Source organism: Astyanax mexicanus, chromosome 10 (genome assembly GCF_023375975.1).
Source record: "Astyanax mexicanus isolate ESR-SI-001 chromosome 10, AstMex3_surface, whole genome shotgun sequence".
Classification (NCBI taxonomy): Eukaryota; Metazoa; Chordata; class Actinopteri; order Characiformes; family Acestrorhamphidae; genus Astyanax; species Astyanax mexicanus.
In genome coordinates this window covers 19050660-19194838 of record NC_064417.1, presented here as the reverse complement: position 1 = coordinate 19194838, position 144179 = coordinate 19050660, and the positions used below count along the sequence as shown (strand labels likewise).

Here is a 144179-nt window from a genome sequence, read left to right as displayed (position 1 = left end):
CACAAACAATGTCACAAACAATGAACATGGCACAAACAAAGAAGATTTCTCAGGATCTCAGAAAAAGAGTTGTGGATGCTCATCAGGCAGGAAAATGTAAAAAAAAAAAAAATCTAAAGAGTTTTGACTCCACCAATGCACAATTAGACAAATAAGAGGAAATTCTAGACCACAGTTACCCTCCCAAGGAGTGGTTGAAAAACAAAAATCGCTCATAGATCAAGGCGAGTAATAGTCGACAAGGTCACAAAGAACCCCAGGGTAACTTCTAAGCATCTGAAGGCCTCTCTCACATTAGCCCCATAGCACTGTTCAAGAAGAATAAAATTAATATTTTGAAATGGCCAAGTCAAAGTCCTGACTTTAATCCAATAAAAATGCCATAGAAGGATCTTAAGCGAGATTTTAACGTGAGAAAACCGACCAACATCCCAGAGTTGAAGTTGTTCTGTACAGAGAAATGGGGTGCAATTCCTCCAAGTAAAGGAAAGTCACACCAGATACTGAAAGCAAAGGTTCACATGCCTTTGACACTGACAAATATGTAATATTGGATCATTTTCCTCGATAAATAAATAACCATGTATAATATATTTGCTTCATTTGTTTAACTGGATTCTCGTTATCTTCATTTGAGGTCACCTGATGATATTAATCTGATTAAAAGTCTGTTTAAAGTCCTATTTGAGCAGAAATAATATAAAAAACTCTAAATGTAAAGCACCATTGTACATGTTTGTACTAGGTTTCAAATACAGTTTACACATACTGTATATCATTGCTGTCCTATAAATTTCTGTCGATTTTTAGTTTACTACATAATTTGAACACACAAACTGTTCCCTACACTGTGCCAAAATTTCTTGATGAACAGACCAATAGAAACTCGTCAAAATTACCTGAAATTAACTCTTTTTACATTGACTTCCATTGAAAGTTTACAAGGTTTTTTCTCTGTAAAGTTTCTGTTTTGAAGATAAGTGTTTTTCATTGGACAGCGACGATATGTACATTGTACACGTTGTTTTATATATTTGTATGTTCTTTATCTTTTTAAGGCCATATGTTTTTTATGTATGACAGTCTCATATACTGTATGTACATATATTTCAGAATAATTTGCAGATGGGAGGAGCAACGTCAGCCGAGCCACATCTTCTCTCAAAACCCCCGAACCCACTTTCTCTCCTTCAGTTCTGAACCGATCCGGCAGACGCTCGCCCTCTGCGTAACCTCCCTAATCCACCTGCTGCAAAACAGAAAGAGGAAGAAAAAGAAGAAAGGATCTCTTCCCCTCCCCTCCCCTCCCTACCCTGCCTCTCCCCCATTTGGCCTCTCTAGTGGAGCATTGTGCCCATAATGAGACTTAATAACACAGCGGCAGATAGGTGTGGGAGCATGTAATCACTAGGCACTTACAGGGAGCTCACATTGCTTTTAATGACACCGTGTTTTGAAGCGATAGTTTGGCGGGGAAAAAAAAGGAAAAAATTAATTTGCACAATTTTCCACTTACCCTGAACGTAATCAAGCCACTATCGCTGTCCAAAGTTTGCTTCTTTACTTCTGTCTGCGTTTGTGTAATGGATGTTCCATTACACACCCCGCCAATTACCCAACTGCAAACTGTGTGCCTATGTTTTGCAGCGCCTGCATCACAGGGGGTGGAGGATCGTAGGACATCGGAAGGGGGTATATTAACAAGAGCTGATAAAACAGGGATGTTATGAAAAGAGAGAAGAGAGAAGTTGACTGGTTGAAATATTCATGGGCACGCTCAGTATGGCGGCTGTTGGAAAGTCTTATGGAAAGTCTCCATAAGCTTGTTAGCAAAGCCAAGGCTCAGCATTCTTCACTTCTTGTTTTTTTCCTTTAGGGATCCATGCGTTCATGGTTGATGTGCATCCATGTCTGATGTTTGAGGAGCAACCAATTTTTCTCAGGTTCATCCACAAGTTGGATGGAAGTTGGTTGCAAACAACTACATATCTAAACTAAGATTGGTTGTACTGATTGATGTACCAGTTTTTTTATTGGTAGTGATGGCTCAGCGGTAAGAGCGTTAGGTCATCAGTAACAGGGCGGCACGTTGGCTTAGTGGTTAGCACGTTCGTCATCCAGCACTGGGGCCTTGGGTTCAAGTACCTATCTGGGTGGAGTTTTCATGTTATCCCTGTGTCTGTGTGGGTTTCCTCCGGGGACTCCGGTTTCCTTCCACAGTCTAAAAACATGGAGATCAGGTAAATTGAATTACTCTAAATTGATCTGGTAAACTGGATACTGTAAATTGATCTGGTGTGTATGTGTAAAAGTGTGTGCCCAATGAAGCTCCTGGTGGATGGTCGTTTCCGGTTGAGAGTATGCTGTGCTCTATTGGCTGCCACTTCTCGTTGATGTGTAATGTGCTTGTGTGTAAAACGTGTAAATTGTAAAGTGCCCTTAGGTTTTTAGAAAGGCGCTATATAAGTTGAACTTCATTCATTCATTCAATACAAGGTTGTCGGTTCGATAAACAGGTCTGATACCAGTGCTACCAGTGTTGGGCATGTGGACATGGATCATGGGAAATGAGAAAACCTTGTTTTGGGCAGTTGTGGCTCTGTGTTTAGAGCACCAGTTATGATAGGTTTGTGAGTTTGATGTCTGGGTTCGGCACACTACTAATGTTAGGCCCAATTTCAGGTCACCTCTTGCCCCTACCACTTAGCTTTACCTCTCTGTTTCGCACATGCATGTCTAGGAGTAGGGTTTCCCAATTTTTGTTGCACTTGAGTGAGAGGAGGAAGTGTTAGGGCAACATTGGTGTTAAAATGGAGATTTTTCAGAGGCACCCTGAAAACAGAGGCCTATGAGAATCACTGAGATGGCGGCACAACCAACCAAAGAAAGCCACAAATGAAAATATTTTCCTTCCTTGTTAAAAACGACCACTATTAGCTACTATATTACCATAGTTTAATGTTTAGTTTTATGGTCATTTTCTTCATAACAAGCATAAAAAATAACCTCTAGTAGTTCATCTCAGCTAGTTACCTTTCCTGTTCCACCTTAAATGTTGCAACAGATGGAAGAGGTTATAACATGTAAGGTGAAACAGAAAAAATCAAAGAAAAAAAGAAAAATTCCCTATCACAGAGAAATTAAGGAATGGACAATGATAACGAATTGCTGAACCACCCCACCCCTTTCTGAAGACATACAATGCCCTGAAATGAACTAGTTAACCAGCAGCTAGGTTGTTGAATTTTAAAGCTCCACTGCTATGCATCTGTGTTGCTATAGCCTGGTCTGTGCATCAGTCTTAAAAAGTTGTTTTGGGAACAAAGTCCCAAATATTTCAGTTCCAACTCCACTCTTTCCCCACTTGAGCTACAGAGGCTGAGAGTTATGGTATATCCCTCCAAGTGGCACCCAATTAGCTGCATGCTTAAAGGCCAATTTAAGCTTTCCCCTGTGAAAAGGAAGTATACTTAAGAGCATTAGATGTAGTAAAGGAGGAGTCCACATTTCTATATATATGTCCAAAAAACATAGATATTGTGTTTATGGTCAATTACAGCACTTATATTTAAGTATAAAGGCCATTTGCGCAGGTTATAGTTGTAAACTCATCTCATTGATTTGAAAGAGAAGCATCAAAACACCTTACATCACCACTACACTGCCTCAGTCCATGTTAAGTAATCTCTACGTTTCACTTTATGACATACGGCCTAAAAAGCCTAAACAACACCCCGTGTCCAAGCTCCTAAAACACTGATCCTCTGATCTGTCTGTGCTTAATGTACTTTTGTCCTGAGATGCCTCACCTCCTTCCCTGACTGATGGGGAGCATTATATCCTGCTCGTAGTTTATTAGAAGCTCAGTTCAGACACATTGCGGTGTTCCTCAGCAGGACGGGGATGATGACAATGCGGAGAATTGATCCACACTGTCCTCACGGAGAGAGAGCGATAGAAAGGGGAGGCTTCCCTCCCTCCCCTTTTTTCCATCCGCTGTGGCGTATTAGTTTGATTCTGAACAGGAGCGAAACAGGAGGAAATCATGGCTTATTCTCAGTGGTGACAAAGCCGGACCGGAGAAGTCGATCAAACAGGGAGCCACAGCGACATCTAATGGACGGATACGGAACAGAAATGGAGGCGTCATGCCACGGAGCCAGTGCCAACTGGAGCAACTTTATCGAGTCTGCTGATTAAAGAGAGGGAAGCTGCGAGCACAGCCAAGCATGGATTATGCTCATGACCTGAAATGCTCAAGATACAACAGCGCAAAACGGCTACTGCGGAGCAGTCCGGGAGGGATCACATTTAAACCCTACCGTTCTTCATCTGTTTAATTAAAAAGAGGCAAAATGTAATCGCCCTTATATCTGCAATTAAAGCCAGCCTTATAATTCCACTGTAACGGATACCCCGTACGCGCTTCAGCTCTGAATCATCTCAGAATCAGACGAAATTCTCTTTTTTTTAATCTCCCAGCTAAGAAACACAGCCCTCATCTTCGAATTAGGCCAGGGTCTGCAGAATAAAAGTGATAGCCTTTTCTTTTGAAGAGAGGGAGCTCAGACTAGAGAGAAGAGAAGGTACTGTCAGGCCATTTGAGAGGGTTGAGAGTGGAAGAAGCCCACAATTTCTCAGTCCATGGAGTATCTTCAAGCTTCTGAATAGACAAGCAGTTCATTAAACACCAGCACCACTAACAGTCATACGGAGGAGGTTCTGAAAGGTCCTTCAAAGGTCCTTGCTCTGATCGGCTCAAGTCCTTTAAGGGTACCAGTTCTAGCTCTGAAATAATAATGAATCATGACAAGGTGATCGTTTGGTGATAAAAACACGCATGATATTATCACACACTTACATCCTAAATGTGGGAAGAGATGTGAATGACTGATTGCCAGTTATCTTCAATGCTTGATTGTAGGGTGGCACAACCATGGGGCAAATCATTTTTTACCCTTAATAAATGCAATTGTTATTTAAAAACTGCTTTTTATATTTACTCAAGTTACACTGCACAACATCGTCTTTGAAGGCTTTCCAGGCCATTTTTTCCTTCTTTAATCTTCGCGTCACTTATTCTTGGAAACATCTCTTTTAATAGTGAGAACCTTTGCCTTCCTTGTTCAGTGCTTTCACAAAATTATTCATGAGTCCAAGTTTTATGTGTAGACAAGGCAAAAATATCTTTGCCGGCTCAACAAGCCATTCGTGTGCAACATTTTTCTGTCCTGGAACTAACTTTTTGTGGAGTGGCCAGCTCTTTCGCCAATAAACTTAAGAAAAATTATGATAAAACTGAAGATTTCTCTTAAACGCCTGTGATACGTAAATTTTGATGTGATATTCGTGATCAGCACCCAAAAATCTATAAGAAACACCTAACAGTGTTAAAGAAGCAAAACATTTGTTGTGCGGTGTTATCTTTGTTTCATATTAAAATAATATACTTTATCTTAGATATTTTAGTTTCAGGTTCAGAAATATGCATCTAGTAATCAGTAATAGCCATCTTTCATTGGCTGCTGACAGAGTGGGTTCAGACTCAAGTTGATGAAGAGTTTACTGTACCAGATTCCATCCAAAATTGGGTAAAAATAAATCAAATGTTTTCTTCTTTGCAACTGAAGTTGAAAGCAATTTTAAGGATAAAAATTGAGTCTCTGCCCCGAGTGGTCCAGCAGGTTAAGCGCTGCCACCATGATCAGGAGATCACTGGTTCGAATCCTTTTCATGTAGCTTGCCATCAGCTACCGGAGCCCTGAGAGAGCACAATTGGCTTTGCTCTCTCTGGGTTTTTAGATGGCGCTCTCTCCCCTCATCACTCCAAAAGGGGGATGTCTGCAGCACAAAGCATCTGTGAGCTGATGTATTAGAACCGAGTCACTGCGCTTTTCTCCGAGCGCGCTGTGATGCTACTCAGCAATGCTGCATCAGCAGCACCTCGTAAAGAGTCGCTGGGGTGGGAGCAGTATTAGCATTAACCGCTAAATGCAGCGCTAGCCCTTTCACCGTTTCTGAGGTGAGTATAATTGGACTGTAACCTGCTCATTTACCATATTAAAACAAGCTATGTGGGACGAACTGCCAACTAATATCACCCTGGTTTACTGGAACACTTCACAGAAAACGTAAGGGCTTTACTCACCCAAATAAACAGTTTTCAGGAGAGAAATTTGTATGGATAAACATCCAGCGCTCATTTCACTTAAAAAAAAATATATATATATTTTTTTAGAATCACAGTTCTGTTTATTTATCAAAGGTTTACAGGGCAAGTGGTGAGACCTGCTAAATTAGAAGAAAAACATGGTGACATCCCTGTTTCTCATTAGTGTTACATAAAATGTGTCTTGTAATGCGGTACACTTTGTGTGTAAAAATAGACCAGAAAAAAGACGTTGATTGATAGTGTGCCTTATAATCCGATGCGCATTATAGTGCAAAAAATACGTCTCCATCACTGAGATTAAATGTGTATTTTCCTTATTTTTTGTCAGTTTAATATCTTTTGAAAAGAATGAATCAAACTGAAGAACTGGAGAAAGGTAATGCTTGAGACGATCGAGAGTGAAAGCAACCTGCTATTTTTGCATGGAGTATCCTCGAGCTTCAGAACAGACAAGCAGTTCATTAAACACCAGCACCAGCAGCTGTCACATGAAGGAGGTTCTAAAAGGTCCTTCACAGGTCCTTGCACTGATCTCCTCAAGTGCTTCACGATTACCAGTTCTAGCTTTCAAACAATACATCATCAAGATGTGTGGGTGTTCAACTGATAGTTTGGTGGGGAAAAATGGTTTTCACTATATGCTTTCAATAAACTAAACTTTGGTTTTTATTTTCAGAGCCTACAAGACTACCATATTAATAAGTAATAAATAAGTGAAGGTTTCAACTGATCAAAACAAAATTATAGCACCTATATTGTGGTTTTCAAAAAAGAAGACACTTCAAAAAAGGGGAAACAAGGGAGTTCATCATAATTAGGATGTTGTGGTATTGTGTTTAATGTCTCTACCATCATGTCATTATTAACGTCCATTTACTGATACAAATGGCCTTAATAGTCAATTTGTAGTCAATAGTTAATCTTAAAAAAAAAACTTTTAGATCTAATTTTAGCCTGATTTCCAGTTGTGGCGAGTCTGTGCTTGTTGACTCTAGTCATAAATTCAAGTCTGAACACACACAGCACAATAAGTTACGTCTATGGTGGCACGTCAAGAATCTGTTGGTGCAGTGATCATGCCCAGCTGTGTAGTTTGTGCTCTATATTGGTTCAGATTTTATAAAAATCGCAAAAAAACCTAAAGTGTAGTGTCATGAGCATTGCCACTGTAAAATATAAAGCAGGTGTCCATTGCATAATTACTCGTTTGGACCCCCCACACATTTAACATAAAATATTAGTTCACCCCACTGTCATCTCACAATGTAAACATTTTGTTACAACATTATTTTATTACATGTACTTAAAATGAACCCAAAGCAATGTTAAATTAATTCAATTAAACAATGAAATATTGGGAGTAAGCTTTGCCTTATTTACTCTAAGTAACAGTAGGGTATTATTTTTATATACATATTTATCGCACTTTTCTCCCCAAAAAGCAAAGTGACTTGGTTCTGTTAAATCAGCTCACAGACAGTTTTGTACTGATCAACATCACCCTTTGGAGTGCCATCTACCCACCCAAAGAGAGCAAGGCCAAATGTGCTCTCTCAGGGCACCGGCAGCTGATGGCAAGCTGCATGGCCGGGATTCGAAACAGCGAACTCCTGATCAGTGTCAGCTCCCTAGTCCACTGGACCACTTGGAGCCCACAGTTGGGTTTTCTTAAAATAAAAAAGTTAAATCCACCCAAAAATTCACTGTTGGTGATAAATTGTACCAGTTTAATTTCATGATCTTAGGCATAGCAGTGGGTTTAGAAACAGGCTGATGATTATATGTACTAGTTGAATGAGGACAAACTGTATTGAATTGCTCAATCTGTCTCTAAAATATACATTGAATTAAGTCATTATCACACTTTAGCCCTTGTTTGTCATGTTTCATCTTCTCACGGTCCTTCCTGTTTCTGTCTTTTATTCTTGTTTGTCTTCACTGGTCTGATTTTCTTTCCTCACCATGTGATCTGTAGCACATGACTCTGTTTTGTTTCCCTCTTGTCTCTGCTTAAGTCCCGCCTTGTAATTAGTGTTATCACCTGTTTAATTTTTAACCCAGCACCCTCGTTATCTTCTCCAGGTGTTTCTTGTCTGTATATGTGTGTGTATACTCCATGTTTTCCTTTGTTCTCTGTCGTGATTTTTTAACCCTCAGTTGTGCTTTGTTTGTTCCCATCTTGCTGATTTGTTATAGTTTGTTCTCATTATTTTGTTTGTTGATTTGACTTTTGTTTTTGTTGCTTTGTGTTAGTTTTCTATGGCTTCAAGTAAAACTGCTTTTTACTTGCATCTGACCTCCAACTCTGAGTCGTTACATAAAGCACAACCAACTGAGGATGCAGCAAGTCGATCTTTGGCAAAATAGGAGGAGCTGAACTGTTTAGAAAATCTGCCTTCCCTGCTCCAAGATAGTAAACCACTTTTACTACCCTCCTCAGTTTCTGCATTGAGTGAATAATTAACGACTCAGAGTTGTCAGGCAGTTTTAATTGAAGCCAAAGAAAAATCAAACAAATACTAACAGAATAAAACAAACAAAAACAGAAGTCAATTCAACAAAAAAATGAATAAATAAAGATACAAAGTAAACCAAATCAGTTAGAAAAATGGGATATAAATACAAAGACACAGACAAGGAACACCTGGGAAAGATAAGGAGGGTGCTGGGTTACAAACGAGACAGGTGGGAATACTAATGACAAGGTGGGGCTTGGGTGGAGAAAAGAGACAAACAAAACAGATCACATGGCTAGGAAAGCAGATTAGGGATCACAAGCAAAAACACAAGAAAATAAGAAATTGACAAACATGGGCTGAGGTGTGACCGTCACATTTAGGTAAAACCTCCACTGTGAGGCTCGCAGCAGTCTGGGCCTCACCTCCCCTGTGGAGATAAAAATGATGTGCACACTCTTAAAAAAAATAGTCTTGTACATATTTTATATTTTATTGCTCAAGTAAAGTATCTGTTTATCCTTTTGGCATGTTGTTATTTGCATCTAGATGCATGTTTAATTTTTAAGTAAATTAAACCATAGCATGTATAAAATGCCATAATTACTTTTATAGTGGAGTAACTCAGTTAACTAGTAACTATAACTAATTACTTTTTCAAAGTAACGTGCCCAACACTGCTGTTACAATTCATAACTTTACGCACCATTACAAATGACTATTAAGATAACATAAGGTAATATATATATATATATATATATATATATATATATATAATGGGGAAATTATCAGCAATTTGAATTTTAAACTAAGACAGTTATGCACTGATTTTATGGTGCAGAAAACAGTACTGTATTCATGTACAACACTTTAGATTGGTAGTTTTAGTTAGCAAAATATATTTATTGAAAGTAAAGTAATTAACCTACATTTACAAATATATCTGAGCACAGCAGACATGTTTTCATAGCCAGCTCAAGCCTGCATGTCATTTCTGTCTCCACACTGTTTAACAATCTGTTAAAGATACACCAGAATGCAGGAAACGTCAGCTCATCAATTCATACAAAATATTAAAAAAAAAAAAAATTCTTCTGACATCCCTGCATAGAATAAAAGTTCCAGTCTGTTTATAATCTGCTCTGACTTTAAAAATACTGTACTGTACCCAAGGCTTAAGGGACCAAACGTGACTTAACTGTTCAACTGCATTTGAGTTGAGAAAATTGCTAAATGGAGTGAAACTGATTTTTGTTCGACAGTCACTTTAAGGATGGGCTCTAGGTGCTAAAAGTCGGAAAGCAGCGAGCAGGAAGTGCTGATCTTCAGGCGTTACAATCCGCGGTCAGACAGCGCGACAGAAGTGACCTCTACAGAGGAGCTAATGCGCCAGGAGCCGACCGAGCCGGCCCGAGCCAGGGGCCGCCCGGGTTCAGAACGTGGGAGGCTAGGAGGCAGAGGGCCGTCGCCAGGGGAGACGCACCGCCGCACTGGCAGCTGCCATTATCAGCGGCAGGGAGACCACAGCTACATCACTAGCAGGCAGATTTAATCAGAGAGCGAGAGAGAGGGAGCAGAGAGAGGGGGAAAGAGAGAGACGTGGACTGAAATAGACTGAGTGTTGGTGAATGAGGATGAGAGAGATTAGAGAGTGTGGGAGATTGATGGAAAAGGCAGGAGGAGGGGAAGCAAATGAGAGAGGGAAGAAAAGAGCGGCGTTAGAGTCCCGTTTGGGCTTCAGCCGAGGCGTCTCCAGCACCGGAGGCGGGCGGAGGGTGCGGCGAATCGACACGGAGCTATATAGAGCTGATCCCTGGGCAAACAGAGGGAACAGTGCTGCTATAAATCGAGGCCAGGCTGCTGTGAGATAGTATCTCTGGCTCATCTCAGTGGAGCAAAGGGGGCTGCACAAATACAATCACTGCTGCTCAAATCACCCCCACTGTCCAGCTCCCTGGAGTATTTATTGACACCTCTTCAGCTTGTATGGACAGCGTGTGTGTGTGGGTATACTAGACAGACTGTACTGTAATGTCTGAAAGTGGCCAGACTTCTATACTCCATTGTTTTGTAGCCAGTTCTGTGATACAATGCTGTGCTGAATATTTGCCCCTTTCTCAGTTTCTTTCACATATTTTATTCATATTTAAATGTTTTAGGTGATACAAACAGGTAAAGGTAATCCACAAGCTGATTCAGTTGAACATCCTGACTACAACTCCCACAATTTACCTGACAATCTCATTCCTCCACCAAACGAACCATAACAACACAACATTTTCCAGATCCATATCACCTGAATACTAATCATGTTAACCTACTGTATACACATGTATACAGTATACAGCTCTAGAAAAAAATAAAAGACCACTTAAAAATTATGAGTTTCTTTGATTTTACCACATTGAAAACCTCCGGAATATAATCAAGAGGAAGATGGATGATCACAAGCCATCAAACTAAACTGAACTGCCTGAATGTTTGCACCAGGGGTGGCATACAGTTATTCAAAAGCAGTGTGTAAAACTGGTGGAGGAGAACAACCAGGGTTATTCCACCAAATATTGATTTCTAAACTCTTAAAACTTTATGAATATGAACTTGTTTTCTTTGCATTATTTGATGTTTGAAATATTTTTTTTTTGTTATTTCAGCCATTTCTCATATTCTGCAAATAAATGCTCTGAATGACAATGTTTTTACTTGAGAATTAGGAGAAATGTTGTCCGTAGTTTATAGAATAAAACAACAATGTTCAATTTACTCAAACTTATACATATAAATAGCAAAATCAGAGAAACTGATTTAGAAAGTGAAGTAGTCTCTTAATTTTTTCCAGAGCTATATAAGCTTGTCTGCTCATCTCTCACATTGCAAAGTATTGCCAAAGATTTGCAAGCATACTGAGCCATCTGAGATCTGTTTACTTTAAGTTTATTATGTTTTGTCTCTGTTGTGCCTATATTTATTACTGTTTGATTGCCTTTTTTAAGTGTATTTGATAAAAAAATGAAAGAAAGAATTTTTTTCAAAAACCTAATAAGTGATCCAACCACTCTTGGTAGTAACAACTGTAATTAAACATTTACAGTAATCTGTTTAAATTTGTTTTATACATTGGGAGATTTTTGAGCCCATTTAAGGTCTTGACTTCTTAGCGTTTCAATGTCTTGCAACTTTTCTATAGATGCAAATCTTGCACAATATATTTCTTGTAACAGATCCACTGATCTTAACTGACTGGTCTGCAGTTCCTTAGAATTGTATGTTGTTTTATTGATGCACATTTTTAAAATATTGATTGTACCTACCAATATTTCTTTCTCTTAGTGTGAGGGAGTTTTTCCTTACCACTGTCGCCGCCACCACTTTGCCACTGTGGCACCTTCTCTATGGTGCTTGCACTCGTAAAACCTCCTGAGACCCTGGGTCCTCATATGTGGACATTACCTTTCTGCTTCTCTGCACCATGATACTTAATGATTTTTATATGTTGACCCCATAGATTGTGTATAGTAGACAGAGCATCGACTCTCAAAAGTGAAGCCACCACTGGCCGGGCGCCCCCTGCTGTATAACCTCACCTATCCCCATAGATTTCAATGGCAAAACAGACAACTTTTAATCACGTTTTTTTCTAATAAACTATAATTCTACCTCCTTTATTTAAATACAACAGCTAGTGTAACCTCTGCTTATACTGTCAATTTTTTATATCCCCACAGAATTAATTTTCTTTTAAAACGTTATTCAGCTCTTTTCAAAAAAGATGTGGTTATTGTAAGGGCTGGTTATGGGCGGGACCAATAACAGACCGTCAGCTCTGCTCCACTCTGCTCTGCAGCCTGTGACCTTGAGGCAGCCCTCAGGGGCGGGGTTATTTAAATGAGTAGGCTGTCTCTCCACAGTCTTTCTCCCTCCTCTGGACTCTACCGCGCAGACTCGGCTTTCAGGATCGCCAAAATTGAGGAATATTTTGGCTTTATTTTCATTGAATGAATGGGAACTGCAACACAACGTCCATCTTTTTTTACAGTCTCTGGTTGACCCTTATGGAGACACTTGCAGTACCATCTAGTAGTCACATGACAACTTTACACTCACTTGATTAAAAAGAAAATGGTGAGAATCCCTGTCAAAAGTTTTTACAGCCAGTCCAAAATTCTCATAGATTTTTTTTTTGTTTGAAACTAGTTTTTTTTTTTTAATGTTAAGATTACCTTCTTTCCCCATATGAGGACATAGTTTTTTTTTTTGGTATACAAAGACAACGTTTAGTTTTTATACTGGTTAGGTCCTACTAGGAGGATATAAATAAATGTGAATTGAATTGGATTTGTTGGTCAGACACTCCTGGGAAGTCACTTTTGTAAATTTCAGAGCCCTATCAATGACTTACTGGTAGATTTCAATGACTTTGACTATGTTCACATTACCAGACCGAAGCGACTCAAATCAGATTTTTTTTTTTGTCTTAATGAACATTTTTCACGGTGTGTAAACATGTAAAATCTAATCTTTTTAAATCAGATTTGAGACACTTTTATATGAGGTCCCTGATTCATTACATCCCAATTATGTGCATGCAGCATAATGTTTTTTTTTTGCCTGTATGTATACGCTTAGTGCTGACATCATCAGCAAACATAAGTGAAGCACTGAATTTCAACACCCAACCAGAATCCAATTTCTCTTCTCATGCATGCCCGTCACACATTAGTGTGAGTGGTGATATTAATAGCTGTATGAACATAAACATCAGTGTAAGCATAGTCTGGTGCATGTATCCTGCTGTGTGTTGTGCATGCATGCGGAGGGGAGCCCGGCGGGGAGTCTGAATTTGGCTGAACCCCGGCAGCGTGGCAAAACAACAGAGGTGACATGTATTAATGTATAAATGTGCACACGCATGCTGTTTTGGGGACAGATTTGTTTACATCACAGAGAAATATAGGTCACTTACAGTATATTTACCTATGTGAACTATCAAGAGCCAAACCAAATCCAATCTGAGAAAAAAAATCTAATTAATTAATGAGGCTTGTAATGTGAACATAACCATCATTTTGCATATATATTTGAATCTCTTTAGAACACAGCATCATGTGTTCAAACAGTTTTTACACAAGTACACTTGTCCTAAATTTATTTACACAAGTACACTTGTCCTTTTGGGCTCATTGGTGGGGTGTGCTGGTTTGTTTTCACACATAGGAACACTGTAGATCGATTGCACAATTCGGTGCATTACTTTTCATTGTTTGCTGTGTTTTTTTTTGTTTTGTTTTTTTTTTCCTTGGATAAAAAAACTCTAGTGACAAGGAACAGTGATTTTGAGACACATGGCCTTTCATCACACAGTCCTTATCCCAGTCCTATGAAAGAAAAGAGTAGTTTATTAGGGATATATTGACGTAAAGGAGAGGTAATGTGCTAAGCTGAATCAGTCACATTAAAAAATTAACCCAACAACCAATCATCACTGTGATTTACTGGAGTTTCAGGGCCTTAGCAATGACTTTGTAACTCTTCTGTTATTAAACATTAATAATTAAACAAGTGCAGAAAACAGGTAGCATCACCACTTAGCCTTTAGCAATAATCGCTAATCCCCCATTTTGAGCTTCAAATGAATTGTCCCAGGGCACATCGAATTAAAATGTACTAAAACAATAATAACAATATATTTTTTAAACTTTACTAAGTTTACTTTTGAATTCTATTAATATTTGCATCTCACTTTTAAGCATTTAAGTGACATATTTCAGCTATAAATGTAAAAAAATGTTATAGAGTGCACATTTACTCTTTAAGGTATATTTGAGTAGCCCAGAATCCCCTGAAAAATAACATTATCTTCAATAATTGTTTTGTAATTTTTAAGTGAATAAAGGTGCAGATATATAAAATTAGTCTTGTGTTGTAAGAGATATACAATATTTACAGCATCTATTACTCTTCTTTAGAGGGAGATTTTAAATCTATGCCAGTTATTCATTCCTACATTTGCTCCTCAGCTTAAATTCAATTGAATTGTACAGCTTTTTTTTTTTTTAAAAAAAACCCCCTACGGATGGATTTTCCATTCAAAATCGCACCTTGTGTTCTCAGTTTAATTATTAAGAAATCACTACTTTATATAGTTTTTATTTTACTTCATTTATACTAAGCAGTTATTTTACACTAAACATTTGTATTTATTTAATGTAATGTGATGAAATATCATTAATATTCTTATGCTTTCAACTCAAATACACTCTAGTCTAATCATTTTTTTGAAAAGATATCTTAGGTGTGAATATATTTAAAGTCTATACATTCAAAAATTAGTAAAAAAAAAAAAAAAAAAAACAGGTGCTGGGTAAAATTTTGACCAAAACATGATCAGTTTCAGGAAAATATAAAATATAACATTTCTGCTTCCTTTTACATTTGAAATGATTACATTTTTGAGCAGCCATATGCCTTCTGGAGTAAAGGAGATCAGGGCATGTGACTGTCTGATATAATTACTGTGTTATAAGACCTGTTATAAGAGGAACTGACAAAAATTAAGAAAAAACACACCAAAACAGCCTAGGGTTCAATGGGTTAAAAAGCTAAATATCCGAAAATTGAAGAATTAAACTATAAAAAGCTAAAACAGAATTTCTGTGGGCCCTAGTCAGACTAAAAAAGGAACCAGTCACACAACCTCACACACAGCACAGGGTGCAGCAGATTCGGAAGACCTGAAATGGCTTTCATACTTACTCATACCAAACATACTGAACCCACGAAGCAAGCGCCCCAAGGTCTGATAAAAAGGCAAGACTAGAAAATGCCCTTATTTTATTCATATTCATTCAAATATGATTCATCCCAAGATCTGTACTGTTCTTGGAGCTCCAGTTCTCCAGGCCCACTCAAACAGACCTGGATTAACTGATAAGTGCCAGGTTTAGCAGGTGTGTTTGAACAGGGAGAGCACCAAACTGTCCCAGACTGGAGACCTGGCACTGAAAAACCCTGGTGTATTGGTTGTAGTTCCAATTTGCACAACATAGTCAGTGGCAGCTGATGCTATCTGACAGAGGAAGCAGAGTTGGCAATAATTTATTGGCAACAAATTGAAAACCCATATCATATTTTCTTACTAGTCTTTAAAATGAGGTCAGTGTCTGCGGTGGGTCCTCAAAAGAGCAGCTGTAGCTGCAAAATTACACACTTGTAAAAAAAACGACTTTACTGCTTTACTGTTAACAGTTAACTTAGCTTATAAAAGATTTTTTATCAGTATATTTGCAATATATTCCAAATGGCAATGGCAGAGGACCAGAAAATTACTACATGTCTAGCCAGCAATGCTAATGCTAGATTCTCAAATGACTCCCCTGACACCACTGGGCACGTATTCAACAGCAGACTATTTTCAAATTGAGACGATGTCAGTCATGCACATTACATGTCTGTTATGAGATTCGGCTCCCTTTCAGAGATTTACCCATCATCTCTTTTGTGAGCCGAGCTTCCCAGTGGGTCTGTAAGGAAAAGGATCCTATATATAATTGAAAGGGGGTTATTTTCTAAAAGGTTCTGGTGAAACCAGCTATAAAAGCTTCTCCACCAATCTGAAGAACCCTTTAAAGAGACCAGGAATCAGGTAAGCATCCAAACACTGAATTGATGACTTGTTCTATATACAGTATCACACAGCCCAGAGTATTTGGACAAGTTCCTGTTCATCTTATCAGCTCAACTGAGCAAATAAGAGTAGTTCCACAAATAAATACAGACTGTAGTTCTGTATCTGTTTCTCTGCATCATTTATTATTCTCATTTCCTCCTTTTCTTCAATAGCCATGACCCAAAGAGGGCAGCACAGAGCAGCTAAAATGCTCACATAATATCCTTTTTTCAATTTTCCTCAAAATCATAAGTGCGCCTCATGTATGAATTTTACCAGTCAGGTTGTAAGAAGCAGTAGGAGTTTCAGTTTAGTTATCCAGCAGTAATAGCTTTAGCCGCTAAGCGCTAGCTCTTTTGCTGTTCAGAGGCGAGTATGTCAGACTGTAGTCTACAGGGTCTAGTTAACCACGGCTAGCACTAGCAGTTAGCTACTAATGATAATATTGCTGCACCCACACTGAAAAAAAAATTAATTTCAGATAAATGTAAGTAATCTCAGTTTCATGTTACATAGAGTAAATAAGTCAATCCTTTCTTTTAGTAAACTTTACTTAATTTATTTTTGCTAAATCAATTCTTTCTTTTAGTAACCTTTACTTAATTTCTGCATAAAATATTACCTAATAACAATAACTTAATTTATACAATACTACTCAAATAATTTATGATGCATATTATATTATAATTCCTGAAATTTAAATATTTTTGAATGGCATGTAATACATCCTTTTTACTATACTAAAAATGATGTATTACATGCTATCCAAGAATGTATTACATGCCACCCATGTGTTGAGACAGTGTAATATGTAATATGTATTATGTTAAAAAATATTAAAATTTCAGGAATTATATTATGTATATATCATAATATAATTGTAATATTGTATGCAGAAATTAAGTAAAGGTTAATAAAAGAAAGGATTGATTCAGCAAAAATAAATTAAGTAAAGGTTACTAAAAGAAAGGATTGACTGAAGTTTAGTCCATTTATTTACTCCGTGTAACATTTAAGTCTTGAAACCTCTCTAAGTCTCTGAAATAAAATTGATAAAAAAGCAAATGCAGAAAGTTGCAGAAATCTATCTATCTATCTATCTATCTATCTATCTATCTATCTATCTATCTATCTATCTATCTATCTATCTATCTATCTATCTATCATCCATCCATACATCCATCGATTAACATCCAGCGCTCGTTTGCTTTTATAATATGTATTTTTTAAGAATTGCAGTTTTGTTTACTTAACTTAGCTAAGCTTTACAGGTCTCGTCACTCACAGAGAGACCTGCTGAATTAGAAGGGAAACATGGCAACACTCCTGTTCCTTACTAGTGTTGCATAATTCACCTTATAATCCAGTGTGCCTAATGTATGAAAATAGACCAGAAAATAGATGTTTATTGATAGTGCACCTTATAATCTGGTGCACCTTATAGTGTGAAAAATGTGGTATTTGAAGTGTGGATCATTCTTTCTCAGCACTACAGTGACATTGACATGAGTTGATTGTGTTAGTAGAGTGTGTTGTGCTGGTTGGAGTAGTGGATCAGACACAGCGGTACTGCTAAAGTTTTTAAACATCTCAGTATCACTGCTAGACTTGATGTGTTTTTTTTTACCAACCAGTTATATCCAGGCAACAGCCTGCGGTGGGCAGCATCTTGTGGCCACTAATGAAGGACTTAAGGATGACCGACACAAACTGTGCAGCGCCAAATTCACACATTACTTCAAGTAAAAATTGAGCAGCTGGTAAGGAGTGTCTAACAGAGTGGACAGTGATTGGACACAGTGTTTAAAAACTCCAGCAGCACTGCTGTGACTCATCCACTACTTGTACAAGCACAACACACAATCACAACCCACCACCATGTCAGTGTGTCATTGCAGCATATATAGTATATAGTGCTTCTATAGGGTAGGTGAAGGTATAAAAAAAAGAACATTGAGTGTAGATGATGAAGGTGGTGATCATAATACTGCATAATACTCTGTGCAGAACGATTGGCTTTACTTGGTTCTTCTACCCTTGATGAAACGTTTTAAAAAGAATACATTTTTACATTTGTCTCCAACAGAAATGAATATGTTTTGATATACAAAGCACTCACTACAGCTTCATTCACACTCATTAAAGATCCAAAGTGGCCTTGGAAACGCCTGATGTTTGCACTATTAAAATAACATGTCTTTCAATCTGTCATAGAATCGAAAAACTGAAGCCTGGCATCAACAGGTTTCTATGAGACGTGCTTCCACTGGCTTTGGCAAACAAACTCCTGTTGAGTATAGACACAGTGCTGTCTATCAAACGCTGCTCAGGAATTAAATAAATAAACGACGCCAATAGTGTATAGATAGAGTAGACATTTCACACCCTTTCAATGCATTGAAAATAGTAAATGGCAGTACGAGTGATGAGTGATATTGGTACGATCTTTTCAGTGCAGTGTGTTGAGAGCTGGCAGGTTCATTTGGTGGGAATGTTGCCATGCAAACCTTAAATATACACTAAAAAGTTGACCTAGACAACCAGAGGAGGTAGGTTTTGAACTGCTACCAAAAGGTCTCTAATAAGAAACCAAAGAACTAGGGCCCTATTCTAGCGACCTTTAGGAGAGCTGACAACTGGGCACCATGCAGCATGTTTAAAGGCATGTCAGTGTGTCTTTGCTATCGTAACCATGGGAAAAGTATGCCTTGTTTAGCTCAGAATATGTAAAAGCCACGTATTAATTCTTTTAATTATTCATGGCTGTGTTTTGAGTGTAACGTGCAAATAAACCAATCAGCATGTCACTTGCCATTCCCTTTAAGAGCTGGGTGCCCTCAGACTTTGTCGAATTGCATTTCAAGGCCAGTGCTGCGTAATTATGACATTCTAACTTGTGCAACTTGTGTATCCTCACATTGCGATTTGTTATTTTGCTATATTGTGATTATCATGCCATAGCTTTGTTATATGAAATGAAAAATAGTTTAAAAAAAACACAGGCCTAAACTACAGACCATTTTCTTGAGCCCAATTCAACAGGCCAAAGGAAAATGGTGGCAAATCTTGGCCCAAAATCTAAACTCTACCATATACAAGCACTATAAACTGATATGTCACAACTCAGGTGACAGGACCTAGCTAGTATCATGTCCAATGACTTCTGACATGTCCACTGACTTGTGGGATATGTGTGTAGGGCCTCGCATTAAATGTGGATGTGATTTCTGCCACTTGAGTTGCTTGTCTGTTTGAAAAAAAGGACAATTTTAGCCAGATGCCGCTGGTCACGATCATTACCACCTATTTTGCTGTGCACTGTGGATGGTAAAGCCTTCTATGACATTTGACATACAGTGCAGGTTAAAAGTTTGGACCCATCTTCTCATTCAATGCGTTTTCTTTATTTTCATGACTATTTGCAGATTTGTAGATTCTTACTGAAGGCATCAAAACTATGAATGAACACATGTGGAGTTTTATGTACTTAACAAAAAAAGGTAAAATAACTAAAAACATGTTTTACATTCTAGTTTCTTAAAAATAGCCACCCTTTGCTCTGATTACTGCTTTGCACACTCTTGGCATCATTCTCTCAGTGAGCTTCAAGAGGTGGTCACCTGAAATGGTTTTCCAACAGTCTTGAAGGAGTTCCCAGAGGTGTTTAGCAGCACTTGTTGCCCCTTTGCCTTCACTCTGCGCTCCAGCTTACCCCAAACTGTCTGGATTGGGTTCAGGTCCGGTGACTGTGGAGGCCAGGTCACTTTTTGTTAAGTACATAAAACTCCACATGTGTTAATTCATAGTTTTGATGCCTTCAGTGAGAATCTACAATGTAAAGAGTCATGAAAATAAAGAAAATACATTGAATGAGAAGGTGTGTCCAAACTTTTGGCCTGTACTGTATGCTGGCCAGTGTGCAACATCAATCACAAGAGAACACCTCACAATTTATACAGGTGGGGCTGTTTTAAAACCATCCTCTGATGTAACACTTTATTGTAATTTACATTTATACCAGCTGCCCCTGCTAATGTCTTTTTATATTTTGGTTCAATGCCATATGCTTATTAATCCTAAAAAATATTCAGCTGATTCTTAAAGTTACACTAGTTGTTGGCAGAAGTGATCAGCTGTACACACACACACACACACATACACACAGCCATATCATTTCACTAGGAAAAAACACTGGCAGTGAAAAAGATTCACACATAGGACACAGCCAAAAACACCAGCCTAAAGTCAGTAAACCAAAAGCATGCCAAGCGTCACATGGAGTGGCATGAACCGTGCCACACCACTGGACTGTGAAGGATGTGAAGTTCTGTTCTTTGAAGTGACGGGGCATCACAGAATATCTTTTAGATGAGTGGGAGCATCGCTGGTGAACCTGACCTGATCAGTGAATGCCATACCTACCCTCACCCATGCTCTTAAGACTGAAGCCATCAAATTCTCACAGCAAATGACACAACATCTAGTCCGAAGCCTTAAGGAAAGGATTGTTGAAAAAAACTCTCTTTCATTATACAGTGGCTTGCAAAAGTATTCATACCCCTTGAACTTTTCAACATTTTGCCACCTTACAACTACAAACTTAAATGTATTTTATTGAGATTTTAAGAGATTAACCAACACAAGTATTGCATATGTGTGAAATGGAACGAAAATGATACATGTTTTTTAAAATTTGTATGAAAAAAAATCTGAAAGAAATTGCAACGGGCAAAAGTACTCAGCCCCCTTTACCCTAAAACCCCTAAAAAAAATTCCGGTGCAGTCAACTGCCTTTAGATGTCACTTAATTAATCACTTAATTTTCGTTCCACTTCACATTCATGCAATACTTTGTGTTTGTCTATCAATTCTTAATAAAATACATTAAAGTTTGTACTTGTAGGGTGACAAAATGTTCCAGGTGGTTCAAGGGGTATGAATACTTTTGCAAGCCACTGTATGTTTAATTGTTTTTATTCAGCTACTTTAAGTACTTTTACACACAGCTTGTAGCTTATAGCCCTTGTAGTAAAGTATTGCCAGTAGAGAAGGACACTCTGGAGCAGATAAATGTGAACCAGTTGGCATCATGCCTAAGCAAGGTGTGAGCTGTAGAGGAGTATAACCCTCCTGCATTGAACTAGTTTGTCTCTGGAATAACAGAGCCCCATCCAGAACTTTCAGGATGTGTTCGGGAGTTGGGCTGATTTAAGCTCTTGGTGCTAAATGCAATCAAATCCTCAAAGCAATGTTTTTTAAAATCTTTTAGAAAGTCTTTTATAGCGATAGAGACAGATATCCAACAAAAACAGCATCAACTATTTTAGAATAACTTTGAATTAAGAAATTCAATGCATGAGCTGAGGTGTTCCAATACATTTGTTCAGATAGTGTTGGCAGATTCATAGATATACTATAATTAAACCATTATCAAGCTTACATCCTGATGAAGGCCATAGTTGCATTCAAATCTGTTACCATTAAGGAATATTGTTTTGAATATAATTTTACTCTAAAAATGTGACAACTGGAAAGTTAAGTTTACATGAGTTTGTCCTGGTTGCCATGCTGATTCACAAAACACTGGTATGTTTAGATTTAGATAGGATACCACGCAACATAATCAGTAGAATGTTCTTTACTTGCAGCAGAATCATTTTCACAGCTATTTGTAGGTTTTTTTATGGCTGTCTCCAAGGCAGGACGAGCAAAGGCCAACACTATGATCACTGACAACTCTATTTCATCCTGACTTAAACATGTGGGAGTGCAAATACACCAGACAGTTCAGGTAAAACTGTGGAGAGCCAATTCCAGATGAGCTTAGGATGCAGCGTTTCAGAACGTCTATACTCTGTACTTGAATCATCCATAGGGCTAGAAATAAACTAGAGTAAATGAGGATAGACAGACTACGGAGGAAGGTGCAAAGACCGACGAGAACAAAGTGGCACAGGGAAACTAAATATACACAACAAGGGAAGTGGAAACACCTGGGGCTAGGGGGCGGAGCTACAAAGAACACACGTGACGGAAAATAACTGGGGAAACACACCGGGAAACGCAAAAACACAGGAAAACAGAGCGAGGGCGTGACAAGTATAGGGAGTATAGGGTTGTATAATTTGTACTGGGGTAGTATAGAAAGTATATGGTTGTATAGTTTATTGTTGAGAGTATAGCGAGTATAGAGTTGTATAATTAGTAAAGGGGAATTATAGAGAGTATATGGTAGTATATTTTATTATAAGGGACCATAGGGTTGTATAATTAGTACAGGGGAAGTTTAGAGAATATATGGTAGTATAGTTTATTATAGGGAGTATAAGGTTGTACAATTAGTACAGGGGTAGTATAGAGAGTATAGGGTAGTATAGTTTACTATAGGGAGTATAGGGTATAATAAGGTATTATATAGTAGGAGACGGAGTGTAAGGTAGTATAGAGTTGTATAAGGTAGTACAGAGTAGTGTATGGTGTATATAGTAATATATGTGTAGTATAGGGGGTATTGATTATTATAGGGAGTATAGAATAGTATAGGAGACTATAGGATAGTTGGAGGTATAAGAAGGTAGTATATGGTAGTAGCAGGAGTATAGGAAGTAGGGGGGAGTATGGGTCTATGGGTGTATAGGGTACAGCATTGTGTAAACACTTTATTAATTGAATTATTAATTGAAAAAAGGTGCATTGTATTATTCAACACATTGCTTATTGCTATTATTATAGTGACATTTCAAATTCGTCCTAGCATAAAAGTAGTAAACTGAGTAAACTGACTGTCTAGTTTTTATTTATGTGATTGAATCATAAATATGAACTTAAACTAACTATTTAGAATCCTTTATGTGATACTTGTTTTGCTTTTTTTCCACAATTTATTTAATGTGCATTTCAAATGCCCAAAAAAAAAAAAAAGTCACTAAAATCAGAATACAGAATAATGTTACTGTTGTTTTAAATAAGGTTTATTTCCAGCCTGCACACAAGAACAGGCTGAAGTTTTATGACTGTTTTGACCTAGAAGAACTCACTGAGATGTTTTACTGCCCGATTTATATGCCATATATAAATTTATGCACTGTGGCTCAGGCCGGACCCTTGTTTTCTTCCTTGAACAGATAAATCCTAGTTTGAAAGGGATTTTTAATGCAGAATCCCTCTTGACAGTGCAATTTAGACCAAGCCTAGGCGTAATCTGCGTCTGGACAACCGGCCCATAGGGTAACTGGCATTCTCTTTGAAGCCTTATATCTGGGCCTTTTTTTGCCTGACACCACCAATTTATATAGAGTTTAAATAGGGTGGGAGAGAGTGCCATCTAGTGGTGAAGTGAACGAGCATGGAGATGGAATTACACAATATCCCATCAGACTGAAATAAAATGACTCATCAGCTCATTTATCATTCATTCATTTTGCATTAATGAGGAGTATAAGAATGGATTCGAGGGAAGAAAAAAACTCTCCACAAGTCTCCAGAGAATCACATTTATTATTAGGGCCTTTCTGAGCAAGACTGTCTCTACATCCTGAGGTTTTATCAGTGCATATGGGGATGTGAATGTGGTTGATCTTAAATCTTAAGCCCTGATGTTTTTTGGAGTCACAGTAAATTACATTTATAGTAATTTTATAGCAATTTATATTCTCACCAGCAGCCAAGTTTCCATATAGCTGTTATCTTACACTTGAGCAAACATCTGAAACGTTGCAAACTGAGGCAAATAAGGTTATGCTACTACTACATAACATTATTTAAAAAATAAATAAAAATTAATAGAAATAAACTGGAAACAGTTGAATGAAATTTTGATTCTTAATTGGTCAAACTTTCTCACGTTTTACACTGTGAGAAAATATGTTTTCATCCAGTTGTGGAATTATGTTAAAAACATCTAAAAAGTTGTTTTACCATAGAATCAAATACCAAAAATAGTGTGATTTGTAAAGATTATGTGCAGAATCACTGCCTTCATTAACAGACAGCAAACAAACTACAGTATGTTATATATTATTAGGTGTATTATATTATATGGAACATCTGTAAATGTTCCCCCCAAATATATTAAATTAACTGAATATTAACGCATTTTTCACCAAATTTCACTTATTATTGCTCTTAGAAAATCAACATAAACATACACAGTATTTTGAACATGGGTTCTTAAACCATTGCATATGACTGTATGAAACAAGACTATAGGAGAGTCTCTGATGTCAAGCAGCTTCTTAAAAAAAACTTAAATACAAGTACAAATACAAGTAAAAATAAATAAATGTGTTAAACAAACCAAAATACTCTGAGGCATTTAGGTGCTCTTGTCTGAGGTGCTGTTAACTTACAGTTTCTGAGGCTGGTAACTCTGATGAATTTATCCTGTGTAACAGAGGTAACTCTTGGCCTTGTTGTGGCTGTCCAGATGAGAGCCAGTTTCATCATTTAATCACGCTTTTCATAGTCTTTGTGACTGTACTTGAGAATAATTTCAGAGTTCCTCATTTTTTTATTGACTGACCTTCATTTCTTAAAGTTTTTTTTCTTCACTTAGTAGAGTAGTTCTTGCCATAATATGTATTAGAATATTACTCGAATTACTCTGTTCACTGGATACCAACTCTACCTCTTCACAACGTTACAACTGATGCTCTCAAACACATTAAGAGACAAAAAATACAAGTAATTGACTCTTGATGAGTTCAGCACAGCTGTTAACTGAAAGCCTGAATTCCAGGTGACTCTACCTCATAAAGCTGACTGAGAAAATCCAGCCAAGATGTGCCTACTTTGAAGAATCTAAAATATAAAATTATTCTGTTTGGTTTAACACTTTTTTTACCAAGTATTTTCATATGTTTTTCTTCATAGTTTGGATGCCTTTGGTAATAGTCTACAATACAGAAATTGCTAAAATAAGGGAAAAACTATTGTGCAGTCTTCAGTTCCACACAATTAATATCAGTTTTACAAACAATAAAACAGAACCTTGTGGTACTCCACAAAACATGCTAAACTGAACAGTTATTAAGTCCTCTCAAATTAACATTATATATTCTGTATTGGGATTTACAACTGAATACTAAACCAAGGGTTCAGAGACCAATCAGAATGGTATGTTGAGGATGAAAAAAGGATGTCTTATTTCACCATGTATGTGTGTTGGTAGGCTCTTCAGATATACAAACACATTTCTAGAAGCCCTAAAATGTGAGTTTTTTATTATATTCCTAAATTAAAAAGTGTAACACAACGAAATCAATAACTAAGTCTTTAAATATGAAGAGATAACACTTTATTTCTTCAAAGACTTGTGGAAAGACATTCCAGAAGCACATGATACGAGAAGCCAAGCCAAGAACACACTGCATTCTGGGGCAGGGAAGAAAGGGAAAGAGGAAGCTGGGTTAGCTGGAACTTGAATCAGTCTTCCACTTTCCCAAGGGACGCTCTGGTTCTGTGTTGAGAGTGTGTTCTGCATGTGTGTGTGTGTGTGTGTGTATGTGGGTGTGTATCATGGATTGATGCTCCCCAGCATCTGGACACATCATCAGACAGAGAGGGCTGGCTCATCATGTGGGGGCTCCTCTGGGCAACCCCCCCTTGTCTCATCTGGCTGCCCTGTGCGTGGAGCTGCTCCGCTGGGCTGTAACTGGAGCCCGACCTGCCTTTCCTGAGCCGGGACTAATTTACTGCGGAGGTCCCTCACTGTGGCCTACATTTCAAATGGAGCCCCCAAGCCCACGGAGCCGTCGAGATGGCTTTTCCACTCCGAACCATGTCTTGCCAATTAGTTACTGTCAGCGTTCGCCTCAGACCATTCCGCCTGACGAAGGTTAAAGTTAAATCCATTTTCTGATCTGTCCTGTAGCTCAAGGGATGTTTACTATCTGCTGAGTGAGCTTGTGCCGAACATTTCTGGGAAGTTTACGACTTTCTCCGAGTTTCTCGGAGCTGGTGCAGTAATTTCAGCAATTTGCTCCTCGCTCCCCATCCCACCCCCCCCCCCCCCCCACTTTAGCTGTGTCAAACACTCAGGAATCTAACACTCCAGTCATTATGTGAGAAAGCTTTCGGTTCGGGAGTCCTCTGTGGCTCGTAAGGCTTGGAGAGCTAAGCAGAGTTATCAGCTGAAGATCTTATTGAAGGCTACCAGGCCGAGCACAGACTGAGTGAAGTAAAAATCAAGAAAGCGTCCAAATAAAAAAAGAAATCCGGCAGAATTCCGTGGGAAAACCTGAGTAAATAAAGGGTTTCCAAGCTTTGGTCACACATAATACATGCATATATCTGTTCAGAAAAGAAAAAGCTTCTTATCTGTTAAGTAAGTTTTTTATTAGCTCAGTAAAACACTAAAAATACAATACATACAAACAGCAATTTTACAAAAAGCAGTGCTTTAACATCACCGTTTTCCTTAAAAACATCTCCTAATCTCTCCTCATCTGAGGATCATATCAACACCTGGTTTGGTAAATTGGTAAATTAGGTGAGCTGCTGACGGAACTGTCTGAGGGCATCCAGGAGAAATCTGGAACTACACTTTGTTCTTCAGCTTGCCTCACAGGATATAACATACTAAGTTAAAAATTAGAATTCCTTCTTATATTTTACTGTATTTTACTGTATGTATGTTTATTTTCATCTGTTCAAATCATATGTGTTTTTTTTTTTCAGGTAAAAACACTCATATTGCTGTGATAAATGGATTAGTGTAATTTGCTTTGGTGCCTAAAACTTTTTCACAGTACTGTACAGTAGAGGGATTACAATTCAATACATTGTTTAGTCCACTGCACTAAACAAAAAAAAAAAAAAAACTTTTGATTTTGCTTCCATTTTTTATGAGCTGAACTCAAAGATCTAAGATTTTTTTCTATTTACTCAAAACCTTTATCTCTCGAATTTTACTCACAATTGGTTCTAAATATGTGATATTGATCACTTCATCTTTGCTTAGATAAATCATCCACCAGTCACAGGCGTGGCATATCAAGATGCTGATTAGACACAGTGATTATTACATAGGTGTAGCTTGGGCTGGCCACAATAAAAGGCCACTCTAAAATGTGCAGTTTTACAGTGTTGTGAGAATCTGGGGGATTTAGAAAACCAGTGCAACACATCTTCTTTGCATAGAGTTGATCCGGCTGTTGATTGTCCTGTGAAACATTGGTCCACTGTTCTTCAGTGGCTGTGAGAATATGCTTGATGTTGGCAAGAACTAAAATCTGCTCTCGTATACACCGATCCAGAGCATCCCAAACATGCTCAGTGGGTCACATATGCTGGCCACGCAAGAACTGGGATGTTTTCGGATGTTTTTTAGCTTCCAGGAACTGGGTACAGAACCTTGCAACATGGGGCCGTGCATTATCATGCTGCAACATCAGGTTATGGTCGTGAACGAATGGCACAACAATGGGCCTTGGGATCTTGTCATGTTTTCTGTGAATTCAAAATTCCATTCAAAACATACGCCTGCCTATAGCATAACCCCACCGCCACCATGGGCCACTCGATTCATAATATAGACATCAGCAAACCGCTCGACCACACAACACCATACACGCAGTCTGCCATCTGCCCTGTACAGTGAAAAACGAGATTCCTCTGTAAAAAGAACACCTCTCCATTGTGCCAGATGCCATTGAAAGTGAGCATTGGCCCACCTAAGTCTGTTACAAAGGTGGTCAGGTGGTTCCCCCGATGAGGATGATGAGAGCTTCTCTGAGACGGTTCCTGACAGTTTGTGCAAAAATTCTTTGTTGATTGTTACAGCAGCTGTCCAGGTGGCTGGTCTTCGAGATACTGGAGGTGAAGATGCTGGATGTGGAGGTCCTGGACTGGTGTGGTTACGCATGGTCTGCAGTTGTGAGGCCGGTTGGATGTACTACCAAATTCTCTGAAACGCCTTTGGAGACGGCTTAAGGTGAAGAAATGAACATTAACTTCACAAGCAACAGCTCTGGTGGACATTCCTGCAACTCCCTGAAAACTTGCAACATCTGTGGCATTGTGCTTTGTGACAAAACTGCCCATATTGTTGCCTTTTATTGTGGCCAGCTCAAGGTACACCTGTGTAATAATCACTGTGTCTAATCAGCATCTTAATATGCCACACCTGTGACTGGTGGATGATTTATCTTAGAAACAGAGAGTAGCTCACTAACACAGATTGAGACCCAATTGTGAACAAAATTTAAGAGAAAAAAGCCTTTTGTGTACATAGAAAAAGTCTTGGATTTTTGAGTTCAGCTCATGAAAAATGGGAGCAAAACCAAAAGTGTTGTGATTATACCGTATTTTTGTTCAGTGTATATTACCCTATCTTACACCCTGCGCAAGGTGCGTCACAATGCTCATTGCTATCTTACACCCTGCCAACAGTCTAATTTCACACCTCGCGCCTGCATTGTTTAATTAGCAAAGGAGCTTGTGAGTACATTTAAGCGCATATATTGTATGGGTGTGGTGGTTTTGAAGTTTGGTGTGTTGAGGTAATTGCTGGTGTACAGGTGCACCACTGACAACAGCCCCTAGACATCCTGACAACAGTCAACTATCAGATGTTCATTGCTATCTTGGCAATGCTGGCATGCTGCACGCACTAAGTGTCCGTACACGCCCACTTGTTACACACACACAAGAACATGCAGCACAAACCTAAGTTTTACATCAACAATAAACTGAACATAGTGTGAACGTGAAGGTCAGTTTGAGAAGTGCAGAAATGCTGCACTGTTAAAATACCAATTCCTCTGCCATCACTTTGGTTATTGTGACCTTAAAGGACCTTAAATGCAGTCCATTTTAATCATGAATAAAGAAAAAGCTTACTGATGCAGGATTGCTGTCTGTGTTATATAAACCATATCCGAGAATTGGATTAAGGAAAGAGAATTCAAATAAGGAAATTCCATTCTATAGAATTTGGTATTTTATTTATTCATTTCTCATGTAGGATCAGTGTGTATTCACAGAACAATATATAACTGATATATACATTTTTTTTGCAGATTTAAGCGGGGATGCATTTTCTCCAGTTTAACTGCCATAAAAGCATCCCCCTATTACTTTCTTTATGCTGACAAAATTATTAACTAAATTCTGTGATCACCACCCTATAACTGTATTTCTGTACACCCAACCATGAAGTACTTTTGGTAGTAGACATTTAGGGTCAATATATAATATCTGTATACATACCATCACTTACTTACTTGCATATACAAGGGTATACATATCAGGATTATAATAATAAGTTAGCAGGATTTAAGATAAACTGCCTCATACTGCATTAATTCTATTATCATATCATCTTTAATTCTAAAGGGCACAGCTCTGGATAAAATGCATGTTTTTGTTGCAGAGTTGTCTCTCTTTATGTGGAACTTAAACTTGGCCTACAGAGTCAGCAATGAAATATGAACTTAGCGACGCATTCAGTAAAGCAGCTAAACTGGCTATGGCCCCAAAAGCGATGGCCATCTACAGCCATTACACTGGAAAGCAGAGTGGTCTCTGTGGGGCTAATATGGTCAGACTCCTGTTTCTTATTAGCCTGTTTACAAAAATGATATCCACTTAAAAGCTCTTTAGGGAAGCAGGAGAGGTTCCTCTATGACCTTGCTCTCAGGAACCCTTTCGTTAAGAGTGTATTAGAGGACTCTGAATGTGTCCATGTGTGAATTTTTGACTGTACATTTGAGAAAAGGCTAAAAGCTCTTCAATGCTCCCCATGGTCCCATGCTTTACCAGTTCAGCTCTAATAATCCTCTCCACACGGTCATGCAGTCTTAGCATCCATAACATACACAGGGGCATGGTTCAGAGGGGGTCATAAACCACAGGCCAGCACTGCAGCTGACGCTGAACGTGGGCTTAAACTTAAACATCCAATTAAACATGAGAAACAACATGTTTTTGTTTTACCAATCAGGCATCTACAGCAAGTACTAACCATTAATTTATCAATATGTAATAATAAACACATTACTACACATACAGCTTTGCTATTTATATGTATATGTTTGAGTAAAATGAACATTGTTTTTTTTATTCTATAAACTACAGACAACATTTCTCCCAAATTCCAAAGAAAAATATTGTAATTTAAAGAATTTATCTAGAGAAAATAAGAAATGGCTGAAATAACACAAAAGATGCAGAGCTTTCAGACCTTAAATAATGGAAAGAAAACAAGTTCATATTCATAAAGTTATAAGAGTTCAGAAACCAATATTTGTGGAATAACCCTGTTTTTTAATCACAGTTTTCATGCATGTTGGCATGTTCTCCTCCACCAGTCTTACACACTGCTTTTGGATAACTTAATGCCACCCCTGGTCAGAGGTGGAAAAAGTACTGAAAAATTGTAATTAGAAAAGTTTACCTTTACTTTGCTAAAATTCTACTAAAGTAAAAGTAAAAGTATCCATCTAAAAATCTACTCAAGTAAAAATAAAAAATACTCAATTTAAAATGTAATTTGAGTAAAAGTTACATAGTTACTTTTAATTATTTGATGTAAAAAAGTAAAAACAAATCATCAATAAAATTGTTTTTAATGAACCATTATTCCACATAATAGTTTGGACCTTTCAGGTAGTATTTGTTCAGACCACCCCATAAAACAAGTGGCATAGGTTTCTATGATTATTTTTTTTATTGCCTCGTTATTCCACGCGCGAACATCCGTGCCAATTTTTTTTTAGTTCAGACAATTTTTTTTCCCCCAGCATTTTATTTTTTACTCAGTAATTGGGAGTTTTCCGATGTAGCAAAGTAAATTACTTGCGTCAAAATGTACTTGAGTAAAAGTAAAATTACCTATTTTAAAAAACTACCTACTTTAAAAATTACTCATAAAATCTACCCAATTACAGTAACTTGAGTAAATGTAATTTATTACTTTCCAACTCTGCTCCTGGTGCAACATTTCAAGCAGTTCAGTTTGGTTTGATGGCTTGTGATCATCCATCTTCCTCTTAATTATATTCTAGAGGTTTTCAATTGGGTAAAATCGAAGAAACTCATCATTTTTAAGTGGTCTCTTATTTTTTTCCAAACTTTTAACTTTCACTTTAAAATACTTTATGTATATTTTATACACTTTTTTGATTGTGGATGTGGTTTGTTGCTCCCTGGTTAAGTCAAGAAATTATTTTAAGTGGTTAAATAACAACCTTCACACTAGCTGTGTTTGAAATTGCTCCTCATTACAGAAATAGTGCACTATATGGTCTATCAGCAATTTGAAATCTCAACAGTACATTTTATTCCCTATTTAGTTCACTATCAAATCCCCATAATGCATTGTGTGGTGGTGCATAATGCATCCTCAGAGCGGCACAAATTAAGATGTTTATTATATGGTTATTCCCTAGTCAGTTCACTGGTTACACTTTATTTGGATGGTCTATTATTGATTGAATGTCTATTAAATGTACCTTAACCCTAAGTTGAATTTAAATTATTCTCTATAGAGCCTAACCCTACAACTTACCCTAAACCTAAGCCTAGCTTCAACCATGAAACCAAACCCTAAACCTTAACCTTAAATCTAACCTTAAACCAAGCTTTAAAATGTTAAGATTAGGCTTCAGGTCATAGTTGATTGTAGGGTTACATTCAACAGAGAATCATTTACTTTCACCCAACAGTTAAGTTGCATTTAATAGACATACATCTATCTATGAGGCATCTATAATGGACCATTCAAATAAAGTGATAGCAGTTCACTTAAGGAATAATACACGAGAGGGAGTGCTATAGCCTTTAATATTGGCACTGCTGTGCTGATTGGATTGTAAGTGCTGTATCATTGCTAGGTTACCTGTATGTGGTGGAGTAATACATGGAGAGCATTGGTTACAGTGCATTACCGGCTGATAATGGCACTCATAGAAAGCCTCTCAGCCAATCACACTGCATAGTCAGACCTGTGGTATAATATATAGTAAATGCTATATAGTAAATAAGTTAATGGGTGATTTTTTTTCTGAACACAGCTATTGTTTTATTTTCAAGGGACTGAAGGTGTTCAACTGTTAATAATATTTAAAATTTCAGTTTATATTTCTCATATAAGTCTATACTTGGAAGATGTGATAAAATGTCACAGTATTTAAAAAATAAATAAAAAATGAAAATGTATCTTTGCATGAGAACATGAGAGCATGAGTCACCATGAACAAAATTCTAAATGTTTGCATCTCTAGGTCAACCACTGTCACGTCTGGTGCTGTTAGCTCCTCTGTCCCTTCCACACCCAGCTCTAACGGAGGTTCTCAGGTCAACAACTACATTACCCAGAATGCACCACCCGCTGACATCACGCACTCACCTGATCACGTGACACCTCACCTGCTTCCTCCAGGAAGTCCTGAATACTGATTACTGGCACTATAAAAGAGCACTCCACACAAACACCCATGCCGCATATTGTAGGTTCTCCTCATTACAAAGCGTTCTATATCTCTTGTCTCAGTTTATCTTGTGTATGACCTTGCCTTTGTTTTTCTCGACGCCGATTATTGCCTTTGCCTCTGATATTGGATTGCTTGTGTATTACCTGGACTGTGTTTTCACTACTGCCTCTTGGATTACCTCTGACATTGGATCTCTCGTGTATGAACTCTGGACTGTCTCTCGTTTATGGTATGGTTTTGTCTACATTGCTCTGGTTTCTGGTGATTAACTGTTTTCTGTATCAACCACGTATTACATCTGTTTATTTTTATAATAAACATATATTTTTATCAGTATCTGCACGTGTCTGCAATTCTGTGCTCATCATGACAACCACATTTTCATTAACTGACAATTTTTGCTAAAAATGTTCACCCTGTCACCCTGTTTCACACTATAAGGCACACCAGATTATAGGGATTATAGGTGCACTATGCGGTGCACTTGACACATTATGCGACACTAGTAAGGAACAGGGGTCTCACCGTGTTATCCTTCTAATTCAGGTCTTTCCACTGGGTAGCTAACTAAGTTAAGTAAAGCTAAGATAAGAAAAATAGCCAAATGAGTGCTGGATGTTAATCTACACAGATTTCTTTCCTAAAAACTATGTATTTGGGTGAGTAAGTCGTTAGCCATGGTATCACTGAGGAACCCTGAGTGTCATTCGCCCTGAAGTCAGGGCGACTGACTAGAAAAATTCATACACGAGGCACACCGGATTATGAGGCACACTGACATTTTTTTAGGAAAACTAAAGTGCTTTTTAAGTGCTTCTTATAGAGCGAAAAGTACAGTATTTTTTATTTTGGGAATGTTACCTGTAAGGCTTCCATAAGATTAGTAATCATATAGCATTATTTTTGTAACAATAAAGGGAACCACTTTAAAATAAGACTACCTTTATAAAGGGTTTATAAATGGTTTACAATTAGTTTATTAATGGTTACTAATTAGGTTGTAAATGCCTTAAAAAATCATTAATAATCAGCTATAACACATACGTAGAAAGGGCAACAATGACCTGTTGTGCGCCAAATAGTGACCCACAGCCATCTTTATTATTTCCCGTTCTACATATGTGTTATAACTGATTAATAATGATTTTTAAGGCATTTACAACCTTATTATTAACCATTAATAAACTAATTGTTAACCATTTATAAACCCTTTATAAAGGTAATCTTATTTTAAAGTGGTACCCAATAAAGGCTAAACTTTGTGGAACTTTTTCAAAACATTGCTAAACATTGTTATAATGTTCTTTGTTAGCTGGGTTGACATGACATGGTGGATGCATGCATGGCAAAAAAATTGTTACATAAAATAAAAAATAAGTGGGGTAAATGGGATTTCTGTGTAGTCTGAAGTCTTTTAAATATGATAAATAGGCCTAAGAAATCTTGAGGGATAGAAGACACAGTATTTCGATAATGACCTGAATAAGAATACCCTCGTTCACCTTGTTGCCTTTGGATGCCATTACCGCAGATCAACGCCCGGCAAGAAGTGGCTTGCAGGCCGTTTTACATTGGAATGCGTGTGCTTGCAGGGCTGGCTTGCCTTCGAGCCAAATAGTAAAATAATCATTATTTGCCTCATAACTCCTTGAGGGAGCTTCTGGTGTGAAACGATGCTGCTCAAAGTGAGCCTAAACACAACTCCAAGGCATGGTGGGTAATAACATCCTCAGGACATAAGCGATTCTCTGCAGGGCAGAGTACGCAACACAACGCAACAAAAGGCCGCTGGTCCTGTCCCTTTAAGATCCCTTATGAAAATTATGATAATTTACACTGAGCTCCTCCGTAACACTTCAAGGCTTGCAGCCGCATTTGCATATTTACACAAGTGTATGAGGATGTCCTTGCTCATTTCACATGCGTGATGTGGCTCCAGGCGAGGCTGTGCATATCTGCGCAGCTGTCTGTGCGTGTCTGCAAAAACGCCGTGCCTTGGCACGGGTCACGTCAGCATGTAAACAACGACGGATCAAAAGAGCACGAGTTAATTGTGTACAAGGCGCATGCCCTTTGAACAGGCCATGTCTCAGTCTGCGGACATCTGCTGGAGCTTTACCGTGCATGCACGTTTATGCGCTGTGGTATGTGTGGAGATGCATGCATGGGTAAACGAACGGACGCGCACCTGCTTAAGTCAGTGAGACTGGAATTATGATGAATTGCTGGGGGTTTTCTCATGAAACACAACACCGAGGAGATGATAAAAGCATAGCTTCAGCTTTAGAGGTCCTCTGCATGTGGAAAAGCAATCAGTGCCTGTATGATTGTGTGAAGTGACTCAGGTCTCATCATAAACTATAAAATACACGCTGTGGGCCGTGATACTGTGAATATAGTTGTTGCGATGTTGCCCCAGTGTTATGTAGCCTATTAGATGAGACATGTTTGGACAACGAAGAAACTAAAACCCAAGCTACAACATTACTGCTACTGCTGTTGTTCAAGGTAGTGCTTTATAGCCAAATTCCCACTGGCATTAAAGAAGAAATCCAGTGTTAAATGTACTTGAGGTATAGTGAAACATGATAATGAGTAAAAACTTGCTGATTTAGCCTTCATTTCACCCCCAGCATTCCAACAAACAAAGCTTTTAGCCTATGCTTCCAACAGGCTCACAATGCCAGTGATTGGGGCATAGAGTTGCCCATGCAAATAAATTAATTCTAAAGCCTTGACATTTAAAACAAGGCGTTTTAATTTCAAGATGAAGGCATCCGGAGAACTACCTGAAGATACAGTGTGTATAAACAGTTTTTATTAAATAAACTATCTGTGCAAGTTCTGAGTGCCTCGTTTTAATTGTCAGAGCCCTCAGAATTCTACCAATGAAGTGTGAAGCTGCTTTGATTCTTCTTAATGCTGTGAAAATAGTGATTTCTTTCCATGGCCAATGCTATGCCCCTAGCACTAACATTGTTAGCCTGTTGGGAGCATCAGCTAAAAGCACTGTATTTCTAAATGCTGGTGGGGAACAGAGGTGGGCTATTCAACAATAGTTTTATACTCGTTATCATGTTTCACTACACCCCAAGTTTATATCACACCAGATGTCTCCTTTAATTTGCATCCTGGGTGATTCAATCACAAAAGCTTCTTGAATAAGTCTCCTAGTCTCATATTTCCTCGTGCCAAATCAAGATGAAGCAGAGTTCATGTGCACACCCAGACACATGAAGCACTTTTACCAATTAGCTCTTTACTGTAGTGTTCTCAGCTAACTCGTGCAGACAGTGGATGTTGTTGTCTTATGGTTATTGTGTATGTATTGGCAGTGACTTTGACTTTTAATTTTTGGAATGTGAGAAACATTCTAATAATGCTGTGATAAACAATTTACCTGAAACATTTCTGTAATGCTATAGGCTAACCTTCCTGGAATGTTTTCAAAACATTTCTTAATGTTCTTATATTGCTTTTTATTAGATTGGAGGATGATTTGGCATTCACGCTACAACAATAATGAGTCCATATGCTTCTCCAACTACCTCCAAAAACCCAAAAGCATGCTAGCATAGCTGTCTTGCCTCTATTTCTTCTGTTAATTATAGTTCTGTCCATCAGATGTCACTTTACATATATACCTTACATATACATTACCAGTCAAAATTTGGATAAACCTTTGGATATCCAATGGGATTTTTTTCCTTATTTTAAAATGTTCTGCATTGTAGATTAATAGTAAAAAGTCATAAAAACTATGAAAACATATGGAATTATTCAGTAAACTAAAAAGTGTTAAAAAACAGAATATGTTTTATATTTTAGATTCTTCAATGGAGGCACCTCTTGCTTAGAGGACAGCTTTGCACAACTTGCCATTTTCTCAGTCAGATTTCATTTAGTATCTGTTCCTTGTCAGAAATTACGAAATGTAAGAAACGATGGTCATCCTATTCAAAAAATTCAAAAACTTTAAAAGTAATCTTAAGTGCAGTCGTAAAGACCATCAAAAATGTTATGATGAAACTGGCACTCATCAGCACCACCCCAGAAAAGGAAGACCAAGAGTTATCTTGCTACACAGGATATGTTCAGCAGAGTTGCCAGTCTCAGAAACACTTTTGGGAATGTGAGTATGAGAAGGGTGTCCAAAAGTTGTATACTATATTGTGAAAGATTGTCAATATCATTTTATCATTTTAATGTATTTTTCCAACACTGTCCATAGCAATATCAACAATGTACGTTTGTATGTGCATATTTTGGGTATAGGCCTCCAGTTTGCCCAGTGCTTATTGGGAGTGTATTAACATCCATTATTTGATAGCTGCATTAGCCTCCTAGCTCCAGCCAGACAATAAAGGAGTAAACCTGGACATCCAGCCTGTCTTGGCTGATGAACTACGTTTGGGGATGGGGGAATATTGAGCAAATTAGATTTTTTGCTTATCGCTTTAATACTGCTCAGGAGGGACCAATGCAGGTAGCACAGAACGACTTTCCAGCCAGTGACATTTAGTCAGATCTGACAGAGCAGAGCCGTTTGACTTGTTGTTGCTGCCATTAGTCCCAGATTACTCAGGTCTAGTTCCCCATCTGCCACTGTGCTGTTTCTTCCTGGGGCTGTTCAGTATGAGCATGCTGTACCAAATAAGCTCATTTAGCCATCGACTCATCACCAGCAGATACATTTACACACAACAGAGATTTTATATTACTGCCTGCCAATTACACTGAAGTGCCAAAAGTTAGGGGGTGTTATCTCAGAGGATGGCTTTTGAATGTCAGGCCCACACCTGAATAAGTTGTGGGGTTTAATCTTGTGATTGTGGTTCAAAACGAGCCACCATGCACTTGGGAAGGCGATGTGAATTATCATAGTTGGAGCGAGGTCAGATAGTGGCTGTCAGATGGATGGTACATTACATTTACAACAAATAAATGCGGCCATTCAACATTCCTTGATCCACATTATCACATGTGCCCTGGGAAACATCATGTAAGGTGTTCACATCCACAGTGGGCTCTGCAGTGGGTGGGAATGATCGTGAATGGTGGTGGAAATCTGGCTAGAACTGTCCATGGAAACAAACAAGAACTCACATATGCATCATTCAGTGCAGGAAGCCTCACAGGCATATCCATATTTCACTGGACATGGCAAAAGTGATGGGACAAGATACTAGTTCCTTCTACATGACATTTGGCATATATCAGTGTTTTCTGCAGGGTTTAAACATATACATACTGCATACTAGGGGTGTATCTTATCGTGTCATACACAATAATATGATTTACATTTCTGAAACTAAAAAAAAAAATACAATACATGATAATAGCAGTATTCTCTCCTGACAGCAGGTTTTTTTGTTTTGTTAATTACTCTGAAGCTATAAGGTTTCCTTGTATAATAATTTTTGTTTGCAGTTCATATGCATACACAAAATATTATGTTGTTGGGTGGCACAGTGGCTTAGTAGTGAGCACGTTTGCCACCCAGTGCTGGGGTCCTGGGTTCAAGTCCCTATCTGGGTGGAGTATCGAAAGATTCCGGTTTCCTCACACAGTCTAAAAAAACTTGCATACCTTTTAACCCTTGTGTGGTGTTCGGGTCTGTGGGACCCGTTTTCATTTTTCATCAAATGATACAAAAACATCTATTTTTTCTAACTCAAACTCATTGGCATTGGCTCATTTTTTGTGAAAAACATATATCAAAACACATTTTCGATAAACACACACTGTACACCCCCCCACACACACACACACACATTTATATTACATACAGTATGTTTGGCCAAGGGCTAATAAACATTGCTTCATTAGTACATTTGAAACTAAACAAATTTTCTACTCATATCTTGAGTTCAATTCATTTTCTTTTACATTTTATTAAAAAACTAATAAAAAAAAGAGTAGCACTTTTTAAAAGAAATGTAACATAAGAAAGGTAAAGGGCAAATATTAACCATGTAAGCTGTTTATATTGCTTGCAATTTAGGTGAAGCAAGCATGTGTAAAGCATTTTAATGTAAAATTGCTTAATTTTGCTGAATTAAATACAAGTAACAAAGTAAACGAGTAACAAAAATATGAATACCACACAAGGGTTAAATGTCAGAAAAAAAAAGTGAATTCTGTATTTGTGGGTGTAGGAATGTGTGTGTGTATGACTGCAAAAAAAATAATATTACATTCTTTATTTAGCTTCATTATTAATATTTTTTTACAAAACAGACAAATTAAAATACAAATAGACAAATAGAATTTTTTTTTTTGCAGTAATATATTTGGTAACACTTTCTATGAATCATGTCATGTCATGTTCAGACTCTATAGACATTATAAGGCATGAACAATGTAACAATATAAGGCATAATAAACAATATAAGGCATAAACAATAACCCCCCCCCCCCCCCCCACCGACCGACACATAGATACAGTGCCCTCCATAATTATTGGCACCCCTGGTTAAGATGTTCTTTAGCTTCTCATAAATTGAGTTTTGTTCAAAATAATATAGGACCACGATGGGAAAAAAAAGTAAAGTCCAACCTTTAACTCAAGTAAATTTTAAGGGGGAAATAAAATCCCTGACTAAGAAATAATTATTCTTCATAAAATCACCTGTTCCACAATTATTGGCACCCCTAACAATTCTTAGGAAATATATTTAATAAAAGTATTTCTGTCACTTACGAAGTTGATCAGAGTATGTAGGAACATTTAATTAGTAATTCACAACTTCCTGTTTCCCTGGGGTATAAATATGACGTGACACAGAGGCCATTTATCTTCAACATGGGAAAGACAAAGGAACATACCATTCAAGTGAGGCAGATGTGTGTTGACCTTCACAAGTCAGGCAATGGCTACAAGAAAATCGCTACTCGCCTACACCTGTCCATATCTACTGTCAGAGGAATTATTAAGAAGTTTAAAACAACTGGAACAGTGGTAAACAAGCCTGGACGAGGACGCAAGTTTAATTTGCCACCACGCACAGTGAGGAGGATGATAAGAGAAATAAAAAGTTCTCTAAAGCTCACTGTTACAGAATTGCAACAAATGGTAGCTTCTTGGGGTCACAAAGTCTCCAAAACAACCATCAGGCGCTATCTACATGCCAACAAGCTGTTTGGGAGGCATGCACGGAAGAAACCATTTCTCACTCACAATCATAAACGCAAACGTTTGGAGTTTGCTAAGCGGTACTATGACTTCAACTGGGACTGTGTGCTTTGGTCAGATGAAACAAAGATAGAGCTTTTTGGCAACAAATGCTCTAAGTGGGTCTGGCGTAACACAAGAGCTGAGTATGCAGAAAAGCACCTCATGCCCACTGTGAAATACGGCGGGGGATCAGTGATGCTGTGGGCCTGTTTCTCTTCTAAAGGCCTTCTTAGAGAGAATGTGCAAAGAGGAATGGTCAAAGATCCCTCTTTCTGTATTCTCCCATCTTGTGAAACATTACAGGAGAAGATTAGGTGCTGTTTTGTTGGCAAAAGGGGGTTGTACAAAGTATTAACATCAGGGGTGCTAATAATTGTGGCACACATGATTTGATGTTAAATAATTATTTCTTAATGTGGGATTTTTTCCTACTGAATAAATTCACTTGAGTTAAACGTTGTATTTTACTCTTTTTTTCCATCGTGGTCCTATATTATTTTGAACAAAACTCAATTTATGAGAAGCTAAAGAACACATCTTAACCAGGGGTGCCAATAATTATGGAGGGCACTGTAAATACTACAATAACTACACATTCTCTGTCTTGACTTAGTTATATTAACTTAATACACATAAACAGCCCACAAATACATCTACAAACTACAAAAGTGTACAATAGATCCAACAATCAATGCTTAATTTTCCTACAAGGACAACCGTTCAACAAATATCACTCATTTGTATGTCTACAGTTCGCCAGAGCAGCCAAAACATTAAGTACACACAAAAACTCACCAGTCAGGTGGCCTATTATTGTGAATTAGTTTCACATTGAATGATAGCCTTTAAAAAGGCTTTTTAATATGATATGACAGTTTTTGACTAAGCGACGCGTAACACCTTCAACACAGCGCAGAGAAGGGGTTAAACATCCATGGCCCCGCCCCCGTAGTGAAAATCATGAATCTGATTGGTTAGACTGTCCTTCGACTTTGCTAACAGATTCATTACTACACCCTTCTCAAAATCAGTAGAGGATCACGCAGAGGCGTGAGCAGAAGCCATTTTAAAAAGCTTTGATTGGTTAAAACCGCTGCCAGTCGATAAGAGTCTAATAGTAACTAAAAAACACAGACTAATGGTTTAAATTAGTTGCTGTTTTTTATTTTAGCTAATTTATCAAACAAATGCTTACACTTACAATAGCTATGATATATATTTCCTGGTTAAAAATTATGTAATTATTTACATGCACTTATTCTCTGAAGGGTTAGAAGGGCCTCACTGCACACCACTGTCATATTTATAAAACTGTATATCACATTACAGCCTTGTTTATTATGCATTATGAGTTTTAACATGCTCCCTGAACATTTGTCACTTTACTTAGAGTGTACAATAACACATTATAATACATTAAAAATTTATATAAACAATTTTAATATTTAATATAAGTTTAATTAATGAGTGGATAAAAGTAGTAATATCATGTTTTGCTTTGGTAGTTCTGTTGACGTTCTTTGTATTGACATATAACATCTAACAAAGCATATAAAAATGCATTAAAAAAAGGAATTATTTTAAGGAAAACAAAAAATTGCTGTCATATTGTCAAGAATGTTGTTATTGCAAAAATATCCTGAGATATCGTGATATTATTTAAAGGCAATATTGTGCACTTCTAGTGCATACAGTTATATAATTAAATGTAAACAGTAAATAAGGCAAGATGATGATAAAAGCATTTAAGGGTTAAGGTCTTAGGAAAAGAACAAATCTGGTTTTAGTGTGAGCTGTCTTGGTCGGATATCCATTTAAGGTGTTGACAACGATGTTCATCAGTCTGTCGGTGTGTAACATATGGCCTCCAATTGTGAGTGAGGGGTCACCACAAGACTCGAAATCTCCTCCTCAGCAGAGGAAGCAAGTGTAGCCTGACAACAGGGCAGCTCTGGGCCACTCTGCGGCTGATTACACAGCGGCATGCAGGAAGCCTGGCCGAATGTTTTCCGAGGCAGTTTGATCACAAACGAGGCCCTCTCCGAACATGTGGACTCAGACAGCAGATCCTGACCAGATGGTTTCCACATCACACCCCTGCGGACCGTGCCACAGCGCACCACAGTGCTCCTGTCAGAGTTACTGAGGATGAGCAAGGTGAACCAAGGGTAACGAGGCAAATAAAACAAGCATCTGGGATCAGGGAACACAGGAACACAGAAGTCCTGTCCTGGGCTTCAAGTGTTGAATTGCCTCTTAGTTTCTGGTAGAAACTGAAAGGTCGTGAGCTTGTGTCTTCAGGAAAAAAAAAAAAAAAGCATGGAATGTTTTGCTTCCTGGGAACTGTGGACGTTGACATGTTTTTAAATACAACCACAAGCAACAGGATCATCCAGTGGACAGTTTATTATTAATTGGTCATGTTTTTAACAGCCTGTAATCTGTTTTCAATGCTTTTAAACATGCAGAAAAAGTCCCATGGAAGCTAAAGAAGGTTGCACTGACGTGCACTGACATGCATATAGAGCTTCCTGCATTAAATGTGAACATGATTTCTTCCAGAGTTGCTTATCTGTTTGCATGGACAACTCTAGCCAGATGCTGCCAGACCTGCTCATTAACATCTTCTGCACTGTCATTGTGCATATCGTTGCTGTCCAGTGAAAAACAAGTATCTTCAAAACAGCAACTCTACAGGAGAGAGAAAAAAACTTTCAAAAGAAGTCAATGTAAAACGAGTTTATTTCAGGTCACTTTAAATTTTGTATTTCTATTGGTCCATTCATCAAGAAATGTTGGCAAAATGTAAGGGGCAGTTTGTTCAAATTATGTTGTAAACTAAGAATCAACAAAAATGGAGATACTTGTTTTTTATTGGACACTGTGGATTAAGAAATGTGAATCTTCAGAAAGAGTTTGGCACAACTTTGGAAATGGAATGTCCCATTCATCTACCACCCATTATCACACCTCGCTTAAACTGCTAAATAATAAATCATGTCACCACTTTACCATGATCTAGTTGACCTCACAAGATAACACCCGACAACTTTTACAGATGTGGGTCTGGCATTTTCAAGTCATCTTGAGGTAACACTTCATGATAAATCTATCCTGTCATCACCGTGCCATGTGCATGCTAGCCAGTGTTCAACCTTACTCACAAAATAACACCTCACAACTTACGAAGGTGTGGGCATTCCCAAACCATTGAGGTAACACTCCCTTTTACATAAACTGATATAATGCTGTCTGTTAAGGTTTGATGTCAGTGTAATTGAAGCTTGGAACACTGGTTTAGTTAAAGCGAGAGTCCATACATTTTGGGCATTTAGAGACCTCTCTGGTGAGAATGTGTAATTACACCAATCATGCTAAAAAGTACTTTTAAGATGTGCATTCTGCTGTAGTGGGCTATCAGAGTGGCTAAATCTGATGATTTTACCTACAACTCTGGCCCAATCCCATTTCACCCCAAATCTCTACCCCTCTGTTTTGTGGGTGGACATCTAGGGGTAGAGTGCCCTGATTTTTGTTAGGCTGGATGGGTAGGGGAGTGTTAGGGCTACATGGCGCTTTAAACACAAACACAAACAGAGGACTGAGAATCACTGGCAAGATGGCAGCACAAGCAAGCAAAGACAACTACAACTGTAGGTATTGTCCTTGTTAAAAAAATGATAACCACTATATTATGCAATAGTGTAATGTGTAGTTTTAATGCTTTATTGCCATTTTCTTTATAACAAGCAAAAAGAATTACAAAGAGTTCATCTCAACAGACAGCAGAGGCTGCAGCATTTAAGGTGAAATAGAGAAATAAAATAAAATAAATGCTAATTTCAGCTCCACCACACAAAGGAATTAAGGGATGGACAATAATAATTGATTACTGCACCACCTGCCCCCTTTCTAAAGGCCCCCCTTGCTAAGGTTCAGCAACTTAGCTGCTGGTTAACTAGTTAATTTTAGGGCTTTAGAGCTCTAAATTTAACTAGTTAACCAACAATTAGGTTGCTAAACTTTAGCATTCTACTGCTATAGTTATATCGGTATCTTGCCAGCTCTCTTCAGTTAGCTACTTGAACAATGTGTGAATGAGCAGATCTGCTGTGTCTAGAAAAACTCCTAGGAAAACCTACCAGACCACCAGAACAGATAACTTAGCCTTGCCGGGATGGTCAAAGAAGCAATATAATGCCAGTTGGAATGTTATATCCCCATCTAGGTTGCAGCAAGGATAAGTCAGCGGGCGTAAATACAAGTAATTTAATAAACAAAGAAAACAAACAATAAACCAAAATCTTAGTACAAAACAATATAAACAAACAGGCAAAGAAGAAGCAACCATAAAGAAGTGAAACATGCACAAGATCAGACAAGGGAACAATGAAACAAAGAGGATATATATACACACAATGAGGGCTGAGAAACACATGTGGAGGGTAACAAGGGGGTGGAGTTACAAATAAGACCGGTGGAAACACTAATGTCTAGGGAGGCAACAAGGCAGAAACTAAAAAACAGAGCACATGGCAAGGAGGACTGGAAAAACACAGAGAAAGACCAGACAAGACTAGGAACAGCATGGCAGTCCCCTTTCTATTTAGGAATACTACTCTTTTTAATTCTAAAAAGACTGCTGCTTTAAAGCTAGTCGAATTAAACAATTAAGCTAGCTAGCTTAGCAACAGATTTATAGCTATTCTATAGATGTAGCCTCAAAAAGTTCTCAATGACACTTTATCAAACTCTACATCTGGTTCTGATAACTGAAAGATATCAAATAAGCAGAAAAAAGACCTGATACTCTTTCAATCACAAAGGTCAACTAATTCCTGGCAAGCTTGATTATGAATCACATGTGGGCCATTAAATTTGTTGATCCTGGATGAAGGCACCTCAAGAACATTCAGGTCTTTGCTAGTCTTAGCATATCATGCTACGGAATATAATCTCTGCATCCTGACAAAGGCTGTGGAAGGTTATTCTTTGGTGTTTTAATAAGGTTATTTAGTTTTAATGTAATTGAAAACATGTGTTTACCTTCTTTGAAGAACAAACTGATTTTTTTTTTAGTTCACGTTTACCTTGAATGCCAACACACCTCTATTCCCTCTGTACCTACAGATCTCAGCCAATTTTCATTCAACTGTTTTGACAAAGACCAGATGCCAAACATCCCTGGCTTCCTTCTGCCTCCTTTTTTCCTTTCTAGCTCTCTCTCTCTAGCTCTCTCTCTCTCTCTCTGTCTTTCTCTCTCTGTCTCTGTGTGTTATCAAGCTCCTCGCTAGCTCCTTCTGTAGTCACAATCTTCTCTGTGATGTGCCTCTGTAATCCTGGCCAGCTGCCACAGCGCCAGGCTGCCCGGCCCTGCTGAAGAATGCCAGGTAGTTGGTGGGACACGGCAGTTCTGACAGAGGCTTTTCACATGTTTTGATGTCCTACCAGCGCTGGCATTCTCTCCTGTCATCAGGGCTCCAAATGATTTGATTACATAGATTTCAAAGCCCCCCGAGATCCATGCTTGTGGTCTAATGAGGCACAGGGCAGAGCTGGAATTGAGCAGGATGCTTGACCCATTCACAGCCGACCATGTTCAGCCCTTTCAGTCCTTTCAACAGCTGATTATATGGGTGCAATGTTTGATTATGACTCTGTCATTGAATCAAGATCACTTCAAGATTAAAGGCAACATGTGGGCAGATTTGGAGAGAGCTTAATTAAAAAATCTGCTGCTCAGTCTTCCTGCTCAAATATGTTGAGTGCATTCCTTTACAGTGCAATTTGTCTATTTGATGGTTTCATTTGAGTGGCTGATGATAAATGAAAGCTTAATTTAGCCAGGAGTTCTAACAAAGTTCTACCAGGAGATTCAGCAGCAGTGCTACAGTATGTCACTGTATCTCACAACTTGCACACAATATTATTATTTTCTGAACATGCAGCAAGTGTCTTCAGTCCATTAAAAACAAAACAGTGTGAAGGTTGTGATGACATTGAGGTCAAAGCTTATTTTTACTTTCAAAAGGGTGGCTTGTTCAAAATGACAGAAAGGGACAGGGGGGTTCTTTAAAATGTTTAAATAGCTTGATATTTTTCTAAAAAAGTTAGTTAAAAATAAGTTCTTCTGGGAGGCTTTAATGGTATCAGTTAATCTCCCAACCAATTACCAGCTTCCACCTGCATTTAAAGGAATGTGACTTACACACTCTCTTTGCTGCTTTTAAATGCAATGTTTCGTTTCCCCCTTCACCTCCACGATCAGTCCCATCCGTTACCCAGTTGGAGGCTCCGCCCCCTGCCATCCTTGATTGGTAGGATCTGCTCTGGTCTGGACCAGCACTGGCGACTGGCCTTTGCCAAAGACTTTAACCTAAAAACGTAAATTTGTGATGTCAATGCATTAATCTGAAAATTATAATTTTATTTTCAAATTAATTTTTAATTAAATTTAATTATAAATATTATTATGTAGTACATAATAAAAGTATTACTCTATTCTGTTTGCTAGGCATATCACACTACATTATTATTATTTAGCAATTTATAAATTATGATTTTAATCAAGATTAATGACTGAATATTGTTGTGATTAATACCATTATGCTTTCATCCACTGACACCTCGAACATAAGGTCAGTTGTGTCAATTTTATTGTTTGTAATTAAATGTTTATTCACTAAGAAATACAACTTTATTGATTAAGTGCAGTTAGTCACAGAATATTGTTTTGATTAAGATGATTTTTTTTTAATCGAGTTACATCACTAGTTTTAGTATCTAAAACTAATATTGTTACATTCTTTTGAAGTTAGAATGTATTAGAAGTATTTCTTCCTGTATTCATGGAGACTCCGGAGTCATTCTAGTGCTGGAACTGCGTCACTTTCATTCATTCTTTTTATGATTAATGTCGAATTTCCCTGTAGAGATTCCGAGATTTTGATATTATGAAAGCCTTTGTGTAAGCGTCACGGCACGCTTAGCACTCCGCTGAGAAGAATGCTGCTAAACAAAACAATATCCACAGCAGCGATCCCCTGACAGCAGCCATAAAGCAGCTTCACCTGAGGCAATGCTATTTCATTTAGCCTGCATGCTATCATGGGGCTATTATGCTAAACCCCTTCATCATGCTGTGTGAAATACGACAGCGCTGCCTAACTGCCTATTGTTCCTAACCCAGCGTCACTGCCCATAAAATAGCATGAGGCCCTTCTTGGAGTCATCCAACTCTCTGCAAGAGACTTCATCAACTCCAAGGCTCAGAGGACTTTCAACATAATTCATCCAGAGAACTTCCAGAGTACCTCTTACACTCCTCTTTCTTCTTTCAATCCTCTTCTATCAGAGATGCTCATCACTGGATCACGTCATCTTCGAGTCCCACTTTCCAGCTCAGCATGACGCTCTATAGGCTACGATTGAAGCTGGAGGTGGAGATTGAAGGGCCATGTCCCAGCCTGGCAGGTGGGAGCTATTACAAATGTGGTGGTGCCAGATCTCTTTACAGCTTTCATCTCAGAGTGATGAAGAGCCGTATGGCTGGGTAACACCTGCTGGCATGTGCATGGCAACCCTGTGAACAAGTTGAGTTGAGGGTTTTAGTTTTTTTCTTTTTTCCAATCTCTGGAGCCTGGAGATAAAAGCCTGAGAGATACCATATAGAATTCTGAGAAGACCAGAAGAAAAGCACAGCACTCGCAAAGCCCTCCTCCTGCTCTTTAAATGAATTTCCCATTTGGATCGCATGACTAACTTTGCTGCTTCGCTTTTAGCAGCAAGTAACTCCACCTGTCTTCTATCTTTTGCTCCATCCCTATAAAACCGTGGAAACAATGGAAAAGTCAAAGCACACGCATCTTGATATATGAGATATCAATTCAGCAGATGCGAGACGTTCCCCTTCCCAGTAAACACATGCTATGGAATCAACTTGGCAGACCTTTGGACCTCGTTGTGGGTAAAGACTCCCTCATACCAAAGCCACATGAGGTGTGCATGCACAGAGGTCTCTGGGGTCAGCGACTATGGGATGGGATGGATTTACAACCACCTCCGTGAGGGCGGGAAGAGCATGACGGCTTGACGGCCTCACAGGGGTTGAGGATCTTCTGGTAGACAGACCCCCAGCTGTCCCTGAGTATCCAGCCAAAGGTTCTCCCCTTGGCTGGCCTCCATCGACAGCCAAGAGACGATCAGCAGCTGGTCCCTGTTATAGAGATTTCCACTGGCCTGATTCTGCTTGAGAGGGCTTCAGATGCTCCATTGAACCTGGAATAGTGGAGGAGTGAAGAAGCAATATAAAGGATTTGTTTTTTCCTAAAATTTCATACAATTTGATCAAATTTCACAGGTGCATGATGAAACCACACCAAATTCTATATGGCTACTGTATTTATGGAAGTAAGAAGAAAATGTAGAGATATGAGGAAAGTCCATCATGTTCCTCTACACCAATTGGAGGGTCTCCACTTTGTATCTGTCACACTTTGTTGCATCATTATTATCATCAAAAGCTCAAGCACAAAGTCAAGGTTTCTCTGATGGGTTTGAGCCACTTAGAGACATACACAGTATTTAGGAGTGAACGACACAGACCAAAAATAGGTAATGCTTTAATTGGATGGTCCATTATTGATGCCTTTTAGATGCTCAACCAACAGTCAACTAAATGTCCAATAAATGCTGAATTCTGGCACCAAGTGGTTCAGTGCACTAAAGCTCTGCCACTATGATCAGGAGATCGCTGGTTCGAATCCCGTTCATGTAGCTTGCCATTAGCGACCAGAGCCCTGAGAGAGCACAATTGACCTTGCTTTTTCTGGGTGGGTAGATGGCCCTAAATTGAATAAAAAATGCAACCGAATATGGTTAGGGTTAAGTTTTAGGGTTGATTTAAAGTTACAGTTAAGATTAACATTAGCATTAAGAAACATTCAGCTGAGAGTTTAGTCACATTTAATAGATATTCAGAGTATTATATAAGTGTCAGTTGAACATGAACATTCCCTGCTTTGGATAAAAAGTGTTTGACATGTACTAGATATTACCCAAACTTTATCCTGCCTGCGTACTAGTAAAAAAGTTCCAAGTAAATCCTTGTGTGAACAGTCCATGTAAGTTAAGGTAAGATAATTCCCAGTGTTTCATGTCACGCCTCTTCTTATAGATGGTTATTTACTAAAGAAGTTTGTGCATTTGTGCTTTGGGCACCCAAATGGCTAGTGCCGGCCCTGTCTCCAGCTATACTGTGTGTAAGGACAATGTTGGTTAATATCTGGTCCTGATTCTCTGGACATCCATGTTCTTTAGTTCATTGCGACAATTACTCAGGACACATTAAAATCTCTATTGCTAAATCTACTGTAAAATTATATTCATTGACCTCTAATTTACACAATGTATTAGATGCAATTTGTTTCAAAGACAAAGAAAGAAGACGAATCATATTCCTTACAATAGAGGAGCTGTTTTCATAGACAGCTTTACTAAGCAGGAATCTAGACATTCATTTGCAATTCAGCAAACAAAGGAAACTTGCTAGACTATGAGAGACAAAGAAAAAGATTAATGTGTCTTTATAAACATTGTCAAGCCCCATTCATGACTAAAGAGTCTCTCCACCAGTCGAAAACAAAGCAATCACTACCTTCAATAGTTTTTCCTGAACCGGATTACAAACAGTGTCAACATTAATCCTCTTCTCCCACTGAACGAAGTGCTGCAGAAACTCCTCTTAGAACTTTTCCCGCCGCATGCTCTTACAGGGTATAAATCAATGTGTCACACACTTAAGAGAATACAGAATTGATAGAGCTCCCAGTCTATGGAAACAAATGGAGTCGGGTGAGTGCATAATAGATGTGCTTCAGCGAGGAGGTTGTGAATTATCATGGTTTATAACTCTGTCGAGCTTTGCTTTCTAGCCTGGGCCCTGAATCTGTCTCCTCCAATCAGGCCACACATTTCCAGTCTAATTAGTTAATTAAATCCTGGCCAGAGACAAGTGATAGAGCTGACTGCAGACTCAACATGCCAACTGAAGGAGTTTATACAAGCAAGATCATCTAATAATGGCCACATTTGTCACAATATCTAATTGAGGTTTGAAATGCATTAACATATTATTTATAAGTGGGTGTGCTTGTTTGTAAAGTTAAAAAATGGTTCTTTGATTGATTTCATAAAGAATCATGAAGAGTTTGAAGAGTTCTTTTGGAAGTTTTTACATAATGTAAAGTTCTGTTACATCAGCTAACCGATGCCCTGGCTAGCATCATGCATTATGAGGGATGGAGAGAGAGAGGCTCATCCCTTACATAATCCTGGCTACAGATCTTTGTAAAAGTGAATCACTAGAGATTGAACCAGCACTTGGCACAGTTGTGCCACACAAGAGCCTCCTAAAAAAGATACTATCTAAACAGCCCATTTATACAAAATGCCCATTTCAGTCGCCCCTTTTGGTTCCATAAGGAACGTTTCAACGCAGAATTCCATAAAGAACAAGTTTGAGTGATTTGAACCTTTTAAAAGTTTCAAGACTTTTTTTTCTAGTGCAAAGGTTTAATCTTTTAATTCAAGAAGAAATGATAGATGCCTCATTTGTAAAGTAAGAGCAAGTTAAATATTTTCCCCTTCCATTAATTTGTTGGCTTTATGTTGTAGGTGGGATTTGGCAATGAAAGAATTTATATCAACTATTTTCTAGTTGGGATATTCAAAAAGATACTTGTGTAAAAAGCATATAATCCAATATCAATTGTTTTTTTTTTTTTATTATTTTTTTAAATGACAAAAAATAGTTTAAGCTCAGTTTAAGCCATTAAGTCCTTGTAGGGCACATTTGGGTGATTTCTTTGCTATTGACCCTGAACTTTGCATGTTGAGTGGATTCTAGAGGCAGACCCTCTAGAAACATTCCAGATTGAACGCCAGCGCTTAGACAGTTGCACCACTCATTCCTTACCAAAGGTATTGTTTTGATTGAAATATTCCCCTATGCAGCTTTTATGATGAGATGACAAGAATTGTAACACTATATCTGTGTAAAAATTGGTATCAAGGAACCACTTGTGTTTCCCTAGGGAACTTTTAAATGCATTTTCTGTAAATAATTATTTTTCTAAATGTGTCTTTAATTAACCTATTATGTATAACTTGGCAGCTAATACCTTTTAAGCTTGGCCAAAAAAAGGCAAAGCAACGCACAAACCAGACTCAACCCAGCCTTTTCTACTTAGGACAATACTCTTGGCTGTGAAACATCCATCTGATCTTGGCTGTGTATTATTAGACAAGAGTGTTTAAATGGTATTTTCTTGAAGAAGAGGCCTCGGGCCTTGAGAGTGCCTCACCAGATGTTCCATGGCAAGAAAAACAGTCAAGTTCTGCCAAGAACCAATGAAGGAGTCCAGCTTGCTCTCCTGTAATGTTAAAATTGGTTCGTCTTAAATGCCTCCATTGCTTTTTTAGACCAGCGTCTCTGTCATTACGCAGTTAATCTCATCTAATGATCTGAAGACTCGTTTATACTAATGCCAGTCATCAAATATAATCGAGTATTCCAATTCACTGCCAGGTCCCAAGGCCCTATTTTCACAAAATGAGGACAAAATGCTAATAAGAAAGAAATGCTAAGGCTAATGGTAATGTGTAAGTAGTACCCACACACAATACAAATAATCGAAGCCTTAATTGCTCCATGTTGCAATGAAGTTTAGCTCAGTGCAGACGAACGCAGCATCATTGGGCAGATGTTATTCCGGCTCGCCCATATGCTTTCCGATGGGCTGAACTTTCTCTGGTTTAATTGTTGGGCTCAGCGGTGCAGGAGAGGATGCCGCCCGAGATCAGCACCCACGGGCTTCCAGCTCAGCTAAGGGATAATGAGCTGTGAGGGCTAGAGGAGCCCAGTCCTCCTCCAGGGTGTGAAAGCAGCGAATGGTGGCAGCCAGAGGCGACTTGGCCGGCGGCCCACCAGCCCGCACCATCTGCCCCCACTACGTTCCGTGCACTTAAATATGCTCTGAGAGATCTCCAGCAGTCCTCAGCTCCCCCACATCCCTCATTAGTTACAAAGCACAGTCTGGGGGATGTTGGTGGCAAAAGAAAATGGCGTTCCCTCCCCTCATATGCGCTAATCAAATTTGTAATGATCAATGGTAATTAGACAGTAGGAAATGAGAGTACACGCTGAAGAGTGCTCCAGGGAGATAGGAGAAGTAGGCATCGCCATGTTAAATAAACATCAGACAAGTCAGTAATGGTAGGCAGGCAGTGTAGCGCAGAGACCTCCATCCCTGAGATCCTGAGCAAGCGAAGCAGAATACAAGATACGGATAAATGTTTACCATGAATTGGTATTCAACAGAGCATGAGGCAAACAGGATTAGCTGAGCCACTGACACAGCAGCATGTCTGACCATGTACAGAAAACATAAAACACTAACAAAACAACATGAATTCAGTGCACAAATCTCCATTCTTCTATTCTTTCATTGGACTTAAACTGTTGCTCTCAAGGTCCAAGCCAAATTCATTTCTAGAGAGGGGCTTCACTCATTATTGGGTCACTACACAAGGGCCAAAATAGAATAAAAATTAAAAAAAAAAACTTTTCAATAGGTACTCACACAAATTTCCAATGTGATGTCAACAGCATCAATGCAAGGAATAAAAATCACTACATTACATCATGAAAATGCTGTTTATAAACTAGGGCTGTCAATGTTTTAAGGCGTTAATAGTGATTTGTTTAGAAATGCGACAAAAAGCACTTTTAAATTTTTGACCCAAATCAGAAAAACATTTTGGTGAAAATTTCGACCATTCATGAAACCTTGGACTTGTTTTTTCCATGAAAAATGACTCAAAAGAGTGGGAAAACGCATGGTTATGGTAAATTGGACTAAATTCTGCTTAGAAATGCAACAAAAAGCCCTTTTTTAAATTGAACAAAAGTGATTAATTTGGAATCAGTAACATGTTATTTTTTTATGCAAGTTAATTACGCCACCAAGTTTGACCCCAACTTCCGCTGTTATCCAATTTGCTTGTGGTGAGAACATGATCTGGCCTTGACCGACCCAGCTATTAAATATACTTCATTTTAATTGAGTTAACTGCTGATAAGTTGCATTTTAATCTGATATACAGCTCTGGAAAAAAAATAAGAGATCATTTCAGTTTCTGAATCAGTTTCTCTGATTTTTCTATTTATATGTATATGTTTGAGTAAATAAACATTGTTGTTTTTTCTATAAACTACGGACAACATTTCTCCCAAATTCCAAATAAAAATACTGTAATTTAGAGCATTTATTTGCAGAAAATAAGAAATAACAAAAGAAAGGCAGAGCTTTAAGACCTCAAATAATGCCAAGAAAACAAGTTCATATTCATAACGTTTTAAGAGTTCAGAAATCAATATTAGGTGGAATAGCCCTGGTTTTTAACCACAGTTTTCATGCATCTTGGCATGTTCTCCTCCACCAGTCTTACACACTGCTTTTGGATAACTTTATGCCACTCCTGTAGCAAAACTTCAAGCAGTTCAGCTCCATTTGATGGCTTGTGATCATCCAGGTTTTCAATTTGGTAAAATCAAAGAAACTCATTATGTTTATGTGGTCCCTTATTTTTTTCAGAGCTGTATATTAGCCAAATAATATACTGCTATGAACAAACATTGTTTCTGCTGCTCCATGCTGTTTACACAGGCAGTATGTGCAGCGTTCACTGCTTGCAGACGCGCCACTGCATTTATTACGTGGACATCTGTGCTGTACGTCCCATTGAAAACCAAGAAAGAAGAATGGTGAGAACAGTCAAGGACAATCCACAGACCACCTCCAAAGAGCTGCAGCATCATCTTGCTGCAGATGGTGTCACTGTGCATCGGTCAACAATACAGCGCACTTTGCACAAGGAGAAGCTGTATGGGAGAGTGATGGGAAAGAAGCCATTTCTGCAAGCACGCCACAAACAGAGTCGCCTGAGGTGTGCTTTTGCTTTTGGATTGTCCTTGACTGTTCTCACCATTCTTCTTCTCTGCCTTTCTGGTATTTTTCTTGGCCTACCACTTCTCTTGCCACGGCTTAAAAAGAACTTTTCTGTGGTCTTCCATTTCCTTACCCTCTTAAGCTCCAAGCCTATTTTTACCATTTTCCGCCTGAAATTACATACTAACATTTGAAGGCTTATCACTCCAATATTAAATTATTTAGAGTCAATTCTATGAATTAATATTACTTAGAAGCCTTTACACAATTCATTTAAGGCATTTTAATTATTCAATTGAACATGTAATGGCCAAAATATGGTAAAAACCAGGAAAATTTTTAGGCGCTTTTCAGATTTTCTATTAATTTTTTTTATTTTCAGACACATAAAATGAACTATTTATATTAATGAAGGGTTTTGACAGCTCTATATTTTACTATAATGTGTTTACAATCATCATATAAAATTTTAAACTGCCACCTATTACTGGTTAGAAGTTATAGTGATTTGAACCAGTAATGATCTTTTCTTTCTCCAAAGGACTGGAAACTTTATAAGAATAAAAAATACCACTTTTATAACTCATTTTGCAGTAAACTCTGGGTTTTTGTGTGGTCTACTCATATACAAACAGAAATCCGCAGTGTCTCTTTAAGAGCGGTTGTTCTGCTGAGTGGAAAGTCTATTAGGCTGCGTCCGAAATCGCGTACTTAAGCAGTACGTACTGGATTGGGGTGAGTACGCACTGCTTGTCGAGCAAAGCAGTACGCTTTTTCAGTACGCCAGACCGCAGTACGCACGCAGCCTCGGACGCACTACATCCACCATCTTACCTCTGACGCCCTTTCACCTCTCACCCCTCCTAACCAGCGGCACACTTTACAGAGCTTTACCCTAATTAATTTCATTAAAATCCCCTCATTAATCAGCTCTTATTAATAAATAAACCCCCAAACTGTCCTATTTAATAAACACTGACTGTAAATAAAACTTAAAATTAATATTTCCTCAAATATGAAATATTTAATAATAAATATGAACAGACTGTTTAATATTCATGAAGTATATTAATAATACTTGCTTATGCAACAAAACAATTATCAAAAAGTTTCAAAGATAAATACCAAAATGTTAATTAATTCCTGCCTTTCCATTTCACCTCAGAATTTCCTTTTCTAGCCTAAATATTTAAACACATGATCCTTATTGTTATACATTATCTTTTACTGACTGCATTAAACATAAAGGCAACATATATGCATTACTGATGTAAATAAAATATGCTAGAACCAGTCAGTTTCGGGAAAACTGGGGATCATATTTGGCAATAAAATGTAAATTAAAAAAATATTTTAGTTATTTTATTTAATATAATTTTTCCCTCACTTGCATATTTACACAAATACATTTCTCACAAAATACAAGAATGACAAGTCTTTAAAGTAGCTTTATTTATTTTTTTTATTCATTGTTCATTTTTCTCCCTCTCTTCATCTTCATCCTCTCGAGTAGGAAGGATAGTTGAATCTGAAACACACACAGATTAAAACAGTTTAGCTTGGTCATTAAACAAATATAATATAAATTCTGAACAACATAAAAGTCTTACCATTCTGGCTGGTTAGCTAGCTATTTAATAAAACTAAATAAAATGGTCAGATTTTGGTTATAATTTATTAATGTGATTTTTGGCAACCAGTCTGTCTGTCTGTTGAAAAGCCTCTCTGATATCAGCAGCCTTTTTTCTCAGATGAGTTTATACAGACTGATCAGTATTAAGTTAAAACTGCCCCAGCTCCTCAGAACTGCAGCAGTATACAGGGCTGTAGTGAGTTAGTAAACGCTGGTGCTGCAGAACAGAAGATTAATAAAGAGTTGTGATAAGTTTAATAACTCTAGCTAAGCTAACTGATCTCAGTAGCACAGGGCTAACGCTGCTCAGTAAAGCAGTTCAGATACGAAAATAAAGATGTTCTGTCTGCAACAGCATTAATAACAAACCCACACCCCTATAACTCGCTACTTTAACTTAAACTAACCCTCATAAATCTTTCATTTACAGCCTGATATCACAAACAACCAAAACAGTTTATATATCTGAATCTCCTCACCTCATAAACTTCTCTCTCTCCACTCCTCTCCTCCGCCGCTCCGCCGCTCACTGACGGGTCACTCAGCTCAGCGCGGCTCCCGGTGGATTGTGGGAAATATTAGCGGGTGAAGTGTGCTGGGCTTGTATACTTAAAAATGTCTCCCGGTGCAGTACGTCATCCGGGAACTTTTCGCGTACTCAAACTCGCCTACTGCGCATTCGGACACACTACCCGATCTCGCATACTGCTTTTGCATACTGTTTAGTATGGAAGTACGCGATTTCGGACGCAGCCTCTGAGAAAGTTTCTATGGCCAAGCATCTCTCTTCCTTAGCCTTTCAGCTGGCCGAGCTCGCCACCTGATTGGCTGAGAGACCTCATTCTCATACCGTCATGTCCAGTAGGCTCCGCCCTGTCTGGCTGTGGGCCAGAATCGGAGCAGCGTCGAATAAAATGCTTTTAATTCGGAATTAAAGTTTAGATTCCGTCTCACATTATTCCTCGCGCGGGGTGGATATAACTGTGGATTATAGGAGACTGGATTGATGGATTTTCTTGAGTGTGGACTCGTTTTGAAGGTAAGAGAGTGGGGGACGCGCTGGTGGGTGTTGGGGGGGTGGGGGGAGTGACTGTAGGTAAATACAGGACCAAACCTGTGCATTTTTCAACTCTGAACACGCGCTGCAACGCGCTCTTTCAGCTCTAATTCAGGGACCGTACATCCTACACTAAAACGGAGCATAGTTTCGGAATCAAATATGGACGTCCGATAAACGGAAATATGAAAATTATGATTTAATATTTTCATAACCAAGGCATATTTCGCCCTAAATGTTTATTTTCTGAAAGGAGATACAGCTAAATAGGCTATGTAACTGAAAGGCAGAGATTCTAAGCTTTAAAATGGTATATTGGGTGTCTATATTGAACCTATAACTATTCATTAACACAGCCAGATATTAAATATCATATTTTTCTGGCCCGCCGGCGGGCCAGGGCATGTTAAGAGGTTACTATGTTCCTCACAGTGGAAACTGACAGGTTAAATCTCTGAGACAACTTTTTGTATCCCTCCCCTGAACAACTATGTTGAACTATCTTTGTTTTTAGATCATTTGAGAGTTGTTTTGATGAGCCCATGATGCCACTCTTCAGAGGAGATTCAAATAGGAGAACAACTTGCAATTGGCCACCTTAAATACCTTTTCTCATGATTGGATACACCTGGCTATGAAGTTCAAAGCTCAATGTGGTTACCAAACCAATTTTGTGCTTCAGTAAGTCAGTAAAAAGTAGTTAGGAGTATTCAAATCAATAAAATGATAAGGGTGCCAATACTTTTGCACCGGTCAAATTTTGGTTAAATGCATATTGCACATTTTCTGTTAGTACAATAAACCTCATTTCAATCCTGAAATAGTACTGTGTCCATCAGTTATTATATATATCAAACTGAAATGGCTGTTGCAAACACCCAAATATTTAGAACTAAAAATGATTAAGATTAATAGGGGTGCCCAAACTTTTTCATATGACTGTAGCATGCCCTAGAGCTGTAATCACCTGTTTTATGAATCTTGTATTATGTGTATAAAGGGGGTGCATGAATACAGTATCTCCCTATTGACACTTTCTCTTTACTTATTATTCATGCAAATTGTAAATCATTTCTGATTCATTGAGCAGTTATATTTTAATTGAGTTTTTTTTTTTTTTTTTTTTTTTAATAGACTAATAAAGCTTGACTGAGTAATTAGACCATAAAAATATTTTTTCCAAAAAGCCAATAGAGTGTTAGAGATCTCTAAAGAACACAACCAATAAGCAGCCTTACAGACTCCTGCCAGTGTTTCTCTTCTCTTCGGGAGTCAGAGTTCCTCCAGTGTTAGTACTTTTGGTCTGGGTTATTTGCCAGTGCTGTCAGCAGTGCTGTGGGAATGGCAGGAGAGGCTTGTTTGTAAGGTGAGCCGTCACCCCAGCGTGCCCTCCCCTTACTGTGGAGCCAGATCACACACATTCCTCTTGTGTGTTCGACAATAGTGGCAAAACCGTGCCAATTATTGAGCGTGAGCAAAACAGGAGAGTTATATTGAGTTATTAAAAAGGCGCTTCAGAGCGGCGCGGAAGCTGAAAGCCGAAGCAACTGAATACTTTTGTTTGTCGCGGCCGACTCTGGGCTTTTGTTCGGGATATGAGAGGAGGGGTATGGATTTGTAAGGATGAATGGAAGCGCAGCCCCATCTCATTTCAGTCTTTTGACTGGTGTCTATTGTCTCCAGCAGGGATATCAACTGCGCGGTGCCCGGGCATTATCAAGCGGCGGCGTGTGTATTCACATCTCAAGGTTTCTCAAGGTCTCTGCTTGGATGCGTGAGCATGAGCGAGAGTGTTTTGGCCTCAGGCTTTGGGCTCGCGTACAGCGCTGAACAACAGCCCAGACAGCACCCAAATTAATTTGCCAGCTGCAGCCCAAAACCCAAGGCTGGAATGATGAAAAGTGTACGTTTCCTCCCCCGCCAAGCAGAAAGGAGGGCCTGTGTGCTTCCAAAGAACGAACACAGATGCAACGAGGAGCGCAGCCTGCGATATTCAATGCGCTACTGTGAATGCAACAGCAGTCTTGGAAGCAACTGGATGCAAATTCAATTCGCAGACCTCGTCTGAAAGATAGATTCTGAGCCAAGAAAAAGAATTAATCACTTTTTTCTCCTCTAGGTCTATTGTTTAAACCCTGCAGATTTTTTAGGGTTTCATATGAAATGGCTCCTAACGATACACTCATGTGAAAAAGTTTGGGCACCCCTATTAATTTTAATCATTTTTGGTTCTAAATATTTGGGTGTTTGCAACAGCCATTTCAGTTTGATATATCTAATAACTGATGGACACAGTAATATTTCAGGATTGAAATGAGGTTTATTGTACAAAAGTTCAAAGCTCAATAAGGTTACCAAACCAATTTTGTGCTTCAGTAAGTCAGTAAGAAGTAGTTAGGAGTATTCAAATCAATAAAATGATAAGGGGGCCCATACTTTTGCACCGGTCAAATTTTGGCTTAATGCATATTGCACATTTTCTGTTAGTACAATAAACCTCATTTCAATCCTGAAATATTACTGTGTCCATCAGTTATTAGATATATCAAACTGAAATGGCTGTTGCAAACACCCAAATATTTAGAACTAAAAATGGTTAAGATTAATAGGGGTGCCCAAACTTTTTCATATGACTGTAACTGTTTTTAATGGATGATTGGTTGTCTGAGGAATTATTGCAATAAATGATATTATTGTCATTTTCCACATCATTCCAACAAATGTATAATAAATATATAATAGCAAAATAACACATATCACACCCTATTAAAGAGCAATGACTTTATGATTGTTTACATATTCCACATTAATAAAGAATCAACAAAACTTAAACCATTGCTAAATTAAATATGACACACAGACTCACATTAAGGGAATTTCATTAGAGCACAACATTTAGAAAGTATCCCATTTTTAAGTCACAGGTGGGATCAATGGATGGGGATTTAATAATTAATTCATACATTTAAAGAAAATGAAGGGACTAAACAATCCCATACAGCACCAGTTGTTGTTTTTTTTTTCATTTTTTATTTTTTGTCTGCATTGTAGGGTAAGAGTAAAGTCATTCAAATTAAGAAGAAAAAAATGGAATTATTTACTAAACAAAAAAAATTTAAACACCCAGAATATGTTTTATATTTCAGATTCTTCAAATTAGCACGTCTTGCTCACATGACAGTTTTGCACATCTTGGCTGGATTTTCTTATTCAGTTTTATGAGGTAGATTCACCTAAAATGGCTTTCAGTAAACAGCTGTGCTGAACCTGTCAAGAGTTAGTTACTTAAAATCCTTGCCCTCTTGCCTTTTCAGACAAGCAAAAATAAAAACATATATAACAACAGATGACAGATACTGCTGCTGCTCACAGGCTTAACCTTGTCTCAGACAGAGAGCAGACAGAAAACACAACAGAACAGAGAAATTGGCCAAAAATCAACGTCTCTGCTGAATACACTCAAGTAAACACATCAGACTGTAACAAGATCAGCAAAAATAATTAAGGTCATGTTAATTTATTGTACGATAAGTCAGTGCATATGCATTTTTGTCAGAAAGCAGAATTTATTAAATAAACTGTGCCTTGATAATATGCTAATAAAAAGTTATTGTTTTTTGCTCAAGTGAGAGTTTTATAAGTTGGCAAACAACCAATCCTCCTTTTCTAATTAATGCCATTCATTACATAAATAAATTAAAACAATTCTTTAAGGACACACTGTGTTGCTAAATTGTTTCTAAGAAGCTGCTTTGGAGTGTTTGCTAAGGTGTAACCATGCTATCAGGTAGTTTCTATGGATGTGCTAGGTTACTAAAGACTGCAACAGCAGTTTTTTAATAAAGCAGAATTTGTTTAAATAAACTGCACCTTATATAATATGAAACTATAAAAACATTTCTTAGTAATGTACGCCTACAGTAGCTCACACTCAGGGAGTAACCCTGTTCTGTGAATGTGTATTGAGTTATCCAAGCTGGCAAATAGCCAGTAACTGATTTTCCTCCGTTCTGGACAATAACTTACTTTATGGCTGTAAATGGTGTTTCGATTAAGGAATGCATGGTTGAGAACTTTTCTAATCCATGATTTGGACTGCTGGTTATTTGCACCCCCAGGAAGTGTACTAATTCAGCTCAGTTATAGCGTGTTTTTAGTTCATTTGCATGAACTGAATGTGTGTTTTCTTAAAATTCCCTGGTCAGAGATGTCCTGTTCATGTGGGAAAAAATAGAGAAATAGAAAGCTAACTTCCTACAGGACTAACAAAATGACCCTGACTTAGGGTGCTTTCACACCTGAAAGTCCGGACCGTGGTCCGAACCAAGGTTCATGTGTTTGCTACATTGTATATATTTGGTCCGCTTATTTTTGTTTTCACACTGCAGTTTAGGGAGCGCACCAAAGACTTTCGTGTGATACTCATACACTTCGCCATCACTTACCTATCGATGCGTTTTCCTTAACTTGACGCTGATTGGTTTTAGAAGGACATGCGTCTGATGTTGGCGTGTTGACAATTCAGCGGGTGGTTCATTCGGCGGGAAGCCTTTCCAGGATAAGGATAAAATTAACAGATTCATTTCGTCTCCATAGTAGTGCTGCTATTGTGGTTTTAATACCAGCAGCAGCAACTTCAGGCACAGTACTCTAGGTTAGTTCAAATTTGCCATTCGAACGTGCTTGTCCTGAATCAACTGTATCCACGGCTCATTTTTCCTGCTTTCCGGTTATTTTGAAAGGGTACTGACTGCAGCCTGCAGGGAGGCGGAGTTGGACGTCCAGCGCGTCCAGCTCCGCCCACTTTGTTTGCGTCATGCCGTCCAGTCCCACCCACTTTGTCCGCATCATGTCTTAGCTCCGCCTCTGAACGGAAGTAAACAATGTACTAGGCAGTTAGCGGACTTTAAATATAATGTGCCGTGTCGTCCGGCTTAAATACTGTGTTACACTACAAGCTTGAGAGACTGACAAGGCGTGGCGTGGACAAAGTCCAACTCTGCCTTCCCGCAGGCTGCAGTCAGTAGTAGTTGGTTATTTTTCTTCTTCTGCTGCCGTTGCTGAGAAAAGCCTGCTCAGCTTCCTGTAATTGGTCCGAAAGAAAAGCGCTTTCACACTGCAGACAAACCGGACCATGGTTCAGTTTCCAGACCGAGACCACCTCTCTTGGTCGGACCAAAACCTGGTCTTTTGATTCGGACCGTGGTTCGCGGCCCCTTTCACACCTGCTACTTTGGTTCGGACCAAACTGAAAAGTCCGAAAGTCCGGACCAAACGAGGCAGGTGTGAAAACACCCTCAGACATAGTTTGGCGTTTGACCAAAAACTGCTACATGAGAAAACAAGTAATAAGAATTTTAGTTTTAAATGATCTGGATGTGTTTTCCAATGTTTAGGAAACATGCACTGTTCAAGCACTGTCATCTCTTGTAAGCAGAGCTAAAGCCAGTATTTTCTAACTAGAACTGTGCATGACTCCCCATGCTGCTTATTACACAATACTATTTCCATCCCTGAGGTTGCCAGGTTAAACATCACAGCAGCGGTGCTTTAGCCATAGAAGCTATAAAGTGGGCTGGTTCAGCCTAAAAAGCCTTGGCATTCATCGAACATTTTGATTATAAGTTAATCGGTTTCTTATGTCCAAAACAAAAGCATTACTTTTGGTAATTTCTAGCAACTAGCTAGCTATTTAGATGTGTATGTATCTCTCTATCATGTAAAATACAGTCAGTAACACTAGATACCTGTTTGGTTGTAGATATTAAACTTGTCTTGCACTCATTTGTGTAGGTAGGTGTCCTCAGATTGGCAACCCAAGTGAGCTTCACGTCTGTAGAGGGGTGGGCAGGGCAGACAACTCTCTCCACTGTTTTGAAATTTGACTGCAGTAGCTATTTTACACAGTTTTTCTCAGTTCCTACTGTTGCTCTCTCCCTTCACTACTTCCTGTCTGGCACAGGCATCTATTATCCTGAGCTGGGTATCTGGTGATTTCCTCAGAGTGTGTTGGATGCCAAGTAATGTTGCACTAGTGGCAGTTGGATAGAGGTGGTGGCTGACTTCACATAAATCAGGGGAGACGTGCTTGTCTTCACCCTCCGAGTGCTGAGAGCATTGCAAGCCCAGGAAGGGCAAGTTTATTGGTATGGTGCTTTAAATAAATGATGATAAAATACAAAAAACAGTAAATAAGTAAAACCAAAAAAACATTTAAAATTGTTAGAAAATATATAGGTAATACAAAAAATGTATAGATAATACAATTATTAATTAAAACAAAACAAATACAAATAAGAAAACTGGTAAATAGAAAAATATATATATATATACAATTCTTACTTAAGAGAAAGTGCTTAAAGAATTTTTAAAGAAAAAAAAATATGCAGAAGAATAAGAAAAGAGTGCCATTACAAGCAGTGGGTGACTAATAGTGAGTGGGCCTCTAAATAAGCTAAGGTGGCTGCTAAGATGTCCCAGGAGGTTGATGCAGTTGCTAAGTGGTTCCTGTGGAGTTGCTAAGGGGTTGTTAAGACGGTTGTTATGGTTTCCCAGGTGGTTTTCCTTGTGTTGCCAGGAGGTGGTGATGTGATGCTTCGCAATGTGGTTGATGTGAAGCTTATCAGTAGATTTCAGTTGCTATAGAATCCTAGGTGGCTGTACTGTATGCTGTAGCTTTGTGGCTGCTAGGGGTTGCTCAGTGTTTGCTAGAGTGTTACTAGATGGTAGATATGAAGTTTCTAGGTAGTATGTTACTAAGATGTGCATAAGTGGTTCATTGGTGTTTTGGGTAGTTAATAAAGTGTTAGGGCTTGGTTGCTGTGGTTGGTTGGGTGTGTTAAATGTGCAGCACTTTTGAAACCTTTCCTTTGGAAGTTGAAAAAAGGCTCTGCAGACTTATTACCTTCAGTATATTAAACTCAAGCATAACTAAAGATTCATCTGGCCAAAGCATATTGATAATTGTCTTGCTGTTCTGCTCAGTCTAGATGTTCTATGTGTTCTTGTAAGTATTGGATTTGCTTATGGGTTGTTTAGAGTGTGGTTATGGTTTCCTAAGTGGTTTCCATTGTGCTGCTAGGCAATTTCTAGGTGGTTGCTTATTGGTTTCTCGAGGGATTGCATGGTGGTTGCTGTAAAGGTGACATATGGTTTTCTAGGCAGTTGCTATAGACTCCAAGGGGTTGTAGTGTAAGCTGTTGCTATTTGGAATTGCTCAGTGATTGGTCAGTGCTAGGGTGTTTCTAGATGGTAGATACTGAGATGCATGTTGGTAAGTTACTAAAATGTGGCTAAGTGGTTCCTATAGTGTCTTGGTTAGTTTGGTGAAGGGTGTGGTGAAGTGATTGCTGTGGTTGGTTGGGTGTTACTTAGTGTAGAGGCCCCCTTTGTGGATGGTTAGTGCTCCGGTAGACCCCCGGTAAACTCCACACCCAACCCGGAGTAAAGACCAAAAACTGCAGCATTTCTTTCACTTTGGATTTAGATAAAAAGGCATATGTGAAAATTAAATATAGAAGAAATACAACCTCTAATATTTTTTTTTCCACTGTGACATAAGAAGGGTACTAAAAAAATTTGTACACCCTTCTTTCCAATGGGAAAAAAACACAAAAAACACATGTTTAACCAAAAAGTGGCACAGATCCAGTGGAAAAGTAAGAAGAAAATGAAAGAAACAGAATAACATAAATCGGATATAGTATAGTGCCCCGATGACCTTTCAGACAGCCACTGAATTGTGTGTGTGTGTAAGAAGAAGATCCAGGGAAACAGCTACACCCACCATTCAGGAGCCACAGGTAACAAAGGGAGCGAGTGTAGAAGAAAGAGAGAGAGAGAGTGAGGGATAAACAGGGAGGGATAGAGGGAGGGATAGATAGAGAGTGAGGGGGTGGACTGAAGCCAAGTTCAGCAGCAGCATTCCACAGAACAGAGCGGAGGAAAGTTAAGCGCTTCTCCAGATGTGGAGGGTTTGGACTTCTGGAGGCAGAGAGTGAAGCTCTCCAGCTAACACTCCATCACTCCAAACACACAGCGCGCTTCACCCCGTCAGGATCACACAGAGGAAATAACAAGAAACAACACGGCACAGAGTGATACAGCCAGAGTTCTGGCCTAACACACACACACACACACACACTGCAGAGATCGATACACCAACTTTATTCATAACCTCCACTCTCCAGGTAAGTCAGACTGCATGCAGCTTTCATTAAACACAATTTCATTCATGTTGAGATCTGTTTTATTACTGGCCAAGGATCAGCAGTGCAGTGATTATGCTTTAGAGTTACTCTAGAGTTGTAACTGTTTCATCATGTCCTAAAATGTTAATGGTAATTCCTTTGGAAGTTGAAAAGTTGTAAAAGGGCTCTGCAGGCTCATTAACATTTGCAGAAATGTTCTTTAGCATTAAGCTCAAGCAAGACTCAAAATTCTTCTGTGCAAAGCATACTGGTGATTTTCTAGGTGTTCTGCTCAGTCTAGATGTTCTAGGTGTTCTGGCCAACTTTAGTCTTGCCCTGATGATTTTTTTTTTTTTTCATTTGCCAACAATGGTTTCCTTCCTGCAGCCAATGAAAATCAAACGTGCAGATTCTTTGTAAAGGTAGATGCAAATACTTTGACATCAACTGTGGCTGCTCTTGGACTGAACTTTCTAAAACAGATTTGACCCTGTTGGTAGTTGTTTAACTTCTAAATTACTGTGGAACTAAAAAGTGAAACTCTAAAAAGAACTCTTAAAAAGTGATTCTGTGTTTTAGTCAGAAGAACTAATCTTATCAAGTTGAGTGATGTTACTGGTCAGTACAACTTAATAAAATGAGTTCAGAGAACTTCAACCTAAAACTTTAAAAATGCTTGTTAAGCCAATGACAAAATGTGATTTCAACCAACTTTTAGTTTTACTACATGTATCAATGCTCTTTCTACAGTGTTGGTTCATACAGCTTTCCCATAATGCTACTGGCACCATATATTTGCATATTAGGTGTGGCATATTAGAGTTCCCTCTTGTGCTGCCCCAGTATTATGCTGTCAGTGTTGGTAGTTCTATAAAAATATGCTAAATATTTTGAGAATACCTATATATATATTGTTGTGTGAACAAAACTCAGTTCAGTTGAGTAAACCTAAAATGTGAGATATTTACATTTTAACTGACTAAAATATTAACTTAAAATAGTAGATAATGATAAAAAACTATGATATCTATCTATGTTCAATAATTTAAGTTTGGCTAACATTTAAGACTTGTTAGGTCAACCTAATTTTGTAAGTACAGAGAACAAATGAGCTGTAAAGTTGTACTAACTTAAAAAAGGCCAGGAAATTAGTTGCTTTATGATTTTAAGTGGGAGTGACTTAATATTTTGTACAGTGTATTGTGCAATGGGGTGGCAGATTTCTAGTTGTTTTTAAATCCACCTCCCAGACTTATTTGGGTCAGCAGCCTTCTTCTATGGGCCTCAGAAGACTCTTTAGCTTTGGTGATCCCATTCAATTTAACAGGAGCAATGCCATATTTAGCAAACAACTCAACTCTTCCAAAACCCTCTCAAACTATGTTTCAATCATCTGCAGCTGATTGTACTTTCAGGCATCTTCCAAAATCAATATACATTGTTTTTTTTTTTTGTTTGTTTGTTTTTGTTAAATGTGTCATTGTTCAAGGTGACAACTAATGACAACACAGATTTGACATAGAATAGAAAGAATAGAATTACAGCAGTTCACCAGGATATACACTGACTTATTACGTTGACATAGAATACCACCATCTGCTGAACTCTATAATGATAATGTTCATACAATGTGAGATTCTAATGTTGTTAGATGTCGATATGCTGCTGGTTATGTCATAGTGTTAAGTAACCAAAATTCAACATTTGTCTAATGTTGGAGTTTAATGTCAACCACTGTTGGTATGCAATATCTGTACAACACTGAACAATATAAATTATTTATTTTCTTATAAAATTAAATAATATTTATAGCATTTAGTTTACACTCTTACCCAGTGTGACTTACAAGGCTTCTTAAAATACAGAGGTGGGCAAATGCAGTTTGAGGTCTTGCCTAAGGATTCCTATTGGTACAGCTCAGCATGGTCACCTAGAGCAGGAATTAAACCCTAGTTTCCTACATGGTGTGGTAGCTTATTAGTATGGAATGGTGTTATCTGTTGAACCATATTAACCATTGTTGAAAACTTTTCTTTTCATTATGTTTTTTAAAGGTCTCATGTTGATAATTGTCTTGCTGTTCTGCTCAGTCTAGATGTTCTATGTGTTCTTGTAAGTATTGGATTTGCTTATGGGTTGTTTAGAGTGTGGTTATGATTTCCTAAGTGGTTTCCATTGTGCTGCTAGGAAATTTCTAGGTGGTTGCTGTAAAGTTGACATATGGTTTTCTAGGCAGTTGCTATAGAATCCCAGGGGGTTGTTGTGTTGCTGTTGCTATTTGGAAGCTAGGGGATTGCTCAGTGATTGGTCAGTGCTAGGGTGTTACTAGATGGTAACTACTGAGTTGCATGTTGGTAAGTTACTAAAAGATGGCTAAGTGGTTCCTATAGTCTCTTGGGTAGTGAAGTGGTTGCTGTGGTTGGTTGCGTGTTACTTAGTGTAGAGGTCCCCTTTGTGAAAGGTTAGTGCCACTGTAGACCCCCAAACTCCACACCCAACCAGGGGTAAAGACCAAAAACTGCAGCATTTCTTTCACTTTGGATTTAGATAAATAGGCATATGTGAAAATTAAATATAGAAGAAATACAACCTCTAATTCTTTTTTTTTCCGATGTGACATAAGAAGGGTACTACAAACTTTTGTACACCATTCTTTCCAATGGGAAAAACACAAAAAACACATGTTTAACCAAAAAGTGGCACAGATCCAGTGGAAAGGTAGAAGAAAATGAAAGAATATTTTTTAAAAGTCTCATTCCATCGTTTTTTTTATTCATTTTAAAATGTCTAGTTGTGGTCTCTAGTATTAATGAATGCCATGTGAGTGCCCATGTGAGTGCTTTCGTGTTTCTATTTAGCCCTGCTTAAGTTCACTGAATTAGAGGTTTCTGAAGAAAGAGGTTTTGGCTCTTGCTCATGAATATTCATACATGCAAATATATCACCTCTGATTGGTTAACAGCACTTCAGCAGAGAAACTCAAAGGACAAAATGTTTTCAGAGACGCAGCCTTAGTTTTAAATATATAGCACTGAATGCTAGGTAAAGTTAACCCTTAAACTTCACTTACCGTCAGACTCGAGCAGCCCTGCGGCCGAGAAATAACCCCCTACCCACGGCTGCGACGCCCCCATGCCTACGGCAGTGTGATTCCCCTCGCCACCCACCCCGTAGCATTAATAGTTTATCTTTCAGCTAAACTAACACAACTAAACTCTTACCTCAGACTTACGGATTCGGTGCTTGGGCAGTTTCACCATGTCGAAGCCCCAGAGTCCACTCTATATCATGAAATCCGAACCAAACAGCGCCAGCTTTGACCGGTGTTCTGTCGAGTTGAGCTGCCTTGTCAAACTGTGCTTGTAAACAGAAGCTGTAAACAGAGCTGTAAGCTTCATCTAGGCCAGGGGTTCTCAACCTTTTCTACATATATATATATATATATAACAATAATAAAATATCTAAAAAAACAGAGTATAATAAACTCTTGCTACCATAACTTCCCCTGAAATGGTGATTGAGGCTTTCCAAATATAGTATATGGAAACATGAAAACATGCTCTAATATTGTGCTTCTTTTGTATTTTTACCTTTAAATATACACATAAGAGTAGCACGGTTTGACAGGGTAGCACAACTCAACAGAACACCTGATGACTCGGCTTGCCGTGTGTGTGGGCGTGTCCGTGGCGTTTTTTTAATTCAAATCAAGCAACAGGTGTAGTCAATCATAAGTTTAGGATTTTTAATCAACCTCACTGTGATCTATAGTTATATAAATCCATTTTCAGCTCCTCTTCAACTTTTTGTTGGAGGGCGGGGCTGCGCTCATGCAGTGGTTCTCTCTATTGAAATGAATAGGGTGCGCTGTGCTGGTGGACGTGCCGCACACAAAAATACAGATCGCGGTATATGAGGATGAGCCTGTGGACCCCTAGAGGGTGCATCGCGGCCCTCTGGTGGTCCGCGGCCCCCCGGTTGAGAAACCCTGATCTAGGCTAGAGCTCCTAATACTGTAGCCCAGGTTTAGCTCTGTCTGTGGGCGGTTCTGAGCCAAGGTGGGTGAGGACATGAACTCACTGGTTGACATTGAATGAATGAGATCTTTAATGATTTTGAAAGACATGAAAGACAATAAAAGGCATTTCTTTACTTGCACATGTTTAGTTACTGTACATCACCTCAGTTTCTCAGTATTGTAAAAATGAGATCAAAAATGCTTAAATCTGCTTAAAAAGACTAAATGTTCACATAGGCCTTCTCAGTTACAATTAATCTTACACACTTATCTGGAGCTGGTTCGTGTCGAGAGTGACTCAAATGCAAGTCTGGTGACAGAAGGTCATGGTTCATAGGTGACCTATGGGCTAGTGGCCAGCGTTTACAGTAAAGTGGAAGTGAAAGCATCACAAAAAACAGCTTTACAGCCTTCAAATTCTAAAGCCCAAAAGCTGAGCTTTGGGTGAAATGTTCATAGAACAGCATGTGTCAGATATAAGAAGCATATGACTGACTCATATTACATATGTTGGCTTTTAAGCCTCAGCTAAGAGAAAACAGCAATATTCCATAAGCATTCCTGGATCCTATTCAAACACCAGTGTAAAGATGAAGCAGTTCAGTGGTGGAACCCATTGATCCCTAATAGAGCTCATCATGGAGTTTTCTGCAGTGCAGTGAACCACACATACTGAGATTTCCTACAGATCTGAGATCTTTAAGCTTTCTGGGATCTGCTCCAACCAGACACAAGGTACATTTCTACAACAGGAAAGTACACTACTGTTCTTACATCTGCTAGAAATGTGCTCAGTGGCTGTAACTGTACCTTTCAAGAAGATTAAAAATCTCAAAATCAATACATTCAAAGTGATGATTTGTGTTTATTTAATAACAAAACATTCATGGCCCATCCTGCTCTAAAAATACATAGGTAAAACTTTAACAATGGTGGATCAACAAAAAGAGCAGTGTTTTATAATCCAGATTTCAATCTAATCAAAAATGTATAGCAGTTTTTTTTATTTGCATTAGGAACAAATGGGTAAAAACCACTCCAAATGAGTGAGAAATTACTTACAACCTCTAGATTTAAAGGACCATTAATGATTATGTTTTTTCATAAAAACTCATACCATGATTAGGATGTATCATCAGATATTAAGGAAACATGCTAAGTGTGGGTTGTAGCCTCAGCCACCACCATTCCCTAGTCCCAATGCCACACCCCGGGTTGCCAAATATAAAACACAACACTATGCAAACAGTGTACTGCCGCCTTGGAAATGTATACATTTTCTTAACACTGACACTGCGATATGCATAATTTTATTATAATATATCAGTCCTGTGAAGATTCAGATGTTTGTTTGTATAATTCAGCAATACTTGAATGAAACTGATGGATGAAAATACAGTAGAATGTTTAGAATATTTGAAATGACAATCACACCAGATAAAAACTTTTTTTGAGGATTTTGAAACTATTTGATAGTAATACCATGGTTATAACATAATTGCAATGACATTGTAGTAACACAATAGTAATAACCTTAATAACAATAGCAGAGTAATACATTAATATTGTAATAACACAGTAGTAACAGTAATGAACATATTTGTAATAACTTAGTAACAACACAATAGTAATAACAAAGTAATAATATTGTGATTCCCTATTTGTAATAGTATGAATTCTACTTTTTAATATGTGTCTAATAACTGTGTTGTTACAGATTTATTACAGTTTTACAGGACGTGTAGTTACATGTGTCAGCTTAAATTTGACTTGTGCTTAATAGGGCATGTTGTGTGTGTGTGTGTTGTGTATAAATCTTTATGAAAACTTTATAAATCTTTATAAAAATCATTATTCACATTTCATTGTCAGAATGTTACATTGTAAGAAGATGGACAACAGAGTCTGCTATGTATAACTGACCTTTATACACATCTGTAATTACATAACCTGTACAACTGTTATTAATATGTAACAATGTATAGTGCACCCATAGTTACACAGGTATTACATGGATTGTTAATGTTTACATGTGACACAGTTATTAGAGACACTTTAAAGAAAGTGAGGCCCCATATTTGCATTAACACAATAGTAATAACATGTTAATAACACAGTAAAAGCATTGTATTAGCTGTTACTGTATAAGGTCCTGTAGTGTGAGAGGAGATTCTGAACTTTTGAATGTATTGTATAGGAGGTATTGTTCAAATGTGGCACAATGCACAATGTGTTGGCACAGAATAGACTGGTTTAACATATTTCAGCAGTTCCTCTGTTCCTGCTGGAGTAAAAGGCAGATAATTTCATCAACATGTGGCGGGGTAGCCGGGGGAGCGCATTTTCCAAAATTATCCAAACCATCACGGGTCATTATCGTGCCACTGACATAATAAATCAAGCCTCATATTTTGCCATGTTCACCCTCTCTGAATGAAGGAGTCCTGAGAAAACTTGAGCTACAGTACAAGTATTACAAAAACAAGATGTGGGCCTGGTTGACTTTCTTTGCCCTGGAGTGGAAATATTTTGGCATTTAGGAAGCTCTGCACTTGTCATCATCCTCTTAAAGATGGCTGGTGTAATTGGGCTGTCGAGGGCTTGCTAGCAGAGGCTTGCGGTATGAAGCTAATAATGCTGCGTGCTTCCTAAAAAAGAAAAAAAACCTTAAGCAATGATTTATTTGGTGAGGACTCAGCAGTTCTGCGTGGGCGGAAAAAGACGTGACACTGAATATCTCACTTCGCTGTTGTTGCACAATGCACAGCAGTAATGTAGAGAAGCCTAAAACGGTCGTATTTTAAAATAAACTCCACACTTTTATTCTGTATTCATTCCCTATTCTTATTAGTGCTGTGCTCATGCAGTTTACAGACATCCATTTCAACTAATACAGACTTTATGAGAGTTACTTACTGTTTTTAAATGTACTAAGAAACCATGCCCCTCCAGCATAACTCTACCACATGACACTTACCGCATGGTAGCCGTTCATGTCAGGAGAAGTGCTCTGTGGTCAGTTAGTCATGGTATAATGGGGATGTCACCATGTATTGCAAAATGCAGTGACGAAAGATATGCATGCCAAGAAGTACTGCTAAAAAGTAATAGCAGAACAACAGCAACAAAATCCTACCATATCTACTCGCACTTGGTAGAGGAGCCCATTCTCACCAATAAAATTATACAATATTTTTTCATCATTAAGTAAATTGCTCTCTCATTAGGCATTATTAGACATCATAGAGATAATTAATGTAATTATTACTTATTTAGAAATGGTTTCTTATTATTTTGAAATACTAAACCTTTAAATACGAAGTCATTATTTTGAGATTGTTTCGAAAATGTTTGGGAATTAAGCTATTTTTAAATGATTTCTCATTGTTTTGTCATTATTATGAAATATTATCTTTTTATTTATAGACGATGACTCTATTAATTTGGAATGCTAAATCATTGTTTTGTGATACAAAGTCATTATTTTGTCATGTCTTTTTTTTAATTCAATTAAATTATTTATTTTCAGACTATAAGGTGCCCTTAAAATACTTAAATTTTTCCAAAAATTGTCAAATGCTCCTTTTAATTCAGTGCTTCTTATGTATGAATTTTACTAGTCAGGTTGTAAGGAGCAGTAAAGCCACTCTGCTGAAGTACAGCGTCATACAGAGGTTTCAGTTTAGTTCTCCAGCAGTATTAGCATTTTTGGCCGTTCAGTGGTAAGTATTATCGGCCTGTAGTCTGCTGCTAACCCTGGCTAGCACTGCTGGAGCAGCATTAGCATTACTGTAAATAAACTGAAGAGCCTTACTCACCCAAATGAAAAGTTTTTTAGGAGAGAAATCTGTGTAGACTAACATCCAGTGTTGGTTTGACTTGTCTGACCCCCAGTGGCGAGACCTAATGAATTAGAAGGTAAACATGGTGACGCCGCTTAAAATGCGCCTTATAATCCTGTGCGCCTCATAGTAAAAAAAATATGGTAACTTTATTGTCATTATACTGAAACTGGTTTGTACAGTACATCAAAAGTCTGGTAGGCTAGATCTCCAGTATAAAAGGACTTTTTCGCAAAGACATACACTAGACAGACATAGTGCAAGACAAGACACAAGGAACATGGACAAGGAGTACAATAGACAGCAGATAATACATACCATTAATACAAGTATATTCATGGTGCAGTGATTACTACTATATTACTATATTACTATATTACTAATTGTAGATAATATGTAATGCAGTGATATAATTGGGTGATGTGCATTTAGTGGATAGTGCAGTGCTATTAGGTCATAAGTTATTAGGTCTGGTGGCTCTGGCTCTGATATTCCTGCACCTCTTTCCGCATGGCAGGGATTGTATTTGTTTTTTTTGTTTTTTTTTTTTGTTTGTTTTTTCTTTAGATGCTTTCTAAATATTCAGAAAATAGTTCTCATTATGTTGCAATATTTTCTCATTGATGTTTAGATACAATTATTCTGATTAACTGAGTCATTATTTTTGAAAAAACAAAGTAATTGTTTTAACATATCTACTTTCTAGATGTAATCACTCGTTTAAAATTGTCTACTCATTTCGAAGTGACATCTCATGGTTTGGAAATAACATTTTGTTATTTTGAAATCCAAAGTCATTAATTTGAGGTACCTAATTATTTTGAGATGCTAATGCCACTCTGTAAAACATTTCAAGTTGTTTAAACTCAGCAACATAAGTCCCCCTGCTGCCTTTGTATCAACTCAAGATGTTAAGTTAAACAAGTTGTTCAAATACTCATTACTTATTGTTTCAACTTGATGCACTGAGTTAAAACAACTTAAGTGTTTAGTTTTGATCTGTTTAGTCAGATAAACTAACAATTCCTCTTTATTTTAGCACACACTTTCAAGGTAATAAAACTTTAGTAATATTCACATAACTTATCATTTTAAGTTAACCATATTTAGTATATTATTATTAAACTGCCAATACTGACAGTATAGGAGTAAACTCAGTAAAGAGTGAATTCTGTAGGTCAAAGTCAGCATACTGTGATGATTAGGAACACAGAATAAAGTTAATGTGCTCTTACAGCTCTACAACACTGAAGCCTGCCATTCAACACATATATTATAATCACTGCACGCCCAGGATGAGGTAGCTTTGGGCGACAGACAACACAAAGATGGTAAGTAAGGGAGAGGCCACACCCAATATGCAGATATATGGTACCAGGAGCCTATAGGAAAGCTGCATGAACCAACACTGTGCTAAAAGTTGGTTGAATTTCTTTTATTGGCTCAACAAACATTTTTAAGTTTTCCGGTTGAAAACAATTGAGTTGTACTGGCCGGTGAGTTCACTCAACTTAATAATATTGGTTCTCCTGTCTAAAACACAGAATTACTTTTTAGAGTGTTGGTGACTCACGCCGCCCTCAAGGAGTCCTGAGAGAGGCGTGTCCCTCCGCAGCTGAAAGTAATCCCCTTTAGTTTTTTGCTCCTTGTTATTATTAATTTCTATGCGTCGGTTAAAAAGTGTTTAGCCCAATGTCCCCCGGTTTTAAAGTTGTAAAAAGTACTCCAGTCTTTTCTAACTTGCTGCCTATCACTCTACCTCTCTGCATTTTCAAATCTTCCTACTTTCCTTTTTTTAACCAATAACTTAAAAACGTAAGTTGAATAAACGTGGGAAAATTTGAATAACTCGCAGGAAGTTAAGACAATATGTTATTTTAAGTTATTTTTATTTAAAACGAAGGAACTTATGTTCAATAAACTTGTCATGGCAAATGGAATTGAAAAGAACAAATGAGTTCACATAACTTAATGTGGCTGTAATGTTTTACATTATGTTAACCTTACACATTGATTTTCTAGCGATTTCTCTGTCACAGACAAATTTCCAGAGTCGAGCTGCAGTCTAGTCGCGCTGGCGTCATCTTGATCGTTTAGTATGAGGTGGTTAGGATTGGAAAATTAAGTAGATTATTTTATTATTTATTTCCAGATGTTTTTGTGCCCCAATATGCTTTCTGAATATTGAAAACTGGTTTCTTATTCTATTGAGACAGGTTCTTATTTTTTTTAGATAATATGACATTGATTTTAGATGATAAAACATTGTTTTCAGACGATTTCTTATTTATCTTCTTCAGTAACTTTGTCAGTCTATGAGATAAACTTGTCTTATATATTAGTTACTGTGAGAGACAAGTTGTGTTGAGATGATTTCTTGTTATTTTGTTATTTTAAGATGCTTTATGCTTTAAAAGTAAAGTGTTGACTGGATTGGGCTTCTTTATCCTGGCCTTGTTCATCATCCTACACTGTAAAAAACAAAACTTAAAATTGTTCTGCTTAATGTGATTTTTAAGTCAGCTGAATGAGAAATATTGAATTGCACCCAGCCGCGGCACGCTCGCCCGCAGCCCGCAGCGCTGTTTCTTTTGTGGAAAAAAGGGAAAGAAAATCGCTTGGTTACTGCCGTCTGACAGCCAGAACGCTAACCAGCCAGGCTAGGTTAAGCTACACTAAGCTAATGCTGAGCTAAAGCATTTAGACTCTTTGCCCCATTTTCTGCGCTAGAAATGCGGACTCTCTCCACTTTTATACTCTTTGGCCCGTTTTTCTGCGCTAGAAACGCGCACCCCTTCCGCTTTTATACTCTTTGGCCCGTTTTTCTGCGCTAGAAATGCGCACCCTCTCCGCTTTTAGACTCTTTGCCCCGTTTTTCTGCGCTAGAAATGCACACCCTCTCCGTTTTTAGACTCTTTGTCTCGTTTCTGACACTTAGCGTTCAAACTTAGAATCTCACATTATAAAAACCTGCTTAACAGCGGGCAAACTTTCATTCTATTTCTAAAATACTTTGTGGGCCGCTCCAAAAACGGAAACAGGCTGCACATGGCCCGCACGCCGTAGTTTGGACACCCCTGAGCTAGAGTCAGTTTGTAGGTTTTTTAAATGAGGTTAGTTTTGTATAGAATTTTGTCAGATTGGGTTTATTTATGGATGGTGTTTGGTTTGGGTCCAAGGTCAATTTCAAGTTCATGAGGGTTTATTGCTGTTTTAACCATCAACAAAAACACAGTGCAGCCATCTATCACTCCTCCAGAACCATGAAACAAATACACAGTGCAACGATCTATCTCTCCTCCAGAACCATGAACAAACACAACACTTCCTGACATTACATAACAGTAAACAGTATAACAATACATAGCCTATTAACCTGTATTATTCCAGTTATTTGTATCACTTCATTTTTTTTTTGTTTCCTTTTTTGATTTAACTTTTTTATTGGGTCTAAATAATATACAATTTTTAAATAATTTTTGAGGTATGTTTATATATTTATTAATATATACAAATTAATAATTTTGCCAATTGTCCAATTTTTCTAGCGATGCAAATATTTCTGTGCATGTGAACAATCTGAAGAATCTTCCACAGTTTTTTTAATCATCACAATACATTTGCACAATAGTGTTTGTTTGTATATATATATACTGTGTACGTAGGCTGCGCTGCTGTAGAATGTTCGTACGAGTGTTCTTAAGGTGATGATGTCACCAGCAATTCGATTGGCTGAGTGTGATTCTGAACCAGCATTCCGACAGAATGCATAAATAGCTGCAGGCTGGAGTTTTTGGTCTGTTGGATGTTCGGTGTTGGTGTTATGTATGAACCTAGAGAGGCCCTACCTATACTTACCACTTGAGGGCAGATTGCCCCTAGGGCACGGGGATTCTGAATGTACTTGCAGCTCGGGCAGTTCAATAAAAAGGAATGGTGATCCAAGAAGACGTTGTCCTCCGTGCTCCGTGTGTTGAGTAATAATGTTTACTTAGTAACACTACGGGGGTACATAACATAAATTGGCGACGAGGATGGGATTTGATTTCGGGACAGTTCTCGTCGGCTGACAGTGAATGTTTCGTCGGCTTTGTGAGAGTTTTAGACCGGAATGGACACCGCGTGTGTGGTTTGCTAATGTGCTAATCGCCTGGGAGCCAACCGTCATCGGATTCACCGACATCTAGGGCTTCGAGTTCGTCTACGGTGCGTGTTATTACGGGAAGACGCATTATGGCTGGAATATATGGACATATGGACGTTTTCGATGAGTCTGGTGAGCATTGGGCAACGTATATTGAACGTTTTGAGCATTATGTGGATGCAAATGACATTCCGGAGGCTAAGAAGGTTTCAATACTCTTCAGTGTTATGGGTCCTAAAACGTATGGACTGCTTCGTAGTTTAGTGGCTCCCGTGGCACCTGGCACTAGGTCTTACGAACAGGTAGTGACTGTGCTTAAAGATCACTTCACGCCGAAACCGCTTGTTATAGCCGAAAGGTTCAGGTTCCACAAGCGTAATCAGGGGGAAGGAGAATCGGTAGCACAGTATGTAGCAGTGCTAAAAAAGCTATCAGAACACTGCGAGTTTGGAGCTTACCTAGAGGACGCTCTGAGAGACAGATTTGTGTGCGGATTAAAGTGCGAAGCTGTGCAGAAACGCCTTCTGACTGAGGACAGTCTCACTTTCAAGAAAGCAGTGGAGCATGCAGTGTCAGCAGAAACAGCAGCACGAGACGTCCAGCAGTTAAGTAATTCCCTGAAAGTGAATGCGGTGTTTTCGCACAGTGAAAAATGCCACCGCTGTGGGAAGGGAAATCATAGTGATGAGGACTGCTGGTACAAAGATCGCGAGTGTCACCAGTGCGGGAGGAAGGGCCACACGAAACGAATGTGCAGGGGTAAATCGAAAGGCAGACATGAAAGAGACCGTAAACACAAAGAGAGAATGCCTGAACAGAAAAGTCATACACACAAACGCAGCGTGAAAGATAAGAAGAAAAAGATTCATCATGTCGAGGCAAATGAAAGTGAAAGTGAAAGTGAAAGGACGAAATCTGATAGTGACAGTGAATTGGGGCTGTATGCAGTGTCTCAAAAAGGGAAATATTCACGCATATCAGTAGTGCCAAAAGTCAATGGAATGGAAATGGAGATGGAATTGGATACCGGGGCAGCAGTGTCATTGATTCCTTTTGAACTGTATAAACGAAAGCTGCACAAATTTCCTCTGCAACCTACTGAGATCATGCTAAAGACATACACAGGAGAGGTTTTGGCAGCAGAAGGAGTCATTAAAGTGCAAGTGGCATTGAACAAGCAACAGGCTGTTTTGCCACTGTATGTGGTGAAGGTGGATGCTCCACCATTGTTTGGCAGGGAGTGGCTGAGAGCCATTCAAATGGATTGGAGAGACTTAAAGACTGTACATGTAATTGGGCTCACACAGACAGACAGCTTAGAGACCGTGTTAAAGAGACACGCTGCTATTTTCTCTGATCAGTTAGGCACCATGAAGGGAGTGAAAGCCCGGCTCACTCTCAGACCGAACAGTGTCCCCAAATTCTGCCCACCACGTAACGTGCCATATGCTCTCCGACCGCGAGTGGAAGCCGAGCTGAAACGCCTCACAGAGCTTGGCGTCATCTCACCTGTGGAGCATAGTGACTGGGCAACGCCAGTGGTGCCTGTGAACAAGAAGGACGGCACCGTTAGGCTCTGCGGGGACTTCAAAGTCACCCTCAACCCAGCTCTCTGCATCGACAAGTACCCAATTCCACGTATTGAGGACTTGTTTGCTTCCCTCGCTGGAGGTCAACACTTCAGTAAGCTGGATCTTTCCAATGCATATCTGCAGATGGAAGTAGAAGAGAGCTCCAAGATGTTGCTGACCATCTCAACACAGAAAGGACTTTTTTGTTTCAATCGCTTGCCGTTTGGGGTAGCGTCATCGCCCGCCTTGTTCCAGAAGGCCATGGACCAGGTACTCCTCGGGCTGCCACACACTCACTGCTACCTGGACGACATACTTGTCAGTGGTCCTGACGAGCAGACACACCTGAAAGCTCTGGATGCAGTACTTGGTAGGCTAGAGGAATACGGACTGCACCTCAAGCAGGAGAAATGTCTCTTCTTTCAGGAGTCTGTGGAATATCTGGGCCACATCATCGACGCTGCTGGGCTCCACAAGTCACCGGAGAAGGTACGCGCCGTCATGGACGCACCTGCACCAGACAATGTGAGTCAACTGCGATCTTTCCTAGGAATGCTTAACTACTATGGACGCTTCATCCCTGACCTGGCCACTGTGCTTAAGCCGTTGAACGAACTGCTGAACAAAGAAAGGAAATGGCAGTGGACGTCAGTATGTGCATTAGCATTCCAGAAAGCCAAAGCACTCCTGGTAACACAAGAGGTGCTCACACACTACAACCCTGAGCTGCCTCTCCGCCTGGCTTGCGATGCCTCACCCTATGGGGTCGGAGCGGTACTCTCTCATGTCTTGCCGGGTGGTGAAGAGAAACCCATCGCCTATGCATCCAGAACGCTCAGCAAAGCAGAGCAAAATTATGCGCAGATCGAGAGGGAGGCGTTGGCGATCGTCTTTGGAGTGCGTAAGTTCCACCAGTATCTTTATGGAAATACGTTCACTCTGCTCACTGATCATCGCCCGCTCACCACCATCCTCAGTCCAGTGAAAAGCACACCATCCATAGCTGCAGCTCGTATGCAACGCTGGGCGCTCCTGCTCTCTGCTCATAATTACACCATCGAGTACAGGAAAGGGGCCCAACATGCCAACGCTGATGGTCTGTCGAGGTTACCGCTCCCTCAGGTCCCCAGTAAGAAACAAGGTGCAGTGGAGGTGTTCTATACGTCACAGTTGGACATTTTGCCAGTCAGTAGCACTGAGATCAAGCGTCATACCATGTCTGACGCCACTTTGTCCCTTGTCATGGAAATGGTCACCACTGGCCGTTTTCCCATTGCAAAGGATGCGGGAGACGAGTTGTCGCCTTACCTCCAGCGCCGCAATGAGCTCACTGTGCAGCACGGATGCCTCATGTGGGGTTTGAGAGTGATTGTGCCACCCAAACTGCGACACCGGGTGCTGACAGAGCTGCACTCAGCACACCCAGGTGTAGTGAGGATGAAGAGCTTAGCTCGCAGCTATGTTTGGTGGCCCGGCATCGACTCTCAGATCGAACACCAAGCAAAGTCATGCCACTCATGTCAACGAGTGCAGAAAGACCCTGGCCTAGCACCCCTACACCCGTGGATGTGGCCATCCAGTCCCTGGGAACGGATACATGTGGACTTTGCCGGTCCATTTGAAGGGAACATGTACCTGGTCGTAGTGGACGCACACTCCAAATGGCCTGAGGTACACATCATGGATAGCACCACGTCCAGCAAAACCATCCAAGTACTTAGGGGACTTTTTAGTTGCTATGGCATCCCACACAGCCTTGTAAGCGACAACGGCCCTCAATTCTGCTCTGAGGAATTCAGCACGTTTCTGAAAGTCAATGGAGTCAAACACATTCGCTCAGCACCGTACCACCCTGCCTCCAATGGTTTGGCAGAGCGCTTTGTGCAAACTTTCAAGCACGCTCTGAAATCTTCCAGAGGAACTACACCAGTGCAACAGCGTCTGGATGCGTTCCTCCTGACCTATCGCAACACCCCTCATGCGACTACCAAAGAAAGTCCTGCTATGCTCTTCATCGGGCGCAAGCTGCGTTCTCGATTGGATTTCTTGAAACCCAGTGTGGCTGGCGCAGTGCACCAGTCGCAGGAGGCTCAGCAGCAAAGACGCCAGCTACACTCCAAGCAGAGACAGTTTGCAGTTGGTGAGCCAGTGCTTGTGCGTGATTATAGGAGGGGGAAGGATAAGTGGATGCCAGCTGGGGTGATCGAGAAGACTGGACCAGTGTCCTACAAGGTAAATGTGGGAACACAAGGGGTCTGGAAGCGTCATGTGGACCAGATGCTGACTCGGCCCGAGTCAGAACCACCGGAGACTGTGAGTTGTCCTCTGTCACTACCACAGACAACCACGCCTGGTACCACATTTGATCCAGGTACGTCTCACCAGATGGAGGATACAGAGACAATTACACACACAACACATACACCACCCGAGACACCACAGTCTACAGGAATGACACGCACAGGTCATTCAGAGACAACAGGGACTGTACGGCGAAATCCTGTGAGGATCACACGACCGCCAGTGCGGTACAGAGATTAGTGAACGTTAAATAAAGAAAAAAAAAAATGTTGAGAATGTTTGCTTTTGCAGAATGTTGTTTAATGGTTGAGTGTTGGAACTCTGTTGTGGTTATAGGCCGTAATATTTATATTCGCCTTTTTCTTTGTTAATGTAACCTTTTGTAGTTTAAGGGGAATATGCTAAAAGTTTCAGAAGAATTATTATTTTGTTTTGTTGGTGTTATTGACAATGAATCTTAGTGGGGAGGAGATATGTTATGTATGAACCTAGAGAGGCCCTACCTATACTTACCACTTGAGGGCAGATTGCCCCTAGGGCACGGGGATTCTGAATGTACTTGCAGCTCGGGCAGTTCAATAAAAAGGAATGGTGATCCAAGAAGACGTTGTCCTCCGTGCTCCGTGTGTTGAGTAATAATGTTTACTTAGTAACACTACGGGGGTACATAACAGTTGGAGAGAGCAGTTCGAAAGAATAGTGCTACCCATAGCTACAGACAACTAGACATGGTGCAGATGCTGAAAGCGTTAATCGTTCCAGGTGTGCTGGCCGTCGCCGGCTGCTGCTGGTGGTGGTATAGCTCCCGGAAGAAAACTCCAGGTACCAGCCAGGACAGTGAGGAGAAGGAGGATGAGCTTTCTTCCTCTTCTGAAGATGGACAGTGTGCTCAGTCTGAGACTAGAGCATCTGTCTCAAGCCCAGATGAGCTCCCCCTTCTGGACTGTGAGGAGGAAATGCAGCTTGAGGAGCCAATCATCATCATAGAGGATCCTCAGACTAAAGACACAACAGTGTCTGCTGTAGAGCATCCAGAGCTCAGTGTGGTTGATGACCTGTCTTCCTCTTCTGAAGATGGACAGTGTGCTCAGTCTGAGACTAGAGCACCTGTCTCAAGCCCGGAGGAGCTCCCCCTTCAGGACTGTGTGGACGACATCCAGCTAGCAGAGAGCAGTGAGGAGGAAATGCAGCTTGAGGAGCCAATCATCATCATAGAGGATCCTCAGGCTGAAGACACTCCAGTGTCTGCTATAGAGCTTCCAGAGCTCAAAGTAATAGATGACCTTTCTTCTTCTTCTGAAGATGGACAGTGTGCTCAGTCAAGCCCAGAGGAGCTCCCCCTTCAGGACTGTGAGGAGAAAATCCAGCTTGAGGAACCATCCACCACAATAGAGGATGCTCAGGCTGAAGACACTCCAGTGTCAGCTGTAGAGCTTCCAGATCTGAGTGTCGTTGATGACCTGTCTTCCTGTTCTGAAGATAGACAGTGTGCTCAGTCTGAGACTGTCTCAAGCCCAGAGGAGCTCCCCCTTCAGGCCAGTGTGGACGACAGCCAGCCAGCAAAGAGCAGTGAGGGGAAAAGGCAGCTTGAGGAGCCAATCATCAACAAAGACATACCAGCTTCCTTTCTGGGACGAAGGACAAAACCACGGGTCCTTTCCACTTCCGTGCCTGTGAAGCCCTTTTTCGTAAGGGATGAAAAGTTCGAGGACACAAGGGAGAGCCTTTCCCAGGTGGCATGGGACTCAGTAATGGATGATTGGTATTAACTTACCAAATAAAAGCTCAAAAAATATATATATATATCAGCTCTGGAGTCATGTGACTTTCTTTTTGTATTAACAAGATAAAGATAAAGATATCCTTTATTAATCCCACAATGGTAAATGTAAAATTTACAATGTTACAGCAGTACAGAGGAAAGGACAGAGAAACAGGTCAGGAAAAAAAATTAAACAAATAATAATAATAAATCTATATATACAAAAACAATTACACGAAATATATAAAGATAATTAATATATATATATACATCTAGTGCATAGAGATATGATTATGGTAGGGTGTGACCAGTATTATTCCACAAAGAGTAGCAGCAGTGAATAAATATAAAATAAATAGTAGATAAAAAGGTGAGGAAAATATTGCATGTTAAAAATATTGCACAAATGTGGATAAGGAGATCACAGTACATGTAGTGAGATGGATACTGCACACGGTAAGCATTACAGCTACACTGAGTAGTATGTACGTTTCCAACTTTTGTTTGAATCTATTAAAATCTGTTAAGTTATTTATATTGGTAAAGTGTATATAGGTTACTTAATACATATGATAAGAAATTAGAAATAATAAGGAATAAAATAAGAGAGCTTTTCATTATTATTTTAACAGTTTGTTACAGTTTGTAGGCAGTATTCTGGTAATATGCATTGAATCAAATGTTTAAAGGTATTTGGATATTTGATTTTGATAATGCTATGTGTAGTTTTGGTCGCAGTGCTTCATTTTGCAGGAGATATAAAGTATTTTGCAGTTTGATTGTGCATTTTACCAATTGGAAAAAACTGATATCATATACAGTTAGGGCTGCAGCTATCGATTATTTTAGTAATGGAGTACTCTACTGAAAAATCGATTCGATTAATCGAGTAATCGGATATCACATATTTTTGATTAAACAAGACATTTCACTTAATAGTGAATGACCAATTGATTTCCTTTTTTAGATAAGCTATATTGTTTAATTCACAACATACATTTGCAAACTGCTAACACAAATACAAATAAATAAAGGAATAATAATAGTTTAATAATTAGTACCTTAATAAATGATGGTAAATTGTTTTCAACAAGGATTTCTTGTAATTATTAAACTATAGGGAATTAATCAATAAAAAAGGCATAAACATTTGCATTATGTTGTGCATCTTAGCTTCTGAACAGCAGAGATGTTGTCAGTTTGTCTTACCAAGCTGGTGACATGTATTTGTATTTATACAACAGTTAGTTCCGACCTCACAATCTGATTGGTTGAGAAGTGTTCTAGCTGTGCTGATATATGTGATAACATCACAGCCTTCTCAAACTAAAATTGTATCACTCCGCCGACGAGTTGCTGAGTAACGGCTTATACATACAGGACACCCGCAGCAGCGTTAGCTTAGCACAGGCTAGCACTCAGCCGCGGCACACTCGCCCGCAGCGCTGATTCTTTTGTGGAAAAAAGGGAAAGAAAATCGCTCGGTTACTGCCGTCTGACAGCCAGAACGCTAACCAGCCAGGCTAGGCTAAGCTACACTAAGCTAATGCTGAGCTAAAGCAAGCTACGCTAACCTAAACACAGTCCAGCCGGCTAGCTAAAACCAACACCACCCAGCACAACAAACAGAAATGCTCAAAAAATGCGCAGCTTTCACCTGAAGACGACTCCGTGGAGCAGGAGAGGAGAGTATTAGCGTTATTTCACACTCCTAACGTTACCATCTTCACTTATTCCCAATTTTGATTTCAAGTTAACTTTCGTGGTGTTAGTCTGTATGAACAATACACCGTTTTGTAGTTAAGTTTCAGTTCTGTGACAGATTTTGTGGAACTACTTTTTGGCGGAAGGCACAGTCCACATTAAAGCGTAGTCAAACTGAATTTTCTTTGAAGTTCTTTGATTTATTTTCTTTATTCTTTTTGTAAAAAAAAACTGTTGTACCGAAATGCGCACCCTTCTTTTTTTCTTTTTGTATTAACAAGATAAAGATATCCTTTATCTTCTGAATGGCGCTGGGGCAGACTCTTACACTGATTTACTGTTCGCAGGTCAGAGGATGGCATGAGAGAGTCATGGCTCCCCTGGGTGTCCCCGCTCCCTGGCTGAAGGCAGCACTGTTGCTGCTCCTGCTCCTCCTGCCTGCATGTTTATGTGCATGTCCACGTTCCTGCAGCTGCCCCGGCCCAAAGGAGGTGCACTGCACCTTCCGCCATCTACCTTCACCCCCTCGCAGTCTGCCCAAAGACACGGAGAGAGTCAACCTGGGGTAGGCCCTTCTGTTTCTACACTGATGTCGAAAAAAATTCTTTCACAGCTACTCAACCTCATAGTAAAAACTTGGTACATGGTGCAGTTTGCTGTTGGAGTACGTTTTTATAAGCTTTGCATATTATTTCAGGGATTTTCACCCATTGATCCTGGTAAAAATGCTCCATGTTGGTATAATAAGGCTTGTGGGAACATGTTTTTGAATAGTGCTACAAATCCCTAATAGGTTGAAAACCAGACTTGAATTTGACCTGCCTGTTGTAGAATATTCAACCTTTTCATGTTCAACCACTCCTCTGTTGATTTGGCATTGTATTTGGAGTTACTATGGTACTGAAAAGGTGACATTTATCCCAAGCTTAAGGTTTTTAGAGAGGTATTTTGTCACACCCACCCATCCAGTATTGGAAAAAAAGGTATCAGATGGAGCTAATGGGCCCAAGGTTAATTTTCACACCTTTCGTCTGTGTTGTTCAAATAACAAAGGAGCTTGTGAATATATCTATGTCGGTCTGAAAAGAAGGTGTGTTCAGGTAAATTTCTGGTGTATTGCTTTCTCTGCAATGAAAAAACGCAGGTGCACCACTGACTGAAAAAAACTTAGCCAGATATCAACAGTCAGACTTTCATCTTGGCAGTGAATTATCAACACAGGCACATCTCCAATGTGCATACACCCCGCTAGTCAGAGTGCACCTGGCTCTTAAAGGGAACAGGCAAGTGAAAGCTGATTGGTCTATTGCATGCTATGCTCAAAACACCCGTGATTAATTAAGAGAATTAGTACATGCCTTTTGTGCATTTCAAGACATGTAAGGTGTATTTTTCTTATTGTAACGATAGCAAAGACACACTAACATGCCCTAAATCAAGCTGCATGGGCCATGGTGGATGACTCACCTAAAGCCTAAAACTCTACATTACTACAAATTTTAAAAAAGCCTACAATATTTTTGAATTATTAAAAAAAAAACATCTTACACAAATATACCCAATAGATTATTTGATTATTCTTTTATGAATATAATTAAACAAAATGATATGTGAATGATAAAGAACATTGTTAACACAGTTACTTGCTCAAATAAAAAAAGAATCATTTTGGAAATCAAACAACTTGACTTGAAAATATTTTTTTTTTATCCTGAAGTTTAAAGTGAATCTACATTCATAGTCTTTTTTTTCATTTTGTATGTAGGTATAACAGTATTGTAGCTGTGGGACCTTCAGATTTCGAGAACCTGCGCCAACTAGAGATGCTGATGCTGCATGGGAACGACATCAGCTCTGTGGCTTCAGGATCCTTGTACCCCTTACGCTATCTCCAGGTAACCTATATAGCAAGCATGTCTATCAGATAATATACTTCCCTCTGTTAAAGTAAGTATACATCTGTCTAAATGCACTTCTAAATTTCCAATATTTGATCCTGTGGTTTTGTTCAGTATTGAACCTACACTGATATTGAGTATCGGCACACTCCTAAATAATATATATATATATATATATATATATATATATATATATATATATTAAAGATCAAATGAGCTACAAATTCACAATCCACTCACTGTCCTTCTTTATTCTTTTAGATACTAAAGCTTAGCTACAACAAGCTGAAGTCGGTAGACCCCGGCATGTTCGAGGGCCTGACCAGCTTGGTGCGTCTTCACCTCGACCACAACCAGATCACCTTCATCGAACCTTTCTCCTTTAACGGATTAACCTCGCTAAAGCTGCTTCAGCTGGAAGGAAACAAGCTGCAGGATCTTCACCCACACACCTTCACCACCCTCTCTCTCCTGGGCACGTTCTGGGGCTCGGGCCTGCGGCACCTTCACCTCGCAGACAACCTACTGGAGTACCTGCTGCCTGCCACTCTTCAGCACCTGAGCAGACTGGAGGTCCTCACCCTGCATGGAAATCCCTGGACCTGCGACTGCCAACTCCGCTGGCTCTTAGAGTGGGACAAGCAGCATGAGGGTGAGATCTGTGTTGACATGAATTGACATGAACTATAGTCTGCCCTAAGATGTTAAGATTTTGCACGCCGAGTGGTCCAGTGGTCTAAAATGCTGCCACTATGAGCGGGAGGTCGCCGGTTCAAACCTCGACTCATGCAGCTTTGCCATCAAGCTGCCGGCGCTCAGAGGGAGCAAAATTGGCCCTGCTCCCTCTGGGTGGGTAGATGGCGCTCTCTCCCCACATCACTCCAAAGGGTGATGTCCACAGCACAAGGCGTCTGTGAGCTGATGTAATGGAACCAACCTTATGAGTGGGTTGAGTGGGTTGGGTAATTGGCTGTGTAAATTGGGGAGAAAAAGGAAAAAAAATAAAAATTCAAAATAAATAAATAAAAAAAATAGATGTTGCATGTGCTTTGGTCCTATTTTACAGTTTAAAATAATGAGGTTCTTTGCAGGAAAAATGAAAAACATCGGTTCCATGCTGTGTACATATTTTTAGAGAAGTATTTTTGGTATCACTTTATTTGGATGGTACATAACATGATTTTTGGCAGATTATGGTTTTCCGTATGAAAACTTGTTTGGGTCCAAAGATGGTGAGCATACCGCCTTAAGGTGACTGAAAACCAGTTTCTAAAAGCACTTTATCACAAGGGTTTATGGTTAGATTTAAGTTTTATATCAAGGTTTCTGTTAGGATTAGGTTTTAGGGTTGATTCATGGTTGAGGTTAGGCTTGAGGGTTAGGTGTAGGGTTATGTTCTATTGTGAAGCACTTCGTCTTAAGTTGCATTTAATAGACATGCAATTGAATGTTAGTTAAATGTTAGTTGAGCATCTATTAGGCAACTACAATGGACCAGCCAAGTAGACCAGCCAAGTTGATATGTGTATAAAAGATGTGTATATTAAGAAACTGTTGAAAGTTCAAAGGACCTCTATACAATGTAAAGGTTTAAAAAAAGAACCACAGGCCCCGAGTGGTCCATCAGTCTAAAGTTCTGCCACTATGAGCGGGAGGTCGCAGGTTCGAACTTTGCCATCAAGCTGCCAGCACTCAGAGGGAGCAAAATTGGCCCTGCTCCCTCTGGGTGGGTACATTACGCGCTCTCCCTCATCACTCCTACGGTGATGTCTGCAGCACAGGGCGTCTGTGAGCTGATGTATTGGAACCAAGGCGCTGCGCTGTCCTCCAAGCGCGCTGGCTGCCCGGCAATGCTGCATCAGCAGCAGCTCGAAAAGAAACGGTGGCTGACTTCACATGTATCAAAGGAAGCATGTGCATGTGCTTCATCCTCCTGGATTTGGGGTATTAATAGTGATAGGGGGAGTCCTAATGAGTGGGTTGGGTAATTGGCTGTGCAAAATGGGAAACAACTTAAATAAAATAATATAAAAAAAAGAACCACAAAGCAATACCATGGATGGGTTGAGCAGAAAAAAGGTAATACCTCATACTGTTGAATAAAAAAAATAAGTGTATCTTTAAATGAGGACGGTATTAAAACATTTCAATGTGTCAATTTTCTGTTATACCTGAACAAAAAAGCTGATCCAGTAATGTGCAACAGGAGCTCACTGATTTGTGCTGTCACTCAGAAAACGTAGGAGTTTAGCAAAGTGCTCCATTTAAATAGCACTTTGTGCCTAAAACAGTCAAAAACACACCTAAGAACATTAATTTAATTAGCTTACAGATTTGAGGCCCTAACATCTAAAATTGAAACTAAATAAATATAGTGAGAAGATTCTGTGTTCCAGAGCTTATATCTGTGCAGTGTGAAGCTGCTTTAACACAGTGTTTTCAATGGGATGTGCAGAACAGAGTCACATGGCTGCGAGCAGTGAACACTGCACATACCACCCTCAGTCATCACAGCATGGAGCAGCAGAGACAGCATTTGTTCATAGCAGTATGTTATCTGGCTGCGCCTTATCAGCAGTTTAGCTCAATTAAAAAGCAGTATATTTGATAGCCGGGTCGGATCAAGAACACATCACATTCTAAACACAAGTTTAGAACCGCTCCAGAGAAAAAATATGCATGTTGGGTGGTGGATAAAGCAGATTATGGCTAAGGTTGGGGTTAAACTTTTTGGCGTAAAAAAATTTAACTTGGGTTAAAAAAATAACAAATGACTGATTCCAAATCAAACGCCTGTGTTAAAAGCTTTAATGTTGACAGCCCTAGTCTATACATGTCAGTCAGTCAACTGCAGTCACACAATCTGTATCACTCTTGTCTTAACACTTATAAGTGGGGTTTTAGCTAGTTTAGCTAGTTAGCTAGCCAGCAAAAGTTATCCTGCTATCTAAGCTAATGTTAACCAGCTTCTCTCTCCTGATTCACAGCAGTGAAACATTTGTGGTTGTTTGTGGTATTTGATAGTTTTTTCAGTTTTAAAATAACAAAGGGATGTGATAATATGGAAGCCACATAAACGCATAAACAAAACTTTATCTGTGAGGATGCTATTGTGATTATGCTATTACCCATCCTATAGTTATATTTTGAGGCTGTGTTATTGAATTAAATAGCAGATACAACTTAAACAAGTCAGACAAAAAACAAGATGAAATCTTTGAAAAAGACCATTTTGAGTGTAAAGATCCTTTTTTAGTTTTATTTTAAGACCCTCACATTATGCAGATATTAGCATACCTTAAAGAATAATTAAACAACAAAAGTGGACAATCATATGTCATATTGCTCAAAGCACTGAAGAGTGTAATGTTTAGTGTAATGGTATAACCCCCTGTCCAATCAATTGAGATGAAATGATGATATTAAAGTGGTTGGCTAAACTGCACCAATCTACAGCAGTGGGAGAGGAGAAAAAAACATTACCCAACAAAATATTTTAAATTAAATCCTGTTTGAAGACAGATACTTGTTGGTTTAGCCTCTTTATTTTTTTCTCTTGCTTGGTCACCTTGTTTTTGCATGCTCTGTATTTTTCTATGCCGCTGGTGTGACACACCCCATGACTCATTAATGCGAAATTGGATTATCATATTACATTAGTGCATTAATTTACGGAAAGACATTTATGAAGAAATCTGATTTAATTGGCATTCAAATGACAAAATATATGACCTAAATCTTTATTCTGACCTTTAAACAACACAAGACATTTTCACCCTACTTGTACTGGACACACAGATGGCATGTGGGCTCCATATTTAACCAATCTGCATAGTAAACTCATATATACAGTGCTGTGTAAAAAATATTTAGCCACCTATAGGTTTCTTTTGTTTTTGCTTTTTTTATCATACTTATATTTTTTTAAATAATCAAACACATATATATATATAGTAAATATAAAATATTAAAAAAATATATTTATTAAGGGAAGAAAAGTCTATCCAAGCCAACCTGGCCCTGTGTGACAAAGTATTTGCCCCAAAACCTGATAACTTGGTTTTGCCACCCTTGGCAGCATGAAATGCAAACAAGAATTTGCAATAACTGGTGATGAGTTTCTGTGGAGGAATTTTGGCCCACTCTTCTCTGCAGAATTGTTTTAATTTAGGCAATTTTTAAAGCATTTACTGCCTGTTTAAGACCATGCCACAGAGGTGGACCTGCTGATTTGTTTGGATCATTGTCCTGCTGCAGAACCCAAATTAGCCTAAGTTTTGTCCTGGTAATCATCAAGATGTATTTAGGCAAATATGAGGCTTCTTCTATTTGGTCAGCGGTAGTTTTTGCATTGGATTCTCACATGGATACTATTTTTGCTCAGTCTCTTTTTAATTATTGAATAATTAACACTGACCTTAACTGAGAAAAGTGAGACCTGCAGTTCTTTAATGTTGTTCTGGGTTCTTTTGCGACCTCCTGGATGAGTGGTCCATGCCCTTTTTGGAGTAATTTCAGTAGGCCGGTCCTGGGAAGGTTCACCAGTGTTCCATGTTTTCTCAATTTGGGAATAATGGCTCTCTCTGTGGTCTACCAAAGTTCCAAAGCTATAGAAATGATTTTGTAACCTTTCCCAGAGTGATCAATGTATGACTTTATTTTCTCACTTGTTCTTAACTTTTTTCAGATTAGGACATAATGTGTTGCTTTTTGAGACCTTTTAGTTGCTTCATGCGGTCAGACAGGTTTTATTTAAGTGATTTTTTTGATTCTAGAGTAACTAGGCCTGGTTGTAGCTAGTGAAATTAAACTTAGCTTTCAAAAAAATCTAGTTAATCACACTTAATGTTTTTTTGTATTTACTCAGGTTATCTTTCTCTGATATTAAATTTTGTTTGATAATGTAAGTATGACAAAAAAAAAAAAAAAAAGAAATCTGTAAGGGGTCAAATACTTTTCTAACCACTGAGAAACCACTGCCACTGCATTACAACTAATTTGTTAATGAGTACATTTTGACCAGTGCTCTCTTGCCCTCTTTTTCTCTGCAGGAGTGATTAAATGCAAAAAGGAGAGAGACTCTGCAGCTCCAGAGAACTGTGCAGTGTGTGCCTCACCACAGCCCCTCAACAACAGCCAGATTCTCCAGCTTTCAGCCCACCAGCTGTCCTGCGACAGGCCCGCTCTTAAGTCTCCACTGAAAATAGGAGAGAGCAGTGCCTGGGAGGACCAGGAGCCAGACCTTCCTTACATCAAAGACCTGGAGCATCCACTCGGCCACTTGACTTTCATGTTGTCTGACAGCCATGGAAACAGGGCCCATGTGGCTTGCGACGTAACCCGACCAGTTGAAGGAACTTCCATGGTGTGGGAACAGATGAAACGGCTGGAGGAGGTGGCAGTAAATGTGACCCTGCAGACCCTGCTGGAGTGTGAGATTGACAGGGAAGCTCTCCAGAACCTGTGGAGGCTGGTTGCCTACTACTACGAGAGTCCAGCCATCCTGGAGCGAGAAGCAAGGCATCAGAACACTTCAAAGGTGACTTTTCAGTATTCCCAGGCCACAAGCGAGGACAACCCTTACTTTACAGAGCTCAAAGGACATTTGATGGCTGAACCAGCTTGGCTTCTGCAACCCAGGGTCACGCTTCAGTTGAACAGGCGTAAGACCACTACAAAAAAGCTTGTGTTGAACTTCTCCACTTTTATATCAAAGCACCTCAATGGAAGAGGTGAGCAAGAAGATAGCGTCTCTTCTTGGGCTTTGATCCCAAGAGGAGCCCCTGGGAGGATTCAGGCAGTGCTGGAGCACTCAGAGATTGCTCTGGATTGTAATGTTCTAAGCTCAGGACATCAGTCAGTGGAGTGGATGCTTCCTGATTTAACAACTCTAGAAAACACTGATTCCCAAAGAATTGTGTCGGAGCATAACAGATTAATCATCAAAAATGTAAGTTTGTCCGACAGTGGCCTCTATCACTGCTTTGTTAGGACTGAGACAGATGTGGACATCGTTTCCTACAGGCTCATAGTTAGGGAACGTCTTCTAAGTCCCAGTGATTTAAATGGAAAGAAGATATCTGTGGAGAATGGGGAGTCATTGAGTCTACCTTGCTCAGTTACTTCATCTCAGCCAATCGAAACCAGATGGTACCTACCGAAGCAGGAGATTCTAAAGGCATCTGCAGCAAGGGGACGAATCTATGTGTCGCAAAACAATACACTGATCATTAAGAAAGTGATGCATGAGGATTCTGGGGAATACAGCTGTTTAGCAGCTAATCTTTATGGGGCAGACATGTTGTCTCATCTGGTTGTTGTAACTGGTGAAAAAGAAGAAGAAGAGCCAGAAACAGAAGAAGACCCAACAGATGTTCAAGGTTCAAGCAAAATCAAAGTCGAATCACCTTTATTTGGCGGTGATGACAACGAAGGATCAGGATTCCAAGAGATTAAAAGACCAAATTCAAAACAAACACCACATAGGGGAGATGGGAAAAATAGGGGTTCAGGCGGAATCCACCGGCAGGGTTTTAAAGGAAAGAAAATTAAGGAGAATGTGAGGAAACCAAATAAGTCAGTCAAAGAGCTTGACCCAGGCCGTTGGGCGCAAATGTTAGCGAAAGCTTCTGCTAAAGTTTCAACTATGCAACCAAAGACAGTTATGACAACACTAGAAGTGACAACAACACCAACTACAACACCAACTACTACAACTACAATTACCACAACAACTACCACAACTATGACAACACCTGCACCAAAGACACATTCGCCAACTACTACACCAACTAAAAGTATTACCACAATTACACAAATTAACCATATTCATACTAAACAGATACAGGTACCGCCTCCCCAAAGGGAGCATACAGACCAAAGCTACAGAAAATATTTCCTAACCACATCAACCCCCCAAAAAACAGATAAACAGATAATACAAGAAAAAATAAGGGCAAACAACAATCCCATTCCAAATCAAAGAAGAAGGCCATTCAGCAGAAGGCCTGGATCAAGAAGGTTTCATCTACCAAGACCTACACGCCCTCCACCAGCCACAACATTTACAACACCAACAACTACAATACTTCCTAAATCAGCCATAAGCTCCCTGGACACTCATTTTCTAACTACAGAAAATATTGAGCATGACCATCAGGCCAAAGATCATAGTCCAAATGTGATGCTAAGACCAAAGTCTTCTACTTTACAGAAAGAAAAGCACAATGAATCTCAAGGTACCAACCAATATCAAGAACCAGTAAATCTCCCAAGTGCAACACACCTCACTTTTGCCACAGAAGCACCTGCTAATGAAAAGTATGGACATGGAAACAGAGAAACAGAGAAAAACAATATAATAGTTACAATCTCTCCTAGCACAGCATTTACCAACATTAAACCTCCCACAACACACACAGAACCCCAAACCACAGAGAAACCTTCTCTAAATAACTTCAACAGACACAGAGTGGACCTTTCAGAAGCCAAACCACACAATTCTCCTGGCTTGCCCGTTCACCCTTGGTTAACCCAGAAAAGAAACCAAATGCCAGTAATGCCAAGACCTTATACTGCACCTCCGTTCTGGACGTACACCAACCGAGTCCCCATCTGGCCCACAGTTCATGGATCAGGGCATCATTCTTCTCATGACAGAACATGGCATTTGCTGCACCCAGGCAGAAGGAATTCAGGGTCCACCAATCGACCTGAAATCACAGCACAAACAGCAGACTCCACAACTTATATCCCTTGGTCTGCGGCAACCGCCATTCCTCGAATCATTCCACCAAATATCAGCACATCATCCAGAGTCAGAGACTACTTACTCTTCAATAGGCTTCGAACCCGATACCGCCAATCCCAGCTTGATGCCTACCGCCTACCACAGCTAGGCAAGCTAGTGACTCCCAAACCCAGAATTTCCCAGCCAAAACTGGGGCCTCCACCAACTCCACGTTTCCCAAGCATCTACAAACCTGTGACAGCCCCTGCTGTTGTAACAGCTACCAGCAGACCATACACAACTGCCAGCATTCTGTATGGCAACCGCTGGCACTACAGTCATTTTGGAATAAAGAAACTGAGCACTGCACTTCCCTTTCCCAACCTGATGGGTAGCGGTGTCAAACCCAGGATCATTACAACAGATGCCATCACCATGTCTGCAATGGCAGAGGCCAATGTGCTTCTGCGCTGTCAGGCATCAGGAGATCCCAAACCTGCTATCTCTTGGACCAAAGTATCCACAGGTGAGACAACTAGATTTCTGTATTTGCAATATGTTTAATAAATATTTGAATTTATTCTGAGTAAGGAAATATTTCTATCATTGAAGGAATTTGTACAGTACATAAACAAGATATCCATCAAAAAATTGAGCCAAATTCTTCAACCATTCTTGAGGAAAAAAAAATCTTATAACCCACTTATGCATTTTTTTTTACAAATATTTCCCATAACATTTACCAGTAGTTTCATTGGGACTGATTCAATTAACAAGCTCAAGCTTAAGTTTGTGTGTGTGCGCGTGTGTGTGACAGAGAGAGAGAGAAAGAGAGAGAGAAAAGAGAGATTTTGGTGCCACATTTTGTGCTGATATGATTCGTTTGCATTTTTAAAAATGTATGTGAGTTTCTAGATTATTTGCATGCTTTAACATGTATACATTAACACCTAATTATATTAATTTAAGAAATTTCTGGCATTAAAAAAATGCTAATGATCTGCTTTGAATGAAACACCTACTTTTAGATCATTCACTCAAAAAAGAGTGAGCAATGGCTGCCAACGTTGAACCCGTCCAGGAGTTTCTAGTGAACATCTACATTGCACAGACGAAGCCAAGCAATAATTCCTTTTAATTAATTAATTTAACTAATGTTAGAATAAAAAAAAAAGTAATGAAATAATACCTTTAAGTTTAGTTTTCCAGACAGAGATTATGTCTGTGTTGTCCAGAATAAGGCTTAGGCCCAGTCCCATTTCACCCCTTGGTCCTACCATTTAGCTCTACCCCTTGGTTTTGTGCTGTTTTGTTCAAACGGAGACACAATACAAAACTGAGGGCTGAGAATCACTGGGAGGATTGTGGCGCAAGCAAACAAAAACACATAAATAAAGTATCTTTCTTGTAAAAAAAAATACCATAATGTTTACTTTAAATGTTGTTATGGCCATTTTCTTCATACCAAGCATTAAAACATTGCTAGTAATTTGTCTCTGTAGCCAGCTAACTTTATTGTTCCACATTACATGGTGCAACAGATGGCAGAGGCTGCAGGTGGAACAGAAAAATAAAAGTTTAAAAAAGCTATGCATGTAGAACAAAAAATGCAGGGTTTTGAGGAGCAAATTGGCCTTAAAATTGGCCTAATTATTCTGTAATGTGGACCAGGCTTCAGGATGAACTTGGTGAATAGGGTCCTTTGTAAGCACTAGCATGTATTTGTGAATTTGACCATGCCTGTAACAAACAATCAATATATAGCACATATGGCAGTTAATCCAGCAGCTGATTTTGTGTATCTGAGTGTCAGCCGAGGAGAAATATAAAAACAGAGCACTTATGCGTCATGTGGCAATGCACTGACTCTGATTAAGGCTGATTAATCACATAAATAATGAGTACAGAACCACACTGAGAGCTATGCATTTTTCTAAACTACCGCCTGAGTGTAGCATAAAACCCTGCTGTGTTAAATGACTTACAAACCAACTGAAGCTCAAGAAATAATATATTGCAGCCACTGTCTCTATTCAGTCTTCTAATTAAGCCTGAGAGAATAACTATTGTATTTTGACAGTATATTTCTACAAAAACTACTGCAATAAATTGTATTATTTGGTTAATATAATAGCATTTTATACCACTGATATAATGAAAACCAGTGTTGGGCACATTACTTTGAAAAAGTAATTAGTTATAGTTACTCGTTACTTCTCCAAAAAACTAACTGAGTTACTAACGGAACTAGTTACCAGTAAAAGTACCTATTGCGTTACTTCGCCCCGTAAAAAAAAAGAACAAAAGAAAATAAATGATGTAATTACTAATGTTATTAAAAAAATAACAAACGAAAATAAACCCAAAATGTTGACAAAAATATAATCTAATGAATTAAAAAAAAAAAGAAACGAAAAACAGGACCAAAGAAAATTACTAAGACTTGTAATACTGAAAAAACCCCGGAAAAACCGAATACGCGTCTGGGGATAAAAATTAAACAAACCGAACCACACTCAAAGGAACAATGTATATATATAAACAAAATAAAAGAATGGACAAAAACAACAATCCATTAAAAAAGTCATTTAAAACAATCACAGGCGTTTTGCACAGAATAATAAAAGTTTTGGTTAGTTTCAGTTTCAAATTATGAAAACAGCTCACCAAAAACTCAACCTATCCTTTATTTTTAACGATATTTTATTAACTTACAGGTCCTTACTTATTTTTATTTAACTGAACTGAGTTGTATATTATTTATAGCTTCGCGCTGAATTCAGCTCCGCACTGCGAAAGAGAGAGAGAGAGAGAAAGAGAGAGAAAGAGAGAGAGAAAGAGAGAGAGAGAGAAAGAGAGAGAGAGAGAGCGCGCAGTGAATTTTGCCTGATTTCTCTTGATTAATTATCCACCAGTTTAAATGGCAGCGCCTGTGTGGACAACTAACCTCACACACCTCCCTAAATTAACGATAAAAGCAGTCAAGAAATGGCCAGAAAATAAGTGTGAAAAAAAGCGTAATGTAGACCAAAATGTAGACTCTAACAACCAACAGCAGCAGGGGGTGCTACTATAATAATTTGTGTATTTGTCAAGCATAAATTCCATAGCCAACAAAAAAGAGTGAGTGAATAGTTAGCCTACGGTAAGAAGCCCTAACTTTTTGGCTGCAGTGCAACAAATATTTACATACAGGGGAGCTAAATCTCTATCTTTTTCTATGTTAAAAGTTTTAAGAGGGAGCAATATTTTATATTTATCTTTTTTTTGTGTTTGTGTGGCGGACTATGTGAAACATGATTAAATTACATTGTGTCATTTGTAGTAATTTTAGGTCTGTTTGCCTGGCTTAATATATACTGTAAGCTAACAAAAGTTTTGCTTAATATTAAAACTGTAAAATCTCTTAAAAAGGCTAATTCTTAACAGGATACTTTATGTGATGGGATCTAGAGAAAAACCTCCACATGATGAAATTTGATCATTTTGAGATTTTGATACGACCTGAAACTCTATTTTAAGATCTTTTTAAATCTGTTTTTATTCTTCTTTTATTCTGTCTGTATCAAGTGCAATGAACAGTAGTTGGTTTTAAAAACAGAATTTTGTGCAGGTTTAAAGACTGGCATTCCAAAAAGAATCACACTAATAAACAAATAAACAATAAACTTTAGCATGTACAGTAAATCAAACCTATTTTGGTGAGATATTTTGGTGAGATATGACAGACATAATGTTTCCTGAATTTTACTAAAACATTGCCATTCAACACATTTTCACTCTATCCCAGACATATGCTATAGAGTTGGTGGGCCTATTTGGCTAAAAAGTCCAGGGCCATTTTTTGGTCCCAGTCTGTCCCTGACTATTATGAATATTCAGACATTAAAATTGGATTATTACAACATGCATAAATACATAAAACAATGTTTATAAAACAGTTCTGACCAAACTATTCAAGTTCATGGGCTCTCATTGCTAAGACAAAATATTAAACAATAACGACATTGGCAAAAATGATTGAGGTTGATTATACAGTCCAAACAAAATATTATAACAACCTCTTTATTTCTGCACTCAATATATGCCTTATTAGCTCCACTAAGCATAAAGTAGCACTGTAGTTCTCTAAATACAGACTGAAGTCCTGTATCTTTTTTTTTGCATATTTTATTATCCTCCTTTTACAGGATCCTGCAGGACCACCTGAGTCATTCTTACTTAGCACTACAGTGACTGTACTGGCATGGTGGAAAAGGACTAGAGCAGGGGTTGGCAAATAGTTTTGGCCGCGGGCCAGATATTTTTCAAGCCATTACGTGACGGGCCACAAAAAAATATCTCTTTTTGGAAAATGAAGCAGATAAACCCAAGAAGAAAGGAAAAAATCGGGATTGAACCGGTGTCGTCAAAATTGTGGTCCAATACACTATCGCTGCCCCAGCTAGTGAATTGGGACATCGCTAGGAATAAAGGACTTATAAGGAGAATGGGCGGAAAAATGAGAATGGGCAGAAACTAAAGTCGAACCGAGCATGACAAAGAGATGGGAGGAATGTAAACAAAAGTTTGCCAGAGAAACATTTTATTTTTTATTTATTTCATTATCATTCGTTATAGTTCAAACAACCTCACGGGCCAGATGTTTCATGCTTGCGGGCCACATCTGGCCAACGCAAGCCCTGGACTAGAGGATGACCAACACAAACAGATTGCAGCAACAGGTTTAGAGCTTCTGTCTCTGATTTTACCTAATCTACAAGATGGAGCAGATACATAGGTGGTCTAACAAAGAGGACAGTGAGCAGCACTGCTGTTTTTACCAGCACAACACACACTACGTACTAACACACCACCACCATATCAGAGTGTCAGCGACTACAATGCCAAGAAAGAGTGATCCATGACCCAAATAATAATAGCTCCTCTGCCGTGGTCCTGTGGGGTCCTCCTGACCTTTGAAGAACAGAGTGAAAGGAAGATAATAACGCTTACAGAGATAGAGAACGTGCTCCTATATGCTCCGGTGAGCTGAAAAAAATGGATAAGGGATGTAGGAACAAGGAATTTGTTGTACAATTCTCTATAATGAACCTTGCATATATTGTGTGAGAATATTGTATATATCATGACTGGCCTACTGCTAATGTAGCAAAATAATGTATAATGTATTCATTTCTGCATATTCTCTCTATACAGGTGCTACAATACAAGCCAACACCAAACACGGACAGAGGTTTGAGGTACTTCTGAATGGCACTTTTGTTATAAAGAACGTCCAGCTGCAGGACAGGGGTCAGTACCTTTGCACCGCACAGAACAAATTTGGATCAGATCGCATGGTGGTTACCCTCGCTGTACAGACCGAACCTCCCAAAATAGAGGGACCCAAGTATCAGCACGTCTCTGTGTACCTGGGGAAGCCATTCAGCTTGGACTGTGTTGCAGTAGGGAAGCCTCAAGCCCAGGTCTCCTGGATTCTTCCAGACAGAACGTTTATACGGGACATAGCGGTCCACAACGGACCTGTTTCACTGTTTCCCAATGGAACTTTAAGTATTCATTCTGCAAACTTCTCAAGTAAAGGTGACTACAAGTGTATTGCTAGTAACGCTGCAGGGGCCGACACCCTGACCTACCAACTGCATGTTGGTGCCTTACCACCAACAATCAAAGAGGAGGCATCTGAGAGCATTGCCATAAACACTGGCCGAAGCATCTACGTGCATTGCACAACTAAAGGGGAACCGGTACCTCTTCTTAAGTGGGTTCTTCCAGACGGTTCACAATTGAAACCCACCCAGTTCATTGGGAGAAGACTCTTTATTTTTCCAAATGGAACCCTTTTTATCAAAAGCCTCGCTCCTACAGATGCAGGAAAATATGAATGTTCAGCCACAAATATGGTGGGGTTTGCTAAGAGAGTGGTGGATCTGAATATCAAGCAGGAGTCTCCGGATCCCTGGAGAGGTCCATCTCAGCAGCACAGTGTCTCGGCTATGTATGGCTCCACTGTGTTTCTGCACTGTCCTGAGTCCACCGGAACACACAGGGGCACTGTCTGGAGGTTGCCATCCAAAGCTGTGCTGGAACATCGCTACAGGTACCAGTGCTTTGTTATTTTTGAATGGCATTGTATAACATTTATGTTGGCATTTATATGTACAGTACAACCCCAAATCAGAGCATCCAACATTTACTTTTACTTCTATTTCATTGCAGACAGTGTAGACCCAAGAAATGTCATGTTTTGTCTGGTCATTTTGTTTTCATGTATTAATATACATTTTAGCTGAGAAGCTCTAGTATGTCAACAAATAAAAGAGAAAACTTAAAAACAGTGTTCCTCAAAAAAAGATTGTAAGGAATTTGCATCTACAGCTCATAATTTTATTAAATGAATCAAGGAATCGAAAAGAATTTCAGTCCAAGGGCAAGCCTACTGCCTACTATATTTTCACAATATAAGGTTCACATAAAATCCTTTGATTTTCCCAAAAATCAGTCAGGTTGTAGGAAGCAGTAAAGCCACTCCTCTGAAGTACAGCTTTATAAAAGAGCTTCAGTTTAGTTCTCCTGCAGTATTAACATTAGTTGCTAACCGCGCTAAGCGCTAGCTTTTTGGAGGTCCAGAGGTGAGTATTATTGGCCTGTAGCCTGCTGCTTACCCCGGCCTAGCACTGCTGGAGCAGTATTAGCATTAGCTGCTAACCACAGTGCTAGCTCTTTTGCTGTTCAAAGGCGAGTATGTCGGACTGTAACATGCGCATTTACTTTGTAAAAACAAGCTACGTGGGACAAACCGCTTGCTAACATCACCCTGGCTTATCGGAACACTCGGGTTTCCTCAGTGTAGCTCTGTTGCTAGCGGTTATAGCGCTAATGCTAAGGCTTCAGCTTTAGTGGAAATATGGAAATCTAAGCTTACTGAAAATAAACGGAAGCACTTTACTCATCCAAATAAACTGTTTTTAAGAGAGAAATTTGTGTAGATTAACATCTCGTTTGACTTGTCTGACTCGTCTGAAATGTTTCTTTTTAAGAATTAAAAGAGGTTTTTTTTACTTAACTTAGCGTTACAGGTCTTGCACCCAAGAAAACTTGGTGACACCCCTGTTCCTACTACTAGTTACTAGTGTCGCATTAAGTGCACCATATAATCTAGTGCACCTTTTAGTGCGAAAAATATGGTAAACCATACATCTCTCAGACGGCACTGCAAAAACGGTCATTCTCCAAGAGCAGATATAACCTCATGGGCGAAGGATTACTTTGACCAACCCTTATCAAGCACTACACTACAGAGACACAGTCACAAACTAGACTGTGCAAAACAGAATCCATATGTTAACCATGTTTTTTGGTTGGAAACAATGGACTATGTGTGTGCCAGAGCAAAGATAAAAATAGCTATCAAGTGAATGTATCAAGTGTCATGTCTGTAATAATATGGGGTTGTGTCAGTGCACTTCTTTAATGTACAGTTGTGGTCAAAAGTTTACATACACTTGTAAAAAAACATAATGTTATGGCTGTCTTGAGTTTTCAATAAGTTCTACAACTCTTATTTTTCTGTGATAGAGTGATCGGAACACATACATGTTTGTCACAAAAAACAGTCATAAAATTTGGTTCTTTCATAAATTTATTATGGGTCTGCTGAAAATGTCACCAAATCTGCTGGGTCAAAAATATACATACAGCAACATTAGTATTTGGTTACATGTCCCTTGGCCATTTTCACGGCAACTAGGCGCTTTTGGTAGCCATCCACAAGCTCCTGGCAAGCTTCAGGTCGAATGTTTGACCACTCTTCTTGACAGAATTGGTGCAGTTCAGCTAAATGTGATGGTTTTCTTGCATGAACCCGTTTCTTTAGCACTGTCCACATGTTCTCAATGGGGTTTAAGTCAGGACTTTGGGAAGGCCATTCTAAAACCTTAATTCTAGCCTGGTTTAGCCATTCCTTTACCACTTTTGATGTGTGTTTTGGGTCATTGTCTTGTTGGAACACCCAACTGCGCCCAAGACCCAACCTTCGGGCTGATGGTTTTAAGTTTTCCTGCAGAATTTGGAGGTAATCCTCCTTCTTCATTATCCCATTTACTTTCTGCAAAGAACCAGTTCCACTGGCAGCAAAACATCCCCAGAGCATAATACTACCACCACCATGCTTGACAGTAGGCATGGTGTTCCTGGGATTAAAGGCCTCACCTTTTCTCCTCCAAACATATTGCTGGGTGTTGTGGCCAAACAGCTCAATTTTTGATTCGTCTGACCAGAGAACTTTCCTCCAGAAGGTTTTATCTTTGTCCATGTGATCAGCAGCAAACTTCAGCCGAGTCTTAAGGTGCCTTTTCTGGAGCAAGGGCTTCTTTCTTGCACGGCAGCCTCTCAGTCCATGGCGATGTAAAACACGCTTGACTGTGGAGACTGACATCTGTGTTCCATCAGCTTCCAAATCCTTGCAGACCTGCTTCTTGGTGATTCTTGGTTGACTCTTGACCATCCTGACCAATCTCCTCTCGGCAGCATGTGATAGCTTGCGTTTTCTTCCTGATCGTGGCAGTGACACAACTGTTCCATGCACTTTATACTTGCGTATAATTGTCTGCACAGTTGCTCTTGGGAACTGTAGCTGCTTTGAAATGGCTCCAAGTGACTTCCCTGACTTGTTCAAGTCAATAATTCGCTTTTTCAGATCCACACTGAGTTCCTTTGACTTTCCCATTGTAGCTTTTGTAGCTGAGTCTAATCACTGGGTCAAATGAGCCCTATTTAAATGGGCTCATGAGAAGTCAACAGCTGTAGTCAATCAGAATCACTTACAAGAAGTGAAGAGGCCATGACATGAAGCTAATTTGATTGACACAACTCGCTACATCACCAAAATTGACAAATTTTGTTGCTGTATGTATATTTTTGACCCAGCAGATTTGGTGACATTTTCAGCAGACCCATAAAAAATTTATGAAAGAACCAAATTTTATGACAGTTTTTTGTGACAAACATGTATGTGTTCCGATCACTCTATCACAGAAAAATAAGAGTTGTAGAACTTATTGAAAACTCAAGACAGCCATAACATTATGTTTTTTTACAAGTGTATGTAAACTTTTGACCACAACTGTACAATGAGATCTTAGAGCAACAAATGCTGCTTTCAAGCTGGCATCTTATCCAGGAACGTCCATTTTAAATATCATATTTTTAAACATGGCGATGCAAAACCACATCGTGCACATATTACAAAAACAAGGCTGGGAAATAAGAGGGTATGGTACTTAACTAGACCCAATACAGAATACAATATGTGGAGAATTTGAAAATGAAAAATGTGACAAAAATGTTGAACATGCACTGCTGCAAAGACATGTTTGCTGAAAAAATAGGACAAAACAACAACAAACATTTCATCGATTGGTATCCTCAGTGCCATATGTTTTTTAAATGTTGTGAGAAGGAATAGCAACATTACAAAGTGGTCAATGCTTTACCATCCCAATTTTTTTTTGCAATGTGTGGCAGGCCTGAAATGCAGGAATGTTGTATATTAATAAAGGAAATTAGGTTGATAAGACGAAACATGAAATCTGTTGGGTTCATACTGTCTGCAGTCAAATAAAAGTCTTACTCATTGTAAGATACACCACACTTATTTTCCATTGTGGTCAAACCTTTTCTAATTTAGGGTTGTACATAGTGTATAAGGTAAATGTTTGAAACATACAACATAACATGATCTCTGTGAGAAACTGGAAGGAAGGTTTTTAGACCTAGCTTCCTTTTTCTAGCATCTGCTAATGTAGTGGGTCTACCACAATATAAATCAGTCTTTCTACAGAACGTTACTCCACAAGCCAGACACTCACTGATGTAGGACAAAGACATTTACAAAACACAGCTGGTGTGAGATAATTAAAACCACGCATGGACATTCATCATACAACTTGCAGTTGCACATCTTTTCCACTACTACGAGAACTTCAAAAGTCTCAACACATCCGTATTGCAATTTAAACAACGTCTGATAAAGCTTAAACAGCCTGCGGTGTCAGACAGGAAACCCAAATAAACCCTGCTGATCCAGACAATACAACTGCTACGATGAACCCAGGAATTGTGTCCTTTATCAAGCTTCAGTTAAATCTCACATTGCATGACTTAAAACAATAAATGTATCCAAACCTTATTTGTACTTTAGCTTTCAACTGGCTGTGAGCCAAAAAAATGATATAAACTGCCACAGAACAAGACTGTCTCTGAGATAAAGAGGTGACAAAAATAACAGCAGTCAAAACTGTGGAAAAAAAGATACTTTGATCATCTTTCTGACATTAGAGAGGGCAGAGCGCTCATGGTGCTTTTAAATAACTAGGAACGAAAATGTCTTTTTCAAACATTTCACGACTATTTCTCTATTTTTGTCTCCAGTCCTCAGAGACACATCACTGCATTCCCTAACGGCACTCTGAGGATCCTGCAACTGACGGAGAAAGATGGCGGCAGTTACCTCTGCATGTATCAAAGGCCTAATGGTGAAGATATGGAGCTGTTTCATGTGGAGGTACTTATGAAGCCACCTAAGATAGAGAACATGGGCAGCCAACAGAAGAGAGTTACAGATGGAGAGAACTTTCTTGTGGACTGTGTAGCTTCAGGTCTTCCAGATCCCAAAGTATCATGGAGCCTTCCAGATGGAACGGTCATAAACAATGCTCTCCAGGCAGATGACAGTGGAACTCGCAACCGTCGCTTTGTTATATTTGAGAACGGCACGCTCTTGTTGCAACAAATGGGGAAAAACGATGAGGGAGATTACACATGCTATGCAAAGAACACACTGGGAGAGGATGCAATGAAAGTCAACGTCCAAGTCGTTCCAAATTCACCCAGAATTGCTTCCAAAGACCAGACGTCTCTCTTGGCTCCTCTTGGTCAAGCAGCCAAGATGACGTGTGATGCTACAGGTGAACCTCCACCTATGATAATTTGGATTTCACCAACCAATGAAATTATAACGTCATCTTCAGTCAGATATCAAATACTGAATGATGGGACACTCATCATTAAAAAAGTGACTATGGCCGACCAAGGAAAGTATGCATGTGTTGCAAGGAACTCAGCTGGAGATGATATTAAGAATGTAAAGCTCCAAGTAGAGGTCAGGGAGCCACATATCGATGGAAAAAGTGGTCACACGGAGAGAAAAGTCTTGGCTGTGTTTTATCAAACCCTGCTCCTGCACTGTAAAGCTGATGGCATGCCCGAGCCTCAAATTACTTGGACGACATCATATGGCATGTCCCTGCCTTCACCTTACATAGGGGGCAGGTTTCAGGTCCATAGGAATGGTACTCTTGAATTACGAGGTGTACGAAAAACCGATGAAGGTCAGTTCCTTTGTGTGGCCAAAAATTACTTTGGAGAGGCTAGCCTAGCAGTTGACCTCGAGGTTGCGTCACTTGCTGAAAAGCCAAGCTTTCCAATGCCAAATATTGAGGTTTTATCCCTCAAACCAGATGGAGATGATATCACTTTGGCATGCCGGGCCATAGGCAAGCCAAAGCCAGAGTTTGTCTGGATTCTGCCCAACAGCACAGTGTTGGCCCCAGGCATGAAACTTAAGAGGTTTATTCACTCCTTAGAAAATGGGACTTTGCACATAATTCAGCCAGGGCACAGCGACAAAGGTGTTTATCGGTGCCTGGCCAAAAATGTTGCGGGACAAGCAGAAAAGCGCTATGCTTTGGAACCTGGAAGGAAGCCTCAAATTCGAGGTACAGCTGCACCTATGAAGATTTCGTTTGGACAGACTCTGAACATGCCATGCACAGTGGAGGGCTGGCCCCAAGCAACCATCATCTGGACTATGCCAAATGGTCTGGTATTGGACAGACCTCAAGTAATTGGACGAGTCACTTACTATTCAAATGGAACGCTTCAACTCAGAGAAACTGCAAAGTTTGACAGAGGGACTTACATTTGTAAAGCCACAAACTCATTTGGAACATCAACACTGTCGTATCCAGTGACAATTATGGTGTTTCCACCACAGATCACTAGTGCACCCCCTTCCATAACAAGGGTTACAAAAGGATCTCCGGTGACCCTAAACTGCATCGCTACAGGAATTCCTAAACCAGACATTTCCTGGACACTACCCGGACGGACCACTCTCGTGCCCAATAATCGCTTCACTGTGCTGGGTGGAATTCACATGACAGAGGACGGCAGTTTGGTCATACAGGATCCCAGTCTAATGAACTCAGGAATTTATAAATGTAATGCAAAAAATGCCTTGGGCATGGACTTTAAAGCAACATACCTTCAAGTAATCTGAATGTGTTGGAGTTTAAGGGCTCATATCATGGAAAAATATTTAATGTTTTATTTTAATAAACGTGTGTGGTGTACAATGTAAACACTGTCAATACAGTCTATATACATAGAGTAAACAACAACAAAAAACTACTTTTAAAGACGTTTTTGCGGAAATCAATGGACCTGCAGGTTAGCCCCTCCCATCCACAGTGACGTTATAAGGAGTGTTTCAACACAGACTGATTTTTGAATGACACATAATACAGACATAGTTACAATAACAAAACCATCCTGTTTAGTTCTAGGGAATTATTAAGAATATAGACCATTTTAAAAGATGTGGGCCTTTTCATGTACAAAATATTACATCTATCTATAAATAAATGTAAATAATACCTAAGAAGACATTATCTCCACGTAAAGTTCACAAAGTAAAGCAATATTTAAATGGACATTTTTTTGTACTTTTACAAAAAGACTAATGCTTTTGTTGTGGTCATGGGTTTGAAACCAAGAAGCCGATGCTCTAATGACCCAATGTGATTTTTATTAATGTTTTTTACTTAATTTATGAAAATATTGGTCTGTACATAAAATTATATATTCAACTATTTGGAGCATATATATATATATGTTTTGAACTTTGTAACATGTGTAAAGGTATTGGTAATAAAACTCAAAATAGGTTTAGGTGAGACCTTATTGTTTGGATGTTGATTTCTATTTGATACAGTTTTATATAAAAAAGCCCATGTTTAAATGTTTTTAAGGGAATATACTGTATGTTTAATGTCTAAGTAAAAATGACAAACTGTTTAAATGTGAAGTTGTAGTAGTACTGGAGTAGTGTTCAATTCAGCAAAAAAGAGTTGGGTGATGCAAAAATTGATAAGGTAACTGGTTACACACTTAACCTGTCTTATTTTTTCTCAATAACTTAAAAGTTCACAAATGTTTAGACTGAGTCTAGCCAAAAACAATAGTTAATGATTAATTAACGATAGTGAATGTACTGATTTATATTAGCCAAAGTTGTTTATAGAGTAATTCGTGGCTGATTTGTAATATGTGTGCCTGAACCCTTTAACTCCCACACTCCTCAGTCCCCACATTTTTCACTGATCACATGATGTCTCCAGCCTGGCACACCCCACACCAGGGATGCATCATGTGATGGGGGGGGACCTTAAAAATCCTAATCCTGGCATCCTTAATTCCAAATAAATTATGTGAATTAAATATTACCCTCTGAGTAGTGCCTTATGTGACTGGCTAATGTTAGCTTTTACATTTTTTTATCTTGCCTCCAATTTTCTTTTCCAAAAAAGGCATTGCATTTAGCTTTTGCTAAAGGCTTTTCACAGAGCCAGTAAATGAAAAGCAAAGTGAGCATGGGTAAAAATAGGGCTTAAAAAAGTAACCACTTGAACAGGATATTCCTATTATTTTTGAAAACTAAAATTTTTAGTATTTTGCTAAAAATTGCAAGAATACGTACCTGTACATTTTCATTTTTCTACAGGAAAATGGAAAATGGTTTTGCACTTAATTGGGACTGAAGAGATTCTTAAGCAAAGGTGTCAAAAGTATTCACATTCATTACTTATGAAGAATTAAAGATACTAGGGTCTAAAATACTTTTATCAACTCAATGTTTTTATTTAAGTAAAAGTCAAATATACTGTTTTCAAAACATAAAGTATAAAAATAAAAGTAATGTAAGGACAAAAAATAATTAAGGACAAAAGATTAGTGCTCTACCCCCCTTCCCAAAACACATTTTTCTAAAACCCATAATGACTATAATGTTATTGTAAATAAATGAATGTTATAAATGTTAATGTTGACAGAGTTGGTGTGCCCTAGGCTGCCTGTTTCAGCTGCATATATGCCCATTGAGTTTGTAGTGCTGTTTGAAATCTCAGTGGCACATTTTTTCCCTATATAATGCACCAAACACCAATAAAAAATGTAGTGTACAGTGTACTGTAAAATTTCCAATGTATACCATAATGCATTGCATTGCAGTCAGACATCCTCAATCTCAAGTCAGTTCACTATATAGTGATCACTATAGTAAATAGTAAATAGTGAATGTGTAAATGAGTGAACCATACCTAACACACAGTAGTGGTTAATACATGTAAATCAACAAAACATGTAATGTGAACGGGGACATTTGTATACGACTGTATATACCCCACAAGATTCCATGCATTCATAAGCTGGGACAAACCCGCCTTTGACTGTCAGAGCAGAAGAGAGCCTTGTGTGGCCCAAAAAATGTTAGCATTGTTCTGGTGGCTGCAGCAGAGATCAGACACGAGCAGCCAGTTCTATGAAATACTTACAGCCACACTCAGGAGGATAAAAGGAATGAGACGGAAGTGTTTGGAAAATAACAAGGGAATAAAATTATATGTTAAAGAATACACAGCATTTATTGAGTTATCAGTTCGGACTGCCTGATATTGGCAAAAATGGAAAATGTAAAATTGCAATTTATTTTTGTCTGTGGTATATAGTGGGATATAATAAATACAGCAATTTCTCCAGATTTTACCAGAAGTTTATGATGCAACATGTCATTATATTATTATGCAAGCTGTGTATCCAAGATTAAGGTAAAATAAATTATATTTGGCAGAGCTAATATGTCTCGGGTAAATATGGATAATTTTTCCTTCTTCTGAGTCAATAAAGACTAGTTTTGCTTTCTGACGTACATTTTCGTAATAATCATCACAGTTCACGCTTGCATGTGTAGCATGACTGCGCTAGAAGGGATATTCCTACCTAGCTAGTCTTACAGCTGGACACAGACCTAATGCTAATGCTAACCGGTTCAGAAAAGAATAACGCTAAACAATAAAAGAAAGAATAAAAGAAAGATAAAGGAAAGTTATAGGAAAGGTAAACAAACAATTAAAAATAAATCAATTCATTCATTGTTAAGTAAAATCAAATAAAAATATATTTTTTTGGTTTACTGTAGCCAATTTCAGCTCACTGGTGCACTGTAGCTAAAAGCAGAATTTCCCAGTTTAGTAAAAACTCTCTGTACTTAAAGAGTGATTCAAACATCTGGTAAGATGTATTATATTCAATAAGCTTTTTTTGTGATGTACAATGGCATATGGCCAGAGAGTGCTTTAAAGATATAAAGTAAACAGTGTGTTTCTTGATAAAAAAAAAAAGCAAGAGGCGACCATCTGATTTTCCTACCAACCAAACCTACCAGACCACTCTGTGTGTGTAGAATGGCTATACATCTCTAGAAAAGGATTAAGAGACCACATCAGTTTCTGAATCAGTTTCTCTGATGTTGCTACTTATATGTATAGGTTTGAGTAAAATTAACATTGTTGTTTTATTCTTTAAACTACGGACAACTTTTCTCCCAAATTCTGAAAACAATAATTGTCATTTATTAGAGCATTGATTTGTATAAAATGAGAAATGACTGAAATAACAAAAAAGATGCAGAGCTTTCAGACCTCAAGTTCATATTATACAGTTTTAAGAGATTAGGAATCAATACTTGGTTGAATAACCCTGTTTTTTTTTCATTACAGTTTTATGCATCTTGGCATGTTCTCCTCCACCAGTCTTACACACTGCTTTTGGATAACTTTATCCCTGGTGCAACAATTCAAGCAGTTCAGCTTGGTTTGATGGCTTGTGATCATTTTACAGAGGTTTTCAATTTGGTAAAATCATATAAACTTATTTAGTCTCTTAAGTGGTCTTTTATTTTTTCCAGAGCTGTATTAGATAAAGGGAAAAATAGGGACTGCTGCTTTAATTGTTTGCATCTTGTGTGTTTGTATTCTGTACTGATAGTCCTCATGGGGTGATCAGCATTTTAAGGAGACTGGGTCTGGTGGCCCTTTGTTACAGTGTAGTCTAAACATAACATAGCTATCTGAGGTTGCATCATCATCAGTTAGCATGCACTTGTCTCTCTTGTCTGCATAGGGGGATGCAAGCAAAAGGAGTGGATGTGTGTGTGTGTGTGTGTGTGTGTGTGTGTGTGTGTTGTGAGCCACCCCTTCCCCCATCCTCCTCCTCCTCCCTCCTAGCAGAGAGAGCAGCGGTGCACCAGTGTGTGTCCATCGTCTGCCGGACCGTTATGGCAAATGAAGGGGCTCCGAACCGGGGAGGACCCTCCAGCGCGCGCAGTGCCCCCCTCACCTCGTCCCTGGAGCTGAGCTCGTCGCTGGAGCACAGCGTGCAGACGCGGATCTTTAAGATCATCGTGATCGGGGACTCCAACGTGGGCAAGACGTGCCTAACCTTCCGCTTCACCGGCGGCTCGTTCCCGGAGAAAACCGAGGCCACGATCGGGGTGGATTTCAGGGAGAAGGCGGTGGAAATCGAGGGCGAGAAGATCAAGGTAAGGACATGAAGATGGGGAGGATGAGCAGGACGGTAAAACGGGGGCTGTCATGCTGTGGTTTTCAGCTTAAACGCCCATTATACACAGTTTAGTGTAAATAAAAGGCAGTGTGTGAGTCTGGCAGTGGCAGTAGGAGGAAATGCCCCTTGTCATTGGCTCCTTTGTAGCCTGTTTACACTCCCATTAACGCCTGACTCTGAGTGATGGCGCTGTGTGTGCTGCACGGTTCCTGCCCTTTATCCTAGCCACTCTTTACCTTCTATAATACTGGATTTCAGCCCAGTGACAACCCCCTAAGACCCCCTACACTGCGTCCTCCTTTAACCTTGGATGGAGGGTTGAAGAAGAAAGGCCTTCAGCTGCCTCTTTTATGTGATGTACACCTGCCCTGCTAAAGCATCATAGGCCTTTTCAAGACCCTCTGAATGATAAAGACCCTGCTGGAAGAAAAACACCATAGTCAGTTCAAAAGATTTTTACCAGGATAGGTTTTTTTGTTTGTTTGATTTTGAGTAGTTTAGCTGTATGACCAACCTGAGCAAGCTACAATGTAAGCCAGGATCATTTGAATTGACTTACTTAATCCTTACTTAATATGTTATGCCTGAATTGTAACATAATTTAATAAATCTTTCTATGTTGTAGCAACTGCAAAATGGTTCTACTCTGAATGTTGTGGTCAGGTAAATAAAATAACTGAAAATATAGCTTTCTTTTTCATCCTACAACATAGAGGCCAGACAGTTAATCATAATATGTGCGCTCTAAGTTTACCTAAGGTAGCCTGGGGTGAAAAATAATAGCAATATTCTTTAAATGTATGAGCAATTCTCAAATATTAGTTTTTACATAACAAATGCAGTTTCCTTTTTATTTTTAAACAGACAGAACCATTGAAAGTGATGTCTAAGCTATTGTTTTCTTTACATAAAAAAAAACATATATATATATATATGTTTTTTTTTTTTGCAAATATTAGGCAGACCCTTTTAACCTTAGATGCACCTTATATATTAAACATGGTGCAAACATAACATGTAACTTGTATTTCAGGAAAAGGGAAAAATGTTAAATATCACATTTAAAGATTAATATTTAAAGATCACAATCCCATTTTAAGTTATAAATTCAACTCAGTTTAAATGTAAATGATGTCACAAATGTTCACCTAACTCAAAACAGTTAAGTTAATTGTTGAAAAATATCCAATTTTGCTTAAAACAGACTTGTATTTGAGTTCAAACAAATTGTGGGTTAACAGTGTGGCTAGTTTAAGATAGTAAAACTTTAGGTTTTATGGTTTACAGTTTAAGGTAAACAGTTTAAGGTTTGTTTCTGTTTGAGTAGCTGATTTATAAGCATGATCAACACGTGCAAGCTAGACAACCAGTGTGACCAAGCTGGATGACAAGCATGACCAACATGGCTGAGCCTAATTAAAATCCAAGGTAACAACTACTATGTAAAAGTAACTAGCTAGCCTATACCATAATAGGAAGTTCTTATCTAAATGACCAGCTAATCAACCACCTTGACCATCCAAACACGTCTACAAGCAAAATCTGGTCTTGAGTTGGAGGATGTCTTTTCTGTTCGGAGCTCTACCTGTGTATTGCTAACAATACAGGCAGGCTCATTTACTTAAATACAATATACACAATGTAATGTTGCATATACAGCTCTGGAAAAACTTAAGAGACCACTTTCAGTTTCTGAATCAGTTTCTCTGATTTTGCTATTTAAATTAATACTGTTTTATTCTATAGCTACGAACTACATTCCTCTCAAATTCCAAATAAAAATATTGTCATTTAGAGCATTTATATTATTTATATTCAAAAAATGAGAAATTGCTAAAATAAGCAGTTTTCCAACCTCAAATAATGCAAAGAAAACAAGTTCATAATTATAAACTTCAGAAATCAATATCATCAAAAATAAAAATACTTTAATGGCTTGTTCATCTTCCTCTTGATTATATTCCAGAGGTTTCAAATTTGTTAAAATCAAAGAAAAGTTTTTAAGTGGTCTCTTATTTTTTTCCAGTGCTATATGTAATGTTGCATTTGATTGTGGTCATGATAATTATGCTGTTCATCCAGCAAGGTTCATCCAACCAAGGTCTAGAAGCTTGGCTAGTCAACCAACTTGGTCATGCTGTTCGACCACTTTGGCCAGACTAGTCTTTTCTTAGCTAAGCTGGTTGAAATGGTTCTATATAAGAACCAAGAAGCAAGACCCAAATAACAGTGTAAATACACAAATGATTTTTGCCTAGTAAAATGCTTATTTTAAAGAATACATTTTGTTTAGACAATGGGACAGGGGACTAGTATGATGCCCCATGACAGTGTACTGACCTGTGGGATATACGACTGGAATCTCCTGCAATGAATGTGGATGTGACCTCTGCCAGATTCACTTGTCTGTTTACATGAACAGCTGGGACCAAACGCTGCCGGTCACAGTCATTGCTGTGCTGTCCACTGTGAGCTCTGTAGTGCTTTATGTGACGTAACTTCAGAAAAGAATTGGCCTATCCGTCTGGCACCTACGAATAGGCCTCACACCAACTCTGTTTAATAAGAGCCTTATTTGATAGAGTATAATTTATTCTAACTGAATTTACAATGTCTTGGTTCATCTTTTGTCATATTTGTGTCTGCGCAGGTGCAGGTATGGGACACTGCCGGCCAGGAGCGCTTCCGCAAGAGCATGGTGGAGCACTACTACCGCAACGTGCACGCTGTCGTCTTCGTCTACGATGTCACCAAAATGGCCTCTTTTGAGAACCTAAAGACCTGGATCCAGGAGTGCAATGGGCACCGTGTGTCACCCAGTGTGCCCCGTGTCCTGGTGGGCAACAAATGTGACTTGGTGGACCAGATCCAGGTGCCCTCCAACACTGCCCTCAAGTTTGCAGATTCCCACAACATGCTGCTGTTCGAAACGTCGGCCAAAGACCCAAAGGAGAGTCAGAACGTGGACTCCATTTTCATGTGCCTGGCCTGTCGCCTGAAAGCCCAGAAGTCGCTGCTGTATAGAGACGTGGAGAGGGAGGACGGGAGAGTGAGGCTTAGCCATGAACCTGAAACTAAAAGCTCCTGCCCCTGCTGAGGACCTTAACTGTGAAGCCCGACAACTCGTGTCCCACCCCCTGTTTGGACTGAAGAGGGACTAACGCTAAAGGTTGTGAAGATGGAATGTGCCTGCAACTAATGACATTTTACCCTTAGTGGTTGTGTGACTGTTCCGTGAGCCTTGTGTTTTTGTTTGCCTGGTTTGTTTGTCTGTGTGTATGTGTGTGCATTCTCTATTTCCGGGTTTTATCTTGTCAATCACAATCCCTTAGAAATCATTTTGTAAGTTTCATCTAGTCACTCAACACCCAAACAGCATCCAGCTGTATGAACCACTGATTTGGATTCATCTTCCAGCATACAATCAACTCGAGCTTACTGAGCGCAATAAGACATACCATATCAAAACACAATTATTTATTCATATGAAACTCAATTTACACGCAGTCAGGAACTGCATAGAAAATTGAGTCACTGGCTTCCATGTAGGTATTGCATGAGCTGTGTATTTAATTGCACAGTGGAAGGCTTTCTTGATAGCCATTCCAATGTTTGTATGCCTTAATATTTTGGAGCTTTAATCGTAAAGTGTTTAACGTGTATAACAATAAACGTCTTTGTAGCCATGCAATATCGGCCACCACTCTTTAGACAACAGTAAATTATTCACTAGCCCTTAATACGTGCATGTTGTCTTATCATGATTATTGCCATGTATGCAGGAGTGAGATAAGAGTGGATGTTATGGATGAATGGAAAGCCTACATCATTTCCTTTGGGATATATTCAAGAAAAATATTGATTTACTACGCAACTCCACAACCAAACATACAGTAAGTGAATAATTTAAGGTTTTCCATAGCGGCAAGAGGATAACTTGTTTCTAGCTGCACTTGATTGATCACTAATGTCATACTCTTTTAATATTTCATGTACCTAAAGGGAACCATGACTGTACGCTTCAACAGTATTATTCAAATATGTTGTGTGAACCAGGCCATACTATATTTATTATTAAAAAAAGATAAAATCATTCCACTAGTAGGCTGCTGTTTTTTTGTGGTGCGAAGAGTCAGTTTACACCTGGTCACTTAATGTGTAATCCTGAGGAAATTTCAGCCACATGCATTCACATTTGCTATTCCAACATTTGGGATGGAATATGCACATTTGTGTGCCTTATCCAAATGTAATTACGATGTAAACTGGGTCTAAAAGAAAAAAAAACTAGCTAAAGACTTATAAATTCTTATTTTGGGACCTAGCTAGAGTGTGACATCATCCAGTATAAGACTTGGTGAGTTCATCACAGTGGCGACCTACTAGGAGGGTTGTGCTGGGATGTCATGTTTTCACCATTACCAAAACATTTTAATTCAGTTTAGACATTGTATTTCATTAGGCCTGGACATACACCCTGTTTTAAAGCTTCAGGTCTTTACAGTCAGGCTTTAAAGACGTTCCGCTAGCTTTTCAACAGTTTACACTCTGTAAAAGCAGATTATAAAAAATAAAAATGGTACAGTTACAATTCTGATACCACATATTTAAGAAATCCACAATAAAAATAAAAAAAATCAATGGGGCAATTAAAAAGCAACTTTTACATATATTTACTTTATACTACTTCATATTAACTTTAAGTAGTGTTGGACAGTATAGCCAAACTTTATATAGCAATATATTTATTTATTGGATTGATACAATATAATTCCAATATCAATGAGAACAGTGTTAAATCCACCACCCAGGGTGTACAGAATAACACACTGACAAAGCGGGAAGATAATATTTTTTCACAATATGTAAAGAAATTTTCATAACACATAATATTCATCTCAATATTTTTGATGCAGATAAAAAGCAGTGAGAGATTCTTAAAAACTGCTATTCAAATATTTTCAAACATAGTATCGTGATTTTATTAATTTTAATCATTTAATTAAACATAACCAATTACACCCAAAGTAATAAAATGTACATTTGGGTATATGCTATCAATATGCATATTAAAGCATATTGTCAATAAGGTACAAACATTTATAATGGTACAATAAAATAGATTATTTACTAAATATTTCTCTGTCATAATTATGCAGGGAAATTTGATGTTTTTGGTAATTTCCATATAAGCAATTCTTGTTAAGCTACATTCCTCCATGACAATGATTCTCAACAATTTTAGATCATGTACTACCCACAGTCAAACTCAAAACACCTATAAGTACCACATATTAATCATCCACAAGAACATATGTAACAAATTATGGGTGAATGGTATGGACAAAAATGCATTAAATAACACTGCTGAATATCCTGATGTCAATGTGAACACAATAAATTATTGCCATTGAAATTTATACTCCAAATTCCAATAGAAAAGCTAAAAAAAAAAAAAACATATATATTGTAATATCTCCAATGAATCCAGGCAACTTCTTTAGACCCCAATACATCCCCTGGTACCCACATGCATTTTCCTGTATAAACTTTTGTTTATAATACATTAAAAACATTTATTTGGTGGTGTACCAACTTGATGTGCTTTATGTACCACAGATTGGGAACCACTGCTCTATAATAGAAATTAATGGGACTTTTAAAAACTCCATTATACCTAATACGTTTTGTACTGTTTATATTTTTCTTTTTAAGTTCAAGTTAAGCATTCACATAATTGTACACTTATTTTAAAACATTTCCAAAACAAGTCCTTAGAGTTTACCACAAATGGGTTCACAATCATTTACTGGTGTTTTATGGTGAAACCAGACAAAAAAAATTTCAGTTTGCATTCTTTTAGCATTCTTAGCATTGTCTTAGTTAAGCATTATTAGCAATTGTCCATGAAAATATGTCCACACCAAGACTAAATAATAATTAAACTGGAGGCTAATAAACTGTATAATACTTCATTCTTAATCTCAGCAGTGTGGTTCTGAACATTAGCCCAAATACAAGGACAATTAGGAGAAAAGTGAATTGTGGGTGAAACTGGTGGGTTGTCTTCACAGGTTGTTAGCTTACTAGATTAGCCTCTCTGCTAACCAGCCGCCAAAGAGTATAGAAGCCTAGAGGTGAAACTGTGTTGTAATTAGAGGTGGGCGATACCGGGAATTTTGGTATCGATCCGATACCAAGTAAACGCAGGGCCAGTATTGCCGATATCGATACTGATACCGATACTTTTTAATATTTAAGCTTTATAGATCCAAATGATCCAAAAACCTAGGATATAATTTCACCAAACATTGTAAGTGATAACAAAATACTTTAGTATCACAATCAACATTTTTTGTTTAGAAACAATGGAACAGTAACAAAACAAAGTTTAAATATAAAGTAAAAAAATATTAAAAAATAAAATAAAAATTCTCCCCTCACTAGACATCTTTTCTAGTTCTTTCTTTCTTTGTTTCTTTTTTTAATAGAATTGTCATTTGGAAAAACAATAAAAAATAAGGAATTGTCTTCCTTTCAGTGCAATTCAAATGCAAGTTTTTCTTAAATAAACAGAGTGTAAAAAAATATCACTCAACACTAATCTCCTGAGGTAGAGGCGTGTCGAGGAGAGCGCTGAGTGGGCGGGGCCAGGCTGAGCCTACCTGCGTTGCGGTTTGGCTGGCTTTGCTGAGCCAAGTGATGCATGTGCAACAACAAGAGACCAGAGAGTAGACTGTGGTGAATCCTCGTGCGCAGCAGTCAGTGCGTGCGGCAGAGAAAAAAGCTTGAATATCGATATTTTTACACAAGTATTGCTCAATACCAATACCAGCGTTGGTATCGATATTATCGATATTTGGATCGATCCGCCCACCTCTAGTTGTAATATGGGTAACAGTCTGTAGATGGCGCTGGGGAGGCGCATTCACCATTATGGACCTAAATCTGCTGAAAACACTGCTGAAAAAGCCCCCAGCTTTTCCCTTCCAAAACGTGCCACCGGAAGTGTGCTGCTGAGGGATGAGAGCACCATTTGAGCGAACCTATCCATTCACTTCCATTCATTTCGGGGTGTCTTTGAACCAATAATAAAGGTATTTCCGAGCCGTGTTCGATTATGACATGGCCCATGTTCTTTTTTTTTTTTTTTTTTTTTTTACAAAAAATGGATTTTCTCTCATTTGATCCACAAGATTAATAATCTGTTCATAGCTTTAGAAAATAACGTTTTTATACAACTATGCTAACTGTGACGTGAAAAAAACGCGCCCCAAAATACCGTGCTGTAATGTTTGGAGAAGTTGCTCCTTTAATTCAAAAGTACAGAGCCGATTGCCGTCGAACAGGGTCAAAGTAACCTCTTATTATGCAAATATAATACTACTACTAACAGTGATAATACATTGTAGATAGTAAGATAGTAGTATATAGAAGTAAGATAGACTATGAGAATTATAATGTATAGATAGAACTATCGTTTTTATTACACATTTATTATTATCATTACAGAGTTTCTAAATGTTTGTTATATAGACAAACTATGAATATTCTTCAGTAAATCCGTGGACTGATATTGGCTTCTAGTCTATATCTGCTGTTCATTCAATAAAAGCCCCATTCTGGGACGGAATGGAGCTTTTCTCACTGTGTTCTTTTTGGAGTGAATAGTTCTGTGCAGCTCCTATAAACAGTACGGTTGTTTGCACGGCACGCGGAAGATTCGAGTCATGCTGGCGCCTGCGCAATCTCCCACTTTCCCGGTTAACGCCCCACGAGAAGCCGATCAGGCCTCACCTGGCTCCGCTGAAATCAGCAGGATGGCTAGGTCCAGTTAATATATACTGTCAACGGTTTGTGTGGAGAGGAATTATTGCCAAATTGATAAGCAAACACTACTGTGGAAAAATTCCACAAGATGCATTGCTTTTCCACACTAACATGCAGAATATATGCCGAAATTAAATGCAAAACCACTACTAAATTACATTTCACTGATCTCTTCATTAAAAAACAACATACACGAACTTACACTTTCAAACCCAAACCCTGAATTTGTGTCAGAATTGCACACAAACCTACTTAGAATGTTTGTGTGATTCATACGTAAGTATCATATGTTACAAAAATACTGTATATTTACAGTACTGTATATTTGCTACCAAATTTCAACTTTGTCCAAGTAAAAGATAAAATCTCGTCCAAATAGAAGTTAGCTATTAATTTATCTGAACTATGTCTGAACTATTTGTGGAATAGTACGTTTTTTGCAATAATTAATATGCTGCTGTATGAAAGGTTTGTTCTCAGATAAATGCTTCAGCACGAAGACTGCTGCTGGTGTAAAGATAAAACATGTTCATTATGAAGTGAAGAATGCTGTGTCGGCTGCTCTGGTGATTATATTCCTTCAGTCTGTTCATTGATAAGTGTAAATATTTTGACACCTTTGTTAAATGTATAAGAAAGGCCCTTTCACTGATAATTTGTCATTGTTTTAAATGTCAGTATATGCAGAGCAACATATTGTCCAGTTCTGAGCTTCAAGTTAAATTTCCAACTGTAATATGTGGCCCTGCCACATAAAAAAAAAAAACCCACTATAAATAAAAAATAAATAAAATAAATAAATAAATAAAATAAACACTTTAATAATAATAATAATAATAATAATAATAATAATAATAATAATAATAATAATAATGATGAAAAGAAGAAGAAGATTTTTAATATAATATGTAACACTTTCTTTGGGACAAGTTTAAGTACACCTCATCTATAACTGCCCACTATCATGTTACTACTTTACTGGCTGTTCATACTTTTCTCATTCTCATTCTCATTTTTGTTCATTCTGGCAAAGGGTCAGCAGGTGGAGCTGTAGTCAATCTTTTTTCACTTCTTTCAATTCCTCCTGTAGAAGGCAGCAAAGGAAATCCCTTGAAAAAATTTAATTATATCCCCAGAAGGCCTTTTATTTTGAAACACTGGTGGGCATGTCACAAATAAGCCCAAAGTTACCTGTGTAATACCTAACGTTACACTGATATTTATGTATATATACATGTTATATATAATCTCACTGCCTGCCTATGCATGTCTAATATATGTGCCATTATATTAGATATTAGATTTTCAAAGTTTTTTTGTGCTTTTATTTTGAAAAATCTTCGGGCGCGTTTAAAATATGCCCTTCTCCCTATATAGTAGACTCGATACATTCTTTAAAAGCTTTACCGTAGCTTCTATATCAAAACAATGTATTAATTGTTTTGTACGGAGTCGCGCAGCCTGTGAAAGAGAACATATGCTGTTATACTAGACAGAATTAATGCTAGATTTAAGTGTAGAGCTGTAATTTTGTGACATATGTAGTGCACTAGATAGGACAGACGAAGCAATTTGGGATGTATCCTCATCTCGCCATCACTCCGTTGGGGTCCATGACTGGTTGAGGTTCACTGGCGATAATAAGGAGAGAGGCGGCGACTGAAGACTGAACAGACCGGTCGGTCACTGCAGGTGGCGGCGTGGGGACGTTTTTGGACGTTCCCCGTGTTTTTTCACCCCGCAGACATGGCTGAATACAGCCAGGCGGGGATATTAACGGCGTTGCTGCTGTTTACCGTGGTGACGGTGCGGGATATTTACCTCGGCCGGAGCGCGGTGGAGCAGCAGCCCGAGCAGCAGCAGGCCGCGGCGGAAAGCTCGGGGCCGGGGGGCTTTCTCAACCCAGACCCGCTCACTCAGCGGCAGAGCAAGGCCAAGTTTTACACCGGCCCGCTCCTGAAGTTCCAGTACTGGTGAGGGAATTCACTGATTCAGGGCCTGTTCTATATTCGGTTAAATAGCCTGAGCTACCTTCGTTAGCTTAGCTTAGCTTAGCTAACGCCGTTAGCCTCTGCTCTGAGAATGAGTGCTGAGTTGAGGTGAGTAACCCAGATCCAGAAAGTAGAAATCCACCCCAGGGTTTTGTATCAACTCACTCGGCGGTTGAAGCTGCGGCTGAGCCGCCCAGGCAGTTGGTACAAAACCTTGGGGTGGATTTTTACTTTCTGGATCTCGTTTACTCATCTCCAGGGTGGTAGATACAGATCTGCTAGCCAAGCTAACTAGTTACCTAGCTAGTGAGCTAACAGTTATGTTCTCTAAAATGTCTTTAAAATATGTTATTTCATATTTAATGCACATATTAAACATTATCAACTCTCGCTCTCTCTGATGTTACAGTTTGTTGCTAATGACAATGTTGTTAATGTACTTTATTTTCAGTAAGGCGGTAGTTAGTGAGGCCAGGCTAGCAGTACATAGCATGACATTATACTGAGCCATAATCTTTTTCTAGGCTATTTTATTAATATCTGGAATTACATTACTTTTGTTCTAAAACAAATTAGTTATAGCTATCTGTGACTAAGATTTTTACTTGTAAAATGTAAATATGGTTAAGACGTATTGTTACTCCATTTAACAGAGATATATGATCCTGGTAATAAATTTCATAAAGCTGTTTTGCAGCATCAGTTTTTTTAAAAGCACTATATCAATTGGTACATTTAGTTTTATTTATTGACAAAATAACAACAAATTTCTTGGAAGACATATTTTATTTTATTATTGTTTACAGTTGTTCGAAACAAATGTACCAGTCTCTGTACGTTATAAATGTGTGTATCGGTGTCAGCATTGGCAGATACATTTTTATTTAATTATCTATAGGTGTATGTGAGTAAAATAAGCATTGTGGTTTTATTTCATACTACTGACAAAATTTCTCCCAAATTAAATCTCAAATAATGCAAAGAAAACAAGGTCATATTCATTTAGAAACAACAATACTTTTTATTTTATCTTTAAAATAAAAAGTTTTATCTTTTTATTTTAGTTTTATCTATGAAAAAAAAATCAATATTTTGTAGAATAACCTTGATTTTTAACCACAGCTTTCAAGTGTCTAGGCATGCTCTCCACCAGTCTTTCACACTGCTTTTGGGTGACCTTATGCCACTCCTGTCTCAAAAATTCAAAATTCAAGCAGTTCAGCTTTGTTTGATAGCTTTTCTTCTATCTTCCTCTTGATTACATTCCAGAGGTTATTAATGGGGTTCAGGACTGGAGATTGGGCTGGCCATAACACTGTTTTGATCTTAAGGTCCTTTATCCACTCCTTAATTGATCTAGCTGTGTGGAATTGAGCATTGTCCTGCTGAGAAAAAAAACAGTCCTGAGAGTTGGGGAACATTGCCAGAGCAAAAGGAAGATAATTTTTTTCCTGCATAACCTTGTATTCGGCTTGATTTCATGTGTCATTTGCAAAGACCAAACTGCCCAATTCATGCCTTGCTAAAGCATCTTCAGATCATCACTGATCCTCCATCAAATTTTACAGTGGGTGCAAAACACCTCTGCAGGTCTCCATCTAAACATTTGATGGCCAGGCGTTGAGCAAAGCTGAAAATTGGACTTTGCAAACTTGAGCCTGGCTCTTCTTTGTTTCTCGTTGAAGAAGGGTTTTTTTTTTTTTTTTTTTTTTTTTTTTTAAGCTTGAGTCCTGCCTCTAAGAGATTGTTTTGAACTGTTTTTCCATGCACTGCACCCCAGCTGCTGTTTGATATTCTATTTATAGGTCAATACATTCAAATAAGATGACGGTTAGTATCCAGACCTGAACTCCATTGAAAAACCTCTGAATGTAATCATGTAAGATGAAAGGTGGATGTTCACAAGCAATCAAACGGGAGGAGTGGAATAAGGTCACTCAAAAGCAGTGTGAGCATGCCAAGATGCATGGAAGCTTTGATTAAAAATCCGGGTATTTCCACCAAATATTGACTTCTGAACTTTTAAAACATCAGCATTGTTTCTAAATAAATATGAACTTTTTTTCTTTGCATTATGTACGGTTTGAAAGCACTGGACCTTTTTCATTATTTTAATATTTATTTGATGATTATTTTGTAAGAGAAAGCTTTTCCGCCTGCAGAGCTCTTTTAAATTTTGGAACCCACACATTTTCTGGTTTCATATTTATTTGAGCAACTGGTCCTTACATAGACATACACAACTTTAAACCCTATTTCAGGTTAAATAAAAATAAATATATATTGACACAAAGAAAAATTAAAATGTTCTTAAATCAGTGGATTTAAAAGTCATGCGTCCAGTGTTGGTAGTGTGGTCAACATTGCTTTGTCCTATTCTGAAATACAATACATAAGTGAGCAAATATCAGTTAGAAATGTTGTCTAGAGAAATCAGTTATCAGCCGATTCATTGTCATTGTGCAGTCCTAGTCAGAATGGCTTTGTTGATCTGATATTATTACTTGAAAAAAATATTATATGATCCCTGAAATTAGATTCTACTTGTAAAAGCTGCATTACAGAGATCTTGAATTGGAGTTAGGGCTTGTATTACTGGTGTGATATTTAGCTAAACTGACTTTGATATTCGAGCATGATAAGTAGCTTGATTAGCGGCTGATAATTCATTTTTAGTCTGTAAAAGAAAATATGGAAAAGTATAGTTTCACCTATAGTTAAACATGCTGTGTTAATTGATCAATACAGTAGTGATGATATTTTTTTTGAATGTTTTCTTTTTTCCCTCCAGTATATCCTGAGGGTACAGTAAGGTGTTCCAGGAGTACTCTCGGTCTATTAGCCAGCTGTACCCGGACATCAGAATTGAGGGAGAGAATTACCCTCCAAAACCTCTCAATAAGTAAGTGATTCAATGTGCTTTGTGAATTAAAAGGCAGAGGCAGAATATGTAACAGAAGTTAAAATATTTGGAGCTTTCATTTGGATGTGCTGGAAATATGTAACCAAGGTGTTTCTCCTCTTTTTCTACCAGATACGCTGCAAATTTCATCTCCTACTTCAAACTGCTTGCCATTGCACTCGTCGTCACGGGACAAAATCCTTTTCAAATGCTTGGAATGGAAACACCAAGGATTTGGTCCTGGGGTCAAGAAAATAAAGTAAGCGATTGACAATGATTCCATGAATCCATTTGAATGGATTCACGATGCTGTCTTCACAAAATGTTTGGTGTTTACAATTTGGTGTTAATCTTCATTTTAAAAAAATACTATAGCCTGAATACTTAAATTCAGCTCTTTAGGGTAATCCATGTTCTACATATTCTAGATTAGAAAACAATCCAGGGTTCCCAGTGGTCCAACAGACTAAGGTGCTGCACTTTGATCTGAGAATCACCAGTTCGAATCCTGGCTTGTGCTGCTTTTCAACAGCAGCCAGAGTCCAAAAGAGAATTGGCCTTGTTCTCTATTGGTGGGTAGATTGCTTTATCTTCCCACATCACACCCAGGGTGACGTCGGTTAGCACAGGCCCATGTTAGCTGAAGTATTGGAGCTGGGTCACTGGGCTTTCCTCCAGGCGTGCTGGCTACCCAGAGATGCATCATCAGCAGTACGAAAAAGGTGGTGGCTGTCGGAAGAGGCTTGTGCTTGTTTTCACCCTCCTGTTGGGTTGTTTTAGGGGCATTACTAGTGATGGGGTGAGTCCTACTGAGTGGGTTGGGTAATTAATTGGGAAGAAAATTGAATAAAAATAAAAGAGGAAAAGTATCAAGTAATCCAGTTTGTTGTAATTCATGGCTTTACTTGTTTGTGGACATACCGCCAGCACAAGCAGACATGCTGCATCCCAACACTTTTTTTCTGCTAACTACAACCCTAACGTCCTAAAACAAAAATAGTCCTTCTAATCATATCTTTATTTGTATTTCAGATTTTCTCATGTTTAATGGCATTCTTCCTCAGTAATATGTTGGAGACACATTTCCTGTCTACAGGGGCATTTGAGATAACGTTAAATGGTAAGATTGAGTTCACGGACCTTGTACTGTTATTTTGCTCTTGGTTTTTCAATCGTCTGTTTATTTTAATGCAAATTTTCTGGATGTAATGTTTCAATTAATTTTAAGCATATGTATGTTAATATAATAAACACTTCTCTTTTTATGTCTTGTTGTAGATGTTCCCATTTGGTCAAAGCTGCAGTCAGGATATGTACCAAACATTCAGGAGCTCTTCAACATCCTGGACAACCACCTCAAAATGAATCAAGTTGACAAGCTCAAATTCTCCACTCCATAGTGCTGTTAAAACTGAGAGAGAAGTAAGTAGGAAAAAGGGATGGTGTTACCACCTTTACTGCTGATGCTGTCATTAGTATTGTTACTAACACTGAGATTGGCAGAAAACAGCATAGGCTGACTGGGTTCTATGACATGTAATACTAATTAGGATAGCAAAATGCCAAACACCACTGATCGTGTTTATATGCTCTTCATAATCCAGATACTGCAGGGCAATGGAGTTCAGTAGTCAGGTCAGTGCTTTTACTTGAGCTTATAGGAACTGAGTTTACATGAATCGGCCAATAATCAGAGTTTTGCTTTGCAACCAGTCAGTGAATTGTCAGATTAAGAAGTTATGATGTAAACATTATGTAAAATCCAAATCTCATGCTACAAATCGACCCGTAGTGTAAACATGCATCATCAAGAAGATACGTATTTAATTATTTTGTTTAAGCTTCACTCACGCAATAACAGTACTCTTAGAGATAAAAAAAATATTCAACAAAAAATTACAATAAAATAATTTTTATTTAGTATACATATCAGTTATATATGTTCTGTAGAAAAATATTCATAAATGTTTGTTTACTAAACAGTAGCTCACCAAGACTCATTTTTAGTGCTTGTATATAATCTATTAAATACAGTGAATAGCAAAACAAAGTTTAACTATGCTTGTGCTTTTTTGCTTTATGCAGGTTCAGGAGCAGTTTCTCTGGTCAGTGGGACTGTGGACTGTGGCCTAATGAAGGCCTGCACTAAAAACAGGTCGCTGTGAGTGCAGACTGGATATCCCTGCCACCACACACACTTCCTCTGCCCAGCTACACTCCTCCAGATAGACTGTCTCAAAAGAGCAGTGTACTGTATGCATACTGTATCCATTGTTGGAGAATTGGGAAAATTGGGCAGACTATTTGTATCAGATCAGTACTAAAAGGACAGAATGACCAAGTGGTCAGAATATTGCTGTTGTCTGTCTGTTAAACTCAAGGACATGGTTTTTTTTTTTTTTTTTTTCTTTTGTTTTTTTTTTTTAAATCTGCAAATTAAATAAATGGTCTTAAACATGGTAATTGGTTTGCACTGCTGTAGAACTGTTTGGAATAAGTGTTTTCAGGCTGTGTGTCCTGATAAAGGTGCATTTTGTTGAGCACACTTAAGGCAAAATGCTTAGATGTGTTATTTTATGTCTTAGCACTGAGCTGCTGCTCAACGGGGGGATTACATTGGGTAAGTGACATTGTTTGGGATCTTCAACCTCATTCTTCCTCTTAACTCTTTAAGCTATTTGTTTTATAGCATTATCTGCTAACAATCTGTCATGAATTGAATGATTGTTTGAGCGTGACCACTGTCTTAATGAGTGTGTGATTGAGAACACTGCATATCTGAGGTTAGATGTGAATGGTACTCTTCTTTCCAAAGACTTTCTCTATTTTTCCATCTCTCCTTTTAAATGTGGTGATGAGAAAGGCACCTCCTCTATTTTAATGTACCTTGCTGTGATTTTTTTTTTTTTTTTTTAATTGAAGGTGACAGTTTGTTGCGATTCAGCTAGAGAAAGTACATCATTGTTTCAAAATAATGTGAAAAAATAAAGGTTACAATAAAACTTAGTGTTTGCCGTTTATTTTATTATTATTATTATATAATAAAAGATTTGCTGTGAAGAGCACAGGTTTATGACCTAAAATGAGCAAGCAATCCTTGTGATGCTGTTGCTTCCAGGAGCAATATGGAACTTGGCTGCAAATGTTGATACACATTAGCACTTACCAAGATCTTCCTTCCCAGCCGAGCTACAGTTTTAAGAAAACTGTAGCTCGGCTGGGAAGGAAGATCTTGGTAAGTGCTAATGTGTATCAACATTTGCAGCCAAGTTCCATATTGCTCCTGGAAGCAACAGCATCACAAGGATTGCTTGCTCAGAGCTTCAGTCAGCTCTAAGGTTTCCATGCCATTCACAATTCTTTGGTACAAAGAAATGTTACAGTAATGTTTACATTTTCTTCGAAAACACAAGTTACTGATTTATGAACTTTACTTGTGCATTTTTAATCAAACAAACTCATCAGCCATCATGTTATTTCCACAGAGATTATGTGCATAAATACAGCACTAAGTTGAACCTATAGATTGTATGTTTTGTAATATTTTATTATGCAATATCATTTTATACATTACTTCTTATTCTGAGGTGCTAAATTATTATTTGGAAATGCCAAATTACTTGAAGATGCTAAATCATTTTCAGATACTAAATCATTTTAAGATGATGGTTCATAATTTGAGGTACTACGTGATTATTTTGAGATGCTAGCTCATTATTTGGACTTACTAAGTCTTTATTTTAAGATTCAAGCTCATTGTTTTGAGGTATCAAATCGTTATTTTCAGATGCTCTCTCATTATTTGGACATGCTAAGTCGTTGTTTTGAGATGTTATTATTAGTTTGAGGTACTAAATAATTATCTTTAAATGCTAGCTCATTATTTTGAGGTACTAAATTATTATTTTGAGATGCTAGCATTATTTTTTAGATAGTAATGAGAAAAAATAATACAAGCTGGACTTTTTATGTGGTGGGAGTGGCCTTCCATCGTATGGGTTGCTTCACATTTGCAAAGTTATAATGAAAAAAAAAAGACAAATTATTCAGGTTCACTCTTTATGTGGGTACTGTCTGAAACGATACTTTTGATAGTAAGAGCTCGGGGTAAACCCCCCGGCCAGCGGGCGGCGCTGTGGGCGCTTCAGTGACTGTACGCTGGGTTGTATTTTCCGGTGGTTTGAAACTGAAGCTGGACTGATTTTTCTGCTCAGATTACCAGAGTATGTAGACAACCCGTTTATTTACCCGAAACCGTGTTTAAAAACCGAACCGCGCTGTACTGTAGATAAGCAGCAGTGCTGGAGCGGGAGCTGAGAGGAGAGAGACTGGGAGGGGAGGGGAGAGGCGGGCTGGTGAACTGTTTATCGGTAGCGCTCTTAGCTTGGTATTATTGTACTCGCCAGATTTAGCCAGCTCTAGCTTTCTGAAGTGCGTGTGAAATATGGCGTGTGGTTTGCTAGAAGCGTTTTACTGATAAACTGTTCAGAGCTCGGTTCTGTGTTGTGGCTCAGTAGTATGTTAGCTACAGATCGTTTAGTGCCGTTATTGTCAAAATAGAAGATTGAGTACATCTGATGCACCCAGATCCACTGACTAAGCTGTAAAGCTAGTAAGCTAACCTAACTAGCTAAAAATGAGCTATGCTAACTAAAGAACAAATGATTTCTGATTCGTTTTTTTCTGACCTGTTTGAGTCAGTCACGTTCCTATCTAAAATTATGGTTTATCTAGTGAAAACTGGTAGTTCCAGATATTTATACTAGTAGAAATTTCCATATATATATATATATATTTTTTTTTTGCTGCATTATATTATTTTATGCTATTATTTATTTTGCCACATTATGATTATTCTGTTATACTATTATACTATATTCCTGAAATTAATTAATTATTTTTCTGTTTTCCTATATCGCCAAGTATATCCTTATCACAAAAATACCCTGAAATATCCTGATATTATTTTAGAGCCATATCGCCCACCCCTAATATATAATTTAGCTTAAGTTACACTGTAAGTCTGACTATAGTATAAAATCCAGGTCCACATGTTTATAAATAAGTAGTAAGTATAGATGCCTAGCTACAATTTGAGTTTTGACTAGCAATAATGGTATAATTGATGTTTATGATATGGTGTTGTGACGAGTCAGAATGATTTACTAGTAACAAGCATTTAATATCTATTATTTTGTGTTTTCTAGCGAACGCTAAACAGTTAGCTAGGCCTTGTATTACTGGTGTTACTAAACACCAATTTGCTAACTTGCTATGGAAACCTTGTAATTAATGATCACTGTCTAACCTTATATACATACTCCAGTTACAGATAGCCATGATTATTTGTATTAGTAAATTTCACATACACTGCCTGACCAAAGAAAGTCTCCACCTTCATTTAACTAAACAAATGATCTGGGGTTGCTGCAGTTGGTCAGGTCTAGGTTCAGCAACAGTATGTGCTGAAAGAATGAGGTCAGCTGACTACCTGAATATACTGAATTATACCTGGTTCAGGGAGCATGAGATCATTTTCACCATAGAGTTCAGATCTTAAGCTCATTGAGAATCTTAGGGATGTGCTGGAGAAGGCTTTGTGCAGCGGTTAGACTCTACCGTCATTAATGCAAAAACTTGATGAAAAATTAATGCAACACTGGATTTAAATAAATCTTGTAACATTGCAAAAGTTTTTTTTTTTTTTTTTTTTTTGAAAAGGCAAATCTGACTATAGTAAAATGTCCAGGTCCATATATTCAGAAATTAATTTTGACTAGTACAAATTCTTATTCAAGATTAAAATCTCTACTAAAAAGTTTTGACTAGTGGATATTTACATAAAGAATAGGTACAATTTGTGAACTAAACTACAGTTTGAGTTTGGCTAGCAATAACATATTTAATGTCTAAAACTATAACCGTAATCTGACTAGTCAGAATGATCTGAAGATCTAATAAAGTGATTAGCCTATAGTCCACAGCTGATATCTGATATTAGGTTTTTACTAATAGAAACTGAATTAAAAGTTGTCTTGCTGGTGTCTTTCGAGCCCTGATTTTCAGGGGTTGGGGTCTTGTCAGTAAAAACAAATCATTGACAACAGTTAACAACTGACTTAACAACTACTGCTGTCTTTTTGTTAATCACATACATATTACAGTTTGTTGCCCTAACACACCTATTTTCCCCCCATGGTCTGTTTTTTCCATCTGAAACCATGTAAACAGTAATCACATCATACTTACGTACAAACTTCAAAGTTGGACTTGAAGGCAGCATTAACCATGTCTGTGCTAAAACCAGTGGCTTTAACATTTAGCTTAACCAGTCTGTTTTTCCCCCACAGCTGGTGTTTACACCCTAGGTTTATTGGAAACCGTGGGGAACTTGCTCAGTGTAGCGACTATCAATGTACCTATTCCATCCAACGTGACGCCTTCAGAGACTGACCCAGCCACAAACCACAACATGAGTAGCGTGGTAAGTTCTTTTGATCTTAACTTTTCTACTAATTATAAAGATTAATTCTTACTAACTGTAGAACCGTGTCAACTATATACTATAAGTGTCAGTTTTATTATAGTCCTAGATTAGTGTTGCTCAGTTCTGCTTCTGGAGATCCATCACACTGAAGAGTTCAGATCCAATGCACTTGGGCTGATGCAGTCAAATCAGATTGGTTTCTCAAATCAGATCTTTTGAGATGATTTCACACTGCTATTTGCAAGTGAGCATATTGACCTGTCTTAACATTACAAATTTATCTGCATGGCTTTCTATGGTAAGAAACTCTTCTTGATGGTTATCGTTTGGTGAGTAATGCAAAAGACAGATGGTAAAATATTTTTTTTAACCACTTCCAAATGTCATTTGGATCTGCTTTCTGAAACTCAAAAGTTTTGTGGTTTCTGGACAAATTATCAAAAATCCATCTGGATACTAACTAGATATGCTACAAATCAAATTTCAGCTTCTTAACAAGCCCTTTCAGTATGGCAGGGAGTGTGTTAAGGCAGACAATCTTCTACGTCATGATTAGGATTGAAGAACACTGGTCTACAATATAAACACGTTTCATATGTTACAGGCTCTATACCACTGTAATGTTAAAAAAAAAATAAAAAGATGAATTTTTGTCATTGTTGGCCTTCTATACATCTAGATGTCCAGCTCAACACAGGCCTCATGCCTAGAAGTTATTCTTGTGACCCACAACACACCACAGTTTTATTACTACCTGTCGTAGCACAGCTGACCTAGCTCATTAGCTAATTGAGATTTCTCAATCTGATTCAGCTGTGTTGGGGCGGGAATGTTGGAACTCTGCTGGGCTTTGGGTTGGTACAGGAAAGGGTTGATGGCCTGATGGCTTCTAAGCAGCAGGAGTCTGTGGTGAGCTGGACGTGTAGGAATATGCACAGCTTTGTGTCAACAGAAACACAGTTAAGAAATGCTGATTCAAACATCGAGGTCTTGAGGTCTGTCTGTGTATGTCTCTCTTTCCAATTTTGGTGCCAGATTTGCCAAAAAACATATGATCATTAAGCTAAACCAAAAACTAAGTTAAAAAAAAATGGAAAATTGGATTTTGTGTTTTATATATAAAACAATGTGAGGTTTTTTCTTACTCAGTTAAATCCTTGCAGAGGAGAGCCAAATGAAGGAAAAGCAAAATTTAAACTAAGCATAAAAAATGTGAAGAATAAGCTACACTTGTTAAATTGGACTAATTCTGGTAGCTTAACTAAATATAAAAAAACATGACTGTTTTGAGGCTTCTGAACTCTTAAAATCCAAGACAAATATAAAGCTACAGTAAAGTTCAATATATGTTTTCTTAAGAAAACCACATGTTCCTGGAATGTTCATAGGAAGATTTATTTTATTTTATTTTATTTGTTTACCTTTTTATTAGGTATGAAGTTTATGGGGAAAAAACATGTAAGGTCCTTTTGTGAATCCAGCTCCTGGTCATAAACCAGCCTCTCCCTGCACACTATGTTCACCCAACACCTGTTGAAGCTGTTAGCTAATTAGCCACTTGCATAGTCTGTTAATTTGTAGGGGGTGGAAACACTGCTGAACGTACCCTAAATCTTCTCACAGGCTCAAAGAAAAAGACGGTCAACTTCTTCATGTTCAAGACGCAACAACAAAAGGACTAGGACTCAGACGGTCATGGAAACTATCGATGTGTTAGAAAGTGACAGACTGAGCAGTAAGTTAATCAGTGTTGTTAAATCACTACATAACTTCCTTGGCACCCTTTTTCAGAAGAAGAGTCAAATTCAGCATTAGTTGTATTGTGAGAGTTCACTTTTCTTTTTAACCAGTCTTGTTTTCTTTTCTTCTCTGTTCTCCTCTTTTACTCTTATAAAAAGGTGAAGAGGTAGTAGACTTAACCTGTGAAGCATCTGAGCCAGCTGTTGTGGACCTCACTAATAATGATTCTGTTGTGGTGAGTTCTTAGCTCAACATTATTCTTAGTCCAATATTATTGCTTTTAATAAAATGAATGAAGGCCCCTTCCCTCAAAGACTTTGTTGTGTGTTGGATATTTTGTCATGATTTTTATTTTGCTTTTTCTCTTTTATTTCTTCTTTTATTGCCTTGTGGAAATCAGCTTGTGGAAGAAGGTAATTAATTCCCTTTTCATGTTTTTAATGGTTCACAATGTTAGTTAGTTGTAGTATTGGAATACTGATGTAACTTTTAGATCAGTGAATGTACATTTCAGCTTGTTTAAAGTCTCTGGTTTATGAAAGACGTGGAATGTGGCATATTTTTATTTAGAGTAAGTATACATGTGTAATTTATTTGATTCTCTAAGGCACGCATAGCAGACGTGGACAAGGCACAGAGAGTTACGTCTTAAGCAGCGATGAGGACGAAGAGCCAAGTCTAAACCTCAATCCAGCTGTACTGTCATCACTTCGAGCAAGCAGCACAGCCAGGTAAACCTTACACAGCGTTCAGCGTACTGCTGATGCCTTAATCATGATCATCTTACCATATAGGAGCACTTTGTAGTTTGTAACTAGAGACTGTAGATCCTCTGTTTCTATGCATACTCTTTGATTTGTTAGTCTAATTTCAACCTGTTGCTCAATGATAAGGACCCCATGGGATGGTGATGGTGGTGGTGTTTGTCTGTGGAATGTAGGAATAAGTGGATGTAGTTGGTCCACCTTGTAGATGTGAAGTCAGAGACAGAAGCTCTGAATCTTGCTGCACCCATTGTGTCTCACTCTCTAGTCCTTCAACAAAGCACATAGTATGCTGTTGGCTGGATATTTCTAACTGGTGGAATATTCTCAGTCCAGTGGGGTCATGATCATTAAAGAACCGGCTTAAAGGAGGATAAAGGTACAGAGATTTAGAAGAACTACAGTCTGTAATTATGGAACTGCAGTGAGCTATATGCTCAGTGGAGCTCATATAGAATTACATTACGTCCAACAGACACCTGTTCATCTAGTATTAATTGAAACAGGTCCTGTACTGCTGCTTTTTAAAGTTTGTTGTCCAGTATTTTCGTATTTTTAAAATTTTCTAAAAAGCCTTATAAATTCTATATATCTTAGCAATACTATTATTTTGAAGTGCGAGCTTGCAGTGTGTATATATGTGAAAATTATTTATGCATGCCAAATAAAAAAAGATTATGAAAAGAGTATGGTGCCTTTGTTTCTGATCAAACCTGATCTTACCATCTAGGGCTACGTTTACATTACCAGGCTGAAGTGACTCAAATCAGATTTTTTTTGCTCAATGTAGCTGAGATCTGATTTTTTTTTTATGGCTGTGTGAATGTGCTAAATCTGGTTTGAGTCACTTTTGTATGTGGTCATAAATTGGATATGAAGCCAGTCCATGGACATGCAACCTGAATGTGAACAGTACAATTGAAATTCATTAGTCTTTCTGTTTTTACACATCCGTTGCTTTTATAATGTGAAAGTAGCCATAATCTTTCAACTGCATATATATATATATATATACACACACACACAAAAAAATGCAGTTGAAAGATTATGGCTACTTTCATATTACTTTCACAAAACTATTAGTGAAAGTAAATATTGCTAAATTAATTAAAGTAATTCTGGAGAATGTCTGTTGGTCGTTCATGCTGAAATATTGACTGTCTTCTAGATTCAAATTATGTCCAAATAAGCAGCACAAATTGAGATTGTGTTTGTTTGTTTTTTTACCACATTTATTTTAGCATACTTTGAAACTTGATGCTGTGTAAAAAAGGTGAAACTGTAAACCCCAACTGTGTCACCACTGATGGTGTGGGTTCTTATTCACAGGTCAACACCAGGAGCTGTTAGCTGCCCTGTATGCATGGATGCCTATGCTGAGGTAAAACTGAGATACAAATCTGTATCTAAAGCGTTATATAGTCACTGTGGATTTTGTGTAGATACACACGCCTTGTGTAGTCTTTCTCCATGCACTGAACTCTTCACCGCCTTTCCCCAGATCATCGAGAGCGGCCGGCTCATGGTCTCCACCAAGTGCGGACACCTCTTCTGCAGCCAGTGCATTCGTGACTCCCTGGCCAGAGCTCATTCCTGTCCCACATGCAGGAAAAAGCTCACACACAAGCAATATCACCCAATATACATCTGACATGTCACAATAAGATGTACTTTAACTGACCAGTGTGACCTGAGCAGTGCACTTTCAAAACCGGTTTGTATGTCTCTGCCAAATTATTTACTGAAAGATCATTAAGCGTCACTTGGATCTTGAAGTTTCATATGAATATTAGTCGCAAATGCCAATTTAAGATGATCCACCTTTTAGGAGGACAAAAAAGAAGTCTAATCCTTGGTGAAGGATTGTTTTTACATAGTCTGTATTTGAGCAGCACTTAACTGTAGAAATGCGATTAATCTGGGGTTAGAAATTGGTTCCTAATTATCTTCATTTCACACTTTCACTTTAGGGATTCAAAAATGCATTAAAAATACTAAGTGAGACTGCTGAGTCTGTCAGTCTAGTTGTCACATAAAGTGGCAGTCTTGTGGAAATGGTTTAAACCTAATCTTGGATTAAATTTCAATTTCATTGGAGAATTACCTTTAGATATTGTGTTTATCTTGGGCTTAAGCTGGGTCCGCAAAACTGGCCCAAAACGTTTAATTCTGGCCGTAGTTTAAATGTGCGATTTGGGGCTACATTCCTTTTAACTGTCCAACACAATTGTGTAAGCTTTGTGATCTGCTTTTGGGGTGTGTCAGTTTTGCAGTATATACTAAATGCGGGTGCAGTTAGGCTCGTTTGTTCTTCATGCATCCAATAATTGTAAATATGTGTATGTATTTAATGTACAAAAGTTGAGTAAGTTAAGAACTATCTTCCAGAAAGTTGTTAAAATGAGCTTGTTTCAATAAAAAACTTACTGTGTTTATTTGTCTTTTGCCATTATTCGTTCAATAAATTGTAAATGGAAACAAGGCCATTTTTATCTGAATATGAAGTAAAAGAAATGTAAGAAAAAAACGTACCAGTGTTATTCACAGGCCGGATTCTTCCTCTTCATCCCAAAAATACTGGGAAAATAAACAATAATAATAAACTGCTTGATTTTATTTTGTTCCTGTGGCACAAAGCGTTATGAAAGAGCGTTATGAAAGACTGATGGAAAGCATGGCAAGATGAAAAAAAAAAACATTAAAAAAATTGTGTTGTAATTTCTAAATGATTAGTAAAATGTTTTAATTTATTATTTGATGTCAGAAAATGCTGCTTTTTTTCTTAGATTTTCTGCAAGTAAATGCTATAAGTGACTTTATTTGGGAGAAATTATTTTTTTAATGAAACAGTGATGCTAATATTATGCAAACATATACCTAAAAATAGTAAAATCTGAAAAAAAAATATCATTTTAAAGTGCTCTCTTGTAGGTGTTAACACTAAGGGGGGATTGGGGTTCTGGGGGCGGGGCCACAGGGGCATTGGCCCCAGCTGAAGGTTTCCCTATCCTCATCTTTCCTAAAGAGATAATCAGATAATTCTAGTGCTTCTTAAGAAATTAGAATATGATTGAAATGTTTACTTTATTTCAGTAATTTTATTTGAAAATGTGAAACTCATATATGATATAGATGTATTACACACAGAGTGATCTATTTTATGCGTTTATTTCTTTTTTTTATGTTAATGATTTTGGCTTACAGCCAATGAAAACCCCTGAACATCCGAATATCATATAAAACGAATAGGTACTGTGGGCAGTGTGCCAAGTCCTGCTGGAAAATGAAATACACATCTCCATAAAAAGTGTCAGCAGAGGGAGGCAGAGGACATGGCTCTCCAAACGATCTCTGACCATCAGTAAATTTTGAGAAAGAGTAGAGAGGCACACAGTCCAAGCTGCTTGAGGTCTAGTGTGAAGTTTCTACAATCAGTGATGGTTTGGAGAGACATGTCATCTGCTGGTGTTGATCCACTGTGTTCTATCAAGTCTAAAGTCAGTGCAGAGTTTTCCCACAAAATCTTACAGCACTTCATGCTTTCCTCTGCTACTGACAACTTATATGGAGATGCAGATTTCATTTTCCAGCAGGACTTGGCACACTGCCCATATTGCCTATTGACCAATGCGCTCTTTGCACAATTACTTCCGCATTCTCATCAGTGCTGCTCCAGCGTTTCCTGTTTGGCTTTTCCAATACACTCGTTATGGCAGTATTATCAGCTGGTGTTTACAAGAGCTTCTAAAAATTAACCTCAACGTCAAGGAGACCAGTAAAGCCTACCACTAGAAAACTAGAGAAAGGCTTTAAACTATATGCCTATAAACTATATCATACCTACACACTACAAAGTTTTTTTTCTTATATTTTACGTTAGCCCAAATAGCTCAGCATTAGCTAGTATAGCTAACTAGCTTGCTAGGTGCATTATTGATAGTTTCTCCTGTTATCAAATGGAAGTCTAATAAAATGCTAGTAATAATAATAACGCAAACTATAATAATCCTTATAAAAATAATTAGACAAATGCTGGCTATAATAATAAAAATGCTAGCAATAATAATAATAATAATAATAATAAAAATAGTACAATTTATAATAATATATAGCTATAATAATAATAATAATAATAATAATTCTAGCTATAATAATAATAATAATATCAAGCTATACTAATAATAAAAACGCTAGCTATATTAGTAAAAAATAAGAATATAAATGCTAGCTATAATATTTTAATAATATTAATAATAATAATAATAATTAGCTATTATAATAATAACAACAACAATAATAATAATAATATCTCGCTATAATAATAATAATAATAATAATAATAATAATAATAATAATAAAAATGCTAGCTGGTGGATCATTCAGGCAAGTACGCTGATCTCCTCTCCCAAATACATGGAGCCTGGGTGCTGTAACGTTAATTATTCCATTTAAAAAGCAGTGGCACTGCATGCTTTGCCAGTCGTCTCCAAGCTTCTGACGTTTCTGGTTTAACCAGGTAGTCTGGTATGAAATGTTTGCTACAGACCTTTAATATGGCGAAATGGTAAAGCGGTCCCGACTAATGTTCATTAGCCACTGTTTATTAGATTTATTAGCTTAAAGCTTCCTTAAAACTTAGCAGACGCCGTGCAAAAAGGAACACAACAGTGCTGAAAACGGCTTGAAAACTTCACGCTGGATACTCATTTTCACCTCTCGCTAGTAAAAAATGTACGTTTTGCCTATACAGGCCAATGTAAACAATACAACCGGAAACGTCCGAGCCGCATTATTTGAAAACGGAAATGCGTCAGAGCCGTGAGTGCAAGGAGTCCATTGGTCTTATACAATATTCTAATTTTCTGAGACACTGACTTCTGGGTTTTCATTGGTTGTTTTCCATAATCATCAACAATAAATAATAAATAAATAAATAATATAATCTCCCGGAATTCAGAACGAGTGCCCCACAAACACGCATACATGCGACAGACTTTTTTCTCTAATCGCGTGTGGGAAGGAGAGAGAGAAAACAGAGAGGGTTCTGATTGGCCTGTTCTCTGCAAAGAGCCTGTGAGACAGCCAATCAGTTGTTAGTGTGGGCGGGACAGGACGGGATTTGTTCAGTGAGTGAGAGAAAGCAGATCATGGCTGAGGCAATATATAATTATTGTAATATGATATGAAATGTTTTTGATGTTGTGCAATTTTTTGTGATATTGTATCTGTCAATTTTTTTCAAATAAAGGCTTTTTTACAAAAAAAAAAAAAAAGGAAAGCAGAGGCAGGGCCTTCCAAAAAGAAAAAAGATAAAACTCATTTCACCTCTGAATACTCTAAATTTAATTTAAAAAAATTAATTAATATAAAACTCTTAAATTAAATTCAATAATATAAAATCCTTTGGTGTGTGTGCAGTTTTTTTTTGTTTGTTTGTTTTTTTTTTGGGGGGGGGGGTGTCTGTCTATATGATGAATTTCACTTTTCGAACTAAAGTACTGAAATAAAGTAACTTTTCAATGATATTCTTTTTTTTTTGTTGTGATGCACCTGTAGGTGGATGTTGTTCCATGCCCAAACACTAGTCGCTAATTAGTCTAATATCAGTGTCCAGTGTGAATAAAGCTTGTAGTTTATGTAGCCAAAGGGGTTATGTAGTAAAAGGTGGTAGAAGAACAAAGGAGAAAAGGGATTGGGACTTTAGTGTAAGGAACCATGCAGCAAGTTTCAGAATGAGAGAGTAACAAAATAAATTCTCTTGTGTTTTATCAACACTTTTAGCGTTAAATTAGTACTTTGTTAAAATACAACAATCACATTGTTAAATGAACACTGGTAAATTTACTGTACACCACACTACTGTGGTAAAGTGCAGTACCATAGCCTACAGCAGCCTGCACTACTGCACTGTTGTGTCAGTAGGTAAGATGTCCACTAGATGGCAGTGTGTATTAAAAAATGCTCTCCACTAAAGCGCTCATTTTCTAAACTTCATTCCCAGAAATAAATTCAGTTTTTACTGCAGTTTTTCTATAAAATATAAAAATGAATCCTTATATTGTTTGATTACCTTTATTGTATATCTCAGGTGGCTAGACATAACACTGAAATGCGAAAAAAAAATGTGATAGTGTTTTTTGTTTTGTTCAGTTCTTTAAATACATTGTTTAGCCTCTGTTTAAGTGATGAGGTTATATCCCATGAAGAGTTTGGTTTCCTCATTTTAGTACATTTCGGTCATTAAAATCATGACGTCATGTGACCTTATTTTATATACCAAGTTTAAATTTCTCCCCAAACTGCTTCAGCGCTTAACTCTAGTAATGAGGTCATATTTTCAATAAAATAGATTAATTTTATCTAAATAGTCCTTTAGATTTGTGAAGGAAGGTACCTTGCATGCATCAGGTTACTAGGATTAAGACTAGGGGTGGGCGATATGACCCTAAAATAATATCACAATGTTTCATGGTATTTTTGAGATAACGATACTCTTAGCGATATGACACTGAATTAATATGTATATATATATATTTTAATAATACACTACTGCAACAAAATGAAAAATACATTTTATTATTGCATATGATATAATATGGCACATCCCTAACTGAGATATTAAAAAGTACAAGAATTTGATCAGATTTGTAACAGAAGGCAATAATCCACAATGTCATGATACTAATAATGCACTCCAAATATCTCCATATATCCAGGATTAAAGTGAAATAAATAATACTGGATAGATATAATCCGTCTCTAGTAGATATATAATGGGAACAAAGCAAAAATGTAGTACCCTGATGTGATAATTAGGGGTAGATGATATGGCACAATATTTCAGGGTATAATATCGTTCACAATATTCAAAGATGTTGGCATTATTATTGCTAATGATACGATATGGCACGCCCCTAATTAAGACTTTAGATTTTTTTGTATTGTTACTCTGAGATGTTTTTTTTTTCTTTCAATCTTTCAATAAAACTATTATAAATCAAATAATTGTGATAATGGTGTTTTTGTGTTTTGATGTAAATGTATTATTCTAGTGCTGAAAACATCTGGCAGGAACATCTGGTTTAGCAGGGTGCTGTATCTGGTCGTTTTCTAACAAAAAAACAAAAACAATTTACTGAACTTTGAAATGATTTGATTAAAATAATGAAAATATTTCTATACAGTACTGTGCATGGATTTAAGCACATATGCTGTGACTGTTTAAATTCATTTTTCTCTACAGGTCTTTTATGACTGTAAAATCTCATAAGATAAAATTAGAACAGATACAGTTAAACATTAAACCTCTAAATTCTTCGGCATGAATGTAATTTTTTTTAAAGAAAAAAAATATCTTTTTTCAGGATATTAATATATCAATGACACAATTCCTGAAAAACAACAGTGTGTTACTTTAATGCAGTGGAATTAGGTGAAAGTAATTATTAATTAATATTAAAAATATTATTTTTTATTTCAGAAATGCACATAATGCCACCTCAGATAACAAATAAAAAAAAACCTGTCCAAACCAAATCTATTTCTTTAAATGTTCATTCATATGTACTGTAGATATTTTTATATATATATTTTGTATTTAAAAACGAACATGTTTTAAAATGTTCTCTATCTTATTATTTGCTGGCACTGCATCCCACATGGCTTTGTTACCTCAAAGTATTGTTCCACCCCCTCTTATACTCCTGTTCTTAGTGCACGGAGACCTGTCTTGTTATATTTTCATATTATTATACATCAACTGGCCAAAAGAGGTCACCACCTGAATTGAACTGAGCAAATATTTGAGAGCTTCCCATTAGTTAACTACTGCATGGGTGATTATGTTTCACCTGGCAACAAGTAAACCTAAATGATGCAGTGAGTAGCTTCTCATATGTTAAACAACCATGTGGAAAGACATCCTGTGCTTATGGAAAAGATTCACAAAAGCTACTAAATTCAGGTTAAGAACTGTCCAATGGAGTTTTAAAAAGTGGAAGGACAACAGGGAAGCATCATCTTCAAGGAGGGAATGTGGTCAGTAAAAAAATCTTGGATGATGGTGATCAGTGATCACTTAATCTTTTGGTGAAATCAAATCATAGAAAAACAACACTAGAACACTAGAAAAGTAAGAACATTTTCACACACACAAGGCAAAGAAAACTCAATGGATTTGGACTAAACAGCTGTGCAGCATTAAGAAAACCACTTATCAGTGAGGCTAACCAGCAAAAACGGGCTTCAGTTTACTAGGTAGTATAAAGATTGAACTCTGGAGCAATGGAAAAATGGCCTGTGGTCTGATGAGTCCAGATTTACCCTGTTTCAAAGTGACGGAGCATCAAGGAAAGAAGAGAGGCAGCTGAAGTGATGGAATATTCTGAAGACGACTTTGTGCAGTGGTCTAAATCTTCCATTATTAATACATTTATTAAAGAAGGTCCAACCAAATATTATAATACTTAACAAACTGAACCAGACTGATTAGATGAACTAGCTACTTGACGGTAACTTTAAACACTTGGGTTCTTCCAGGAGATGTTAAAACATATACAATCCAAATCAAAACATATACATTTATTTGTGTTTTGTATTAAAACCAATGTTGGGGTTTAGTTTATATGTGCTTCTTAAATGATTAGCTAAATCATTATTTTCTGTGATGGCCAAAGCCATTTGTACAGGACTGTATATTATATAATACAGCAAACAGTTTATACAAATGACACGTTCCAGTGTATATTTACTCAATTTACATTTACTGAAGCAAAGCCCATTTTTATGACACATTAAAGTACTGCTTACTTTTGAAATAAAATGTAAAACAAGTACTGATTTTAAACTTTAAGGGACAGTTTTCCAGACAGGGATTAAGCCTAGTTCTAGACTACACAGCATTTTAAATGGAGGTTGTCAATATAAAGGGACCATAGTCTATGACTAGACTTTTTTAAAATAAATATTAAATTTATAGATGTAATGGATTCAGGATATTGTAAAAGAAAAAAAAAAACAGTTACTTAAAATCAGTAACAAAATCTTTATTAAGAACATATTGCTAGTAATTGCACATAGTTTTTTATTAATTTATTCAAAATCAAATATGTTAAAATGTTTGTCATTAGTTAACATTTTAGCACAAGAAAGTTATTATTATTATTATTATTATTATTATTATTATTATTATTATTATTATTTTATCCAAGCAGTTAGCTTAAAGACCTGACTGACATCTGCAGCAAACTACTAAACATCTGTATTTTTTTTCTCTTATTGGTTCTCACTTCTTCTCCTCCATTTCAGTTCCTCTTGTTCGTCTGTGACCATCTCCCTTCTGAAAAGACACCTCAAAATGTTGCTGTACTAAACTGATTTTCTTGTTGTAAATGATGTAAATATCACCAATTTAAGATTGAAGTTAGCCTGAAACTGCTGAAAGAAGTATCCTAGGGTCTTTTGCAGCTAAATAAAATATAAACATATTTTAATAAATTAAACTATATTACAGTTTGAAACCCGGCAGCATGTGAAAATTTACCAAAAAACAATAAAACATACATTATTATGTACCTTATATGAGGGTTTGTTTTTGCCAGCTTTATTTGTATTATTACCTGAAATCGTCCAAAGTATTTTTTCCAACCTCCTATAAGTAGGGTGGAGTCAGATAAAATGGTCCAATCTTTGGTAAATGACCATCAAAAGCTTTGTCTGAGATCTAATAAAATGTTTATACGTTTATATAGGGCTTAAATTGTTTGCTTGGAAAAGCAAGATAAGTAGATAAGTAGGTTAGGTTATAAAATATTGTTTGGAAATATTTTGCCTTGTTGGTCAGCTTACAATTGTTTATCACCAGGGTGCGAATTACTGGGCTATTGGGAGGTCAGATTCAACCCCCACTAAACAGGTAAAAACAATAGTTTGGGGGGTAAAAACATTTAAATGTACTTCTTACGTATAATGTTAAATACCAAAAAAAAAAAAACGCAGTACCTATGTCTGAAGATATTGTGATACGATTTTAAGCACTACTAAAGTGGATCATACCATTCCACATAAAAAAATATTCCTCTCATTTACCTGCCGGGATCATTAATGGTCAGGTGGCCTGTGCCTGCTGCTCAAGCTAAAGCATTATGTGTAAGTAGCTTTCTTAAATATGTACTTTAAACACATTTTGCTAACATGAATAACTCACATGAATTTGCTATTCCACCTTTAACGCTGCTAATTTACCATTCCGCCTTAAATGCTGCTGCCGCTTCACTCAGGCTTTAGGCTAGATATTATTTTTGGCGCTTTTAAGGCGGAACAGAACATTCAAATGAGAATCTACTTTCTGTTTTGTATGGACTGTTTGTGATTTCTGCACATCATAAGCAGAAATGTGTAAAATTCTCAAAACACTTTATCATCTACTACAGTCTAAAAAGGGTTTGTTTGTAAAATGTGTTTTAGAGGACATTTGTTTTAATGCAGGGAAACTGTTAAGGTGGAATGGAAAAGTAAACAAGAAACTAAAAGCTTCAGCTACAGTAGACCTAGTGAGGAATTACTCAGTTACTCAGGAGTTACTCAGATGAGTAACTGTATTACAGTTTTTAAGGTAAGACTTATTTTATATCTTTTTATTCGGCTAATTTGAAAATGAACAATAGCCAAGCTTTTTAAAAGGCATTAGCCAAGCTATATAAATGCATTCCTACATCTCCACTTAACATTTAATATTGTAGTCCCAGTGTCAAGATATGTGGATGAGGTGGGACAAAAAGCCTTATCTAAAGGGATTTTCAGTTACATTGTTATTTTATATTTATTTAGAATTAAATTACAAATGATTCCTGTGCGAGATATCCTGTAGAATATGAATTAAAACTTCATGTTGAGAAAGCTGCTAATAGCACTGCGTGTGTTTTTGCAGGATTAACTGTGGATTTTGCCATAAAATATATTATTTATGACTATAAAGTAGGGGTGTGCCATATCGTATCGTACCCGATAATATCTCCAACATTTTGTAATATCGTGAACGATATTTTACCCTGAAATATCGTGTCATATCACTCACCCCTAATTAACACATCAGGGTACTACTTTTTTTACAGTTTTTAGCAAAAGAAAAAAAAGACTGTTCTCATTTATCATTATATATCTACTAGACACAGATTAGAAACATATATCTGTCCAGTATCATTTATTTTACTTTAATCCTGGACATATGGAGATATTTTGGAGTGCATTATTAGTATCATGACATTCTGGATCTCTGTTACAAATCTGATCATTTTTTTGTATTTTTTAATATCTCAGTTGGGAGTGTGCCATATCATATTGCATACAATAATAAAATAAAATTTTCATTTTGTTCCAGTAGTGTATTCTTGATTTTTTTTTTTATTCAGTGTTTTGTTATATCGTCAAGAATATCGTTAGCGTGAAAATACCATGAAATATCGTGATATTATAATATCCCCTATTGTAAAGATTATTGTGTGGTATGTGCTATATTAGCTGATGTATTGGATTTATCTTTTATGTGCTGTAGACATTACAGTAAGGCAGCGAGACACTGTAAGGATTGTAAGACTTCAGTTTAGTGAAGCACGCATCTGCGCTGTACTGGTTTCCATTTACACCCCTAAGAAATACTTGACCCCCCCAATTATCATTGTATAATTTCACACCCTGTTTATCTCTCTTAGTGATGAGTGAAATTTGCTATGTTGTTCTTTTTCACTTACTGTTCAATTTCTCTGATGTACTTCTTTTAACAGTCAGCCCTGCCCACCTTAATAACCTTAGACCAATTAAAACCACTGTTAAATGTAAAGTTGTGTTGTTGCAACAATGCAAGGGCACTTATTGTGAAAAGCTGTAAAAAAAAAATGCGCCTCAGAAAAATGCGCCTCAGAATTATCTGGCCCATTTTAGCTGACTACACTCACCGTTTAAGAG

General features: G+C 38.1%; 4 protein-coding genes and 1 long non-coding RNA gene across 9 annotated transcripts; 4 read left to right on the top strand and 1 right to left on the bottom strand.

Annotated features, from left to right (window-relative positions):
- Positions 1-55350: 55350 nt before the first annotated feature.
- LOC111189607 (uncharacterized) lies at positions 55351-56305 on the bottom strand. The gene is made up of 2 exons (XR_002648821.2): positions 56026-56305; positions 55351-55441 (listed from the first exon to the last, which is right to left on the bottom strand). It is a non-coding gene; the product is annotated as an uncharacterized LOC111189607 (long non-coding RNA).
- An 8240-nt stretch (positions 56306-64545) lies between these two features.
- Positions 64546-107329, top strand: si:ch211-159i8.4 (matrix-remodeling-associated protein 5). The gene is made up of 7 exons (XM_049484345.1): positions 64546-64792; positions 84482-84699; positions 85900-86029; positions 86294-86684; positions 91084-94287; positions 98961-99864; positions 104196-107329. Exons 2-7 carry the CDS (start codon positions 84506-84508, stop codon positions 106102-106104), a joined length of 6732 nt encoding a protein of 2243 aa, XP_049340302.1. The 5' UTR covers positions 64546-64792; positions 84482-84505; the 3' UTR covers positions 106105-107329.
- A 2810-nt stretch (positions 107330-110139) lies between these two features.
- On the top strand, positions 110140-114597 carry rab33a (RAB33A, member RAS oncogene family). The gene is made up of 2 exons (XM_049484189.1): positions 110140-110481; positions 113155-114597. Exons 1-2 carry the CDS (start codon positions 110218-110220, stop codon positions 113599-113601), a joined length of 711 nt encoding a protein of 236 aa, XP_049340146.1. The 5' UTR covers positions 110140-110217; the 3' UTR covers positions 113602-114597.
- Positions 114598-119946: 5349 nt separating this feature from the next.
- On the top strand, positions 119947-126233 carry selenot2 (selenoprotein T, 2). 2 transcript variants are annotated; one of them, XR_007440935.1, is made up of 7 exons: positions 119947-120307; positions 123117-123227; positions 123360-123486; positions 124260-124347; positions 124506-124649; positions 124832-124862; positions 125313-126233. XR_007440935.1 is itself a non-coding variant. In XM_049484188.1 (6 exons), exons 1-5 carry the CDS (start codon positions 120081-120083, stop codon positions 124625-124627), a joined length of 675 nt encoding a protein of 224 aa, XP_049340145.1. In that variant the 5' UTR covers positions 119948-120080; the 3' UTR covers positions 124628-124649; positions 125313-126233. The 2 variants fall into 2 exon arrangements, 1 of the variants encoding a protein (XP_049340145.1); XM_049484188.1 differs by lacking the exon at positions 124832-124862 and having other exon boundaries at positions 119948-120307.
- Positions 126234-127328: 1095 nt separating this feature from the next.
- Positions 127329-134653, top strand: rnf4 (ring finger protein 4). 4 transcript variants are annotated; one of them, XM_049484357.1, is made up of 8 exons: positions 127329-127450; positions 129578-129711; positions 131338-131449; positions 131613-131689; positions 131855-131867; positions 132062-132185; positions 133548-133599; positions 133720-134653. In XM_049484357.1, exons 2-8 carry the CDS (start codon positions 129700-129702, stop codon positions 133867-133869), a joined length of 540 nt encoding a protein of 179 aa, XP_049340314.1. In that variant the 5' UTR covers positions 127329-127450; positions 129578-129699; the 3' UTR covers positions 133870-134653. The 4 variants fall into 4 exon arrangements, with proteins under 4 accessions (XP_049340314.1, XP_049340315.1, XP_049340313.1 ...); XM_049484358.1 differs by lacking the exon at positions 127329-127450 and adding an exon at positions 127821-127839; XM_049484356.1 differs by lacking the exons at positions 127329-127450; positions 129578-129711 and adding an exon at positions 130582-130719.
- Positions 134654-144179: the final 9526 nt, after the last annotated feature.

Bases quoted from the DNA above. Each gene is read 5' to 3' on its own strand.
- si:ch211-159i8.4 (XM_049484345.1), top strand. From the start codon at position 84,506: ATGGCTCCCCTGGGTGTCCCCGCTCCCTGGCTGAAGGCAGCACTGTTG. The intron at 84,700-85,899 runs GTAGGCCCTTCT...TTTTGTATGTAG, and splicing joins ACGGAGAGAGTCAACCTGGG to GTATAACAGTATTGTAGCTG. The intron at 86,685-91,083 runs GTGAGATCTGTG...TTTTCTCTGCAG, and splicing joins GTGGGACAAGCAGCATGAGG to GAGTGATTAAATGCAAAAAG.
- rab33a (XM_049484189.1), top strand. From the start codon at position 110,218: ATGGCAAATGAAGGGGCTCCGAACCGGGGAGGACCCTCCAGCGCGCGC. The intron at 110,482-113,154 runs GTAAGGACATGA...GTGTCTGCGCAG, and splicing joins TCGAGGGCGAGAAGATCAAG to GTGCAGGTATGGGACACTGC.
- rnf4 (XM_049484356.1), top strand. From the start codon at position 130,597: ATGGCTTCTAAGCAGCAGGAGTCTGTGGTGAGCTGGACGTGTAGGAAT. The intron at 130,720-131,337 runs GTATGTCTCTCT...ATCTTCTCACAG, and splicing joins AGGTCTTGAGGTCTGTCTGT to GCTCAAAGAAAAAGACGGTC. The intron at 131,450-131,612 runs GTAAGTTAATCA...TCTTATAAAAAG, and splicing joins AGAAAGTGACAGACTGAGCA to GTGAAGAGGTAGTAGACTTA.